Source organism: Oncorhynchus gorbuscha, linkage group LG03 (genome assembly GCF_021184085.1).
Source record: "Oncorhynchus gorbuscha isolate QuinsamMale2020 ecotype Even-year linkage group LG03, OgorEven_v1.0, whole genome shotgun sequence".
Lineage (NCBI taxonomy): Eukaryota > Metazoa > Chordata > Actinopteri > Salmoniformes > Salmonidae > Oncorhynchus > Oncorhynchus gorbuscha.
Window position 1 is genome coordinate 1,452,942 of NC_060175.1, and position 114,382 is coordinate 1,567,323.

At 45.0% G+C, this 114,382-nt stretch overlaps 1 pseudogene; it reads left to right on the forward strand.

Annotated features, from left to right (window-relative positions):
* Positions 1 to 5,231: 5,231 nt before the first annotated feature.
* Positions 5,232 to 64,885, forward strand: LOC124018278 (annotated as a pseudogene).
* Positions 64,886 to 114,382: the final 49,497 nt, after the last annotated feature.

Consider the following 114,382-nt stretch of genomic DNA (forward strand, 5'->3'; position numbering starts at 1 on the left):
TGTTGGTCATGTAGTGTAGATAGCAGACTGTCTACATACTGTTGGTCATGTAGTGTAGATAGCAGACTGTCTACATACTGTTGGTCATGTAGTGTAGATAGCAGACTGTCTACATACTGTTGGTCATGTAGTGTAGATAGCAGACTGTCTACTTACTGTTGGTCATGTAGTGTAGATAGCAGACTGTCTACATACTGTTGGTCATGTAGTGTAGATAGCAGACTGTCTACATACTGTTGGTCATGTAGTGTAGATAGCAGACTGTCTACATACCTTAGATAGCAGACTGTCTACATACCTTAGATAGCAGACTGTCTACATACCTTAGATAGCAGACTGTCTACATACCGTTGGTCATGTAGTGTAGATAGCAGACTGTCTACTTACTGTTGGTCATGTAGTGTAGATAGCAGACTGTCTACATACCTTAGATAGCAGACTGTCTACATACTGTTGGTCATGTAGTGTAGATAGCAGACTGTCTACATACATTAGATAGCAGACTGTCTACATACCTTAGATAGCAGACTGTCTACATACTGTTGGTCATGTAGTGTAGATAGCAGACTGTCTACATACTGTTGGTCATGTAGTGTAGATAGCAGACTGTCTACATACTGTTGGTCATGTAGTGTAGATATAGCAGACTGTCTGCATACTGTTGGTCATGTAGTGTAGATAGCAGACTGTCTACATACTGTTGGTCATGTAGTGTAGTTAGCAGACTGTCTGCATACTGTTGGTCATGTAGTGTAGATAGCAGACTGTCTACATACTGTTGGTCATGTAGTGTAGATAGCAGACTGTCTACATACTGTTGGTCATGTAGTGTAGATAGCAGACTGTGTACATACTGTTGGTCATGTAGTGTAGATAGCAGACTGTCTACTTACTGTTGGTCATGTAGTGTAGATAGCAGACTGTCTACATACTGTTGGTCATGTAGTGTAGATAGCAGACTGTCTACATACTGTTGGTCATGTAGTGTAGATAGCAGACTGTCTACATACCTTAGATAGCAGACTGTCTACATACTGTTGGTCATGTAGTGTAGATAGCAGACTGTCTACATACCGTTGGTCATGTAGTGTAGATAGCAGACTGTCTACATACTGTTGGTCATGTAGTGTAGATAGCAGACTGTCTACATACCGTTGGTCATGTAGTGTAGATAGCAGACTGTCTACATACCTTTAGATAGCAGACTGTCTACATACCTTAGATAGCAGACTGTCTACATACCGTTGGTCATGTAGTGTAGATAGCAGACTGTCTACATACCTTTAAATAGCAGACTGTCTACATACCTTTAGATAGCAGACTGTCTACATACCTTAGATAGCAGATTGTCTATATACTGTTGGTCATGTAGTGTAGATAGCAGACTGTCTACATACCTTTGGATAGCAGACTGTCTACATACCTTTAGATAGCAGACTGTCTACATACCTTAGATAGCAGACTGTCTACATACCTTTAGATAGCAGACTGTCTACATACCTTAGATAGCAGACTGTCTACATACTGTTGGTCATGTAGTGTAGATAGCAGACTGTCTACATACCTTTAGATAGCAGACTGTCTACATACCTTAGATAGCAGACTGTCTACATTCCGTTGGTCATTTAGTGTAGATAGCAGACTGTCTACATACCTTTGGTCATGTAGTGTAGATAGCAGACTGTCTACATACCTTTAGATAGCAGACTGTCTACATACCGTTGGTCATATAGTGTAGATAGCAGACTGTCTACATACCTTTAGATAGCAGACTGTCTACATACCGTTGGTCATATAGTATAGATAGCAAACTGTCTACATACCTTTAGATAGCAGACTGTCTACATACCTTAGATAGCAGACTGTCTACATACCGTTGGTCATATAGTATAGATAGCAGACTGTCTACATACCTTTAGATAGCAGACTGTCTACATACTGTTGGTCATGTAGTGTAGATAGCAGAATGTCTACATACCTTTAGATAGCAGACTGTCTACATACCTTTAGATAGCAGACTGTCTACATACTGTTGGTCATGTAGTGTAGATAGCAGACTGTCTACATACTGTTGGTCATGTAGTGTAGATAGCAGACTGTCTACATACCTTAGATAGCAGACTGTCTACATACTGTTGGTCATGTAGTGTAGATAGCAGACTGTCTACATACCTTTAGATAGCAGACTGTCTACATACTGTTGGTCATATAGTACAGATAGCAGACTGTCTACATACATTAGATAGCAGACTGTCTACATACCTTAGATAGCAGACTGTCTACATACCTTAGATAGCAGACTGTCTACATACCTTAGATAGCAGACTGTCTACATACCGTTGGTCATGTAGTGTAGATAGCAGACTGTCTACTTACTGTTGGTCATGTAGTGTAGATAGCAGACTGTCTACATACCTTAGATAGCAGACTGTCTACATACTGTTGGTCATGTAGTGTAGATAGCAGACTGTCTACATACATTAGATAGCAGACTGTCTACATACCTTAGATAGCAGACTGTCTACATACTGTTGGTCATGTAGTGTAGATAGCAGACTGTCTACATACTGTTGGTCATGTAGTGTAGATAGCAGACTGTCTACATACTGTTGGTCATGTAGTGTAGATATAGCAGACTGTCTGCATACTGTTGGTCATGTAGTGTAGATAGCAGACTGTCTACATACTGTTGGTCATGTAGTGTAGTTAGCAGACTGTCTGCATACTGTTGGTCATGTAGTGTAGATAGCAGACTGTCTACATACTGTTGGTCATGTAGTGTAGATAGCAGACTGTCTACATACTGTTGGTCATGTAGTGTAGATAGCAGACTGTCTACATACTGTTGGTCATGTAGTGTAGATAGCAGACTGTCTACTTACTGTTGGTCATGTAGTGTAGATAGCAGACTGTCTACATACCTTTAGATAGCAGACTGTCTACATACCTTAGATAGCAGACTGTCTACATACTGTTGGTCATGTAGTGTAGATAGCAGACTGTCTACATACCTTTAGATAGCAGACTGTCTACATACTGTTGGTCATATAGTATAGATAGCAGACTGTCTACATACATTAGATAGCAGACTGTCTACATACCTTAGATAGCAGACTGTCTACATACCGTTGGTCATGTAGTGTAGATAACAGACTGTCTACATACCTTAGATAGTAGACTGTCTACATACTGTTGGTCATGTAGTATAGATAGCAGACTGTCTACATACCTTTAGATAGCAGACTGTCTACATACCTTAGATAGCAGACTGTCTACATACTGTTGGTCATGTAGTGTAGATAGCAGACTGTCTACATACTGTTGGTCATGTAGTGTAGATAGCAGACTGTCTACATACTGTTGGTCATGTAGTGTAGATAGCAGACTGTCTACATACTGTTGGTCATGTAGTGTAGATAGCAGACTGTCTACATACCTTAGATAGCAGACTGTCTACATACTGTTGGTCATGTAGTGTAGATAGCAGACTGTCTACATACTGTTGGTCATGTAGTGTAGATAGCAGACTGTCTACATACTGTTGGTCATGTAGTGTAGATATAGCAGACTGTCTGCATACTGTTGGTCATGTAGTGTAGATAGCAGACTGTCTACATACTGTTGGTCATGTAGTGTAGTTAGCAGACTGTCTGCATACTGTTGGTCATGTAGTGTAGATAGCAGACTGTCTACATACTGTTGGTCATGTAGTGTAGATAGCAGACTGTCTACATACTGTTGGTCATGTAGTGTAGATAGCAGACTGTCTACATACTGTTGGTCATGTAGTGTAGATAGCAGACTGTCTACATACTGTTGGTCATGTAGTGTAGTTAGCAGACTGTCTACATACTGTTGGTCATGTAGTGTAGATAGCAGACTGTCTACATACTGTTGGTCATGTAGTGTAGTTAGCAGACTGTCTACATACTGTTGGTCATGTAGTGTAGATAGCAGACTGTCTACATACTGTTGGTCATGTAGTGTAGATAGCAGACTGTCTACATACTGTTGGTCATGTAGTGTAGATAGCAGACTGTCTACATACTGTTGGTCATGTAGTGTAGATAGCAGACTGTCTACATACTGTTGGTCATGTAGTGTAGATAGCAGACTGTCTACATACCGTTGGTCATGTAGTGTAGATAGCAGACTGTCTACATACTGTTGGTCATGTAGTGTAGATAGCAGACTGTCTACATACTGTTGGTCATGTAGTGTAGATAGCAGACTGTCTACATACTGTTGGTCATGTAGTGTAGATAGCAGACTGTCTACATACTGTTGGTCATGTAGTGTAGATAGAAGACTGTCTACATACTGTTAGTCATGTAATGTAGATAGCAGACTGTCTACATACCTTAGATAGCAGACTGTCTACATACCTTAGATAGCAGACTGTCTACATACTGTTGGTCATGTAGTGTAGATAGCAGACTGTCTACATACTTGGTCATGTAGTGTAGATAGCAGACTGTCTACATACTGTTGGTCATGTAGTGTAGATAGCAGACTGTCTACATACATTAGATAGCAGACTGTCTACATACCTTAGATAGCAGACTGTCTACATACTGTTGGTCATGTAGTGTAGATAGCAGACTGTCTACATACTGTTGGTCATGTAGTGTAGATAGCAGACTGTCTACATACTGTTGGTCATGTAGTGTAGATAGCAGACTGTCTACATACTGTTGGTCATGTAGTGTAGATAGCAGACTGTCTACATACTGTTGGTCATGTAGTGTAGATAGCATACTGTCTACATACTGTTGGTCATGTAGTGTAGATAGCAGACTGTCTACATACTGTTGGTCATGTAGTGTAGATAGCAGACTGTCTACATACTGTTGGTCATGTAGTGTAGATAGCAGACTGTCTACATACCGTTGGTCATGTAGTGTAGATAGCAGACTGTCTACATACTGTTGGTCATGTAGTGTAGATAGCAGACTGTCTACATGGCTTTAAAGTAATACATGCTACATTCATTCACTTTGTCATGCAAACTCTGCAACAGGAACATGATCATTATAAACTTTGAATGCAGTTTATTATATGAATTCTTCAAATCGAAATGTTGTATCCAAAATGTAATAATTTGGAAGCACGTGTCAATCTTCTTTTATACAAATGCGGTCAGTCACGGCTCCAGAGGATCCTAGCGAGTATCGGTGACTTTGTTTCGGAGGCAGCAGCAGTGTGTCTCAGTGCTGGAGTCAGCGAGCTGCTGCTGGTGCGTGTGTTAGCAGCACGCCCTGATAGATATCAGACATAGATACCATCGGCCCTGCAGGCGAGGACTAGGATCTGTTAGATATCTCTTTCTCTTAAGGTACCGGAGACAGGCTGACCAATGCGACCGAAACAACTCCACATATACCCCAGGATATTTCCGACTCGTTTGCAGAGGAACTTTCATTTGTCCCCCGGAGTGTTTTCTTTCTGTCGCCAATAAGTTTACCTGGAATTCCCGCCTGTCTGCCTGCCTGCCTGCCGGTCCGGGCTGGGTGCAGACAGAAGAGAACACGGTCTGATTGTAGCGGTCATATCAAACCAACTGGCTGGTGATCATGAGCATGAAAACGCGCGGCTGGATTTTCCACATGTTTCTCTGCTTGGGAATAGTGTATTTGAAAATAGGGTGAGTAGCACATTGTGCATGTTGAGACCTGATAGCGTGGAATTAGGGATGAGAGTTGGGGAATGTTGTCAGTGGATAGCTATGAACACAGATCATATGAGACATGTGGGTAGGGAATAATACCTTCATAATGTATTGTTAACGAAATAATATTAGGTAGACTAGTTTGTTTAATTCATTGTTCCATTAATTGTGATACCTGCGTAAATGAGCTATTAGCCCTAATAGACATGTATTAGCCTACTGTCCTGCACAGTGGGATTTATATGATAGTTTAAATCGAGTTTTAACATCAAACAGAGAATTAAACATGACCAAGAATATCTCGGATTGAAAATATTGTGCGGGTCGCTACAGTATGTTGAATGGTTTTGTATTGTAATGTATTTATGATTTATAGTCCCTGTAAAATGTGAATATACTTTGCATGATTATCACTCAACACTATGTCCAAATATTTTGAAACCATGTTGATGACAAGTATCCAACGCATTTTTCATTTTTTGCCATAATTTAATGTAACTAATACAATTCACAGGTTTTTTCGTCCGTGGTGGCATTAGGCGCGGGTATCATCTGTAACAAGATCCCGGGTTTAGCTCCACGACAGCGGACGATCTGTCAGAGCCGACCCGATGCCATCATAGTGATCGGAGAAGGAGCTCAGATGGGCATCAATGAGTGCCAGTTTCAGTTTAAAAACGGACGGTGGAACTGTTCTGCCCTGGGAGAGAGGACCGTATTTGGAAAAGAGCTGAACGTGGGTATGTAACGATCATTTCAGTTTCACCTCTTACAGTGATTACATCGATATTAGTAGGATACACCTGCCAAATTGACAGCACTCCGTTCCCAATGTATTTGCCAAGTGCTCAGAAATGTTCTTCCTTTTTGGAATGTTATAACACGTGTATCACCCCTCTCACTTTAGTTCAGTTTGTCCATGACCATCATATGGCATCAGTCCAATGAATAAGTTGTTTACACTCATCATGTCTGGTGTCCTATATTATGGACATCAGATAGCTGAGCAGTGACAGACTTTAATCATGTCTGGTGTCCTATATTTGTGGTCATCATACTTGAATTAATTCAAACATTTCTAGAACACAGAGGTATGAGATGCTTCAAAAACTCAGGCAGCTTAAAGAGGCGATTAGTTTCACTTCAAAGCTGAGGGGTGGGCTAGGCGAGGTGCGTGGCATGGTTTCCGGGTGGGTAGAAGGATGCTGGGGGGTGGATGGGGAATAAGGGGAAATGGGTGGATGGGTGGATGGGGAATAAGGGGAAATGGGTGGATGGGGAATAAGGGGAAATGGGTGGATGGGGAATAAGGGGAAATGGGTGGATGGGGAATAAGGGGAAATGGTTATCGTTGTATGCATTTCTTTGATTGATTGATTTTTTTTGTACCTGTAGTCCCCCACAAAACAAAATAATAACTTAATCACAATAACAAGCTAATGGATGATGGGGCTGGAGATACTGTATGTGACCACTTCTCAGATTCATAGACTGTATGTAACCACTCTCTGATTCATAGACTGTATGTAACCACTCTCAGATTCATAGACTGGTAGACTGTATGTAACCACTCTCAGATTCATAGACTGTATGTAACCACTCTCAGATTCATAGACTGGTAGACTGTATGTAACCACTCTCAGATTCATAGACTGTATGTAACCACTCTGATTCATAGACTGTATGTAACCACTCTCAGATTCATAGACTGGTAGACTGTATGTAACCACTCTCAGATTCATAGACTGAATGTAACCACTCTGATTCATAGACTGTATGTAACCACTCTCAGATTCATAGACTGGTAGACTGTATGTAACCACTCTCAGATTCATAGACTGTATGTAACCACTCTGATTCATAGACTGTATGTAATCACTCTCAGATTCATAGACTGGTAGACTGAATGTAACCACTCTCAGATTCATAGACTGGTAGACTGTATGTAACCACTCTGATTCATATACTGTATGTAACCACTCTCAGATTCATAGACTGGTAGACTGTATGTAACCACTCTCAGATTCATAGACTGGTAGACTGTATGTAACCACTCTCAGATTCATAGACTGGTAGACTGTATGTAACCACTCTGATTCATAGACTGTATGTAACCACTCTGATTCATAGACTGAATGTAACCACTCTCAGATTCATAGACTGGTAGACTGAATGTAACCACTCTCAGATTCATAGACTGGTAGACTGTATGTAACCACTCTGATTCATAGACTGTATTTAACCACTCTGATTCATAATATATAATAATAATATATGCCATTTAGCAGACGCTTTTATCCAAAGCGACTTACAGTCATGTGTGCATACATTCTACGTATGGGTGGTCCCGGGAATCGAACCCACTACCCTGGCGTTACAAGCGCCATGCTCTACCAACTGAGCTACAGAAGGACCACAGTCATAGACTGTATGTAACCACTCTCAGATTCATAGACTGGTAGACTGAATGTAACCACTCTCAGATTCATAGACTGAATGTGACCACTCTCAGATTCATAGACTGTATGTAACCACTCTCAGATTCATAGACTGGTAGACTGTATGTAACCACTCTCAGATTCATAGACTGGTAGACTGAATGTAACCACTCTCAGATTCATAGACTGGTAGACTGAATGTAACCACTCTCAGATTCATAGACTGGTAGACTGAATGTAACCACTCTCTGATTCATAGACTGGTGACCACTCTCAGATTCATAGACTGGTAGACTGTATGTAACCACTCTCAGATTCATAGACTGGTAGGTAGAACCACTCTCTGATTCATAGACTGTATGTGACCACTCTCTGATTCATAGACTGGTAGACTGTATGTAACCACTCTCTGATTCATAGACTGTATGTGACCACTCTCAGATTCATAGACTGGTAGACTGTATGTAACCACTCTCAGATTCATAGACTGTATGTAACCACTCTGATTCATAGACTGTATGTAACCACTCTCAGATTCATAGACTGGTAGACTGTATGTAACCACTCTCAGATTCATAGACTGGTAGACTGAATGTAACCACTCTGATTCATAGACTGTATGTGACCACTCTGATTCATAGACTGTATGTGACCACTCTGATTCATAGACTGAATGTAACCACTCTGATTCATAGACTGTATGTGACCACTCTGATTCATAGACTGAATGTAACCACTCTGATTCATAGACTGTATGTGACCACTCTGATTCATAGACTGAATGTAACCACTCTGATTCATAGACTGTATGTAACCACTCTCTGATTCATAGACTGAATGTGACCACTCTGATTCGTAGACAGACTCACCATCAATGATACACAATCATAGTTTGAACCATGCTTTGAAGCTCTACTGTGTGTGTTTATATTTACTTTGTTTACAAACGTTATAAGTCCACAAATGGATGTTGTAACTGCAGATTTCCCCTTTGATTGGGCTGTTTATGGATTTTTACACAAATAGCCATAAATATACTATAATTTAAAATCAAATGTAGGCTATTCCTTCTATAGTATGATCTTGTTATATGGACTAATGGTTGGATTAATATATAAGTAATGTGTTCAAGTTAAATCGTTTTCAGACTAATGTTTTAAAATGGTGCAAGTCTGTGGTAAATGTGCATAAGTCTTAGTTACAAAACTCAAAACAGATCACGGACAATACAGCTACAAATCTCTAAGCACATTTTGGTTTTACTACAACACACAACATCATACAGTCACTTTTTCACTCAACTTAAACAGTGTTTTTGTAATACACATTGCAATGCATATTCATATAGAGCATTTGCTTTTCACAATACAATGTCCAAATGACTGACTGTCTTCTCATTTGTTAAAATACATCTTGAACTGGTTTGTCTAAAGCAGATTTTAAAGCCCGGATCCGCTGTTGTTTTTCCCAACAGATGGAGCCCCACTGCTTGTGTTGTGAGAGAGAAAAAATATAGAGTTTGAAGGAAAACATGGGGGCTTTTGCCTAGCCATATCTGCTGGGCTGGCCTAGCCATATCTGCTGGGTTGGCCTAGCCATATCTAATGGGCTTGTCTGGCCATATCTGCTGGGCTGGCCTGGCCATATCTAATGGGCTTGTCTGGTCATATCTGCTGGGTTGGTCTAGCCATATCTGCTGGCCTAGCCATATCTGCTGGGCTGGCCTGGCCATATCTGCTGGGTTGGCCTAGCCATATCTGCTGGGCTGGCCTGGCCATATCTGCTGGGCTGGCCTAGCCATATCTAATGGGCTTGTCTGGCCATATCTGCTGGGCTGGCCTGGCCATATCTGCTGGGTTGGCCTAGCCATATCTAATGGGCTTGTCTGGCCATATCTGCTGGGCTGGCCTGGCCATATCTGCTGGGCTGGCCTAGCCATATCTAATGGGCTTGTCTGGCCATATCTGCTGGGCTGGCCTGGCCATATCTGCTGGGTTGGCCTAGCCATATCTGCTGGGCTGGCCTAGCTATATCTGCTGGGCTGGCCTGGCCATATCTGCTGGGTTGGCCTAGCCATATCTGCTGGGTTGGCCTAGTTATATCTGCTGGGCTGGCCTAGCCATATCTGCTGGGTTGGCCTAGCCATATCTGCTGGGCTGGCCTAGCCATATCTGCTGGGCTGGCCTAGCCATATCTGCTGGGCTGGCCTAGCCATATCTGCTGGGCTGGCCTGGCCATATCTGCTGGGCTGGCCTAGCCATATCTGCTGGGCTGGCCTGGCCATATCTGCTGGGCTGGCTTGGCCATATCTGCTGGGCTGGCCTGGCCATATCTGCTGGGTTGGCCTAGCCATATCTGCTGGGCTGGCCTGGCCATATCTGCTGGGTTGGCCTGGCCATATCTGCTGGGCTGGCCTGGCCATATCTGCTGGGCTGGCCTGGCCATATCTGCTGGGCTGGCCTAGCTATATGTGCTGAGCTGGCCTTGGGGAAAGGTGTGTCTTTGCGTAAATGCAATCCACTTAAAGGACCTTCATTGTGCCTCGCTCTGGGAGCCAGTGGAGTGAGAGGAAGCCTCTCTAGCTTGTTACTGCTGCCGCCAGACTGAAACACAGCGTACACATACTGACAAGTGACAAAGTCACAAATAAATGGCCAACGTTCTCCTGTTCAAGTCAGTGTTGATATTGTTGCCTTTATAATCAAATTAATCAGCTAGCTAGGTAGCCTAGTGGTTAGAGCGTTGGGCCAGTAACCCAAAAGGTTGCTGGATTGATTTCCCGAGCTGACTAGGTAAAAATCTGTTGTTCTGCCCCTAACCCACTGTTCCCCCGGGCACCGAAGACGTGCATGTCGCTTAAGGCAGCCCCCTGCACCACTCAGAGGTGTTGAGTTAAATGTGGAAGACACATTTCAGTTGAATACATTCAGTTGGACAACTGACTAGTTATCCCCCTTAGCTACTTGCTAGATAGCAAGCATGTTTGATGAGTATGCAGGCCATGGAAGAACTGGGATTTTTTTTTACTAACAGCAATTGTGTACAGATCCTTGCGACATTATCGTGCTGAAACATGAGGTGATGGCGGCGGATGAATGGCACGACTCGTGGCCTGGAAACACCACCCCATACACGTGGCCTGGAAACACGATGTCATACACGTGGCCTGGAAACACGATGTCATACACGTGGTCTGGAAACACAACCCCATACACGTGGTCTGGAAACACGACCCCATACACGTGGTCTGGAAACACGACCCCATACACGTGATCTGGAAACACGACCCCATACACGTGGTGTGGAAACACGACCCCATACACGTGGTCTGGAAACACGACGCCATACACGTGGTCTGGAAACACGACCCCATACACGTGGTCTGGAAACACGACCCCATACACGTGGTCTGGAAACACGACCCCATACACGTGATCTGGAAACACGACCCCATACACGTGGAAACACGACCCCATACACGTGGTCTGGAAACACGACCCCATACACGTGGTCTGGAAACACGACCCCATACACGTGGTCTGGAAACACGACCCCATACACGTGGTCTGGAAACACCACCCCATACACGTGGTCTGGAAACACGACCCCATACACGTGGTCTGGAAACACGACCCCATACACGTGGTCTGGAAACACGACCCCATACACGTGGTCTGGAAACACGACCCCATACACGTGGAAACACGACCCCATACACATGGTCTGGAAACACGACCCCATACACGTGGTCTGGAAACCCCACGTGGTCTGGAAACACCCCCATACACGTGGTCTGGAAACACGACCCCATACACGTGGAAACACGACCCCATACACATGGTCTGGAAACACGACCCCATACACGTGGAAACACGACCCCATACACGTGGTCTGGAAACACGACTCCATACACGTGGTCTGGAAACACGACCCCATACACGTGGTCTGGAAACACGACCCCATACACGTGGTCTGGAAACACGACCCCATACACATGGAAACACGACCCCATACACGTGGTCTGGAAACACGACCCCATACACGTGGTCTGGAAACACGACCCCATACACGTGGAAACACGACCCCATACACGTGGTCTGGAAACACGTCCCCATACACGTGGTGAAACACGACCCCATACACGTGGTCTGGAAACACGATGTCATACACGTGGTCTGGAAACACGACCCCATACACGTGGTCTGGAAACACGACCCCATACACGTGGTGTGGAAACACGACCCCATACACGTGGTCTGGAAACACGACCCCATACACGTGGTCTGGAAACACGACCCCATACACGGGGTCTGGAAACACGACCCCATACACGTGGAAACACGACCCCATACACGTGGTCTGGAAACACGACCCCATACACGTGGTCTGGAAACACGACCCCATACACGTGGTCTGGAAACACGACCCCATACACGTGGTCTGGAAACACGACCCCATACACGTGGTCTGGAAACACGACCCCATACACGTGGTCTGGAAACACGAAACACGTGGTCTGGACCCCCCATACACGTGGTCTGGAAACACGACCCCATACACGTGGTCTGGAAACACGACCCCATACACGTGGTCTGGAAACACGACCCCATACACGTGGTCTGGAAACACGACCCCATACACATGGAAACACGACCCCATACACGTGGTCTGGAAACACGACCCCATACACGTGGTCTGGAAACACGACCCCATACACGTGGAAACACGACCCCATACACGTGGTCTGGAAACACGACCCCATACACGTGGTCTGGAAACACGACCCCATACACGTGGTCTGGAAACACGACCCCATACACGTGGTCTGGAAACACGACCCCATACACGTGGTCTGGAAACGTGGTCTGGAAACACACGACCCCATACACGTGGTCTGGAAACACGACCCCATACACGTGGTCTGGAAACACGACCCCATACACGTGGTCTGGAAACACGACCCCATACACGTGGTCTGGAAACACGACCCCATACACGTGGTCTGGAAACACGACCCCATACACGTGGAAACACGACCCCATACACGTGGTCTGGAAACACGACCCCATACACGTGGTCTGGAAACTGGAAACACGACCCCATACACGTGGTCTGGAAACACGACCCCATACACGTGGTCTGGAAACACGACCCCATACACGTGGTCTGGAAACACGACCCCATCTGGACACGTGGTCTGGAAACACGACCCCATACACGTGGTCTGGAAACACGACCCCATACACGTGGTCTGGAAACACGACCCCATACACGTGGTCTGGAAACACGACCCCATACACGTGGTCTGGAAACACGACCCCATACACGTGGCCTGGAAACACGACCCCATACACGTGGTCTGGAAACACGACCCCATACACGTGGCCTGGAAACACGACCCCATACACGTGGTCTGGAAACACGACCCCATACACGTGGTCTGGAAACACGACCCCATACACGTGGTCTGGAAACACGACCCCATACACGTGGTCTGGAAACACGACCCCATACACGTGGTCTGGAAACACGACCCCATACACGTGGTCTGGAAACACGACCCCATACACGTGGTCTGGAAACACGACCCCATACACGTGGTCTGGAAACACGACCCCATACACGTGGTCTGGAAACACGACCCCATACACGTGGTCTGGAAACACGACCCCATACACGTGGTCTGGAAACACGACCCCATCTGGTCTGGAAACACGACCCCATACACGTGGTCTGGAAACACGACCCCATACACGTGGCCTGGAAACACGACCCCATACACGTGGTCTGGAAACACGACCCCATACACGTGGTCTGGAAACACGACCCCATACACGTGGTCCCACGACCCCATACACGTGGTCTGGAAACACGACCCCATACACGTGGTCTGGAAACACGACCCCATACACGTGGCCTGGAAACACGACCCCATACACGTGGCCTGGAAACACGACCCCATACACGTGGCCTGGAAACACGACCCCATACACGTGGTCTGGAAACACGACCCCATACACGTGGTCTGGAAACACGACCCCATACACGTGGCCTGGAAACACGATCCCATACACGTGGTCTGGAAACACGACCCCATACACGTGGTCTGGAAACACGACCCCATACACGTGGTCTGGAAACACGACCCCATACACGTGGTCTGGAAACACGACCCCATACACGTGGTCTAGAAACACGACCCCATACACGTGGTGTGGAAACACGACCCCATACACGTGGTCTGGAAACACGACCCCATACACGTGGTCTGGAAACACGACCCCATACACGTGGTCTGGAAACACGACCCCATACATGTGGTCTGCCGTTGCTCTCTAAATCGCCAATGGAGGTGGTTTATGGTAGTTTAAGATCTAAAGTGAACTTGATACACTGAGTGTACAAAACATTAGGAACAGATTCCTAATATTGAGTTGCACCCCCTTTTGCCCTCAGAACAGCATCAATTTGCCGATGTCATGGACTCTACAACGTGTCAAAGCGTTCCACAGGGAGGCTGGCCCATGTTGACACCAACCCTACCTATTGGCTCGTAGTGGAGCTCTACCTCAAATAGCTAATTTCATCTCAACCCACAGATGCTTTGTTGGATTGAGGTCTGGTGGGCAGGCCACTGCTGTAAGCAGATTCCACAACAACAACATTATCCTGCTGAAAAAAATCTATTTGCAGATGTATACACTGTTGCCATGAAGGCATCTGATTGGAAATAATGTTCAGATATCCAATCAAACGTTGTTTCACTTTTATCAAGGGGCCCAATGTGTGCCCTGAAAACACAACACCAGCACCAGCCTGAAATGTTGACACGATGAATAGTGATGCATGTACTCATGGTTTTCTCCCTCGTCCTCCCATCAGCGTGAAACTACAGGAACCGGGATTCATCAAACCAGGCAGTGTTTTTCCAATTCTCCTGTGTCCAGTGTTTTTGTTCAATAGCCCACTGCAATAGCAGTTTCTTGTTTGGTTGTCAGCTGCCATATCCCATTCGTGTCAAGGTACGACGAGTTGTGTATTATGGTATGGGTCTTTGGGAACCAATGTTGTACTGGACTGTCAGTTGACTTACTGAGCCTGATGGTCTGCCTCCTTTGTCCTCTTTAATCAATGACCCATTTTCCACCACTGGCCTGCTGTTGGCTGGATGTCCTTTGGGTGGTGGACCATTCTTGATACACACTGGAAACTGTTAACTAAAAGTTAACTAGATCTATCTAGCTGTTTAGGATCTAAAGTTAACTAGATCTATCTAGCTGTTTAGGATCTAAAGTTAACTCGATCTATCTAGCTGTTTAGGATGTAAAGTTAACTAGATCTATCTAGCTGTTTAGGATCTAAAGTTAACTAGATCTATCTATCTGTTTAGGATCTAAAGTTAACTAGATCTATCTATCTGTTAATATGAAGTGTTCCTGAGGAGAGACAGGCCTCACTTCACTCCACATGATATGTAAAACATTTCAATTGATTGCCCTGTCAGTTATTCAGTGTGCAATGTGCTGCATACCTGCAGCTATCGGTCCAGAACTGTGAAACGCTGGCAGATAGAACATACATAATCCACAGATGTAGACACAGGAACATGGTGTTCATTTCCTACAATTACATTTTCGGACAAAGAGTACTTCCTCTGACCTGGAGGTGCTAAGACATGATTGGTCCAGATTAACCAGAGTAAACTCGTGAACCATTTTCACTGACTCTGCTCTGGGTAACAAATGTTAGGATGTTATACACACTAAAACACATAACATAAAACGATATAGTTTCAAATATGATTTATTTGGCTTGTAAGCAAAGGGGAACCATTTTTAGTGCTGCTGTATATAGAAACTTGTTTTGATGGTTCTATAAAGACTGTTCTATATCGCACCAAAGAAGGGTTCTGCTGTGATTGAAACACTTTTTTTGGGGCTATATAAAATCAAATTTTATTTGTCACATACACATGGTTCGCAGATGTTAATGTGAGTGTAGCGAAATGCTTGTGCTTCTAGTTCCGACTGTGCAGTAACATAAGTAATCTAACAATTTCACAACAACTACCTTATACACACAAGTGTAAAGGAATGAATAAAAATATCCAAATGAAAAATATATGGATGAGCGATGGCCGAACGGCATAGGCAAGAGGCAGTAGATGGTATAGAGTACAGTATATACATATGAGATGAGTAATGTAGGGTATGTAAACATTATATAAAAGTTGCATTGTTTAAAGTGACTAGTGATACATTTATTACATCCAATTTTTAATTATTAAAGTGGCTAGAGATTTGAGTCAGTATGTTGGCAGCAGCCACTCGATGTTAGTGATGGCTGTTTAACGGTCTGATGGCCTTGAGATAGAAGCTATTTTAGGCAGGGTAGCCTAGTGGTTAGAGCGTTGGACTAGTAACTGAAAGGTTGCAAGTTCAAATCCCCGAGCTGACAAGATACAAATCTGTCATTCTGCCCCTGAAAAAGTATCTCGGTCCCAGGTTTGATGCACACTGACCTCGCCTTCTGGATGATAGCAGGGTGAACAGGCAGTGGCTCGGGTGGTTGTTGTCCGTGATGATCTTTTTGGCCTTCCTGTGACATCGGGTGGTGTAGGTGTCCTGGAGGGCAGGTAGTTTGCCCCCGGTGATGCGTTGTGCAGACCTCACTACCCTCTGGAGAGCCTTACGGTTGTGGGCGGAGCAGTTGCCGTACCAGGCGGTAATACAGCCCGACAGGATACTCTCGATCGTGCATCTGTAAAAGTTTGAGCTTTTTTGGTGACAAGCCAAATTTCTTCAGCCTCCTGAGGTTGTGATGTGTACGCCGAGGAACTTAAAACTTACTACCCTCTCCACTACTGTCCCATCAATGTGGATAGGGGGGTGTTCCCTCTGCTGTTTCCTGAAGTCCACAATCATCTCCTTAGTTTTGTTGACGTTGAGTGTGAGGTTATTTTCCTGACACCACACTCCGAGGGCCCTCACCTCCTCGCTGTAGGCCGTCTCGTCATTGTTGGTAATCAATCCTACCACTGTTGTGTCGTCCGCAAACTTGATGATTGAGTTGGAGGCTTGCATGGCCATGCAGTCATGGGTGAACAGGGAGTACAGGAGAGGGCTGAGAACGCACCCTTGTGGGGCCCCAGTGTTGAGGATCAGCGGGGTGGAGATATTGTTTCCTACCCTCACCACCTGGGGGCGGCCCGTCAGGAAGTCCAGGACACAGTTTCACAGGGCGGGATCGAGACCTAGGGTCTTGAGCTTGGAGGGTACTATGTTGTTAAATGCTGAGCTGTAGTCGATGAACAGCATTCTCACATAGGTATTCCTCTTGTCCAGATGGGTTAGGGCAGTGTGCAGTGTGATTGCAATTGCGTCGTCTGTGGACCTATTGGGTCGGAAAGCAAATTGGAGTGGGTCTAGGGTGTCAGGTAGTGTTATATGGTCCTTGACTAGAGGTTAATCTTGGAACCACCCATCCCGGATCCGGGATAATTGTCATCAACTACGCTAAATAGCATAGCGCAACGGTCAAATAATCTTACTAGAAAATATTCATATTCATGAAATCACAAGTAAAATATAGTTAAACACAGCTTAGCCTTTTGTTAATCACCCTCAGATCTCAGATTTTGAAATTATGCTTTACAGCGAAAACAATACAAGTGTTTTGTGTAAGTTTATCGATATACTAACAAAACATTATGTACACCTAGCGGCAGTTTACTTGGTCACGAAAATCAGAAAAGCAATCAAATTAATTGTTTACTTTTGATGATCTTCTGATGTTTTCACTCACGAGACTCCCAATTAGACAGCAAATGTTCCTTTTGTTCCATAAAGATATTTTTTTAGATCCAAATACCTCCGTTAGTTTGGTGCGTTATGCCCAGGAATCCACCAGAAATAGCGGTCATGACAACGCAGACAAAAATTCCAAATTATATCCATAATATCGACAGAAACATGGCAAACGTTTTTTATAATCAATCCTCAAGGTGTTTTTCAAATATCTTTTCGACAATATATCAACCGGGACAGTTGGCTTTTCACTAGGACCGGGAGGAAAAATGGCTACCTCTCTGTTTTGCGCAAAAATCACACTGAGAGCCAACAACCGACCACTTACGCAATGTGGACGTTTACGCTCATTCTTCAAAATAAAGGCCTGAAACTACGTCTAAAGGCTGTAGACACCTTAGGGAAGCCACAGAAAAAATAAATATGGTTGATATCCCTTTCAATGGTCAATAGGGATGCATATGAACACAGAGCTTTCAAAATAAGTCACTTCCTGATTGGATTTTTCTCAGGCTTTCGCCTGCAATATCAGTTCTGTTATACTCATAGACAATATTTTTACAGTTTTGGAAACTTTAGAGTGTTTTCTATCCTACGCTGTCAATTATATGCATATTCTAGCATCTGGTCCTGAGAAATAGGCCGTTTACTTTGGGAACGTTATTTTTCCAAAAATAAAAATAGTGCCCCCTAGTACTTCATGGTGATGGAAGTGAGTGCTACGGGGCGATAGTCATTTAGCTCAGTTACCTTAGTTACCTTAGCTTTCTTGTGGCCCTCACAATAGTGGCCCTCTTGAAGCATGTGGGAACAGCAGACTGGGATAAGGATTGATTGAATATGTCCGTAAACACACCAGTCAGCTGGTCTGCGCATGTTTTGAGGTCGCAGCTAGGGTTGTCGTCTGGGCCGGCAGCCTTGCGAAGGTTAACAAGTTTAAATGTTTTACACACATTGGCTGCAGTGAAGGAGATCCCGCAGGGTTTGGTAGCGGGCCATGTCGGTGGCACTGTATTGTCCTCGAGCAAAGAAGTTGTTTAGTTTGTCTGGGAGCAAGACATCGTGGTTCGCGACGGGGCTAGTTTTCTTTTTGTAATTCGGGATTGACGGTAGGCCCTGCCACATACCTCTCGTGTCTGAGCCGTTGAATTGAGACTCTACTTTGTCTCTTTACTGATGCTTTGCTTGTTTGATCGCCTTGCGGAGGGAATAGCTACACTGTTTGTATTCGGTCATGTTTCCAGTCGCCTTGCCCCGATTAAAAGCAGTTGTTTGCGCTTTCAGTTTTGCTCGAATGCTGCCAACAATCCACGGTTTCTGGTTGGGGAAGGTTTTAATAGTCGCTGTGGGTACTTTCTAATGAACTCGCTCACCGAATCAGTGTATTCATCAATGTTATTGTCCGACGCTATGCGAACATATCCCAGTCCATGTGATCGAAGCAAACTTGAAGCGTGGAATACGATTGGTCGTACCAACGTTGAACAGACCTGAGCACAGGCGTTTCCTGTTTTAGTTTCTGTCTATAGGCTGGGAGCATCAAAATGGAGTCGTGGTCGAAGGAGGGCGAGGGAGGGCTTTTAGGGCTTTTAGAATAGCAGTTAGAATAACAATGATCTAAGGTTTTACCAGCCCGGGTCGCACATTCGATATGCTGATAACATTTAGATTAGCTTTGTTAAAATCCCCATCAACAATAAATGCAGCCTCAGGATATGTGGTTTCCAGTTTACATAGAGTCCAATGAAGTTCTTTCAGGGCCGTCGAGGTGTCTGCTTGGGGGGGAATATATGCGGCTGTGATTATAATCAAAGAGAATTCTCTTGGTATATAATGCGGTCTGCATTTGAATTCTTGATCAGGTGAACAAAAGGACTTAGAACTAGAACCCTTTTTAATTGTTCTTTATAGAGAATGATTCTATAAAGAAACTTTCTCAATCTTAAGGTTCTAGAAATAACCTTTTGAAGAACCAAACAGGGTTATTTTTTCTGGTTAGCCATTTTATATTGTTAAATTGAGTTGGTTTTATTATTGTGTTAACTAAGTTGAATCAGGTGTTCTAGGTCTGCAATGGCTGGGGAGAACCACTGGTTTAGACATCAGTTAACTCAAGGCCATACGTGAGTCTTTCACTAGACACCATCACGGGCCGTAGTCACATAATTAATTAGCACTAAACGAGCAAAGAACCCTTTTGTGAACTGCAAAGAACCATTGAAGGGCTCTAATGGTTCTTTGAGTCATTATGGCTCCACATAGAACCCTCAACCTTCCCAAATAACCCTTGAGGAACCCTCTTTTCTTAGTGTTTAGGGGGGGGCTGATTTGGAATACAGGGTCTGTTTCCTTGGTTGTAGGGTCAGAGTGTTGTCGGGTTAACGTGTAAATGATTGATTGGGGGGAGAGTTGACCAGGCAAGTCAGTAACACTGCTTATCAATGCTGTAATGATGATGATGATGATAGGACTCTGAAACTGCTGAGGCATTCAATCAATATATATTTTTTAAAGCCCTTCTTACATCAGCTGATGTCACAAAGTGTTGTACAGAAACCCAGCCTAAACCGCTAAACAGCAAGCAATGCAGGTGTAGAAGCACTGTGGCTAGGAAAAACTCCCTAGATAAGCAGGAACCTAGGAAAAAACCTAGAGAGGAACCAGGCTAAGTGGGGTGGCCAGTCCTCTTCTGGCTGTGCCGGCTGGAGATTATAACAGAACATGGCCAAGATGTTCAAATGTTCATAAATGACCAGCAGGGTCAGATAATAATAATCACAGTAGTTGTCGAGGGTGCAACAGGTCAGCACCTCAGGAGTAAATGTCAGTTGGCTTTTCATAGCCGATCATTCAGAGTAGCTCTACTGCTCCTGCTGTCTCTAGAGAGTTGAAAACAGCAGGTCTGGGACAGGTAGCATGTCCGGTGAACAGGTCAGGGTTCCATAGACACATGCAGAACAGGTGAAACTGGAGTAGCAGCACGACCAGGTGGACTGGGGACAGCAAGGAGTCATCAGGCCAGGTAGTCCTGAGGCATGGTCCTATGGCTCAGGTCCTCTGAGAGAAGAGAGAGAAAGAAAGAAAGAGAGAGAGAGAGAGAGAGAGAATTAGAGAGAGCATACTTAAATTCACACAGGACATCGGGTTAAGACAGGAGAAATACTCCAGATATAACAGACTGACCCTAGCCCCCCGACACGTAAACTATTGCAGCAGAAATACTGACTTCAAATCTACTGAGATTTGTCCTGATAGGATGTGATTAGATGACAGTATGGTACTATCACTGACCAGCTCATGGGTGTTTTCATTTCCTGTGTATTTAATTTTCAATAGTATATAGACCTGTAAGTTGTTATCTGCATTTGAATTAAGAATGAGGCTAACCCGGTAGTGGTGTATGGGGTGGAACCCTGTGGTATCACAACCCTGTGGTATCACAACCCTGTGGTATCACAACCCTGTTTTATTAGAACCCTGTGGTATCACAACCCTATGGTATCACAACCCTGTGGTATCACAACCCTGTGGTATCACAACCCTGTGGTATCCCAACCCTGTTTTATTAGAACCCTGTGGTATCACAACCATGTGGTATCACAACCCTGTGGTATCACAACCCTGTTTTATTAGAACCCTGTGGTATCACAACCCTATGGTATCACAACCCTGTGGTATCACAACCCTATGGTATCACAACCCTGTGGTATCACAACCCTGTGGTATCACAACCCTGTTTTATTAGAACCCTATGGTATCACAACCCTATGGTATCACAACCCTGTGGTATCACAACCCTGTTTTATTAGAACCCTGTGGTATCACAACCCTATGGTATCACAACCCTGTGGTATCACAACCCTATGGTATCACAACCCTGTGGTATCACAACCCTGTGGTATCACAACCCTGTTTTATTAGAACCCTATGGTATCACAAGCCTATGGTATCACAACCCTGTTTTATTAGAACCCTGTGGTATCACAACCCTATGGTATCAGAACCCTGTGGTATCACAACCCTGTGGTATCACAACCCTGAGTTATCACAACCCTGTTTTATTGTGTAGCCCTGTTTTATTATCCCGAACCCTGTGAATGTATCACAACTGTAAGTCCCGTGTTTTATTAGAACCCTGTGATATCACAACCCTGTTTTATTAGAACCCTGTGGTATCACAACCCTGTGGTATCACAACCCTGTTTTATTAGAACCCTGTGGTATCAGAACCCTGTGGTATCACAACCCTATGGTATCACAACCCTGTTTTATTAGAACCCTGTGGTATCACAACCCTGTGGTATCAGAACCCTGTTTTATTAGGACCCTGTGGTATCACAACCCTGTGGTATCACAACCCTATGGTATCACAACCCTGTGGTATCACAACCCTATGGTATCACAACCCTGTTTTATTAGAACCCTGTGGTATCACAACCCTGTTTTATCACAACCCTGTGGTATCACAACCCTGTGGTATCACAACCCTGTGGTATCAGAACCCTGTTTTATTAGAACCCTGTGGTATCACAACCCTGTGGCATCAGAACCCTGTTTTATTAGAACCCTGTGGTATCACAACCCTGTGGTATCAGAACATAACCTTGTGGTATCAGAACCCTGTGGTAACTGAACAGAACCATGTGGTATCAGAACCCTGTGGTATCAGAACCCTGTGGTATCACAACCCTGTGGTATCAGAACATAACCTTGTGGTATCAGAACCCTGTGGTAACTGAACAGAACCCTGTGGTATCAGAACCCTGTGGTAACTGAACAGAACCCTGTGGTATCAGAACCCTGTGGTAACTGAACAGAACCCTGTGGTATCGGAACCCTGTAATATCAATACGCTGTGGTATCGGAACATAGCCCTGTGGTATCAGAACATAGCCCTGTGGTATCAGAACATAGCCCTGTGGTATCAGAACATAGCCCTGTGGTACCAGAACCCCGTGGTATCAGAACAGAGCCCTGTGGTATCAGAACCTTGTGGTATCAGAACAGAACCCTGCGGTATCAGAACTGAACCCTGTGGTATCAGAACATAACTCTGTGGTACCAGAACCCCGTGGTATCAGAACAGAGCCCTGTGGTATCAGAACCTTGTGGTATCAGAACAGAACCCTGCGGTATCAGAACTGAACCCTGTGGTATCAGAACATAACTCTGTGGTACCAGAACCCCGTGGTATCAGAACAGAGCCCTGTGGTATCAGAACCCTGTGGTGTCAGAACAGAACCCTGTGGTATCAGAACCCTGTGGTATCAGAACAGAACCTTGTCGTATCAGAACATAACCCTGTTGTATCAGAACCCTGTGGTATTAGAACAGAACCTTGTGGTATCAGAACAGAACTCTATGATATTCAAACAGAACCCTGTGGTATCAGAACCCTGTTGCATCAGAACAGAACCCTGTGGTGTCAGAACAGAACCTTGTGGTATCAGAACAGAACCCTGTGGAACAATCTTGTATCAGAACCCTGTGGTATCAGGTAAGATGGCTGCAGAGACAGAATGTTGCTCTTTTGAAGTTTGTTTCATGCAATTCTACACATTTTGTCATGGGGCGGAATTTTTTTGTTGAGTTTAAAGCTAGTTTCCTAGAATTATACACGTTTGGCGTGGTTTATCCTGTGTTGTGGTATCAGAACCTTGTGGTATCAGAACAGAACTCTGTGATATCAGAACAGAGCCCAGTGGTATCAGAACAGAACTCTGTGATATCAGAACAGAGCCCAGTGGTATCAGAACTCTCTGCTATCAGAACCCCGTGGTGTCAGAACAGAACTCTGTGGTATCAGAACCCTGTGGTGTCAGAACAGAACCATGTGGTATCAGAACTCTGTGGTGTCAGAACCCCATGGTGTCAGAACAGAACTCCGTGGAATCAAAACCTGTGGTATCAGAACTCTGTGGTATCAGAACAGAACTCTGTGTTATCAGAACTCTATGGTATCAGAACCCCATGGTGTCAGAACAGAACCCTGTTGTATCAAAACCTGTGGTATCAGAACCCTGTGGTGTCAGAACAGAACCCTGTGGTATCAGAACCCTGTGGTGTCAGAACAGAACCCTGTGGTATCAGAACTCTGTGGTGTCAGAACCCTGTGGTGTCAGAACAGAACCCCGTTGTATCAAAACCTGTGGTATCAGAAATCTGTGGTGTCAGAACAGAACTCTATGGTATCAGAACCTGTGGTATCAGAACTCTGTGGTATCAGAACAGAACTCTGTGGTATCAGAACAGAACCCCGGTCTGATCAGAACCTTGTGGTACTGTATTAGTGTGGGGTGTAATGGTATGGTATCAGGCGGTCCATCTAGGGAGGGTCTGCATGCCTCTCAGCCCTCAGGCTCACCTCAAGGAGCTGCCAGCTGTCTGACAGGAGCTGGGCTGCTGGCCAGATTCTAAACATCACAACACTATCTCTCCCTCTGGGTGCACTGTTAAATACATCTCTGACCATTGTATTGCTGCAATACATGGACTATACTTTCCTGGTTGATCTGCTGAGACAGTGTTGACCTGGAGGGTTGACCTGCTGAGAGACAGCGTTGACCTGGAGGGTTGACTTGCTGAGAGACAGTGTTGACCTGCTGAGAGACAGTGTTGTCCTGTTGAGAGACAGTGTTGTCCTGTTGAGAGACTGTGTTGACCTGCTGAGAGACAGTGTTGACCTGCTGAGAGACAGTGTTGTCTGGAGGGTTGACCTGCTGAGAGACAGTGTTGTCTGGAGGGTTGACCTGCTGAGAGACAGTGTTGTCTGGAGGGTTGATCTGCTGAGACAGTGTTGACCTGTTGAGAGACAGCGTTGACCTGGAGGGTTGACCTGCTGAGAGACAGTGTTGACCTGCTGAGAGACCGTGTTGTCCTGTTGAGAGACAGTGTTGTCCTGTTGAGAGACAGTGTTGACCTGTTGAGAGACAGTGTTGACCTGCTGAGAGACAGTGTTGACCTGCTGAGAGACAGTGTTGACCTGCTGAGAGAGTGTGTTGACCTGCTGAGAGACAGTGTTGACCTGCTGAGAGACAGTGTTGACCTGCTGAGAGACAGTGTTGACCTGCTGACAGACAGTGTTGACCTGCTGAGAGACGGTGTTGACCTGAGGTTGATCTGCTGAGAGACAGTGTTGATCTCAGCGGTGTTGACCTGCTGAGAGACAGTGTTGACCTGCTGAGAGACAGTGTTGACCTGCTGAGAGACCGTGTTGACCTGCTGAGAGACATTTACATTTACATTTAAGTCATTTAGCAGACGCTCTTATCCAGAGCGACCTGCTGAGAGACAGTGTTAACCTGTTGAGAGATAGTGTTGACCTGGCTCTCAGCAGGGCAACACTGTTTCTCAGCAGGTCAACACTGTCCCTCAGCAGGTCAACCTCCAGGTCAACACTGTCTCTCAGCAGGTCAACCTCCAGGTCAACACTGTCTCTCAGCAGGTCAACCCGCCAGGTCAACACTGTCTCAGCAGATCAACACTGCCTCTCAGCAGGTCAACCTCCAGGTCAACACTGTCTCTCAGCAGGTCAACACTGTCCCTCAGCAGGTCAACCTCCAGGTCAACACTGTCTCTCAGCAGGTCAACCTCCAGGTCAACATGGTCTCTCTGCAGGTCAACCAACCTCCAGGTCAACACTGTCTCTCTGCTGGTCAACATTGTCTCTCAGCAGGTCAACATTGTCTCTCAGCAGGTCAACACTGTCTCTCAGCAGGTCAACACTGCTGTCTCTCAGCAGGTCAACCTCCAGGTCAACACTTTCTCTCTGCAGGTCAACATTGTCTCTCAGCAGGTCAACATTATCTCTCAGTAGGTCAACACTGTCTCTCAGCAGGTAAACCTCCAGGTCAACACTGTCTCTCAGCAGGTCAACACTGTCTCTCAGCAGGTAAACCTCCAGGTCAACACTGTCTCTCAGCAGGTCAACACTGTCTCTCAGCAGGTCAACCTCCAGGTCAACACTGCCTCTCAGCAGGTCAACACTGCTTCTCTGCAGGTCAACACGGTCTCTCAGCAGGTCAACACTGTCTCTCAGCAGGTCAACCTCCAGGTCAACACTGCCTCTCAGCAGGTCAACACTGCTTCTCTGCAGGTCAACACGGTCTCTCAGCAGGTCAGCATTGTCTCTCAGTAGGTCAACCTCCGGTCTACGGTGTCTCTCAGCAGGTCAACACTGCCTCTCAGCAGGTCAACCTCCAGGTCAACACTGTCTCTCAGCAGGTCAACTTCCAGGTCAAAACTATCTCTCAACAGTTCAACACACTCTCTCAGCAGGTCAACACTGTCTCTCAGCAGGTCAACACTGTCTCTCAGCAGGTCAACCTGCAGGTCAACATTGTCTCTCAACTGGTCAACACTGTTTCTCAGCAGGTCAACACTGTCTCTCAGCAGGTCAACATTGTCTCTCAGCAGGTCAACCTGCAGGTCAACACTGTCTCTCAGCAGTTCAACACTGTCTCTTAGCAGGTCAACACTGCCTATCAGCAGGTCAACCTCCAGGTCAACATTGTCTCTCAGCAGGTCAACACTGCCTATCAGCAGGTCAACCTCCAGGGCAATACTGTCTCTCAGCAGGTCAACACTGTCTCTCAGCAGGTCAACCTCCAGGGCAACACTGTCTCTCAGCAGGTCAACACTGCCTATCAGCAGGTCAACCTCCAGGGCAACACTGTCTCTCAGCAGGTCAACACTGTCTCTCAGCAGGTCAACACTGTCTCTCAGCAGGTCAACATTGTATCTCAGCAGGTCAACCTGCAGGTCAACACTGTCTCTCAGCAGGTCAACACTGCCTCTCAGCAGGTCAACACTGTCTCTCAGCAGGTCAACACTGTCTCTCAGTAGGTCAACCTCCAGACAACACTGTCTCTCAGTAGGTCAACCTCCAGACAACACTGTCTCTCAGCAGGTCAACACCGCTGAGATCAACACTGTCTCCAAGCAGGTCAACACTGTCTTTCAGCAGGTCAACACTGTCTCTCTGTTATGCAGGTGAATGAGGACCCAATAGCGACTTGGCGAAAACAGAGTCTTTAATCCAGTAAAGTAAATATTCAATACTCCTAGACAAATCGGAGCGGTAAATAAAGCATAAAGAACAATTCCACTCGTAATGACGAGAACAGACTGGAGACTCGATCATAAACTGCTGGTTGCCTCGGGAAGGCACTTGACCGTAGCAGACTCAGACACCTGCTCACCACGCAGCATCTGAGGGAAACACGACACGACAGGGCGATACAAAGACACAGCACGGTGAACAATATACAAGGATCCGACAGGACAGAAACGGAAAACAAGGGGAGAAATAGGGACTCTAATCAGGGGAAAAGATAGGGAACAGGTGTGGGAAGACTAAATGATTGATTAGGGGAATAGGAACAGCTGGGAGCAGGAACGGAACGATAGAGAGAAGAGAGAGAGAGAGGGAGAGAGAAAAAGGGGAACGAACCTAAAAAGACCAGCAGGGGGAAAACGAACAGAAGGAAAAGCAAAATGACAAGACAATATAAGACAAAACATGACACTCTCAGCAGGTCAACACTGTCTCTCAGCAGGTCAACATTGTCTCTCAGTAGGTCAACCTCCAGACAACACTGTCTCTCAGCAGGTCAACATTGTCTCTCAGCAGGTCAACACTGTCTCTTAGCAGGTCAACACTGTCTCTCAGCAGGTCAACACTGTCTCTCAGCAGGTCAACATTGTCTCTCAGTAGGTCAACCTCCAGGTCAACACTGTCTCTCAGCAAGTCAACACTGTTTCTCAGTAGGTCAACACTGCCTCTCAGCAGGTCAACACTGTCTCTCAGTAGGTCAACACTGTCTCTCAGTAGGTCAACACTGTCTCTCAGCAGGTCAACTCTATCTCTCAGCATGTCAACACTGTCTCTCAGCATGTCAACACTGTCTCTCAGTAGGTCAACACTGTCTCTCAGCAGGTCAACACTGTCTCTCAGTAGGTCAATACTGTCTCTCAGCAGGTCAACCCCCAAGTCAACACGGTCTCTCTGCAGGTCAACACTGTCTCTCAGTAGGTCAACACTGTCTCTCAGCAGGTCAACACTGTCTCTCAGCAGGTCAACACTGTCTCTCAGCAGGTCAACCTCCAGACAACACTGTCTCTCAGCAGGTCAACACTGTCTATCAGCAGGTCAACACTGTCTCTCAGCAGGTCAACACTGTCTCTCAGTAGGTCAACCTCCAGACAACACTGTCTCTCAGCAGGTCAACACCGCTGAGATCAACACTGTCTCCAAGCAGGTCAACACTGTCTTTCAGCAGGTCAACACTGTCTCTCAGCAGGTCAACACTGTCTCTCAGCAGGTCAACATTGTCTCTCAGTAGGTCAACCTCCAGACAACACTGTCTCTCAGCAGGTCAACATTGTCTCTCAGCAGTTCAACACTGTCTCTCAACAGGTCAACACTGTCTCTCAGCAGGTCAACACTGTCTATCAGCAGGTCAACACTGTCTCTCAGCAGGTCAACACTGTCTCTCAGTAGGTCAACCTCCAGACAACACTGTCTCTCAGCAAGTTAACACCGCTGAGATCAACACTGTCTCCAAGCAGGTCAACACTGTCTTTCAGCAGGTCAACCTACAGGTCAACTCTATCTCTCAGCAGGTCAACTCTATCTCTCAGCAGGTCAACACTGTCTCTCAGTAGGTCAACCTCCAGACAACACTGTCTCTCAGCAGGTCAACACCGCTGAGATCAACACTGTCTCCAAGCAGGTCAACACTGTCTTTCAGCAGGTCAACACTGTCTCTCAGCAGGTCAACACTGTCTCTCAGCAGGTCAACATTGTCTCTCAGTAGGTCAACCTCCAGACAACACTGTCTCTCAGCAGGTCAACATTGTCTCTCAGCAGTTCAACACTGTCTCTCAACAGGTCAACACTGTCTCTCAGCAGGTCAACACTGTCTCTCAGCAGGTCAACACTGTCTCTCAGCAGGTCAACATTGTCTCTCAGTAGGTCAACCTCCAGACAACACTGTCTCTCAGCAGGTCAACATTGTCTCTCAGCAGTTCAACACTGTCTCTCAACAGGTCAACACTGTCTCTCAGCAGGTCAACCTCCAGACAACACTGTCTCTCAGCAGGTCAACATTGTCTCTCAGCAGTTCAACACTGTCTCTCAACAGGTCAACACTGTCTCTCAGCAGGTCAACACTGTCTCTCAGCAGTTCAACACTGTCTCTCAACAGGTCAACACTGTCTCACAGCATGTCAACACTGTCTCTCAGCATGTCAACACTGTCTCTCAGTAGGTCAACACTGTCTCTCAGCAGGTCAACACTGTCTCTCAGTAGGTCAATACTGTCTCTCAGCAGGTCAACCCCCAAGTCAACACGGTCTCTCTGCAGGTCAACACTGTCTCTCAGTAGGTCAACACTGTCTCTCAGTAGGTCAACACTGTCTCTCAGTAGGTCAACACTGTCTCTCAGTAGGACAACACTGTCTCTCAGCAGGTCAACCCCCAAGTCAACACGGTCTCTCTGCAGGTCAACACTGTCTCTCAGCAGGTCAACATTGTCTCTCGGTAGGTCAACCTCCAGACAACACTGTCTCTCAGCAGGTCAACACTGTCTCTCAGCAGGTCAACATTGTCTCTCAGCAGGTCAACACTGTCTCTCAGCAGGTCAACCTCTAGGTCAACACTGTCTCTCAGGAGGTCAACATTGTCTCTCAGCAGGTCAACACTGCCTCTCAGCAGGTCAACCTCTAGGTCAACACTGTCTCTCAGCAGGTCAACACCTAGGTCAACACTGTCTCTCAGCAGGTTAACACCTAGGTCAACACTGTCTCTCAGCAGGTCAACACTTTCTCTCAGCAGGTCAACCTCTAGGTCAACACTGTCTCTCAGCAGGTCTCTCAGCAGGTCAACACTTTCTCTCAGCAGGTCAACCTCTAGGTCAACACTGTCTCTCAGCAGGTCAACACTGTCTCTCAGCAGGTCAACACTGTCTCTCAGTAGGTCAACCTCCAGACAACACTGCCTATCAGCAGGTCAACACTGCTTCTCAGCAGGTCAACACTGTCTCTCAGCAGGTCAACACTGTCTCTCAGCATGTCAACACTGTCTCTCAGCAGGTCAACACTGTCTCTCAGCAGGTCAACACTGTCTCTCAGCATGTCAACACTGTCTCTCAGCAGGTCAACCTACAGGTCAACTCTATCTCTCAGCAGGTCAACTCTATCTCTCAGCATGTCAACACTGTCTCTCAGCATGTCAACACTGTCTCTCAGCAGGTCAACCTCCAGGTTAACTCTATCTCTCAGCAGGTCAACTCTATCTCTCAGCATGTCAACACTGTCTCTCAGCATGTCAACACTGTCTCTCAGCAGGTCAACCTCCAGGTCAACTCTATCTCTCAGCAGGTCAACTCTATCTCTCAACAGGTCAACACGGTCTCTCAGCAGGTCAACACTGTCTCTCAGCAGGTCAACACTGTCTCTCAGCAGGTCAACAATGTTTCTCAGTAGGTCAACACTGTCTCTCAGCAGGTCAACACTGTTTCTCAGTAGGTCAACACTGTCTCTCAGCAGGTCAACACTGTCTCTCAGCAGGTCAACACTGTCTCTCAGCAGGTCAACCTCCAGGTCAACTCTATCTCTCAGCAGGTCAACACTGTCTCTCAGCAGGTCAACATTATCTGTCAGCATGTCAACACTATCTCTCAGCAGGTCAACACTGTCTCTCAGCAGGTCAACACTGCCTCTCAGCAGGTCAACACTGTCTCTCAGCAGGTCAACACTGTCTCTCAGCAGGTCAACACTGTCTCTCAGCAGGTCAACACTATCTCTCAGCAGGTCAACCTGCAGGTCAACACTGTCTCTCAGCAGGTCAACCTCCAGGTCAACACTGTCTCTCAGCAGGTCAACCTCCAGGTCAACTCTATCTCTCAGCAGGTCAACACTGTCTCTCAGCAGGTCAACACTGTCTCTCAGCAGGTCAACACTGTCTCTCAGCAGGTCAACACTGTATCTCAGCAGGTCAACCTGCAGCAGCCTGCCTGGCAGGACTAATGATTCCTCTGGATGACAGGCAGAATAAAGGACAGTGTTTATAGTATATCTAGTGTGCCCTCTGAGATTGACACTTTCTCTTCGGCATAGTAAACTAAGTTTGGATTCTATCTCCTACAGATATCTGTGAGCGCACACTCAGAGCCCTTCAGGTGCATTTGTCTCCCCCATTCCCTCCTCTACCCCTTTCCCTGCCCTCCTCCTCCTCTTCTCCTCTCCCCCTTTCCCTGCCCTCCTCCTCCTCTATTCCTCTCCCCCTTTCCCTGCCCTCCCCCTCCTCTGCTCCTCTCCCCCTTTCTCTGCTCTCCTCTCCCCCTTTCCCTATCCTCCTCCTCCTCTTCTCCTCTCCCCCTTTCTCTGCTCTCCTCCCCCTTTCCCTGCCCTCCTCCTCCTCTGCTCCTCTCCCCCTTTCTCTGCTCTCCTCCCCCTTTCCCTGCCCTCCTCCTCCTCTGCTCCTCTCCCTCTTTCCCTGCCCGCCTCCTCCTCTGCTCCTCTCCCCTTTCTCTGCTCTCCTTCCCCCTTTCCCTGCCCTCCTCTCCTCCTTCCCCCTGCAGCCCTCCCCCTGCCCCTCACCCCCCTACCGTCATTAATCTGTTTAAAGCAGCCGTGATAAATGAACTAAACTTGGCTTGCCTCGCACATTTTATGATTTGGTTTGAACAAGCTATGTCAGGTATGTGAGGAGGCTTGATACCGCCCTAACAGAGGGTCATGTTGTCAGCGATTCTGATTCAAAAATGTTCTTTCTTTCTGTATTTCATTTCCTTTGGGGAAATTGTTTCAATCAATCAATCAACCTATCAACCAATCAAATCCTCTCTCCTCTCTCCCAGGTAGTAAGGAGGCAGCGTTTACCTACGCCATCATCGCCGCAGGTGTGGCCCATGCCATCACAGAAGCGTGTACCCAGGGGAACCTGTCTGACTGCGGCTGTGATAAGGACAAGCAGGGGACCTACAGCCAGGACGAGGGCTGGAAGTGGGGAGGCTGCTCGGCTGACGTGAGCTATGGCCTGGGGTTCTCTAAGGTCTTCGTAGACGCGAGAGAGATCAAACAGAACGCCAGGACCTTAATGAACCTTCACAACAACGAGGCGGGACGCAAGGTAGATACGAAAGTGGACATTCCACCTCAATGACATCCTGTAGGAAGTCATGTCAATGTTTCCCCTCACTAACAATGTCTAATAGGACGCAAGGTATGTAGATACGAAAGTGGACATTCCACCTCAATGACATCCTGTAGGAAATCATGTCAATGTTTCCCCTCACTAACAATGTCTAATAGGAAGATCATTTTATCATATTGAGACATGGTATAAAACACCTTTACTGTAGTCTGATAGACCACGGTGAGGTAGAGCAACAAACAGACCCCCTCCACCCTCCTCTATGTGGGGTGGCCAGAGATTATAACAGAACATGGCCAAGATGTTCAAATGTTCATAAATGACCAGCATGGTCGAATAATAATAAGGCAGAACAGTTGAAACTGGAGCAGCAGCACGGTCAGGTGGACTGGGGACAGCAAGGAGTCATCATGTCAGGTAGTCCTGGGGCATGGTCCTAGGGCTCAGGTCCTCCGAGAGAGAGAAGGAGAGAATTAGAGAACACACACTTAGATTCACACAGGACACCGAATAGGACTCCAGATAAACAAACTGACCCTATTCCCCGACACATAAACTACTGCAGCATAAATACTGGAGGCTGAGACAGGAGGGGTCAGGAGACATATGATATGACCCTACAGTACTGGTTGGGGATATGATATGATATGACCCTACAGTACTAGTTGATGATATGATATGACCCTACAGAGCTGATTGGGGATATGATATGATATGACCCTACAGAGCTGATTGGGGATATGATATGATATGACCCTACAGAGCTGGTTGGGGATATGATATGATATGACCCTACAGAGCTGATTGGGGATATGATATGATATGACCCTACAGAGCTGGTTGGGGATATGATATGATATGACCCTACAGAGCTGATTGGGGATATGATATGATATGACCCTACAGAGCTGGTTGGGGATATGATATGATATGACCCTACAGTACTGGTTGGGGATATGATATGATATGACCCTACAGAGCTGATTGGGGATATGATATGATATGACCCTACAGAGCTGGTTGGGGATATGATATGATATGACCCTACAGAGCTGATTGGGGATATGATATGATATGACCCTACAGAGCTGGTTGGGGATATGATATGATATGACCCTACAGAGCTGATTGGGGATATGATATGATATGACCCTACAGAGCTGGTTGGGGATATGATATGATATGACCCTACAGAGCTGATTGGGGATATGATATGACCCTACAGAGCTGATTGGGGATATGATATGATATGACCCTACAGAGCTGGTTGGGGATATGATATGATATGACCCTACAGAGCTGATTGGGGATATGATATGATATGACCCTACAGAGCTGGTTGGGGATATGATATGATATGACCCTACAGAGCTGATTGGGGATATGATATGATATGACCCTACAGAGCTGATTGGGGATATGATATGATATGACCCTACAGAGCTGGTTGGGGATATGATATGACCCTACAGGGCTGGTTGGGGATATGATATGATATGACCCTACAGAGCTGATTGGGGATATGATATGATATGACCCTACAGAGCTGATTGGGGATATGATATGATATGACCCTACAGGGCTGGTTGGGGATATGATATGATATGACCCTACAGTACTAGTTGATGATATGATATGACCCTACAGTACTGGTTGGGGATATGATATGACCCTACAGTACTGGTTGGGGATATGATATGACCCTACAGTACTGGTTGGGGATATGATATGATATGACCCTACAGTACTGGTTGGGGATATGATATGATATGACCCTACAGTACTGGGTGGGGATATGATATGATATGACCCTACAGTACTAGTTGATGATATGATATGACCCTACAGTACTGGTTGGGAATATGATATGACCCTACAGAGCTGATTGGGGATATGATATGATATGACCCTACAGAGCTGGTTGGGGATATGATATGATATGACCCTACAGTACTAGTTGATGATATGATATGACCCTACAGTACTGGTTGGGAATATGATATGACCCTACAGAGCTGGTTGGGGATATGATATGATATGACCCTACAGAGCTGATTGGGGATATGATATGATATGACCCTACAGAGCTGGTTGGGGATATGATATGATATGACCCTACAGAGCTGGTTGGGGATATGATATGATATGACCCTACAGAGCTGGTTGGGGATATGATATGATATGACCCTACAGAGCTGATTGGGGATATGATATGATATGACCCTACAGAGCTGATTGGGGATATGATATGACCCTACAGTACTGGTTGGGGATATGATATGATATGACCCTACAGAGCTGGTTGGGGATATGATATGATATGACCCTACAGAGCTGATTGGGGATATGATATGACCCTACAGTACTGGTTGGGGTTATGATATGATATGACCCTACAGAGCTGATTGGGGATATGATATGACCCTACACTACTGTTTGGGGATATGATATGATATGACCCTACAGTACTGGTTGGGGATATGATATGATATGACCCTACAGAGCTGATTGGGGATATGATATGACCCTACAGTACTGGTTGGGGATATGATATGATATGACCCTACAGAGCTGGTTGGGGATATGATATGATATGACCCTACAGTACTGGTTGGGGATATGATATGATATGACCCTACAGAGCTGATTGGGGATATGATATGATATGACCCTACAGAGCTGATTGGGGATATGATATGATATGACCCTACAGAGCTGATTGGGGATATGATATGATATGACCCTACAGAGCTGATTGGGGATATGATATGATATGACCCTACAGAGCTGATTGGGGATATGATATGATATGACCCTACAGAGCTGATTGGGGATATGATATGATATGACCCTACAGAGCTGGTTGGGGATATGATATGATATGACCCTACAGTACTGGTTGGGGATATGATATGATATGACCCTACAGTACTGGTTGGGGATATGATATGACCCTACAGTACTGGTTGGGGATATGATATGATATGACCCTACAGAGCTGATTGGGGATATGATATGATATGACCCTACAGAGCTGGTTGGGGATATGATATGATATGACCCTACAGAGCTGATTGGGGATATGATATGATATGACCCTACAGAGCTGGTTGGGGATATGATATGATATGACCCTACAGAGCTGATTGGGGATATGATATGACCCTACAGTACTGGTTGGGGATATGATATGATATGACCCTACAGAGCTGATTGGGGATATGATATGACCCTACAGTACTGGTTGGGGATATGATATGATATGACCCTACAGTACTGGTTGGGGATATGATATGATATGACCCTACAGAGCTGATTGGGGATATGATATGATATGACCCTACAGAGCTGATTGGGGATATGATATGATATGACCCTACAGAGCTGGTTGGGGATATGATATGATATGACCCTACAGAGCTGATTGGGGATATGATATGACCCTACAGTACTGGTTGGGGATATGATATGATATGACCCTGCAGAGCTGGTTGGGGATATGATATGATATGACCCTACAGTTCTGGTTGGGGATATGATATGATATGACCCTATAGTACTGGTTGGGGATATGATATGATATGACCCTACAGAGCTGGTTGGGGATATGATATGACCCTACAGTACTGGTTGGGGATATGATATGATATGACCCTACAGAGCTGATTGGGGATATGATATGACCCTACAGTACTGGTTGGGGATATGATATGATATGACCCTACAGAGCTGATTGGGAATATGATATGATATGACCCTACACTACTGATTGGGGATATGATATGACCCTACAGTACTGGTTGGGGATATGATATGATATGACCCTACAGTACTGGTTGGGGATATGATATGATATGACCCTACAGTACTGGTTGGGGATATGATATGATATGACCCTACAGTACTGGTTGGGGATATGATATGATATGACCCTACAGAGCTGATTGGGGATATGATATGACCCTACAGTACTGGTTGGGGATATGATATGATATGACCCTACAGAGCTGGTTGGGGATATGATATGATATGACCCTACAGTACTGGTTGGGGATATGATATGATATGACCCTACAGAGCTGATTGGGGATATGATATGATATGACCCTACAGAGCTGATTGGGGATATGATATGATATGACCCTACAGAGCTGATTGGGGATATGATATGATATGACCCTACAGAGCTGGTTGGGGATATGATATGATATGACCCTACAGTACTGGTTGGGGATATGATATGATATGACCCTACAGAGCTGGTTGGGGATATGATATGACCCTACAGTACTGGTTGGGGATATGATATGATATGACCCTACAGTACTGGTTGGGGTTATGATATGATATGACCCTACAGTACTGGTTGGGGATATGATATGATATGACCCTACAGTACTGGTTGGGGATATGATATGATATGACCCTACAGAGCTGATTGGGGATATGATATGATATGACCCTACAGAGCTGGTTGGGGATATGATATGATATGACCCTACAGTACTGGTTGGGGATATGATATGACCCTATATGATATCGCCATACTCGGCATACACATCACAGACAAACTGAATTGGTCCACTCACACTGACAGCGTCGTGAAGAAGGCGCAGCAGCGCCTATTCAACCTCAGGAGGCTGAAGAAATTCGGCTTGTCACCAAAAGCACTCACAAACTTCTACAGATGCACAATCGAGAGCATCCTGGCGGGCTGTATCACCGCCTGGTACGGCAACTGCTCCGCCCTCAACCGTAAGGCTCTCCAGAGGGTAGTGAGGACTGCACAACGCATCACCGGGGGCAAACTACCTGCCCTCCAGGACACCTACACCACCCGTTGTTACAGGAAGGCCATAAAGATCATCAAGGACATCAACCACCCGAACCACTGCCTGTTCACCCCGCTATCATCCAGAAGGCGAGGTCAGTACAGGTGCATCAAAGCTGGGACCGAGAGACTGAAAAACAGCTTCTATCTCAAGGCCATCAGACTGTTAAACAGCCACCACTAACACTGAGTGGCTGCTGCCAACACACTGTCATTGACACTGACCCAACTCCAGCCATTTTAATAATGGGAATTGATGGGAAATCATGTAAATATATCACTAGCCACTTTAAACAATGCTACCTTATATAATGTTACTTACCCTACATTATTCATCTCATATGCATATGTATATACTGTACTCTACATCATCGACTGCATCCTTATGTAACACATGTATCACTAGCCACTTTAACTATGCCACTTTGTTTACTTTGTCTACATACTCATCTCATATGTATATACTGTACTCGATACCATCTACTGTATGCTGCTCTGTACCATCACTCATTCATATATCCTTATGTACATGTTCCTTATCCCCTTACACTGTGTATAAGACAGTAGTTTTGGAATTGTTAGTTAGATTACTTGTTGGTTATCACTGCAGTGTCGGAACTAGAAGCACAAGCATTTCGCTACACTCGCATTAACATCTGCTAACCATGTGTATGTGACAAATAAAATTTGATTTGATTTGATTTGATTTACAGAGCTGGTTGGGGATATGATATGATATGACCCTACAGTACTGGTTGGGGATATGATATGATATGACCCTACAGAGCTGATTGGGGATATGATATGATATGACCCTACAGAGCTGATTGGGGATATGATATGATATGACCCTACAGTACTGGTTGGGGATATGATATGATATGACCCTACAGAGCTGATTGGGGATATGATATGACCCTACAGAGCTGGTTGGGGATATGATATGATATGACCCTACAGTACTGGTTGGGGATATGATATGATATGACCCTACAGTACTGGTTGGGGATATGATATGATATGACCCTACAGTACTGGTTGGGGATATGATATGATATGACCCTACAGAGCTGATTGGGGATATGATATGATATGACCCTACAGTACTGGGTGGGGATATGATATGATATGACCCTACAGAGCTGATTGGGGATATGATATGACCCTACAGAGCTGATTGGGGATATGATATGACCCTACAGTACTGGTTGGGGATATGATATGATATGACCCTACAGTACTGGTTGGGGATATGATATGATATGACCCTACAGAGCTGGTTAGGGATATGATATGATATGACCCTACAGAGCTGGTTGGGGATATGATATGATATGACCCTACAGAGCTGATTGGGGATATGATATGACCCTACAGTACTGGTTGGGGATATGATATGATATGACCCTACAGAGCTGGTTGGGGATATGATATGATATGACCCTACAGAGCTGATTGGGGATATGATATGACCCTACAGTACTGGTTGGGGATATGATATGATATGACCCTACAGAGCTGGTTGGGGATATGATATGATATGACCCTACAGTACTGGTTGGGGATATGATATGATATGACCCTACAGAGCTGGTTGGGGATATGATATGATATGACCCTACAGAGCTGGTTGGGGATATGATATGATATGACCCTACAGTACTGGTTGGGGATATGATATGATATGACCCTACAGTACTGGTTGGGGATATGATATGATATGACCCTACAGTACTGGTTGGGGATATGATATGATATGACCCTACAGAGCTGGTTGGGGATATGATATGATATGACCCTACAGAGCTGGTTGGAGATATGATATGATATGACCCTACAGTACTGGTTAGGGATATGATATGATATGACCCTACAGAGCTGGTTGGGGATATGATATGATATGACCCTACAGTACTGGTTGGGGATATGATATGATATGACCCTACAGAGCTGATTGGGGATATGATATGATATGACCCTACAGTACTGGTTGGGGATATGATATGATATGACCCTACAGAGCTGGTTGGAGATATGATATGATATGACCCTACAGTACTGGTTGGGGATATGATATGATATGACCCTACAGAGCTGGTTGGGGATATGATATGATATGACCCTACAGTACTGGTTGGGGATATGATATGATATGACCCTACAGAGCTGATTGGGGATATGATATGATATGACCCTACAGTACTGGGTGGGGATATGATATGATATGACCCTACAGAGCTGATTGGGGATATGATATGATATGACCCTACAGTACTGGTTGGGGATATGATATGATATGACCCTACAGAGCTGGTTGGGGATATGATATCATATTACCTACAGAGCTGGTTGGGGATATGATATGATATGACCCTACAGTACTGGTTGGGGATATGATATGATATGACCCTACAGAGCTGGTTGGGGATATGATATGACCCTACAGTACTGGTTGGGGATATGATATGACCCTACAGAGCTGGTTGGGGATATGATATGACCCTACAGTACTGGTTGGGGATATGATATCATATTACCTACAGAGCTGGTTGGGGATATGATATGATATGACCCTACAGTACTGGTTGGGGATATGATATGACCCTACAGAGCTGATTGGGGATATGATATCATATTACCTACAGAGCTGGTTGGGGATATGATATGATATGACCCTACAGTACTGGTTGGGGATATGATATGATATGACCCTACAGGGCTGGTTGGGGATATGATATGATATGACCCTACAGTACTGGTTGGGGATATGATATGATATGACCCTACAGAGCTGATTGGGGATATGATATCATATTACCTACAGAGCTGGTTGGGGATATGATATGATATGTTATGATATTTGATTTGACCATACAGGGGATCAATACTTTAAACTGCCCAAACAGCACCAGAACATCAAGATGAAATGTATTTAGAATTTTGTTCCACAATATGGTTCATTAAAACTCAAAGCTGATTTACGTAGCTCGGTGGAGACCCTAGGATTCTCAAGACACATCCTGTGAAAGGGTTCGGTAACTCCGGTGTCTTCCCAAAGTACTTAGACCCCTTGACTTTTTCCTCGTTTTGTTACGTTAATCTTATTCTACAATTGATTCAATAATTGTTTTTCATCAATCTACACACCAATACTCCATAATGACAAAGCAAAAAACAGGTTTTTAGAAATGTTTGCTAATTTATAAATATAAAAAAGAGAAATATCACATTTACATAAGTAATTCAGACCCTTTACTCAGTACTTTGTTGAAGCACCTTTGGCAGCGATTACAGCATCGAGTCTTCTTGGGTATGACGCTACAAGCTTGGCACACCTGTATTTGGGGAGTTTCTCTCATTCTTCTCTGCAGATCAAGCTCTGTCGGGTTGGATGGGGAGCGTTGCCACAGAGCTATTTTGAGGTCTCTCCAAGTCCGGGCTCTGGCTGGCCCACTAATGGACATTCAGAGACTTGTCCCGAAGCCACTCCTGCATTGTCTTGTCCCGAAGCCACTCCTGCATTGTCTTGTCCCGAAGCCACTCCTGCATTGTCTTGTCCCGAAGCCACTCCTGCATTGTCTTGTCCCGAAGCCACTCCTGCATTGTCTTGTCCCGAAGCCACTCCTGCATTGTCTTGACTGTGTGCTTAGGGTCGTTGTCCTGTTTGAAGTTGAACCTTCACCCAAGTCTGAGGTCCTGGGTACTCTGGAGCAGGTTTTCATCAAGGATCGCTCTATACTTTGCTCCATTCATCTTTCCCTCGATCATATCGAGTCTCCCCATACCTGCCCTCCAGAATGGCACTATGCTGGGTCCAGGTATCCTCCAGAATGGCACTATGCTGGGTCCAGGTATCCTCCAGAATGGCACTATGCTGGGTCCAGGTATCCTCTAGAATGGCACTATGCTGGGTCCAGGTATCCTCCAGAATGGCACTATGCTGGGTCCAGGTATCCTCCAGAATGGCACTATGCTGGGTCCTGGCCCCAGGTACCCTCCAGACTGGCACTATGCTGGGTCCTGGCACCAGGTATCCTCCAGACTGGCACTATGCTGGGTCCTGGCACCAGGTATCCTCCAGACTGGCACTATGCTGGGTCCTGGCCCCAGGTATCCTCCAGACTGGCACTATGCTGGGTCCTGGCACCAGGTACCCTCCAGACTGGCACTATGCTGGGTCCTGGCCCCAGGTATCCTCCAGACTGGCACTATGCTGGCACCAGGTACCCTCCAGACTGGCACTATGCTGGGTCCTGGCACCAGGTACCCTCCAGACTGGCACTATGCTGGGTCCTGACACCAGGTATCCTCCAGACTGGCACTATGCTGGGTCCTGGCCCCAGGTATCCTCCAGACTGACACTATGCTGGGTCCTGACACCAGGTACCCTCCAGACTGGCACTATGCTGGCCCCAGGTATCCTCCAGACTGGCACTATGCTGGCACCAGGTATCCTCCAGACTGGCACTATGCTGGCACCAGGTATCCTCCAGACTGGCACTATGCTGGGTCCTGGCACCAGGTACCCTCCAGACTGGCACTATGCTGGCACCAGGTATCCTCCAGACTGGCACTAAGCTGGGTCCTGGCACCAGGTATCCTCCAGACTGGCACTATGCTGGCACCAGGTATCCTCCAGACTGGCACTATGCTGGGTCCTGACACCAGGTATCCTCCAGACTGGCACTATGCTGGGTCCTGACCCCAGGTATCCTCCAGAATGGCACTATGCTGGCACCAGGTACCCTCCAGACTGGCACTATGCTGGGACCAGGTATCCTCCAGACTGGCACTATGCTGGCACCAGGTACCCTCCAGACTGGCACTATACTGGGTCCTGACACCAGGTATCCTCTAGACTGGCACTATGCTGGCACCAGGTACCCTCCAGACTGGCACTATGCTGGCACCAGGTACCCTCCAGACTGGCACTATGCTGGCACCAGGTATCCTCCAGACTGGCACTAGGTACCCTCCAGACTGACACCAGGTACCCTCCAGACTGGCACTATGCTGGGTCCTGGCACCAGGTACCCTCCAGACTGACACCAGGTACCCTCCAGACTGGCACTATGCTGGGTCCTGGGACTAGGTACCCTCCAGACCGGCACTATGCTGGGTCCTGGCACCAGGTACCCTCCAGACCGGCACTATGCTGGCCCCAGGTATCCTCCAGACTGGCACTATGCTGGGTCCTGGCACCAGGTACCCTCCAGACTGGCACTATGCTGGTCCCAGGTACCCTCCAGACTGGCACTATGCTGGCTGCTGGCACCAGGTACCCTCCAGACTGGCACTATGCTGGCCCCAGGTACCCTCCAGACTGGCACTATGCTGGCTGCTGGCACCAGGTACCCTCCAGACTGGCACTATGCTGGCTGCTGGCACCAGGTACCCTCCAGACTGGCATTATGCTGGGTCCTGGCACCAGGTATCCTCCAGACTGGCACTATGCTGGGTCCTGGCACCAGGTACCCTCCAGACTGGCACTATGCTGGGTCCTGGCACCAGGTACCCTCCAGACTGGCACTATGCTGGCCCCAGGTATCCTCCAGACTGGCACTATGCTGGCACCAGGTACCCTCCAGACTGGCACTATGCTGGCCCCAGGTACCCTCCAGACTGGCACTATGCTGGCTGCTGGCACCAGGTACCCTCCAGACTGGCACTATGCTGGCTGCTGGCACCAGGTACCCTCCAGACTGGCACTATGCTGGCTGCTGGCACCAGGTACCCTCCAGACTGGCACTATGCTGGCCCCAGGTACCCTCCAGACTGGCACTATGTTGGCTGCTGGCACCAGGTACCCTCCAGACTGGCACTATGCTGGGTCCTGGCACCAGGTATCCTCCAGAATGGCACTATGCTGGGTCCTGGCACCAGGTACCCTCCAGACTGGCACTATGCTGGCTGCTGGCACCAGGTACCCTCCAGACTGGCACTATGCTGGCCCCAGGTATCCTCCAGACTGGCACTATGCTGGCACCAGGTACCCTCCAGACTGGCACTATGCTGGGTCCTGACACCAGGTACCCTCCAGACTGGCACTATGCTGGGTACTGGCACCAGGTACCAGGGCTTTTGTGACACATCAAGACTGGTACTAAGCTAGGTTAATGATCTGAGAATCCCTGTCCTGTAGTTTGTCATCTTTAGAAACATCATGCATACCCAGTATTTCTCCGCTTTGCTCTGGGACATTGCTCTGGGACATTGCTCTGGGGCAGAGCATAGCTTTGTTGACATCAAAGGGCTTTGAGCTTGTGTCTGCAACTGTCTTCCTACTTGAGCTTCCAGGGGGTCTGAATGTTAAACTGACAACAATATCTTCATGGGCATGTAGCTTCAATGTAGCTTCAATCAGCTCCATGAATGTAGTGTTTCTCAGGAGTCTGAGGCATTACCATACTAAGCTGCTGTGCTCCCAGGGCTTCTGATGATTACCCACCTGACTCCAGCCTGTCTGAGGGGAGGAGGGTGGGGGGAGTGAGGGAGGAGAGAGAAGGGGGAATTTAATCATTAAAAATAGGGTGAGGGTAGAAGAGTGAGAGATAGACAGGGAGGGGGATATGAGAGGAGGGGGAATGGAATCATTAAGAACAGAGAGAGAGAGAGGTGAGTGAGCAAGAGAAGGGGATGTTTTTATTTTATCTTTATTTAACGAGGCAAGTCAGTTAAGAACAAATTCTTATTTTCAATGAAGGCCTAGGAACAGTGGGTCAACTGTCTTGTTCAGGGGCAGAACGACAGATTTTTACCTTGTCAGCTCTGGGTTTTGATTTTGCGATTTTTCAATTGCTGGCCCAACGCTCGAACCACTAGGCTACCTGCCGCCCCAAAATGGGTGGAGAGAGGGAGATGGTGGTGGAGAGAGAGAGAGATGGGGGGGAGGAGGGGGAATGCAATAATTAAGGACAGTGTGAGGGTAGAGAGAGACAGGGGGAGGAGGGGGGATATGAGAAATGTGAGAATGGAATCGTTAATGAGAGAGAGAGAAATAGTGTAATGAATAAAAAGGGTGCGGCTTCTGTCTGGGAACGAGAGAGATGATGTCATTCAGTGGATGGGGGTAGACTGAACGAGAGAGATGATGTCATTCAGTGGATGGGGGTAGACTGAACGAGAGAGATGATGTCATTCAGTGGATGGGGGTAGACTGAACGAGAGAGATGATGTCATTCAGTGGATGGGGGTAGACTGAACGAGAGAGATGATGTCATTCAGTGGATGGGGGTAGACTGAACGAGAGAGATGATGTCATTCAGTGGATGGGGGTAGACTGAACGAGAGAGATGATGTCATTCAGTGGATGGGGGTAGACTGAATGAGAGAGATGATGTCATTCAGTGGATGGGGGTAGACTGAACGAGAGAGATGATGTCATTCAGTGGATGGGAGGTAGACTGAACGAGAGAGATGATGTCATTCAGTGGATGGGGGTAGACTGAACGAGAGAGATGATGTCATTCAGTGGATGGGGGTAGACTGAATGAGAGAGATGATGTCATTCAGTGGATGGGGGTAGACTGAACGAGAGAGATGATGTCATTCAGTGGATGGGGGGGTAGACTGAATGAGAGAGATGATGTCATTCAGTGGATGGGGGGTAGACTGAACGAGAGAGATGATGTCATTCAGTGGATGGGGGTAGACTGAACGAGAGAGATGATGTCATTCAGTGGATGGGGGGTAGACTGAACGAGAGAGATGATGTCATTCAGTGGATGGGGGTAGACTGAACGAGAGAGATGATGTCATTCAGTGGATGGGAGGTAGACTGAACGAGAGAGATGATGTCATTCAGTGGATGGGGGTAGACTGAACGAGAGAGATGATGTCATTCAGTGGATGGGGGTAGACTGAACGAGAGAGATGATGTCATTCAGTGGATGGGGGTAGACTGAACGAGAGAGATGATGTCATTCAGTGGATGGGGGTAGACTGAACGAGAGAGATGATGTCATTCAGTGGATGGGAGGTAGACTGAACGAGAGAGATGATGTCATTCAGTGGATGGGGGTAGACTGAACGAGAGAGATGATGTCATTCAGTGGATGGGGGTAGACTGAACGAGAGAGATGATGTCATTCAGTGGATGGGGGTAGACTGAACGAGAGAGATGATGTCATTCAGTGGATGGGGGTAGACTGAATGAGAGAGATGATGTCATTCAGTGGATGGGGGTAGACTGAACGAGAGAGATGATGTCATTCAGTGGATGGGGGTAGACTGAATGAGAGAGATGATGTCATTCAGTGGATGGGGGTAGACTGAACGAGAGAGATGATGTCATTCAGTGGATGGGGGGTAGACTGAACGAGAGAGATGATGTCATTCAGTGGATGGGGGTAGACTGAACGAGAGAGATGATGTCATTCAGTGGATGGGAGGTAGACTGAACGAGAGAGATGATGTCATTCAGTGGATGGGGGTAGACTGAACGAGAGAGATGATGTCATTCAGTGGATGGGGGTAGACTGAACGAGAGAGATGATGTCATTCAGTGGATGGGGGTAGACTGAACGAGAGAGATGATGTCATTCAGTGGATGGGGGTAGACTGAATGAGAGAGATGATGTCATTCAGTGGATGGGGGTAGACTGAACGAGAGAGATGATGTCATTCAGTGGATGGGGGGGTAGACTGAATGAGAGAGATGATGTCATTCAGTGGATGGGAGGTAGACTGAACGAGAGAGATGATGTCATTCAGTGGATGGGGGTAGACTGAATGAGAGAGATGATGTCATTCAGTGGATGGGGGTAGACTGAACGAGAGAGATGATGTCATTCAGTGGATGGGGGTAGACTGAACGAGAGAGATGATGTCATTCAGTGGATGGGGGGTAGACTGAACGAGAGAGATGATGTCATTCAGTGGATGGGGGTAGACTGAACGAGAGAGATGATGTCATTCAGTGGATGGGGGGTAGACTGAACGAGAGAGATGATGTCATTCAGTGGATGGGGGTAGACTGAACGAGAGAGATGATGTCATTCAGTGGATGGGGGTAGACTGAACGAGAGAGATGATGTCATTCAGTGGATGGGGGTAGACTGAACGAGAGAGATGATGTCATTCAGTGGATGGGGGTAGACTGAACGAGAGAGATGATGTCATTCAGTGGATGGGGGTAGACTGAACGAGAGAGATGATGTCATTCAGTGGATGGGGGTAGACTGAACGAGAGAGATGATGTCATTCAGTGGATGGGGGTAGACTGAACGAGAGAGATGATGTCATTCAGTGGATGGGGGGTAGACTGAACGAGAGAGATGATGTCATTCAGTGGATGGGGGGTAGACTGAATGAGAGAGATGATGTCATTCAGTGGATGGGGGGTAGACTGAACGAGAGAGATGATGTCATTCTGTGGTCCTGTGTAGCTCAGTTGGTAGAGCATGGCGCTTGTAACGCCAGGGTAGTGGGTTCGATCCCCGGGACCACCCATACGTAGAATGTATGCACACATGACTGTAAGTCGCTTTGGATAAAAGCGTCTGCTAAATGGCATATATTATTATTATTATTATATTATTCAGTGGATGGGGGTAGACTGAATGAGAGAGATGATGTCATTCAGTGGATGGGGGTAGACTGAACGAGAGAGATGATGTCATTCAGTGGATGGGGGTAGACTGAACGAGAGAGATGATGTCATTCAGTGGATGGGGGTAGACTGAACGAGAGAGATGATGTCATTCAGTGGATGGGGGGTAGACTGAACGAGAGAGATGATGTCATTCAGTGGATGGGGGTAGACTGAACGAGAGAGATGATGTCATTCAGTGGATGGGGGTAGACTGAATGAGAGAGATGATGTCATTCAGTGGATGGGAGGTAGACTGAACGAGAGAGATGATGTCATTCAGTGGATGGGGGTAGACTGAATGAGAGAGATGATGTCATTCAGTGGATGGGGGTAGACTGAACGAGAGAGATGATGTCATTCAGTGGATGGGGGTAGACTGAACGAGAGAGATGATGTAATTCAGTGGATGGGGGTAGACTGAACGAGAGAGATGATGTCATTCAGTGGATGGGGGTAGACTGAACGAGAGAGATGATGTCATTCAGTGGATGGGGGTAGACTGAACGAGAGAGATGATGTCATTCAGTGGATGGGGGGTAGACTGAACGAGAGAGATGATGTCATTCAGTGGATGGGGGTAGACTGAACGAGAGAGATGATGTCATTCAGTGGATGGGGGTAGACTGAACGAGAGAGATGATGTCATTCAGTGGATGGGGGTAGACTGAACGAGAGAGATGATGTCATTCAGTGGATGGGGGTAGACTGAACGAGAGAGATGATGTCATTCAGTGGATGGGGGTAGACTGAACGAGAGAGATGATGTCATTCAGTGGATGGGGGTAGACTGAACGAGAGAGATGATGTCATTCAGTGGATGGGGGTAGACTGAACGAGAGAGATGATGTCATTCAGTGGATGGGAGGTAGACTGAACGAGAGAGATGTCATTCAGTGGATGGGGGGTAGACTGAACGAGAGAGATGATGTCATTCAGTGGATGGGAGGTAGACTGAACGAGAGAGATGATGTCATTCAGTGGATGGGGGGTAGACTGAATGAGAGAGATGATGTCATTCAGTGGATGGGAGGTAGACTGAACGAGAGAGATGATGTCATTCAGTGGATGGGGGGTAGACTGAACGAGAGAGATGATGTCATTCAGTGGATGGGAGGTAGACTGAACGAGAGAGATGATGTCATTCAGTGGATGGGGGGTAGACTGAACGAGAGAGATGATGTCATTCAGTGGATGGGGGTAGACTGAACGAGAGAGATGATGTCATTCAGTGGATGGGGGTAGACTGAATGAGAGAGATGATGTCATTCAGTGGATGGGGATGTAGACTGAACGAGAGAGATGATGTCATTCAGTGGATGGGAGGTAGACTGAACGAGAGAGATGATGTCATTCAGTGGATGGGGGTAGACTGAATGAGAGAGATGATGTCATTCAGTGGATGGGAGGTAGACTGAACGAGAGAGATGATGTCATTCAGTGGATGGGGGTAGACTGAACGAGAGAGATGATGTCATTCAGTGGATGGGAGGTAGACTGAACGAGAGAGATGATGTCATTCAGTGGATGGGGGGTAGACTGAACGAGAGAGATGATGTCATTCAGTGGATGGGGGTAGACTGAACGAGAGAGATGATGTCATTCAGGGGATGGGGGTAGACTGAACAAGAGAGATGATGTCATTCAGTGGATGGGGGTAGACTGAACGAGAGAGATGATGTCATTCAGTGGATGGGGGTAGACTGAACGAGAGAGATGATGTCATTCAGTGGATGGGGGTAGACTGAACGAGAGAGATGATGTCATTCAGTGGATGGGGGTAGACTGAACGAGAGAGATGATGTCATTCAGTGGATGGGGGTAGACTGAACGAGAGAGATGATGTCATTCAGTGGATGGGGGTAGACTGAACGAGAGAGATGATGTCATTCAGTGGATGGGGGTAGACTGAACGAGAGATGATGATGTCATTCAGTGGATGGGGGTAGACTGAATGAGAGAGATGATGTCATTCAGTGGATGGGGGAACGAGAGAGATAGACTGAATGAGAGAGATGATGTCATTCAGTGGATGGGGGTAGACTGAATGAGAGAGATGATGTCATTCAGTGGATGGGGGTAGACTGAATGAGAGAGATGATGTCATTCAGTGGATGGGGGTAGACTGAACGAGAGAGATGATGTCATTCAGGGGATGGGGGTAGACTGAACGAGAGAGATGATGTCATTCAGTGGATGGGGGTAGACTGAACGAGAGAGATGATGTCATTCAGTGGATGGGGGTAGACTGAACGAGAGAGATGATGTCATTCAGTGGATGGGGGTAGACTGAACGAGAGAGATGATGTCATTCAGTGGATGGGGGTAGACTGAACGAGAGAGATGATGTCATTCAGTGGATGGGGGTAGACTGAACGAGAGAGATGATGTCATTCAGTGGATGGGGGTAGACTGAACGAGATAGATGATGTCATTCAGTGGATGGGGGAACGAGACTGAAGACTGAACGAGAGAGATGATGTCATTCAGTGGATGGGGGTAGACTGAACGAGAGAGATGATGTCATTCAGTGGATGGGGGGTAGACTGAACGAGAGAGATGATGTCATTCAGTGGATGGGGGTAGACTGAACGAGAGAGATGATGTCATTCAGTGGATGGGGGGTAGACTGAACTGAGAGAGATGATGTCATTCAGTGGATGGGGGGATGGAGGTAGGAACGAGAGAGATGATGTCATTCAGTGGATGGGGGGTAGTAGACTGGATGGGGGGTAGACGAGAGAGATGATGTCATTCAGTGGATGGGGGTAGACTGAACGAGAGAGATGATGTCATTCAGTGGATGGGGGTAGACTGAACAAGAGAGATGATGTCATTCAGTGGATGGGGGGTAGACTGAACGAGAGAGATGATGTCATTCAGTGGATGGGGGTAGACTGAACGAGAGAGATGATGTCATTCAGTGGATGGGGGTAGACTGAACGAGAGAGATGATGTCATTCAGTGGATGGGGGTAGACTGAACGAGAGAGATGATGTCATTCAGTGGATGGGGGTAGACTGAATGAGAGAGATGATGTCATTCAGTGGATGGGGGTAGACTGAACGAGAGAGATGATGTCATTCAGGGGATGGGGGTAGACTGAACGAGAGAGATGATGTCATTCAGTGGATGGGAGGTAGACTGAACGAGAGAGATGATGTCATTCAGTGGATGGGGGGTAGACTGAACGAGAGAGATGATGTCATTCAGTGGATGGGGGTAGACTGAACGAGAGAGATGATGTCATTCAGTGGATGGGGGTAGACTGAACGAGAGAGATGATGTCATTCAGTGGATGGGGGTAGACTGAACGAGAGAGATGATGTCATTCAGTGGATGGGGGGTAGACTGAACGAGAGAGATGATGTCATTCAGTGGATGGGGGTAGACTGAACGAGAGAGATGATGTCATTCAGTGGATGGGGGTAGACTGAATGAGAGAGATGATGTCATTCAGTGGATGGGGGTAGACTGAACGAGAGAGATGATGTCATTCAGTGGATGGGGGTAGACTGAATGAGAGAGATGATGTCATTCAGTGGATGGGGGTAGACTGAATGAGAGAGATGATGTCATTCAGTGGATGGGGGTAGACTGAATGAGAGAGATGATGTCATTCAGTGGATGGGGGTAGACTGAATGAGAGAGATGATGTCATTCAGTGGATGGGGGTAGACTGAACGAGAGAGATGATGTCATTCAGTGGATGGGGGTAGACTGAACGAGAGAGATGATGTCATTCAGTGGATGGGGGTAGACTGAACGAGAGAGATGATGTCATTCAGTGGATGGGGGTAGACTGAACGAGAGAGATGATGTCATTCAGTGGATGGGGGTAGACTGAACGAGAGAGATGATGTCATTCAGTGGATGGGGGTAGACTGAACGAGAGAGATGATGTCATTCAGTGGATGGGGGTAGACTGAACGAGAGAGATGATGTCATTCAGTGGATGGGGGTAGACTGAACGAGAGAGATGATGTCATTCAGTGGATGGGGGGTAGACTGAACGAGAGAGATGATGTCATTCAGTGGATGGGGGTAGACTGAACGAGAGAGATGATGTCATTCAGTGGATGGGGGGTAGACTGAACGAGAGAGATGATGTCATTCAGTGGATGGGGGTAGACTGAACGAGAGAGATGATGTCATTCAGTGGATGGGGGTAGACTGAACGAGAGAGATGATGTCATTCAGTGGATGGGGGTAGACTGAACGAGAGATGATGATGTCATTCAGTGGATGGGGGGGGTAGACTGAACGAGAGAGATGATGTCATTCAGTGGATGGGGGTAGACTGAACGAGAGAGATGATGTCATTCAGTGGATGGGGGTAGACTGAACGAGAGAGATGATGTCATTCAGTGGATGGGGGTAGACTGAACGAGAGAGATGATGTCATTCAGTGGATGGGGGTAGACTGAACGAGAGAGATGATGTCATTCAGTGGATGGGGGTAGACTGAACGAGAGAGATGATGTCATTCAGTGGATGGGGGTAGACTGAACGAGAGAGATGATGTCATTCAGTGGATGGGGGGTAGACTGAACGAGAGAGATGATGTCATTCAGTGGATGGGGGTAGACTGAACGAGAGAGATGATGTCATTCAGTGGATGGGGGTAGACTGAACGAGAGAGATGATGTCATTCAGTGGATGGGGGTAGACTGAACGAGAGAGATGATGTCATTCAGTGGATGGGGGTAGACTGAACGAGAGAGATGATGTCATTCAGTGGATGGGGGTAGACTGAACGAGAGAGATGATGTCATTCAGTGGATGGGGGGTAGACTGAACGAGAGAGATGATGTCATTCAGTGGATGGGGGTAGACTGAACGAGAGAGATGATGTCATTCAGTGGATGGGGGGGGTAGACTGAACGAGAGAGATGATGTCATTCAGTGGATGGGGGTAGACTGAACGAGAGAGATGATGTCATTCAGTGGATGGGGGTAGACTGAACGAGAGAGATGATGTCATTCAGTGGATGGGGGTAGACTGAACGAGAGAGATGATGTCATTCAGTGGATGGGGGTAGACTGAACGAGAGAGATGATGTCATTCAGTGGATGGGGGTAGACTGAACGAGAGAGATGATGTCATTCAGTGGATGGGGGTAGACTGAACGAGAGAGATGATGTCATTCAGTGGATGGGGGTAGACTGAACGAGAGAGATGATGTCATTCAGTGGATGGGGGTAGACTGAACGAGAGAGATGATGTCATTCAGTGGATGGGGGGTAGACTGAGTGGATGGGGGGTAGACTGAACGAGAGAGATGATGTCATTCAGTGGATGGGGGTAGACTGAACGAGAGAGATGATGTCATTCAGTGGATGGGGGTAGACTGAACGAGAGAGATGATGTCATTCAGTGGATGGGGGTTAGACTGAACGAGAGAGATGATGTCATTCAGTGGATGGGGGTAGACTGAACGAGAGAGATGATGTCATTCAGTGGATGGGGGGTAGACTGAACGAGAGAGATGATGTCATTCAGTGGATGGGGGTAGACTGAACGAGAGAGATGATGTCATTCAGTGGATGGGGGTAGACTGAACGAGAGAGATGATGTCATTCAGTGGATGGGGGGTAGACTGAACGAGAGAGATGATGTCATTCAGTGGATGGGGGTAGACTGAACGAGAGAGATGATGTCATTCAGTGGATGGGGGTAGACTGAACGAGAGAGATGATGTCATTCAGTGGATGGGGGTAGACTGAACGAGAGAGATGATGTCATTCAGTGGATGGGGGTAGACTGAACGAGAGAGATGATGTCATTCAGTGGATGGGGGGGGTAGACTAGACTGAACGAACGAGAGAGATGATGTCATTCAGTGGATGGGGGTAGACTGAACGAGAGAGATGATGTCATTCAGTGGATGGGAGGTAGACTGAACGAGAGAGATGATGTCATTCAGTGGATGGGGGAGAGATAGACTGAACGAGAGAGATGATGTCATTCAGTGTATGGGGGTAGACTGAACGAGAGAGATGATGTCATTCAGTGGATGGGGGTAGACTGAACGAGAGAGATGATGTCATTCAGTGGATGGGGGTAGACTGAACGAGAGAGATGATGTCATTCAGTGGATGGGGGTAGACTGAACGAGAGAGATGATGTCATTCAGTGGATGGGGGTAGACTGAACGAGAGAGATGATGTCATTCAGTGGATGGGGGTAGACTGAACGAGAGAGATGATGTCATTCAGTGGATGGGGGTAGACTGAACGAGAGAGATGATGTCATTCAGTGGATGGATGGGGTAGACTGGGGTAGACTGAACGAGAGAGATGATGTCATTCAGTGGATGGGGGGTAGACTGAACGAGAGAGATGATGTCATTCAGTGGATGGGGGTAGACTGAACGAGAGAGATGATGTCATTCAGTGGATGGGGGGTAGACTGAACGAGAGAGATGATGTCATTCAGTGGATGGGGGTAGACTGAATGAGAGAGATGATGTCATTCAGTGGATGGGGGTAGACTGAACGAGAGAGATGATGTCATTCAGTGGATGGGAGGTAGACTGAACGAGAGAGATGATGTCATTCAGTGGATGGGGGTAGACTGAACGAGAGAGATGATGTCATTCAGTGGATGGGGGTAGACTGAATGAGAGAGATGATGTCATTCAGTGGATGGGGGGGGGTAGACTAAACGAGAGAGATGATGTCATTCAGTGGATGGGAGGTAGACTGAACGAGAGAGATGATGCCATTCAGTGGATGGGGGGTAGACTGAACGAGAGAGATGATGTCATTCAGTGGATGGGGGTAGACTGAACGAGAGAGATGATGTCATTCAGTGGATGGGGGTAGACTGAACGAGAGAGATGATGTCATTCAGTGGATGGGGGGTAGACTGAACGAGAGAGATGATGTCATTCAGTGGATGGGGGGTAGACTGAACGAGAGAGATGATGTCATTCAGTGGATGGGGGGTAGACTGAACGAGAGAGATGATGTCATTCAGTGGATGGGGGTAGACTGAACGAGAGAGATGATGTCATTCAGTGGATGGGGGGTAGACTGAATGAGAGATGATGTCATTCAGTGGATGGGGGTAGACTGAACGAGAGAGATGATGTCATTCAGTGGATGGGGGGGTAGACTGAACGAGAGAGATGATGTCATTCAGTGGATGGGGGGTAGACTGAACGAGAGAGATGATGTCATTCAGTGGATGGGGGGTAGACTGAACGAGAGAGATGATGTCATTCAGTGGATGGGGGGTAGACTGAACGAGAGAGATGATGTCATTCAGTGGATGGGGGGTAGACTGAACGAGAGAGATGATGTCATTCAGTGGATGGGAGGTAGACTGAACCGAGAGAGATGGAGACAGACTGAACGAGAGAGATGAGACAGACTGAAGAGAGAGATGGAGACAGACTGAAAGAGAGAGATGGAGACAGACTGAAAGAGAGAGATGGAGACAGACTGAAAGAGAGATGTGGAGACAGACTGAAAGAGAGAGATGGAGACAGACTGAAAGAGAGAGATGGAGACAGACTGAAAGAGAGAGATGGAGACAGACTGAAAGAGAGAGATGGAGACAGACTGAAAGAGAGAGATGGAGACAGACTGAAAGAGAGAGATGATGTCATTCAGTGGATGGGAGGTAGACTGAACCGAGAGAGATGGAGACAGACTGAACGAGAAAGATGGAGACAGACTGAAAGAGACAGATGGAGACAGACTGAAAGAGAGAGATGGAGACAGACTGAAAGAGAGAGATGGAGACAGACTGAAAGAGAGAGAGATGGAGACAGACTGAAAGAGAGAGATGGAGACAGACTGAAAGAGAGAGATGAGACAGACTGAAAGAGAGAGATGGAGACAGACTGAAAGAGAGAGATGGAGACAGACTGAAAGAGAGAGATGGAGACAGACTGAACGAGAGAGATGAGACAGACTGAAAGAGAGATGGAGACAGACTGAAAGAGAGAGATGGAGACAGACTGAAAGAGAGAGATGGAGACAGACTGAAAGAGACAGATGGAGACAGACTGAAAGAGAGAGATGGAGACAGACTGAAAGAGACAGATGGAGACAGACTGAAAGAGAGAGATGGAAACAGACTGAAGAGAGATGGAGACATACTGAAAGAGAGGGATGGAGACAGACTGAAAGAGAGATGTGGAGACAGACTGAAAGAGAGAGATGGAGACAGACTGAAAGAGACAGATGGAGACAGACTGAAAGAGAGAGATGGAGACAGACTGAAAGAGAGAGATGGAGACAGACTGAAAGAGACAGATGGAGACAGACTGAAAGAGAGAGATGGAGACAGACTGAAAGAGACAGATGGAGACAGACTGAACGAGAGAGATGAGACAGACTGAAAGAGAGATGGAGACAGACTGAAAGAGAGATGGAGACAGACTGAAAGAGAGAGATGGAGACAGACTGAAAGAGAGAGATGGAGACAGACTGAAAGAGACAGATGGAGACAGACTGAAAGAGAGAGATAGAGACAGACTGAAAGAGACAGATGGAGATAGACTGAAAGAGAGAGATGGAAACAGACTGAAGAGAGATGGAGACAGACTGAAAGAGAGATGTGGAGACAGACTGAAAGAGAGAGATGGAGACAGACTGAAAGAGACAGATGGAGACAGACTGAAAGAGAGAGATGGAGACAGACTGAAAGAGAGAGATGGAGACAGACTGAAAGAGAGAGATGGAGACAGACTGAAAGAGAGAGATGATGTCATTCAGTGGATGGGAGGTAGACTGAACCGAGAGAGATGGAGACAGACTGAACGAGAGAGATGAGACAGACTGAAGAGAGAGATGGAGACAGACTGAAAGAGAGAGATGGAGACAGACTGAAAGAGAGATGTGGAGACAGACTGAAAGAGAGAGATGGAGACAGACTGAAAGAGACAGATGGAGACAGACTGAAAGAGAGAGATGGAGACAGACTGAAAGAGAGAGATGGAGACAGACTGAAAGAGAGAGATGGAGACAGACTGAAAGAGAGAGAGATGGAGACAGACTGAAAGAGAGAGATGGAGACAGACTGAAAGAGAGAGATGGAGACAGACTGAACGAGAGAGATGAGACAGACTGAAAGAGAGATGGAGACAGACTGAAAGAGAGAGATGGAGACAGACTGAAAGAGACAGATGGAGACAGACTGAAAGAGAGAGATGGAGACAGACTGAAAGAGACAGATGGAGACAGACTGAAAGAGAGAGATGGAAACAGACTGAAGAGAGATGGAGACAGACTGAAAGAGAGAGATGGAGACAGACTGAAAGAGAGGGATGGAGACAGACTGAAAGAGAGAGATGGAGACAGACTGAATGAGATAGATGGAAACAGACTGAAGAGAGATGGAGTCAGACTGAAAGAGAGAGATGATGTCATTCAGTGGATGGGAGGTAGACTGAACCGAGAGAGATGGAGACAGACTGAAAGAGAGAGATGAGACAGACTGAAGAGAGAGATGGAGACAGACTGAAAGAGAGAGATGGAGACAGACTGAAAGAGAGATGTGGAGACAGACTGAAAGAGAGAGATGGAGACAGACTGAAAGAGACAGATGGAGACAGACTGAAAGAGAGAGATGGAGACAGACTGAAAGAGAGAGAGATGGAGACAGACTGAAAGAGAGAGATGGAGACAGACTGAAAGAGAGAGATGAGACAGACTGAAAGAGAGATGGAGACAGACTGAAAGAGAGATGGAGACAGACTGAAAGAGAGAGATGGAGACAGACTGAAAGAGAGAGATGGAGACAGACTGAAAGAGACAGATGGAGACAGACTGAAAGAGAGAGATGGAGACAGACTGAAAGAGACAGATGGAGATAGACTGAAAGAGAGAGATGGAAACAGACTGAAGAGAGATGGAGACAGACTGAAAGAGAGAGATGGAGACAGACTGAAAGAGAGAGATGGAGACAGACTGAAAGAGAGAGATGGAGACAGACTGAACGAGAGAGATGAGACAGACTGAAAGAGAGATGGAGACAGACTGAAAGAGAGAGATGGAGACAGACTGAAAGAGAGAGATGGAGACAGACTGAAAGAGACAGATGGAGACAGACTGAAAGAGAGAGATGGAGACAGACTGAAAGAGACAGATGGAGACAGACTGAAAGAGAGAGATGGAAACAGACTGAAGAGAGATGGAGACATACTGAAAGAGAGGGATGGAGACAGACTGAAAGAGAGAGATGGAGACAGACTGAAAGAGAGAGATGGAGACAGACTGAAGAGAGAGATGGAGACAGACTGAAAGAGAGAGATGGAGACAGACTGAAAGAGAGATGTGGAGACAGACTGAAAGAGAGAGATGGAGACAGACTGAAAGAGACAGATGGAGACAGACTGAAAGAGAGAGATGGAGACAGACTGAAAGAGAGAGATGGAGACAGACTGAAAGAGAGAGATGGAGGTAGACTGAACCGAGAGAGATGGAGACAGACTGAACGAGAGAGATGAGACAGACTGAAGAGAGAGATGGAGACAGACTGAAAGAGAGAGATGGAGACAGACTGAAAGAGAGATGTGGAGACAGACTGAAAGAGAGAGATGGAGACAGACTGAAAGAGACAGATGGAGACAGACTGAAAGAGAGAGATGGAGACAGACTGAAAGAGAGAGATGGAGACAGACTGAAAGAGAGAGATGGAGACAGACTGAAAGAGAGAGAGATGGAGACAGACTGAAAGAGAGAGATGGAGACAGACTGAAAGAGAGAGATGGAGACAGACTGAACGAGAGAGATGAGACAGACTGAAAGAGAGATGGAGACAGACTGAAAGAGAGAGATGGAGACAGACTGAAAGAGAGAGATGGAGACAGACTGAAAGAGACAGATGGAGACAGACTGAAAGAGAGAGATGGAGACAGACTGAAAGAGACAGATGGAGACAGACTGAAAGAGAGAGATGGAAACAGACTGAAGAGAGATGGAGACAGACTGAAAGAGAGAGATGGAGACAGACTGAAAGAGAGGGATGGAGACAGACTGAAAGAGAGAGATGGAGACAGACTGAATGAGATAGATGGAAACAGACTGAAGAGAGATGGAGTCAGACTGAAAGAGAGAGATGATGTCATTCAGTGGATGGGAGGTAGACTGAACCGAGAGAGATGGAGACAGACTGAAAGAGAGAGATGAGACAGACTGAAGAGAGAGATGGAGACAGACTGAAAGAGAGAGATGGAGACAGACTGAAAGAGACAGATGGAGACAGACTGAAAGAGAGAGATGGAGACAGACTGAAAGAGAGAGAGATGGAGACAGACTGAAAGAGAGAGATGGAGACAGACTGAAAGAGAGAGATGAGACAGACTGAAAGAGAGATGGAGACAGACTGAAAGAGAGATGGAGACAGACTGAAAGAGAGAGATGGAGACAGACTGAAAGAGACAGATGGAGACAGACTGAAAGAGAGAGATGGAGACAGACTGAAAGAGACAGATGGAGATAGACTGAAAGAGAGAGATGGAAACAGACTGAAGAGAGATGGAGACAGACTGAAAGAGAGGGATGGAGACAGACTGAAAGAGAGATGTGGAGACAGACTGAAAGAGAGAGATGGAGACAGACTGAAAGAGAGAGATGGAGACAGACTGAAAGAGAGAGATGGAGACAGACTGAAAGAGAGAGATGGAGACAGACTGAAAGAGAGAGATGATGTCATTCAGTGGATGGGAGGTAGACTGAACCGAGAGAGATGGAGACAGACTGAACGAGAGAGATGAGACAGACTGAAGAGAGAGATGGAGACAGACTGAAAGAGAGAGATGGAGACAGACTGAAAGAGAGATGTGGAGACAGACTGAAATAGAGAGATGGAGACAGACTGAAAGAGACAGATGGAGACAGACTGAAAGAGAGAGATGGAGACAGACTGAAAGAGAGAGATGGAGACAGACTGAAAGAGAGAGATGGAGACAGACTGAAAGAGAGAGAGATGGAGACAGACTGAAAGAGAGAGATGGAGACAGACTGAAAGAGAGAGATGAGACAGACTGAAAGAGAGATGGAGACAGACTGAAAGAGAGATGGAGACAGACTGAAAGAGAGAGATGGAGACAGACTGAAAGAGAGAGATGGAGACAGACTGAAAGAGACAGATGGAGACAGACTGAAAGAGAGAGATGGAGACAGACTGAAAGAGACAGATGGAGATAGACTGAAAGAGAGAGATGGAAACAGACTGAAGAGAGATGGAGACAGACTGAAAGAGAGGGATGGAGACAGACTGAAAGAGAGATGTGGAGACAGACTGAAAGAGAGAGATGGAGACAGACTGAAAGAGAGAGATGGAGACAGACTGAAAGAGAGAGATGGAGACAGACTGAAAGAGAGAGATGGAGACAGACTGAAAGAGAGAGATTATGTCATTCAGTGGATGGGAGGTAGACTGAACCGAGAGAGATGGAGACAGACTGAACGAGAGAGATGAGACAGACTGAAGAGAGAGATGGAGACAGACTGAAAGAGAGAGATGGAGACAGACTGAAAGAGAGATGTGGAGACAGACTGAAATAGAGAGATGGAGACAGACTGAAAGAGACAGATGGAGACAGACTGAAAGAGAGAGATGGAGACAGACTGAAAGAGAGAGATGGAGACAGACTGAAAGAGAGAGATGGAGACAGACTGAAAGAGAGAGAGATGGAGACAGACTGAAAGAGAGAGATGGAGACAGACTGAAAGAGAGAGATGAGACAGACTGAAAGAGAGAGATGGAGACAGACTGAAAGAGAGAGATGGAGACAGACTGAAAGAGAGAGATGGAGACAGACTGAAAGAGAGAGAGATGGAGACAGACTGAAAGAGAGAGATGGAGACAGACTGAAAGAGACAGATGGAGACAGACTGAAAGAGAGATGGAGACAGAGTCAGAAAGAGAGAGAATGCAGAGAGACTAGACTACTAACCTCTAAAAGGGATTGCCCAGTTATATTTTCAATCCCTGGTCCAATCACACTAAGAGTACTGTCCCTGGTCCTACCACACTTATAGTACTGTCCAGTTATATGGTCAATCCCTGGTCCTATCACACTTAGAGTACTGTCTGGTTATATGGTCAATCCCTGGTCCTATCACAGTTAGAGTACTGTCCCTGGTCCTACCACACTTAGAGTACTGTCTGGTTATATGGTCAATCCCTGGTCCTATCACACTTAGAGAACTGTCCAGTTATATAGTCAATCCCTGGTCCTATCACACTTAGAGTACTGTCCCTGGTCCTACCACACTTAGAGTACTGTCCCTGGTCCTATCACACTTAGAGAACTGTCTGGTTATATGGTCAATCCCTGGTCCTATCACACTTAGAGTACTGTCCCTGGTCCTATCACACTTAAGAGTATTGTCCAGTTACATGGTCAATCCCTGGTCCAATCACACTTCGAGTACTGTCCAGTTACATGGTCAATCCCTGGTCCAATCACACTTCGAGTACTGTCCAGTTACATGGTCAATCCCTGGTCCTATCACACTTAGAGGACTGTCCAGTTATATGGTCAATCCCTGGTCCTATCACACTTAGAGCACTGTCCCTGCTCCTATCACACTTAGAGTACTGTCCCTGTTCCTATCACACTTAGAGTACTGTCCCTGGTCCTATCACACTTAGAGTACTGTCCCTGGTCCTATCACACTTAGAGTACTGTCCAGTTATATGGTCAATCCCTGGTCCTATCACATTTAGAGTACTGTCCCTGGTCCTATCACACTTATAGTACTGTCCCTGGTCCTATCACACTTATAGTACTGTCCCTGGTCCTATCACACTTAGAGTACTGTCCAGTTATATATAATAATATAATAATATATGCCATTTAGCAGACGCTTTTATCCAAAGCGACTTACAGTCATGTGTGCGTACATTCTACGTATGGGTGGTCCCGGGGATCGAACCCACTACCCTGGCGTAACAAGCGCCATGCTCTACCAACTGAGCTACAGAAGGACCATATGATCTGCAGCAAAGATATAAAAAAGCTCCAAATGCCTCAAAACAGGGCTGCCAGATTATCTCGAGCCATAGTTGAATAGAACTCTTTACCATCCATATTTCACAGGCAAATGTAAATCTACCTTCAAGAAAAAAATGTAAGAACATCTAATGTGACAGATCATATGACTGGACAGGAAATAGACAGAACATCTAATGTGATAGACCATATGACTGGACAGGAAATAAACAGAACATCTAATGTGATAGACCATATGACTGGACAGGAAATAGACAGCACATCTAATGTGATAGACCATATGACTGGACAGGAAATAGACAGCACATCTAATGTGATAGACCATATGACTGGACAGGAAATAGACAGCACATCTAATGTGATAGACCATATGACTGGACAGGAAATAGACATAACATCTAATGTGATAGACCATATGACTGGACAGGAAATAGACAGCACATCTAATGTGATAGACCATATGACTGGACAGGAAATAGACATAACATCTAATGTGATAGACCATATGACTGGACAGGAAATAGACAGAACATCTAATGTGATAGACCATATGACTGGACAGGAAATAGAAAGCATGAACTGAATGCTAGATGTGTTAAATTCAGCTGACTCAGGAGTACAGTGTGCAGTGATGTGTCCTATAAGGAGCATGGCCAAATGGTAAATTACATCTATACACCCGAGAGCACCATTACCTGCTGAAAAGATATGAATGAATGTATTTTAATTTATTATGGATCACCATTAGTTCCTGTCAAGGCAGCAGCTACTCTTCCTGGGGTTTATTATGGACCCCCATTAGTTCCTGCCAAGGCATCAGCTACTCTTCCTGGGGTTTATTATGGTTCCCCATTTGTTCCTGCCGAGGCAGCAGCTACTCTTCCTGGGGTTTATTTTGGATCCCCATTAGTTCCTGCCAAGGCAGCAGCTACTCTTCCTGGGGTTTATTATGGATCCCCATTAGTTCCTGCCAAGGCAGCAGCTACTCTTCCTGGGGTTTATTTTGGATCCCCATTAGTTCCTGCCAAGGCAGCAGCTACTCTTCCTGGGGTCCAGCTACACTAATGTATTTATATACAATTTAAAATATTACATGACATTACATTTCATAACACTTTTCACAACACATTAATTGTTCCCTCAGACCACTACTCTGCCATTACATATCTACAATACAAAATTAATGTGTACGTGTGTGTAGAGTGCGTGTCTGTGCCTGTGTGTGTGTCTCTTCACAGTCCCCGCTGTTCCATAGGGTGCATTTGTATCTGTTTTTTAACTCTAATTCTACTGCTGCATCAGTTACTTGAAGTGGAATAGAGTTTCCATGTCGTCATGGCTCTATGCAGTACTGTGTGCCTCCCATAGTCTGTTCTGGACTTGGGGACTGTGAAGAGAGCTCTTGTGGCATGTCTTGTGGGGCATGCATGGATGCCCGAGCTGTGTGCCAGTAGTGTAAAGAGACAGCTCAGTGCATTCAGCATGTCAACACTTCTTAAAAAACAATTAGTGAGGAAGTCAATCTCTCCTCTATTTTGAGCCATGAGAGATTGGCATGCACATCTCCGTGTACATTAAGGGCAAGCCGTGTTTCCCTGTCTAAGCTCATTTAAATGTTCCTAAATTCCTCTTTGCGGCACCTGACCACAAGATTGAACAGTAGTCCAGGTGTGACTAAACTAGAGCCTGTAGGACCTTCCTTGTTCGTGCTGTTAAGAAGGCAGAGCAGCGCTTTATTATGGACAGACTTCTCCCCATCTTAGCTACTGTAGTATCAATATGTTTTGACCATGACAGTTTACAATCCAGGGTTACTCCAAGCAGTTTAGTCACCTCCACTTGCTCAATTTCCACATGATTCATTATTGATTAGTTGAGGTTTAGCATTTAGTGAATGATTTGTCCCAAATACAGTGCTTTTAGTTTTAGAAATATTTAGTCCTTCCATTCTGAAACTAACTTCATCTCTGTGTTAAGTGTTGCTATAGGCCCAATAGATGATCACCTCATACTGGCTTTGCTTTTAATTTAATTTTTTAATTTTACCTTTATTTAACCAGGCAAGTCAGTTAAGAACAGATTCTTATTTTCAATGACGGCCTGGGAACAGTGGGTTAACTGCCTGTTCAGGGGCAGAACGACAGATGTCAGCTCGGGGGTTTGAACTCGCAACCTTCCGGTTACTAGTCCAACGCTCTAACCACTAGGCTACCCTGCCGCCTCTATGCTCTAACCACTAGGCTAGAGCGTAGAGCGTGCTTGAATTTATAGATGTATAGAATCAATCTTTAGGATGTTTTTAACATAAATCTTCAATAATGTTTCAACCGGAGAATTCCTTTGTCTGTAGAATTGCAATGGAACGCAAGCTACCTCTCACAGGCGCGCGTGATCAGGCCATGCACTCTGCCAGACATTTAAGTCATTTAGCAGACGCTCTTATCCAGAGCGACTTACAAATTGGTGCATTCACCTTATGACATCCAGTGGAACAGCCACTTTACAATAGTGCATCTAAATATTTTAAGGGGGGGGGGGGTAGAAGGATTACTTTATCCTATCCTAGGTATTCCTTAAAGAGGTGGGGTTTCAGGTGTCTCCGGAAGGTGGTGATTGACTCCGCTGTCCAGACCTCTGACTCATTCAGCTCTCATTTTCCCCTCCTTCACAGTAGAAGCATCAAACAAGGTTCTAAAGACTGTTGACATCTAGTGGAAGCCTTTGGAAGTGCAATATGACCCCATGGACACTGTATCTTGGATAGGCAATGACCTGAAAAACTACAAACCTCAGATTTCCCACTTCCTGTTTGGATTTTTTCATCCAAGCTACTCAATACTGCTAATACTAATAATGTATACTAATACTTAACTATTTACAATATTCTGCTAGAATACTTTCTCAGGAACATGCACCCTGCTATTTAGTAAACTGGTTATTTAATGTTTCCAAACCTCGGGTTATTATTAGAGTTACAACTAATACTGTATCCTATATTTCAATATTACAGTAATAATGCAATACCCTACTGTATATCTCAATTTGATCCTCCTAACCTGACAAGTCGACCCACTCGATCAGGATGTCCTAACACACCCGTCTTGTTTAGTAGTTTCTCTCTCTCTCTCTCTCTCTCTCTCTCTCTCTCTCTCTCTCTCTCTCTCTCTCTCTCTCTCTCTCTCTCTCTCTCTCTCTCTCTCTCTCTCTCTCTCTCTCTCTCTCTCTCACTCTCTCTGTCTCTCTCTCACTCTCTCTCTCACTCTCTCTCTCTCTCTCTCTCTCTTGCTCTCTCTCTCTCTCTCTCTCACTCTCTCTCTCTCTCTCTCTCTCTCTCTTGCTCTCTCACTCTCTCTCTCTCTCTCTCTCTCTCTCTCTCTCTCTCTCTCTCTCTCTCTGTCTCTCTCTCTCTCACTCTCTCTCTCTCTCTCTCTCTCTCTTGCTCTCTCACTCTCTCTCTCTCGCTCTCTCTCTCTTGCTCTCTCTCTCTCTCACTCTCTCTCTCTCTCTCTCTCTCTCTCTCTCTCTCTCTCTCTCTCTCTCTCTCTCTCTCTCTCTCTCTCTCTCTCTCTCTCTCTCTCTCTCTCTCTCTCACTCTCTCTCGCTCTCTCTCTCTCTCTCTCTTGCTCTCTCTCTCTCTCTCTCTCTCTCTATCCCTCTTACTAAAGCATAGTCTAAATTGAAATCAAATCAAAACGTATTATTGGTCTCTCACACAGATTTGCATATGTCATCGCAGGTGCAGCGAAATGCTTGTGTTTGTATCAGTAACAGTGAAGTGAATGTATATGACCCTGTGTTCCTGTCTCTGTGTGTCCCAGATCCTGGAGAAGAGTATGCGTGTGGAGTGTAACTGTCACGGAGTGTCAGGATCCTGCACCACTAGAACGTGTTGGACCACGTTGCCTATGCTCCGCCAGCTGGGCTACATGCTGAGGGACAAGTACAACCAGGCCGTGCACGTAGAACCGGTACGCGCCACGCGACACAAACGACCCACCTTCCTGAAGGTCAAGAAGGCCCACTCCTACAGGAAGCCCATGGACACAGACTTGGTGTACGTAGAGAGGAGCCCTAACTACTGCGAGGCTGACCTGGTCACGGGCAGCATGGGTACCCACGGGAGGTCATGTAACAAGACAGCCCAACAGACTAATGGCTGTGACCTGATGTGTTGTGGACGAGGTTACGACACTCACCAGTACTCTAGAGTCTGGCAGTGCAACTGCAACTTTCTCTGGTGCTGCTATGTGAAATGTAATACCTGCAGAGAGAGGACAGAGGTATACACCTGTAAATAAGAGTTATATGTGGGTTACAGTGTCTTATCATTTAGGGGGGTGGAGACTTCACTAGTCTCTTTAGTGACTTATCATTTAGGGGGGTGGAGACTTCACTAGTCTCCTTAGTATCTTATCATTTAGGGGGTGGAGACTTCACTAGTCTCCTTAGTATCTTATCATTTAGGGGGTGGAGACTTCACTAGTCTTTTTAGTATCTTATCATTTAGGGGGGTGGAGACTTCACTAGTCTTTTTAGTATCTTATCATTTAGGGGGGTGGAGACTTCACTAGTCTCTTTAGTATCTTATCATTTAGGGGGGTGGAGACTTCACTAGTCTTTTTAGTATCTTATCATTTAGGGGGATGGAGACTTCACTAGTCTTTTTAGTATCTTATCATTTAGGGGGGTGGAGACTTCACTATTCTCCTTAGTATCTTATAATTTAGGGGGGTGGAGACTTCACTAGTCTCCTTAGTATCTTATCTCATACATCTCTCCCCAGAACCTAATCCAGGTCTGAGAGAGAGAGGCATATTTCAGTGATAGGGATGTCTGTGGCTGACATGCATGTTACAATGACAGGAGTGGAGAGTAAGAGATGTATGGTATCTTCTGGTCTGTTCATGGACATACTGCTTACTCTGTTGACCCAGAGCAGGACAGTACTACATGTGCTACTGGACTACTACAACACTGGACTACTATTGTACAAACGCCCTGCTCCTTCAGTCACAAGCTGCTCCTTCGAGCCGGATGATAGACTGCCCTTATCACTGCTTTAATGGCCCAGAACTGGACAATAGAACAAAATGATACACGCTGTGATTTACTGGAGCTAGCTATGTGAACTCAAGTTTATACACTGGACCTGTACTTACTGTAAGAGTGGAAGATGATTTGTGACGTTTATGCAACTAGCTACATCACATTCAAACTTGAAAAATCTAACGTTCTTAAAACTAATTTAACAGAATACACCACGGCCAATCAGATGCAGCTTCTTCTCGATGAAGGAGTTAGTTCTGTGAATCTGATCGATTCACATAAAATAAGTAGTTTTGGGACAAAAAAAGCTACAAGATTGTTAACTGCTGAACTGGAGGGTCAGGGTGTATTTCTATTTATTATGGATCCCCATTAGTTCCTGCCAAGGCAGCAGCTACTCTTCCTGGGGTTTATTATGGATCCCCATTAGTTCCTGCCAAGGCAGCAGCTACTCTTCCTGGGGTTTATTATGGATCCCCATTAGTTCCTGCCAAGGCAGCAGCTACTCTTCCTGGGGTTTATTATGGATCCCCATTAGTTCCTGCCAAGGCAGCAGCTACTCTTCCTGGGGTTTATTATGGATCCCCATTAGTTCCTGCCAAGGCAGCAGCTACTCTTCCTGGGGTTTATTACGGATCCCCATTAGTTCCTGCCAAGGCGGCAGCTACTCTTCCTGGGGTTTATTATGGATCCCCATTAGTTCTTGCCAAGGCAGCAGCTATTCTTCCTGTGGTTTATTATGGATCCCCATTTGTTCCTGCCAAGACAGCAGGTACTCTTCCTGGGGTTTATTATGGATCCCAATTAGTTCCTGCCAAGGCAGCAGCTACTCGTCATGGGGTTTATTATGGATCCCCATTAGTTCCTGCCAAGGCAGCAGCTACTCTTCCTGTGGTTTATTATGGATCCCCATTAGTTCCTGCCAAGGCAGCAGCTACTCTTCCTGGGGTTTATTATGGATCCCCATTAGTTCCTGCCAAGGCAGCAGCTACTCTTCCTGGGGTTTATTATGGATCCCCATTAGTTCCTGCCAAGGCAGCAGCTACTCTTCCTGGGGTTTATTATGGATCCCCATTAGTTCCTGCCAAGGCAGCAGCTACTCTTCCTGGGGTTTATTATGGATCCCCATTAGTTCCTGCCAAGGCAGCAGCTACTCTTCCTGGGGTTTATTATGGATCCCCATTAGTTCCTGCCAAGGCAGCAAGTACTCTTCCTGGGGTTTATTATGGATCCCCATTAGTTCCTGCCAAGGCAGCAGCTACTCTTCCTGGGGTTTATTATGGATCCCCATTAGTTCCTGCCAAGGCAGCAGCTACTCTTCCTGGGGTTTATTATGGATCCCCATTAGTTCCTGCCAAGGCAGCAGCTACTCTTCCTGGGGTTTATTATGGATCCCCATTAGTTCCTGCCAAGGCAGCAGCTAGTCTTCCTGGGGTTTAGATGACCAACCTTACTGTCTGTATCTCTGATCTTACTGACTGTTGCCTTACTGTTTGGTACCTGTCTGCCAAGACTAAACTATTCTTATTCCAAAATACATTTTTCCCGTTGTTGACATTGTTTAATAGAATATATTTTGCAAGAGACTATTTTTATATGAATATTTTATTTATTTCTTTGTGTAATATACCCTCCTCTCAGCCCCTGTTGTAACTGTTGGAGTTCAGTAAAGACAGGACAATAAGGTAGTTTGAGTTTGGTTAGGTAATGTTTTATCATGTCTGATGGTGACAAAGTTTGACCAAAAACCAACTGAACCACACAATGTCTGACTCTAAAGAACCTGACCAACTGAAACACAACATGTCTGACTCTAAAGAACCTGACCAACTGAAACACCAAATGTCTGACTCTAAAGAATCTGACCAACTGAAACACCAAATGTCTGACTCTAAAGAACCTGACCACCTGAAACACAAAATGTCTGACTCTAAAGAACCTGACCAACTGAAACACCAAATGTCTGACTCTAAAGAACCTGACCAACTGAAACACCAAATGTCTGACTCTAAAGAACCTGACCAACTGAAACACCAAATGTCTGACTCTAAAGAACCTGACCAACTGAAACACCAAATGTCTGACTCTAAAGAACCTGACCAACTGAAACACCAAATGTCTGACTCTAAAGAACCTGACCAACTGAAACACCAAATGTCTGACTCTAAAGAACCTGACCAACTGAAACACCAAATGTCTGACTCTAAAGAACCTGACCAACTGAAACACCAAATGTCTGACTCTAAAGAATCTGACCAACTGAAACACAAAATGTCTGACTCTAAAGAACCTGACCAACTGAAACACCAAATGTCTGACTCTAAAGAACCTGACCAACTGAAACACACAATGTCTGACTCTAAAGAACCTGACCAACTGAAACACAAAATGTCTGACTCTAAAGAACCTGACCAACTGAAACACCAAATGTCTGACTCTAAAGAACCTGACCAACTGAAACACAAAATGTCTGACTCTAAAGAATCTGACCAACTGAAACACCAAATGTCTGACTCTAAAGAACCTGACCAACTGAAACACCAAATGTCTGACTCTAAAGAACCTGACCAACTGAAACACCAAATGTCTGACTCTAAAGAACCTGACCAACTGAAACACACAATGTCTGACTCTAAAGAATCTGCAACCAGGACGTCATCCTGATTACAGGGAGCTTCATACTGAACTGATATTTTACCAAACTGATAATAGTTGATGTCTGTATTGTCATGTCTGATCTAACAGAAATATGATGTTCTGTTTAAGTATTAATAAACCAACAGATAAATGTTATTTCCTGTGTTTGTCATTCTCACAGCCAGGTTGTTCAATTGTTAGAGATGACCTAGCGCTTGTCTAATCTGTATTGCTGAAGACCTGCATTATAGGACAAGTTCAATTTAAAGGTAGTTTCCGATTGAGCCGACAAATGAAGTGTTTACTTCAATGAAGTCTCCGCGAACGCAGGAACATTGCCTTCGCCTTTCAATCATGCTACTGTGTGGATCTTCAGCACTACGGATTGAATCTAGACTGTAGACAGACTGCAACAGAAATCTAGGAAATCATCAGTCTCAATGTACTATTCAATTAGAAGGCTGATATTATATATATATATACAAGAAGGCAATGTGTCATTTGTAACAAAACAGTTGTAAATACTTTGTTATTGTTGTCTGTTTGTTCGACAGGTTTAAATGGCAATGTGAATAATCTCAGAACAAGAGTTTACTAGCTACAGTATGTGTATAATCTCAGAACAAGAGTTTAGTAGCTACAGTATGTGAATAATCTCAGAACAAGAGTTTAGTAGCTATGTGAATAATCTCAGAACAAGAGTTTAGTAGCTATGTGAATAATCTCAGAACAAGAGTTTACTAGCTCAGAACAAGAGTTTAGTAGTATGTGAATAATCTCAGAACAAGAGTTTAGTAGCTACAGTATGTGTATAATCTCAGAACAAGAGTTTAGTAGCTATGTGTATAATATCAGAACAAGAGTTTAGTAGCTACAGAACAAGAGTTTATAGCTACAGTATAATAATCTCAGAACAAGAGTTTAGTAGCTACAGTATGTGTATAATCTCAGAACAAGAGTTTAGTAGCTATGTGTATAATCTCAGAACAAGAGTTTAGTAGCTATGTGAATAATCTCAGAACAAGAGTTTAGTAGCTACAGTATGTGAATAATCTCAGAACAAGAGTTTAGTAGCTACAGTATGTGAATAATCTCAGAACAAGAGTTTAGTAGCTATGTGTATAATCTCAGAACAAGAGTTTAGTAGCTATGTGAATAATCTCAGAACAAGAGTTTAGTAGCTATGTGAATAATCTCAGAACAAGAGTTTAGTAGCTATGTGAATAATCTCAGAACAAGAGTTTAGTAGCTATGTGAATAATCTCAGAACAAGAGTTTAGTAGCTATGTGAATAATCTCAGAACAAGAGTTTAGTAGCTATGTGAATAATCTCAGAACAAGAGTTTAGTAGCTATGTGAATAATCTCAGAACAAGAGTTTAGTAGCTATGTGTATAATCTCAGAACAAGAGTTTACTAGCTACAGTATGTGTATAATCTCAGAACAAGAGTTTAGTAGCTACAGTATGTGTATAATCTCAGAACAAGAGTTTAGTAGCTATGTGTATAATATCAGAACAAGAGTTTAGTAGCTACAGTATGTGTATAATCTCCGAACAAGAGTTTAGTAGCTACAGTATGTGTATAATCTCAGAACAAGAGTTTAGTAGCTATGTGTATAATCTCAGAACAAGAGTTTAGTAGCTATGTGAATAATGTCAGAACAAGAGTTTAGTAGCTACAGTATGTGAATAATCTCAGAACAAGAGTTTAGTAGCTACAGTATGTGAATAATCTCAGAACAAGAGTTTAGTAGCTATGTGAATAATCTCAGAACAAGAGTTTAGTAGCTATGTGAATAATCTCAGAACAAGAGTTTAGTAGCTATGTGAATAATCTCAGAACAAGAGTTTAGTAGCTATGTGAATAATCTCAGAACAAGAGTTTAGTAGCTATGTGAATAATCTCAGAACAAGAGTTTAGTAGCTATGTGAATAATCTCAGAACAAGAGTTTAGTAGCTATGTGAATAATCTCAGAACAAGAGTTTAGTAGCTATGTGAATAATCTCAGAACAAGAGTTTAGTAGCTATGTGAATAATCTCAGAACAAGAGTTTAATCTCAGAACAAGAGTTTAGTAGCTATGTGAATAATCTCAGAACAAGAGTTTAGTAGCTATGTGAATAATCTCAGAACAAGAGTTTAGTAGAAATAATCAGAACAAGAGTTTAGTAGCTATGTGAATAATCTCAGAACAAGAGTTTAGTAGCTATGTGAATAATCTCAGAACAAGAGTTTAGTAGCTATGTGAATAATCTCAGAACAAGAGTTTAGTAGCTATGTGAATAATCTCAGAACAAGAGTTTAGTAGCTATGTGAATAATCTCAGAACAAGAGTTTAGTAGCTACTCAGAACAAGAGTTTAGTATATGTGAATAATCTCAGAACAAGAGTTTAGTAGCTATGTGAATAATCTCAGAACAAGAGTTTAGTAGCTACAGTATGTGAATAATCTCAGAACAAGAGTTTAGTAGCTATATGTGAATAATCTCAGAACAAGAGTTTAGTAGCTATGTGAATAATCTCAGAACAAGAGTTTAGTAGCTATGTGAATAATCTCAGAACAAGAGTTTAGTAGCTATGTGAATAATCTCAGAACAAGAGTTTAGTAGCTATGTGAATAATCTCAGAACAAGAGTTTAGTAGCTATGTGAATAATCTCAGAACAAGAGTTTAGTAGCTACAGTATGTGAATAATCTCAGAACAAGAGTTTAGTAGCTACAGTATGTGAATAATCTCAGAACAAGAGTTTAGTAGCTATGTGAATAATCTCAGAACAAGAGTTTAGTAGCTATGTGAATAATCTCAGAACAAGAGTTTAGTAGCTATGTGGATAATCTCAGAACAAGAGTTTAGTAGCTATGTGAATAATCTCAGAACAAGAGTTTAGTAGCTACAGTATGTGTATAATCTCCGAACAAGAGTTTAGTAGCTATGTGAATAATCTCAGAACAAGAGTTAAATAGCTATGTGAATAATCTCAGAACAAGAGTTTAGTAGCTATGTGAATAATCTCAGAACAAGAGTTTAGTAGCTATGTGAATAATCTCAGAACAAGAGTTTAGTAGCTATGTGAATAATCTCAGAACAAGAGTTTAGTAGCTATGTGTATAATCTCAGAACAAGAGTTTAGTAGCTATGTGAATAATCTCAGAACAAGAGTTTAGTAGCTATGTGAATAATCTCAGAACAAGAGTTTACTAGCTACAGTATGTGAATAATCTCACAGAACAAGAGTTTAGTAGCTATGTGTATAATCTCAGAACAAGAGTTTAGTAGCTATGTGAATAATCTCAGAACAAGAGTTTAGTAGCTATGTGAATAATCTCAGAACAAGAGTTTAGTAGCTATGTGTATAATCTCAGAACAAGAGTTTAGTAGCTATGTGAATAATCTCAGAACAAGAGTTTAGTAGCTACAGTATGTGTATAATCTCCGAACAAGAGTTTAGTAGCTATGTGTATAATCTCAGAACAAGAGTTTAGTAGCTACAGTATGTGAATAATCTCAGAACAAGAGTTTAGTAGCTATGTGAATAATCTCAGAACAAGAGTTTAGTAGCTATGTGAATAATCTCAGAACAAGAGTTTAGTAGCTACAGTATGTGAATAATCTCAGAACAAGAGTTTAGTAGCTATGTGAATAATCTCAGAACAAGAGTTTAGTAGCTATGTGAATAATCTCAGAACAAGAGTTTAGTAGCTACAGTATGTGAATAATCTCAGAACAAGAGTTTAGTAGCTATGTGAATAATCTCAGAACAAGAGTTTAGTAGCTATGTGAATAATCTCAGAACAAGAGTTTAGTAGCTACAGTATGTGAATAATCTCAGAACAAGAGTTTAGTAGTTATGTGTATAATCTCAGAACAAGAGTTTAGTAGCTATGTGAATAATCTCAGAACAAGAGTTTAGTAGCTATGTGAATAATCTCAGAACAAGAGTTTAGTAGCTATGTGAATAATCTCAGAACAAGAGTTTAGTAGCTATGTGAATAATCTCAGAACAAGAGTTTAGTAGCTACAGTATGTGTATAATCTCAGAACAAGAGTTTAGTAGCTATGTGAATAATCTCAGAACAAGAGTTTAGTAGCTATGTGAATAATCTCAGAACAAGAGTTTAGTAGCTATGTGAATAATCTCAGAACAAGAGTTTAGTAGCTATGTGAATAATCTCAGAACAAGAGTTTAGTAGCTACAGTATGTGTATAATCTCAGAACAAGAGTTTAGTAGCTATGTGAATAATCTCAGAACAAGAGTTTAGTAGCTATGTGTATAATCTCAGAACAAGAGTTTAGTAGCTACAGTATGTGAATAATCTCAGAACAAGAGTTTAGTAGCTACAGTATGTGTATAATCTCAGAACAAGAGATTAGTAGCTATGTGTATAATCTCAGAACAAGAGTTTAGTAGCTACAGTATGTGAATAATCTCAGAACAAGAGTTTAGTAGCTACAGTATAATCTCAGAACAAGAGTTTAGTAGCTATGTGAATAATCTCAGAACAAGAGTTTAGTAGCTATGTGAATAATCTCAGAACAAGAGTTTAGTAGCTATGTGTATAATCTCAGAACAAGAGTTTAGTAGCTACAGTATGTGAATAATCTCAGAACAAGAGTTTAGTAGCTACAGTATGTGAATAATCTCAGAACAAGAGTTTAGTAGCTATGTGTATAATCTCAGAACAAGAGTTTAGTAGCTATGTGAATAATCTCAGAACAAGAGTTTAGTAGCTATGTAAATACTCTCAGAACAAGAGTTTACTGTATGTATGACTAGAGGGCCAGAAAGCAGATGAGGAAAGTGGTAGTGTTGACATGGCAGGCTGGAGTAGAGAGTTGACATGAAAGGCTGGAGGAGAGAGTTGACATGGCAGTCTGGAGGAGAGAGTTGACATGGCAGGCTGGAGGAGAGAGTCGTCATGGCAGGCTGGAGGAGAGAGTTGACATGGCAGGCTGGAGGAGAGAGTTGACATGGCAGGCTGGAGTAGAGAGTTGACATGAAAGGCTGGAGGAGAGCATTGTCATGGTAGGCTGAGGAGGGGTTGTCATGGCAGGCTGGAGGAGAGTGTTGACATGGCAGGCTGGAGGAGGGCGCTGTCGTGGTTGGGTGGAGGAGAGCGTTGTCATGGCAGGCTGGAGGAGAGAGTTGTCATGGCAGGCTGGAGGAGAGAGTTGTCATGGTTGGCTGGAGGAGAGAGTTGTCATGGCAGGCTTGAGGAGAGAGTTGACATGGCAGGCTGGAGGAGAGTGTTGACATGGCAGGCTGGAGGAGAGAGTCGTCATGGCAGGCTGGAGGAGAGAGCTGTCGTGGCAGGCTGGAGTAGAGAGCTGTCATGGTTTGCTGGAGGAGAGAGTTGTCATGGCAGGCTGGAGGAGAGAGTTGTCATGGTTGGCTGGGGGAGAGAGTTGTCATGGTAAACTGGAGGAGAGAGAAGGTGAGTTCTAAGTATCAGAGTAAAATGGGCTAATTCAGTTGTGGATCTGAATGAGTCACAGCAGGAGGAAGAGAAGAGCAGGAGAAAGTATGGATGCTGTGGGGTGATATTCCCACATTAGGAGAGGATGCTGTGTGGTGATATTCCCAAATTAGGAGATGATGCTGTGGGGTGATATTCCCTCATTAGGAGAGGATGCTGTGGGGTGATATTCCCTCATTAGGAGAGGATGCTGTGGGGTGATATTCCCACATTAGGAGATGATGCTGTGGGGTGATATTCCCTCATTAGGAGATGATGCTGTGGGGTGATATTCCCTCATTAGGAGATGATGCTGTGGGGTGATATTCCCTCATTAGGAGATGATGCTGTGGGGTGATATTCCCTCATTAGGAGAGGATGCTGTGGGGTGATATTCCCTCATTAGGAGAGGATGCTGTGGGGTGATATTCCCACATTAGGAGATGATGCTGTGGGGTGATATTCCCTCATTAGGAGATGATGCTGTGGGGTGATATTCCCTCATTAGGAGATGATACTGTGGGGTGATATTCCCTCATTAGGAGATGATTCCGTGGGGTGATATTCCCTCATTAGGAGAGGATGCTGTGGGGTGATATTCCCACATTAGGAGATGATGCTGTGGGGTGATATTCCCTCATTAGGAGATGATGCTGTGGGGTGATATTCCCTCATTAGGAGAGGATGTTGTGGGGTGATATTCCCTCATTAGGAGATGATGCTTTGGGGTGATATTCCCTCATTAGGAGATGATGCTGTGGGGTGATATTCCCTCATTAGGAGATGATGCTGTGGGGTGATATTCCCTCATTAGGAGATGATGCTGTGGGGTGATATTCCCTCATTAGGAGAGGATGTTGTGGGGTGATATTCCCTCATTAGGAGATGATGCTTTGGGGTGATATTCCCTCATTAGGAGATGATGCTTTGGGGTGATATTCCCTCATTAGGAGATGATGCTGTGGGGTGATATTCCCTCATTAGGAGAGGATGCTGTGGGGTGATATTCCCTCATTAGGAGATGATGCTTTGGGGTGATATTCCCTCATTAGGAGAGGATGCTGTGGGGTGATATTCCCTCATTAGGAGAGGATGCTGTGGGGTGATATTCCCTCATTAGGAGATGATGCTTTGGGGTGATATTCCCTCATTAGGAGAGGATGCTGTGGGGTGATATTCCCTCATTAGGAGAGGATGCTGTGGGGTGATATTCCCTCATTAGGAGACGATGTTGTGGGGTGATATTCCCTCATTAGGAGAGGATGCTGTGGGGTGATATTCCCTCATTAGGAGACGATGTTGTGGGGTGATATTCCCTCATTAGGAGACGATGTTGTGGGGTGATATTCCCTCATTAGGAGATGATGCTGTGGGGTGATATTCCCTCATTAGGAGATGATGCTGTGGGGTGATATTCCCTCATTAGGAGATGATGCTGTGGGGTGATATTCCCTCATTAGGAGAGGATGCTGTGGGGTGATATTCCCTCATTAGGAGAGGATGCTGTGGGGTGATATTCCCACATTAGGAGATGATGCTGTGGGGTGATATTCCCTCATTAGGAGATGATGCTGTGGGGTGATATTCCCTCATTAGGAGATGATACTGTGGGGTGATATTCCCTCATTAGGAGATGATTCCGTGGGGTGATATTCCCTCATTAGGAGAGGATGCTGTGGGGTGATATTCCCACATTAGGAGATGATGCTGTGGGGTGATATTCCCTCATTAGGAGATGATGCTGTGGGGTGATATTCCCTCATTAGGAGAGGATGTTGTGGGGTGATATTCCCTCATTAGGAGATGATGCTTTGGGGTGATATTCCCTCATTAGGAGATGATGCTGTGGGGTGATATTCCCTCATTAGGAGAGGATGTTGTGGGGTGATATTCCCTCATTAGGAGATGATGCTTTGGGGTGATATTCCCTCATTAGGAGATGATGCTGTGGGGTGATATTCCCTCATTAGGAGATGATGCTGTGGGGTGATATTCCCTCATTAGGAGATGATGCTGTGGGGTGATATTCCCTCATTAGGAGAGGATGTTGTGGGGTGATATTCCCTCATTAGGAGAGGATGCTGTGGGGTGATATTCCCTCATTAGGAGAGGATGCTGTGGGGTGATATTCCCTCATTAGGAGACGATGTTGTGGGGTGATATTCCCTCATTAGGAGAGGATGTTGTGGGGTGATATTCCCTCATTAGGAGAGGATGTTGTGGGGTGATATTCCCTCATTAGGAGATGATTCCGTGGGGTGATATTCCTCATTAGGAGACGATGTTGTGGGGTGATATTCCCTCATTAGGAGAGGATGCTGTGGGGTGATATTCCCTCATTAGGAGATGATGCTGTGGGGTGATATTCCCTCATTAGGAGATGATGCTGTGGGGTGATATTCCCTCATTAGGAGAGGATGTTGTGGGGTGATATTCCCTCATTAGGAGATGATGCTTTGGGGTGATATTCCCTCATTAGGAGATGATGCTGTGGGGTGATATTCCCTCATTAGGAGAGGATGTTGTGGGGTGATATTCCCTCATTAGGAGATGATGCTTTGGGGTGATATTCCCTCATTAGGAGATGATGCTGTGGGGTGATATTCCCTCATTAGGAGATGATGCTGTGGGGTGATATTCCCTCATTAGGAGATGATGCTGTGGGGTGATATTCCCTCATTAGGAGAGGATGCTGTGGGGTGATATTCCCTCATTAGGAGATGATGCTGTGGGGTGATATTCCCTCATTAGGAGAGGATGCTGTGGGGTGATATTCCCTCATTAGGAGATGATGCTTTGGGGGCTGTTACTATTTCAGGGTGTTGTGCGAGTCGTGGGGACCTGAGCTTTGGGTTAATGGAGCTGGGTGCTGTAACACTGGGAGGCAGAAGGACTGGAGAAGCAGTAGCTGATCAGTGGGGTTTCACTCCTGTAGTTGATTGAGGCGGGTGGGGCGCTGAGCTGCATTGTGTAGAGCTGAGAGGAGAAGAGCTTTGCTAAGCTGCGGTGTGAATTACTCTGACATCTGATTTCATCACTGCTCACCCTGGTTGCCACAACAACTGCTAATCACCCACAAAAATGCTAAATGTTAACTGTGTTAAACCATAGGGGGGAGAAAGAGCGAAGGAGGGGAGGGGGAGAGGAGGAGGGGGAGGGGAGGGGAGAGGAGGAGGGGGAGAAAGAGAGAAGAGGGGGAGAAAGAGAGGAGGAGAAGAGGAGAAGGAGGGGAGGGGGACAAAGAGAGAAGAGGAGAAGGAGGTGAGGGGAGGGGGACAAAGAGAGAAGAGGGGGAGAAAGAGAGGAGGAGAAGAGGAGGAGGGGAGGGGGACAGAGAGAGAAGAGGGGGGAAAGAGAGGAGGAGAAGAGGAGAAGGAGGTCAGGGGAGGGGGACAGAGAGAGAAGAGGAGAGAGAAAGAGAAGAGGAGAAAGAGGGGAGGGGGACAGAGAGAGGGGGAGATGGAATGAGGGGAAGAAAGAGAAAGAAGGATAGGAAGCGAGAATAAGGATAGGAAGCGAGAAAGGGGGAGAAATTTTAAAAAGAAAGCTTTACAATGGTGAAAGATAATGTGTAGAAGAAGAGAGGATCTTAACTTCCTGAATAATCCTCAGCTCTTCTTCATTAGGGTTAGGGTATGGGCGCTTGGAGAAAACAGCTGGCCAAACAGACTAACAGACACCATGACTGGTTAGAGTAGTAACACAGGAACACCCAGGCTCTGTCTCTGTTGGTCTCCCAGACAAATTACATTATATTTCCAAGAGGAGCTGTGAATGAGATGTCACCACTATACTACGTAATTTAACAGATCTGGGCCTGTACTCATAATGTGGCTCAGAGTAGGACTGCTACATAGGATCAGCCCCCCCCCGAAATCAGAAGAGATTTAGCACAAAATCCGGAAGCATTCAACCGGGAGTACCAGAATGTTGCATCACTCTTAGAAAAAAAGGAGGTAAGTAGAACTGTACAGGGTTCTTCGGTTTGTCTACATGGGGGAACCCTTCGTGGTGCTGGGTGGAACCCTTTGCAGAGGGATCTAGAACCCTCTACGCAGGGTTCTTCATAGAACCCCCTGTGTATGGTTCTACCTACTCTACTATGGTTCTATCTACTCTACTAAGAATCATTTTATAATCTAATGTTTCTTCCAAGTACCGCCTATGAAGGGCTCCAGTGCAAACCCTTTATCTTTGTAGGGTTATTCCTAGAACCCTCTAAGAACTGGTAGAACCCACGGGCCTTATTAGCCTTTACAATGTAATGATTGACATTACATGTATCATAAGGCCTTTCTTTGAGGGCTTAGTTATTCCCTAACACAGTGGTGTTAGGAATCTCCTGGTTTACAGGCCACATTTGGCCTGCAAGTCACATTATGCTGGCTTGAAAAGTGATGTCCTATTGGAATCTAGTCAGAGTTTGGATATCCAACAAGTGAAATTGTTCATCACCTGCAACCTGCATTCAGGATAACTGTCAGGGAAGGGAAAATTGAATACTGAGACGACCTCGATCATCTCAACTGAAACAACCATCTCAGTAACAGAGGTGCAATACATCCAACTATTAACATATTGGTTTATTTTCAAAAAACGTTGTTATTTATCTTTGTGTAGCATAAAACGCATCAACCAATGCAAAAACATAGATATTACAGTAAAACAAACAATTATGAAAATCTCCCTGCAATAGAGCATGCTGGGAAATATTATATATGGTCCTATGTAGAACCCTTCTTGTCTTCCAAAGAATCATCAAATAACCTTTCCTTTGGTTCTTAGAATGTCAAAACTTCTAGGTCGACCACTTTGCCTTATGAAAAACCCTTGACCTCTAAAGTTATTTTGATCAAAACAGTTGTTGGTAGAACCCTATCCCGCCACACTGAACCCTTTTGGAAGCCTTTTTCTAAGGGTGTAATCAGATGTTTTTCACTAGGCTACTCCTAACTAACAGCAGTCAGTCACAGGTCTCAGCCTACTTCATCCTCTCATGTCTTCACATTCTCAACGACCTCAGAAAAACACTAAAGTATTCCGTCCAGCTACCACACAAGACACACCATTCCATTCTGTTACTACACAAGACATACCATTCCATTCTGCTACCATACCATTCCATTCTGCTACCACACAAGACATACCATTCCATTCTGTTACCACACAAGACATACCATTCCATTCTACTACCACACAAGACATACCATTCCATTCTGCTACCACACAAGACATACCATTCCATTCTGCTACCACACAAGACATACCATTCCATTCTACTACCACACAAGACATACCATTCCATTCTACTACCACACAAGACATACCATTCCATTCTGCTACCACACAAGACATACCATTCCATTCTGCTACCACACAAGACATGCCATTCCATTCTGCTACCACACAAGACATACCATTCCATTCTGCTACCACACAAGACATACCATTCCATTCTGCTACCACACAAGACATACCATTCCATTCTGCTACCACACAAGACATGCCATTCCATTCTGCTACCACACAAGACATACCATTCCATTCTGCTACCACACAAGACATACCATTCCATTCTACTACCACACAAGACATACCATTCCATTCTGCTACCACACAAGACATACCATTCCATTCTGCTACCACACAAGACATACCATTCCATTCTGCTACCACACAAGACATACCATTCCATTCTGCTACCACACAAGACATACCATTCCATTCTGCTACCACACAAGACATACCATTCCATTCTACTACCACACAAGACATACCATTCCATTCTGCTACCACACAAGACATACCATTCCATTCTGCTACCACACAAGACATACCATTCCATTCTGCTACCACACAAGACATACCATTCCATTCTGCTACCACACAAGACATACCATTCCATTCTACTACCACACAAGACATACCAGTCCAATCTGCTAGCACACAAGACATACCATTCTAGGCTGTTATAATTATGACAAGTGTACCATTCCATTCTGCTACCATACCATTCTAGGGTGTTATAATTAGTGATCCATATTACGTATTGGATCATAAAATAAATAGTGTTTACACGACCTTGTAGTTTACCAATAAAATGTAGGGTTAGGGTTAGGGGTTAGGGGTTAGCTTTAGGGGTTAGGTTTAGGGGTTAGGGTTAGGGGTTAGGGGTTAGGGGTAAGGTTAGGAGTTAGGGGTTAAGGTTAGGGGTTAGGGGTTAGGGTTAGGGTTAGGGGTTAGGGGTTAGGGTTAGGGGTTAGGGGTTAGGGTTAGGGGTTGGGGGTTAGGGTTAGGGGTTAGGGTTAGGGGATAGGGTTAGGGGTTAGGGGTTAGGGTTAGGGTGGCGTAGCAGTCGGACATGTGGCGTAGCAGTCGGACGTGTGTTTTGTCTTGTCCCGTCCTGTCTGGTGTAAATATAGTTTTCCTCGTTTTTTTCTGTATATATTTCGTACATATTTTAATCTCACTTTCCAACTATAGGCTGAATATACTCTCCTGCAACCCGCATCACCCAATGTGGTACGGATCTGCTTTTTCTATACTTTAGAACCGGAACCCCCATCAGAAGCTAGCCAGCTAACTAGCTACTAGCTAGTACTCAGTTAGCCACTGCTAGCGGTCTTCAAAGCTAACTAGGACACCAGCGCGACATCAACCCAGAGCATATCAGACTGCTTTTTCTCTACCACATCTCCGGATTCCTACCGCAAGCTCTGAACCTTTACACCGGATCATCGCAACTAGCTAGCTGCAATCCGTGTGGCTACTCCTGGCTAACGTCTCTGCCCCAAAGCAAGCACTAGTTAGCCTTGAGCTAGCCTCGAGCTAAGCCCATCTCCGACTAGCCGAAGAGGTCCAACAATACCTCTTTTGCCAATTGGCCTGGACCCTTTACTGCCGACACGGAGCCCCGCCGATCCATCACGACTGGTCCGCCGACATAATCGTCCGAGGTGGTTTCAACAGGCTTTTCCGTTGCGACATCGCCAAAGATCCATCTGCCGGCCAAGGCCCGCGAGCTTTCTGAAACGCTGTGTCTCCAGCTCACCTAGCGTACTAGAGCACCTGTAGCATACTCCTGGGCTACAATTACCCGGGCCCACGACCGGTCTGTCGATGTCACCGCATGAAGAGGAATAAACAGACTCACCCCATCGCGACGTCCCCCAAAGGTTAACTCTCTAGCCCTCGCTATCTCCCTGCTTGCTAATTCAGCCTGCTAACGGCTAGCTTGTCTAGCCCGGGCCTACGAACTGTTAGCTTGATAGCACAGGCCTGCTAACCGTCTGAATCACCGCGTCCCAAACACTCTCTGAACCCATTTACTTTCTATCTCTTTTTGATTTTTATTTTGTTTATACCTTCCGGAAACCTGCCTCACCCACTGTGATACGGAATCGCTATTACTTTTAATTTTAATTTTATTTTTATGACTCACTCAAGAACCTCCAGACGCTAACCAGCTAACTAGCTACAAGCTATTTAGTCATTGTTAGTTTCTTTTTAAACCTGGATAACACTCGCCAGTCCAGCTTCCCTGCCCATCCACCGCTTCCACCTGGACACTGATCTCTTGGCTACATAGCTGACGCACACTGGACTGTCCATTAATCACGGTACTCCATTCTGCTTGTTTGTTTTATTTGTCGGCAAAGTTGCCTAGTCAACGCCATTTTACCTGCTGTTTGTTGTGCTAGCTGATTAGCCTCGCCTACTGTTTTTAGCTAGCTTTCCCAATTCAACACCTGTGATTACTGTATGCCTCGCTGTATGTCTCTCTCAAATGTCAATATGCCTTGTATACTGTTGTTCAGGTTAGTTATCATTGTTTTAGTTCACAATGGAGCCCCTAGATCCACTGTGCATACCCCTGTTACCTCCTTTGTCCCACCTCCCACACATGCGGTGACCTCACCCATTACAACCAGCATATCCAGAGATACAACCTCTCTCATCATCACCCAGTGCCTGGGCTTACCTCCGCTGTACCCGCACCCCACCATACCCCTGTCTGCGCATTATGCCCTGACTATATTCTACCATGCCCAGAAACCTGCTCCTCTTATCCTCTGCCCCCAACGCTCTAGGCGACCAGTTTTGATAGCCTTTAGCCGCACCCTCATACTACTCCTTCTCTGTTCCGCGGGTGATGTGGAGGTAAACCCAGGCCCTGCATGTCCCCAGGTACCCTCACTTGTTGACTTCTGTGATCGAAAAAGCCTTGGTTTTTTTTGCATGTCAACATCAGAAGCCTCCTCCCTAAGTTTGTATTACTCACTGCTTTAGCACACTCTGCTAACCCTGATGTCCTTGCCGTGTCTGAATCCTGGCTCAGGAAGGCCACCAAAAATTCAGAGATTTCCATACCCAACTATAACATCTTCCGTCAAGATAGAACTGCCAAAGGGGGCAGAGTCGCAGTCTACTGCAGAGATAGCCTGCAAAGTAATGTAATACTTTCCAGGTCCATACCCAAACAGTTTGAACTACTAATTTTGAAAATTACTCTCTCCAGAAATAAGTCTCTCACTGTTGCCGCCTGCTACCGACCACCCTCAGCTCCCAGCTGTGCCCTGGACACCATTTGTGAATTGATCGCCCCCCATCTAGCTTCAGAGTTTGTTCTGTTAGGTGACCTAAACTGGGATATGCTTAACACCCCGGCAGTCCTAAAATCTAAGCTAGATGCCCTCAATCTCACTCAAATCATCAAGAAACCCACCAGGTACAACCCTAACTCTGTAAACAAGGGCACCCTCATAGACGTCATCCTGACCAACTGGCCCTCCAAATACACCTCCGCTGTCTTCAACCAGGATCTCAGCGACCACTACCTCATTGCCTGTATCCGCCACGGAGCCACAGTCAAACGACCACCCCTCATCACTGTCAAACGCTCCCTAAAACACTTCTGTGAGCAGGCCTTTCTAATCGACCTGGCCCGGGTATCCTGAAAGGACATTGACCTCATCCCGTCAGTTGAGGATGCCTGGTCATTCTTTAAAAGTAACTTCCTCACCATTTTAGATAAGCATGCTCCGTTCAGAAAATGCAGAACCAAGAACAGATACAGCCTTTGGTTCACTCCAGACCTGACTGCCCTCGACTAGCACAAAAACATCCTGTGGTGGACTGCAATAGCATCGAATAGCCCCCGTGATATGCAACTGTTCAGGGAAGTCAGGAACCAATACACGCAGTCAGTCAGGAAAGCTAAGGCCAGCTTCTTCAGGCAGAAGTTTGCATCCTGTAGCTCCAACTCCAAAAAGTTCTGGGACACTGTGAAGTCCATGGAGAAGAAGAGCACCTCCTCCCAGCTGCCCACTGCACTGAGGCTAGGTAACACGGTCTCCACCGATAAATCCATGATTATCGAAAACTTCAATTAGCACTTCTCAACGTCTGGCCATGCCTTCCGCCTGGCTACTCCAACCTCGGCCAACAGCTCTGCCCCCCCCCGCAGCTCCTCGCCCAAGCCTCTCCAGGTTCTCCTTTACCCAAATCCAGATAGCAGATGTTCTGAAAGAGTTGCAAAACCTGGACCCGTACAAATCAGCTGGGCTTGACAATCTGGACCCTCTATTTCTGAAACTATCTGCCGCCATTGTCGCAACCCCTATTACCAGCCTGTTCAACCTCTCTTTCATATCGTCTGAGATCCCCAAGGATTGGAAAGCTGCCGCAGTCATCCCCCTCTTCAAAGGGGGAGACACCCTGGACCCAAACTGTTATAGACCTATATCCATCCTGCCCTGCCTATCTAAGGTCTTCGAAAGCCAAGTCAACAAACAGGTCACTGACCATCTCGAATCCCACCGTACCTTCTCCGCTGTGCAATCTGGTTTCCGAGCCGGACACGGGTGCACATCAGCTACACTCAAGGTACTAAACGATATCATAACCGCCATCGATAAAAGACAGTACTGTGCAGCCGTCTTCATCGACCTCGCCAAGGCTTTCGACTCTGTCAATCACCATATTCTTATCGGCAGACTCAATGGCCTCGGTTTTTCGGATGACTGCCTTGCCTGGTTCACCAATTACTTTGCAGACAGAGTTCAGTGTGTCAAATCGGAGGGCATGCTGTCCGGTCCTCTGGCAGTCTCTATGGGGGTGCCACAGGGTTCAATTCTCGGGCCGACTGTTTTCTCTGTATATATCAATGATGTTGCTCTTGCTGCGGGCGATTCCCTGATCCACCTCTACGCAGACGACACCATTCTATATACTTTTGGCCCGTCATTGGACACTGTGCTATCTAACCTCCATACGAGCTTCAATGCCATACAGCACTCCTTCCGTGGCCTCCAACTGCTCTTACGCGCGAGTAAAACCAAATTAATGCTTTTCAACCGATCGCTGCCTGCACCCGCATGCCCAACTAGCATCACCACCCTGGATGGTTCCGACCTTGAATATGTGGACATCTATAAGTACCTAGGTGTCTGGCTAGACTGCAAACTCTCCTTCCAGACTCACATCAAACATCTCCACATCTTCAAATCAAGAGTCTGCTTTCTATTCCGCAACAAAGCCTCCTTCACTCACGCCGCCAAGCTTACCCTAGTAAAACTGACTATCCTACTGATCCTCGACTTCGGCGATGTCATCTACAAAATAGCTTCCAACACTCTCCTCAGCAAACTGGATGCAGTCTATCACAGTGCCATCCGTTTTGTCACTAAAGCACCTTATACCACCCACCACTGCGACTTGTATGCTCTAGTCGGCTGGCCCTCACTACATATTCGTCGCCAGACCCACTGGCTCCAGGTCATCTACAAGTCCATGCTAGGTAAAGCTCCGCCTTATCTCAGTTCACTGGTCACGATGGCAACACCCATCCGTAGCACGCGCTCCAGCAGGTGTAAGTCGCTCTGGATAAGAGCGTCTGCTAAATGACTTAAATGTAATGTAATGTAATGTATCTCACTGATCATCCCTAAAGCCAACACCTCATTTGGCCGCCTTTCGTTCCAGTACTCTGCTGCCTGTGACTGGAACGAACTGCAAAAATCGCTGAAGTTGGAGACTTTTATCTCCCTCACCAACTTCAAACATCAGCTATCCGAGCAGCTAACCGATCGCTGCAGCTGTACATAGTCTATTGGTAAATAGCCCACCCATTTTCACCTACCTCATTCCCATACTGTTTTTATACTGTTTTTTATTTATTTACTTTTCTGCTCTTTTGCACACCAATATCTCTACCTGTACATGACCATCTGATCATTTATCACTCCAGTGTTAATCTGAAAAATTGTATTATTCGCCTACCTCCTCATGCCTTTTGCACACATTGTATATAGACTGCCCATTTTTTTCTACTGTGTTATTGACTTGTTAATTGTTTACTCCATGTGTAACTCTGTGTTGTCTGTTCACACTGCTATGCTTTATTTTGGCCAGGTCGCAGTTGCAAATGAGAACTTGTTCTCAACTAGCCTACCTGGTTAAATAAAGGTGAAAAATAAAAAAATAAAAAATAGGGGTTAGGGTTAGGGTTAGGGTTTAGGGTTAGGGTTAGGGTTAGGGTTAGGGGTTAGGGGTTGGGGTTAGGGGTTAGGGTTAGGGGTTAGGGTTAGGGTTTAGGGGTTAGGGTTAGTTAGCTGGTGAAGTAGACATACTTGGTATTCACATCTGAAACAATAGATACGATTCTGGAACTATGAAGAGGTAAATACTTGTCCATTTATGAAAAAATCACACGGATTAACTTTGGTCCTGTCACAGTTTACTGACTAAAGGTCTTATCACATTGATTAACTCTTTGGTCCTGTCTCAGTTTACTGACTAAAGGTCTTATCACATTGATTAACTCTTTGGTCCTGTCACAGTTTATTGACTAAAGGTCTTATCACATTGATTAACTCTTTGGTCCTGTCACAGTTTACTGACTAAAGGTCTTATCACATTGATTAACTCTTTGGTCCTGTCACAGTTTACTGACTAAAGGTCTTATCACATTGATTAACTCTTTGGTCCGATCCCAGTTTACTGACTAAAGGTCTTATCACATTGATTAACTCTTTGGTCCTGTCTCAGTTTACTGACTAAAGGTCTTATCACATTGATTAACTCTTTGGTCCGATCCCAGTTTACTGACTAAAGGTCTTATCACATTGATTAACTCTTTGGTCCTGTCCCAGTTTACTGACTAAAGGTCTTATCACATTGATTAACTCTTTGGTCCTGTCACAGTTTACTGACTAAAGGTCTTATCACATTGATTAACTCTTTGGTCCTGTCACAGTTTACTGACTAAAGGTCTTATCACATTGATTAACTCTTTGGTCCTGTCTCAGTTTACTGACTAAAGGTCTTATCACATTGATTAACTCTTTGGTCCTGTCCCAGTTTACTGACTAAAGGTCTTATCACATTGATTAACTCTTTGGTCCTGTCACAGTTTACTGACTAAAGGTCTTATCACATTGATTAACTCTTTGGTCCTGTCACAGTTTACTGACTAAAGGTCTTATCACATTGATTAACTCTTTGGTCCTGTCCCAGTTTACTGACTAAAGGTCTTATCACATTGATTAACTCTTTGGTCCTGTCACAGTTTACTGACTAAAGGTCTTATCACATTGATTAACTCTTTGGTCCTGTCTCAGTTTACTGACTAAAGGTCTTATCACATTGATTAACTCTTTGGTCCCGTCTCAGTTTACTGACTAAAGGTCTTATCACATTGATTAACTCTTTGGTCCTGTCACAGTTTACTGACTAAAGGTCTTATCACATTGATTAACTCTTTGGTCCTGTCACAGTTTATTGACTAAAGGTCTTATCACATTGATTAACTCTTTGGTCCTGTCACAGTTTACTGACTAAAGGTCTTATCACATTGATTAACTCTTTGGTCCTGTCACAGTTTACTGACTAAAGGTCTTATCGCATTGATTAACTCTTTGGTCCTGTCACAGTTTACTGACTAAAGGTCTTATCACATTGATTAACTCTTTGGTCCTGTCCCAGTTTACTGACTAAAGGTCTTATCACATTGATTAACTCTTTGGTCCTGTCCCAGTTTACTGACTAAAGGTCTTATCACATTGATTAACTCTTTGGTCCTGTCACAGTTTACTGACTAAAGGTCTTATCACATTGATTAACTCTTTGGTCCTGTCCCAGTTTACTGACTAAAGGTCTTATCACATTGATTAACTCTTTGGTCCTGTCTCAGTTTACTGACTAAAGGTCTTATCACATTGATTAACTCTTTGGTCCTGTCTCAGTTTACTGACTAAAGGCACTGCCTACTCTTTTTTTAAATGATATGAGCAAAACATCTTTCATTTTATTTGGAATGCTAAGCCAGACAAATATTAAACTTGTCTATTTATATGATGAATATTAGTTTGTCGGGCTAAAATGATGAATATTAAAGCTTTAAACCTCTCACTAAAAGCTTCACTCATACATAAATGAAACTTAAACCCAAAATGGTTCTCCAGTAGATTATTAAGAGACTCATCCTTTGTTCAAATAGCCTTTTTTGCCTTTATACAAATGACCGATTACACATTTCTAACTAATTGAAAATGACATTTTGTTTAAAGTTTCACCCTTTCTTAAACAAGCCATACAAAGTTTTATCCCCCAGAAAAGATTGAACAAACATTACAACAAATGGTTAAACTCAAATATAGTGATTAATAAAAAAAACATTCTTTATGGATTTAAAAAATATACACTGCTCAAAAGAATAAAGGGAACACTAAAATAACACATCCTAGATCTGAATGAATGAAATATTCTTATTAAATACTTTTTACTTTACATAGTTGAATGTGCTGACAACAAAATCACACAAAACGTATCAATGGAAATCAAATGTATCAACCCATGGAGGTCTGGATTTGGAGTCACACTCAAAATTAAAGTGGAACGCCACACTACAGGCTGATCCAACTCTGATGTAATGTCCTTAAAACAAGTCAAAATGAGGCTCAGTAGTGTGTGTGGCCTCCACGTGCCTGTATGACCTCCCTACAACGCCTGGGCATGTTCCTGATGAGGTGGTGGATGGTCTCCTGAGGGATCTCCTCCCAGACCTGGACTAAAGCATCCGCCAACTCCTGGACAGTCTGTGGTGCAATGTGGCATTGGTGGATGGAGCGAGACATGATGTCCCAGATGTGCTCAATTGGATTCAGGTCTGGGGAACGGACGGGCCAGTCCATAGCATCAATGCCTTCCTCTTGCAGGAACTGCTGACACACTCCAGCCACATGAGGTCTAGCATTGTCTTGCATTAGGAGGATCCCAGGGCCAACCGCACCAGCATATGGTCTCACAAGGGGTCTGAGGATCTCATCTCGGTACCTAATGGCAGTCAGGCTACCTCTGGCGAGCACATGGAGGGCTGTGTGGCCCCCCAAAGAAATGCCACCCCACACCATGACTGACCCACCGCCAAACCGGTCATGCTGGAGGATGTTGCAGGCAGCAGAACGTTCTCCACGGCTTCTCCAGACTCTGCCACGTCTGTCACGTGCTCAGTGTGAACCTGCTTTCATCTGTGAAGAGCACAGGGCGCCAGTGGCGAATTTGCCAATCTTGGTGTTCTCTGGCAAATGCCAAACGTCCTGCACGGTGTTGGGCTGTAAGCACAACCCCCATCTGTGGACGTCGGGCCCTCATACCACCCTCATGTTTCTGACCGTTTGAGCAGACACATGCACATTTGTGGCCAACTGGAGGTCATTTTGTAGGGCTCTGGCAGTGCTCCTCCTTGCACAAAGGCGGAGGTAGCGGTCCTGCTGCTGAGTTGTTGCCCTCCTACGGCCTCCTCCACATCTCCTGATGTACTGGCCTGTCTCCTGGTAGAGCCTCCATGCTCTGGACACTACGCTGACAGACACAGAAAACCTTCTTGCCACAGCTCGCATTGATGTGCCATCCTGGATGAGCTGCACTACCTGAGCCACTTGAGTGGGGTGTAGACTCTGTCTCATGCTACCACTAGAGTGAAAGCACCGCCAGCATTCAAACGTGACCAAAACATCAGCCAGGAAGCATAGGAACTGAGAAGTGGTCTGTGGTCCCCACCTGCAGAACCACTCTTTTATTGGGGGTGTCTTGCGAATTGCCTATAATTTCCACCTGTTGTCTATTCCATTTGCACAACGGCATGTGACATTTATTGTCATTCAGTGTTGCTTTCTAAGTGGACAGTTTGATTTCACAGAAGTGTGATTGACTTGGAGTTACAATGTGTTGTTTAAGTTTTCCCTGTATTTTTTTGAGCAATCACCACTTCCGGAGACACCTGAAACCCCACCTCTTTAAGGAATACCTAGAATAGGATAAGTAATCCTTCTCACCCCCCCTCCTTTAAGATTTAGATGCACTATTGTAAAGTGACTGTTCCACTGGATGTCATAAGGTGAATGCACCAATTTGTAAGTCGCTCTGGCCCACGCTTGGATTGCGTCCTACCTGACAGGTCGCTCCTACCAGGTGGCGTGGCGAGAATCTGTCTCCTCACCACGCGCTCTCACCACTGGTGTCCCCCAGGGCTCTGTTCTAGGCCCTCTCCTATTCTCGCTATACACCAAGTCACTTGGCTCTGTCATAACCTCACATGGTCTCTCCTATCATTGCTATGCAGACGACACACAATTAATCTTCTCCTTTCCCCCTTCTGATGACCAGGTGGCGAATCGCATCTCTGCATGTCTGGCAGACATATCAGTGTGGATGACGGATCACCACCTCAAGCTGAACCTCGACAAGACGGAGCTGCTCTTCCTCCCGGGGAAGGACTGCCCGTTCCATGATCTCGCCATCACGGTTGACAACTCCATTGTGTCCTCCTCCCAGAGCGCTAAGAACCTTGGCGTGATCCTGGACAACACCCTGTCGTTCTCAACTAACATCAAGGCGGTGGCCCGTTCCTGTAGGTTCATGCTCTACAACATCCGCAGAGTACGACCCTGCCTCACACAGGAAGCGGCGCAGGTCCTAATCCAGGCACTTGTCATCTCCCGTCTGGATTACTGCAACTCGCTGTTGACTGGGCTCCCTGCCTGTGCCATTAAACCCCTACAACTCATCCAGAACGCCGCAGCCCGTCTGGTGTTCAACCTTCCCAAGTTCTCTCACCTCACCCCGCTCCTCCGCTCTCTCCACTGGCTTCCAGTTGAAGCTCGCATCCGCTACAAGACCATGGTGCTTGCCTACGGAGCTGTGAGGGGAACGGCACCTCAGTACCTCCAGGCTCTGATCAGGCCCTACACCCAAACAAGGGCACTGCGTTCATCCACCTCTGGCCTGCTCGCCTCCCTACCACTGAGGAAGTACAGTTCCCGCTCAGCCCAATCAAAACTGTTTGCTGCTCTGGCCCCCCAATGGTGGAACAAACTCCCTCACGACGCCAGGACAGCGGAGTCAATCACCACCTTCCGGAGACACCTGAAACCCCACCTCTTTAAGGAATACCTAGGATAGGATAAGTAATCCCTCTCACCCCCCTTCCCCCCCCTTAAAATATGTAGATGCACTATTGTAAAGTGGCTGTTCCACTGGATGTCATAAGGTGAATGCACCAATTTGTAAGTCGCTCTGGATAAGAGCGTCTGCTAAATGACTTAAATGTAAATGTAAATGTAAGAGGGGGATCACTGCGGCAGCTTTCCAATCCTTGGGGATCTCAGACGATATGAAAGAGAGGTTGAACAGGCTGGTAATAGGGGTTGCGACAATGGCGGCAGATAGTTTCAGAAATAGCGGGTCCAGATTGTCAAGCCCAGCTGATTTGTACGGGTCCAGGTTTTGCAGCTCTTTCAGAACATCTGCTATCTGGATTTGGGTAAAGGAGAACCTGGAGAGGCTTGGGTGAGCAGCTACGGGGGGGGCGGAGCTGTTGGCCGAGGTTGGAGTAGCCAGGCGGAAGGCATGGCCAGCCGTTGAGAAGTGCTTATTGAAGTTTTCGATAATCATGGATTTATCGGTGGAGACCGTGTTTCCTAGCCTCAGTGCAGTGGGCAGCTGGGAGGAGGTGCTCTTCTTCTCCATGGACTTCACAGTGTCCCAGAACTTTTTGGAGTTGGAGCTACAGGATGCAAACTTCTGCCTGAAGAAGCTGGCCTTAGCTTTCCTGACTGACTGCGTGTATTGGTTCCTGACTTCCCTGAACAGTTGCATATCACGGGGGCTATCCGATGCTATTGCAGTCCGCCACAGGATGTTTTTGTGCTGGTCGAGGGCAGTCAGGTCTGGAGTGAACCAAGGGCTGTATCTGTTCTTGGTTCTGCATTTTTTGAACGGAGCATGCTTATCTAAAATGGTGAGGAAGTTACTTTTAAAGAATGACCATGCATCCTCAACTGACGGGATGAGGTCAATGTCCTTCCAGGATACCCGGGCCAGGTTGATTAGAAAGGCCTGCTCACAGAAGTGTTTTAGGGAGCGTTTGACAGTGATGAGGGGTGGTCGTTTGACTGCGGCTCCGTGGCGGATACAGGCGATGAGGCAGTGATCGCTGAGATCCTGGTTGAAGACAGCAGAGGTATATTTGGAGGGCCAGTTGGTCAGGATGACGTCTATGAGGGTGCCCTTGTTTACAGAGTTAGGGTTGTACCTGGTGGGTTCCTTGATGATTTGAGTGAGATTGAGGGCATCTAGCTTAGATTGTAGGACTGCCGGGGTGTTAAGCATATCCCAGTTTAGGTCACCTAACAGAACAAACTCTGAAGCTAGATGGGGGGCGATCAATTCACAAATGGTGTCCAGGGCACAGCTGGGAGCTGAGGGGGGTCGGTAGCAGGCGGCAACAGTGAGAGACTTGTTTCTGGAGAGAGTAATTTTCAAAATTAGTAGTTCAAACTGTTTGGGTATGGACCTGGAATGTATGACATTACTTTGCAGGCTATCTCTGCAGTAGACTGCGACTCCGCCCCCTTTGGCAGTTCTATCTTGACGGAAGATGTTATAGTTGGGTATGGAAATCTCTGAATTTTTGGTGGCCTTCCTGAGCCAGGATTCAGACACGGCAATGACATCAGGGTTAGGGTATAATTGATCCCCCTATGAATTTACACCCCTGTGCTCTCCTTCACCAGGTTCTCCTCTTCATCCTTCTCTGTTTCAGAAGTGTGTAAATGTACCTGACACCCCTGTGCTCTCCTTCACCAGGTACTCCTCTTCATCCTTCTCTGTTTCAGAAGTGTGTAAAGCCCTGAAAGAAATTTATTTTAAAAAATCCCCTGGCCCTGATGAACTAGACCCCCGCCTCCTACACCTACTGTAGCCACAGACATCATTTCTCCCCCTGAACATGTATTTTTAACCTTACGCTTGATGTTTAGGAAATCCCCAAGTTACGGAAATCTGCTATTGTACTGCCTCTCCTGAAAGGTGGAGATCCATCGCTACTTGACAACTATCAACCCATATCAAAATTGTCTGTACTGTCAAAGGTACTGGAGTCCGTAGTTAGTAGGCAGCTAAAGGCCTACTTCCAAGAAAACCACATCTTAAATAGAATGCAATCAGGTTTTAGGTCTGGCCACAGCACTGTTTCAGCAACATTCAAGGTTTTAAATGACATCCACTGGGCTCTGATATGAAGCTATATTGTGTGTCCGTCTTTATTGATTTGTTGAATGCTTTTGACATCATGGACCATGCTGTGTTAGTGCAAAGGCTAAAATGTTGTGGAATTACTGGTCATGCTCTAGATTGGTTAATAAATTACCTACAGAATGTGTACACAATGTGTAATGGCGGATGGTTGTAAATCTGAGTCCATAGAGGTGTGCTCAGGTGTTCCGCAAGGTTCCATTTTGGGCCCACTGTTGATTATTTTGTATATCAACAACATTGGGGATCTTATTGAAACAGCAGATGTTCATTTTTATGCAGATGATACTGTTCTTTATTCAAGTGGTAGTAGTTTATCTTTAGCTTTTGAAAATGCCCAAAGAGCATTTAACATCATTCAACAAGAGTCTGTATGATTTAAAGCTGGTTCTAAATTCAGGTAAAACAAAATGCATGGTATTTTCAAATGCCAGGCATGTTACTAATCATGTCATTGCTACATTGGCTGGACATACTATAGATCAACTTAATGTGTACAAATATTTGGGTGTGTGGATTGATGATAAACTGAGCTTCACTGTGCATGTAGAGAACTTGATAAGGAAGCTCAAGCTGAAAATACGATTTTAGTACCGGCATAAGGCTTGTTTTTCTCTGGGGGCCAGGAAGGAGCTGGTACGATGTACATTACTGTCGGTTTTAGATTGTAGTGATATTATATATATGCAGGTCTCAACCACTACCCTGAGAGCACTTGATTCAGTGTATCATGCAGCCCTCAGGTTCATTACACATCAGAAACGTCTAACACATCATTGTGATCTCTACAGCGCTGTTGGCTGGTCATTGACCTTGAGTAGGCTTAAACACTGGTATACACTGATTTATAAGGCCATACTGTAGGCTTAAACACTGGTATACACTGATTTATAAGGCCATATTGTAGGCTTAAACACTGGTATACACTATAAGGCACTGACTTTACTGATTTATAAGGACATATTGTAGGCTTAAACACTGGTATACACTGGTTTATACATATTGGCCAAACACTGGTATACACTGGTTTATAAGGACATACTAAAACACTGGTATACACTGGTTTATAAGGACATATTGTAGGCTTAAACACTGGTATACACTGATTTATAAGGACATATTGTAGGCTTAAACACTGGTATACACTGATTTATAAGGCCATACTGTAGGCTTAAACACTGGTATACACTGGTTTATAAGGTCATACTGTAGGCTTAAACACTGGTATACACTGATTTATAAGGTCATATTGTAGGCTTAAACACTGGTATACACTGATTTATAAGGACATACACTGGTATACACTGGTTTATAAGGTCATACTGTAGGCTTAAACACTGGTATACACTGATTTATAAGGACATACACTGGTATACACTGGTTTATAAGAGAAACAGTCACTCACTTAACCAACTGAGCCACGAATAGTCGGCAGAACCCAGAAGATGAGGCAGACACAGCAGTACTTGAGACGGTGTATTTAATGAAGTCAAAAGTGAAGTTCTTCAGGAAAACATGTAACTCCACAACCTCAAAAGGAATCCTACAAGAACAAAGGTAATCCTCCAAGACAAAAAAGGTAAATCCACAAGGTAAAGCACAAAAAGCCTCAAAAGATACTCAAAAAAACAAACAAACAAGAACAAAAAACAGAATTCCACAAGAGAGTCCACCGGGATTAACACGAGTTCTCAGAGTACTAGGGCTGGGTGCTAACATACAAACACAGAGCAAAGAACAGAGGAAAACAAAGGGTTTAAATACAATCAGGGGAAACGAGGCACAGGTGCAAATAATAATGGGGATCAAGGGAAAACAAAAGGTCAAAAGGCACAATGGGGGCATCTAGTGACCAAAAACCAGAACAACCCTGGCCAAATCCTGACAGCCATACTGTAAGCTTAAACACTGGTATACACTGATTTATAAGGCCATACTGGGTAAAATGCCATTTTATCTCTGTTCTCTTTTGTCAGGTTGGTAAATAAATATTAATTACAATTACAATTAGAACAATTACAGTCCCATTCTGATTTACTTCTAACAGAACCAAACATTAGAACAATTACAGTCCCATTTACTTCTAACAGAACCAAACATTAGAACAATTACGGTCCCATTTTGATTTACTTCTAACAGAACCAAACATTAGAACAATTTACGGTCCCGTTCTGATTTACTTCTAACAGAACCAAACATTAGAACAATTACGGTCCCGTTCTGATTTACTTCTAACAGAACCAAACATTAGAACAATTACAGTCCCGTTCTGATTTACTTCTAACAGAACCAAACATTAGAACAATTACAGTCCCGTTCTGATTTACTTCTAACAGAACCAAACATTAGAACAATTACGGTCCCGTTCTGATTTACTTCTAACAGAACCAAACATTAGAACAATTACGGTCCCGTTCTGATTTACTTCTAACAGAACCAAACATTAGAACAATTACAGTCCCGTTCTGATTTACTTCTAACAGTACCAAACATTAGAACAATTACGGTCCCATTCTGATTTGCTTCTAACAGAACCAAACATTAGAGCAGGTCATGGTAGAAACAGTTTTAGTTAATCACCACCGTGGTCCTGGAATTCTCTCCTGAACATATTAAAATGTGATGATCTAGTTTCATTGGTGGAGTTTAAACACTTGATCGATGTATATATCATAGAAGAGTGTAATTGTCTTTAGGACAGCTGTTTTTATTCAAGACTTTTGTGTTTTTATCGTAAAATGTTTCTGTTGTACTGTATGTGTGTCTATAGTTGTGTTTAATGTTGTGTTAGTGTATGTAAGTTGTTTTGTCTGAGACGTTGTTCCCCCTGCTGCTATTGGACCAGGTCTCTCTTGGAAAAGAGATGTTATCTCAGTGAGAAAAACCTGTATAAAAGGTTAAATATATATATTTTTTAAACGTTATTTCATCTAATAGATATGGGTTTAGCAAAATTTGATTTGTTTTCTAATTCTTTGTGGGTCTGTGAAATCTGAGGGGAACATGTGTCTCTAATATGGTCATACATTGGGCAGGAGGTTCGGAAGTGCAGCTCAGTTTCCACCTCATTTTGTAGGCAGTGTGCACATAGCCTGTCTTCTCTTAAGAGCCAGGTGTCCCTACGGCAGCCTTTCTCAATAGCAAGGCTATGCTCACTGAGTCTGTACATAGTAAAAAACAGTGGTCAGGTATTCTCTCTCTCTGCTGTGTTGCTTTAAAAACAACTATTTTTTCAGGTGAGGCCACATTCTGCAGGAGAAAGTCCTCAGATACTGTGGGCCAAATGTCACGTCTGGGGAAGCAAAGGCTGCAGGAGTAGTCAGGTACTGTGGGCCAGGGCTGGGGCTGGGGAAGCAAAGGATGTATGAGTAGTTAGATACTGTGGGCCAAATGTCAGGGCTGGGGAAGCAAAGGCTGCAGGAGTAGTTAGATACTGTGGGTCAGGGCTGGGGAAGCAAAGGATGTATGAGTAGTTAGATACTGTGGGCCAAATGTCAGGGCTGGGGAAGCAAAGGCTGCAGGAGTAGTTAGATACTGTGGGTCAGGGCTGGGGAAGCAAAGGATGTATGAGTAGTTAGATACTGTGGGCCAAATGTCACGTCTGGGGAAGGAAAGGCTGCAGGAGTAGTTAGATACTGTGGGCCAGGGCTGGGGAAGCAAAGGATGTATGAGTAGTTAGATACTGTGGGCCAGGGCTGGGGCTGGGGAAGCAAAGGATGTATGAGTAGTTAGATACTGTGGGCCAAATGTCAGGGCTGGGGAAGGAAAGGCTGCAGGAGTAGTTAGATACTGTGGGTCAGGGCTGGGGAAGCAAAGGATGTACGAGTAGTCAGGTACTGTGGGCCAGGGCTGGGGCTGGGGAAGCAAAGGCTGCAGGAGTAGTTAGATACTGTGGGTCAGGGCTGGGGAAGGAAAGGCTGCAGGAGTAGTTAGATGCTGTGGGTCAGGGCTGGGGAAGGAAAGGCTGCAGGAGTAGTTAGATGCTGTGGGTCAGGGCTGGGGAAGGAAAGGCTGCAGGAGTAGTTAGATACTGTGGGTCAGGGCTGGGGAAGGAAAGGCTGCAGGAGTAGTTAGATACTGTGGGTCAGGGCTGGGGAAGGAAAGGCTGCAGGAGTAGTTAGATGCTGTGGGTCAGGGCTGGGGAAGGAAAGGCTGCAGGAGTAGTTAGATACTGTGGGTCAGGGCTGGGGAAGGAAAGGCTGCAGGAGTAGTTAGATACTGTGGGTCAGGGCTGGGGAAGGAAAGGCTGCAGGAGTAGTTAGATACTGTGGGTCAGGGCTGGGGAAGGAAAGGCTGCAGGAGTAGTTAGATACTGTCTGTCAGGGCTGGGGAAGGAAAGGCTGCAGGAGTAGTTAGATACTGTCTGTCAGGGCTGGGGAAGCAAAGGCTGCAGGAGTAGGTAGATACTGTGGGCCAAATGTCAGGGCTGGGGAATAAAAGGTAGCCTAGTGGTTTGATCGTTGGGCCAGTAACTGAAAGGTTGCTAGATTGAATCACCGAGCTGACAAGGTAAAAATCTGTCGTTCTACCCCTGAACAGGCAGTTAATCCACTGTTCCAAGGCCGTCATTATAAATAAGAATTTGTTCTTAACTGACTTGCCTAGTTAAATAAAGGTTAAAAAAATATTTTTTTAAGTTGCAGGAGTAGATTTTTGCAGCACTTTGAGGTTTATTTACTGAGGCAAATTTACCATAAATGTCCCATAAAGGTATACATATTGTAGCTGATTCAGGGAGTAAAACCTCACATTGACTTGAACCAGGGTCTGTCAGGTCTGAGACATGATCGCTAACTGCATTTATTCATATGTCACACACTCTTCTATGGAAGCAGTCCTGGATATTTTACCAGCTCTTCCAAGAAAGTTCATTTTCCTGGGGAGGTCAAATACAAGTGTGTTTATTTTTTCATATACACATGATTAAAAGGAGAACACACAGTGCAACGAAATGATTACTTGCAGGTCTTAGCCTGGATCTTAGCCACAGGAGGATCTTAGCCTGGATCTTAGCCTCAGGGGGATCTTAGCCTGGATTTTAGCCTGGGTTCTTAGCCTCAGGAGGATCCTAGCCTGGATCTTAGCCACAGGAGGATCTTAGCCTCAGGGGGATCTTAGCCTCAGGGGGATCTTAGCCTGGATCTTAGCCACAGGAGGATCTTAGCCTGGATCTTAGCCTGGATCTTAGCCTGGATCTTATCCTGTATCTTAGCCTCAGGAGGATCTTAGCCTGGATCTTAGCGTCAGGGGGATCTTAGCCTGGATTTTAGCCTGGGTTCTTAGCCTCAGGAGGATCCTAGCCTGGATCTTAGCCACAGGAGGATCTTAGCCTCAGGGGGATCTTAGCCTCAGGGGGATCTTAGCCTGGATCTTAGCCACAGGAGGATCTTAGCCTGGATCTTAGCCTGGATCTTATCCTGTATCTTAGCCTCATGAGGATCTTAGCCTGGATCTTAGCCTCAGGGGGATCTTAGCCTCAGGGGGATCTTAGCCTGGATCTTAGCCTCAGGAGGATCTTAGCCTCAGGGGGATCTTAGCCTCAGGGGGATTTTAGCCTGGATCTTAGCCTCAGGGGGATCTTAGCCTGGATCTTAGCCTCAGGGGGATTTTAGCCTAGATCTTAGCCTCAGGGGGATTTTAGCCTGGATCTTAGCCTCAGGGGGATTTTAGCCTGGATCTTAGCCTGGATCTTAGCCTCAGGAGGATCTTAGCCTGGATCTTAGCCTCAGGAGGATCTTAGTCTGGATCTTAGCCTCAGGAGGATCTTAGCCTGGATCTTAGCCTCGGGATAATCTTAGCCTGGATCTTAGCCTGGATGGGATGTGAGTGTGCACGTGCGTGCGTGTTCTCATGTCCTAACAAAGCTGGCACAACCTCACAGAGACAGAGAGATCAAACCCTGTTTGAAGATCTGATCCATAGTACAATTTCACTGTTACCCTCTGACTGTGTGCCATTGTCAGGGATATAGAGACTCAGTGATATAGAGACTCAGAGATATAGAGACTCAGGGATATAGAGACTCAGGGATATAGAGACTCAGGGATATGGAGACACAATGATATGGAGACACACAGTGATATAGAGACACAGTGATATGGAGACACACAGTGATATGGAGACACAGTGATATGGAGACACACAGGGATATGGAGACACACAGTGATATGGAGACACAGTGATATAGAGACACAGTGATATGGAGACACAGTGATATGGAGACACAGTGATATGGAGACACAGTGATATGGAGACACAGTGATATGGAGACACACAGTGATATGGAGACACAGTGATATGGAGACACACAGTGATATAGAGACACAGTGATATGGAGACACACAGTGATATGGAGACACGGTGATATGGAGACACACAGGGATATGGAGACACACAGTGATATGGAGACACAGTGATATAGAGACACAGTGATATGGAGACACAGTGATATGGAGACACAGTGATATGGAGACACAGTGATATGGAGACACAGTGATATGGAGACACACAAGGATATGGAGACACAGTGATATGGAGACACGGGATATGGAGACACACAAGGATATGGAGACACAGTGATTATGGAGACACACAGTGATATGGAGACACAGTGATATGGAGACACACAGTGATATAGAGACACAGTGATATGGAGACACACAGTGATATGGAGACACACAGTGATATGGAGACACAGTGATATAGAGACACAGTGATATGGAGACACAGTGATATGGAGACACAGTGATATGGAGACACACAGTGATATGGAGACACACAGTGATATGGAGACACACAGTGATATGGGGACACACAGGGATATGGACACACAGTGATATGGACACAGTGATATGGAGACACACAGGGATATGGAGACACACAGTGATATGGAGACACACAGGGATATGGAGACACACAGTGATATGGAGACACAGTGATATGGAGACACAGTGATATGGAGACACACAGTGATATGGAGACACACAGTGATATGGAGACACACAGTGATATGGGGACACACAGGGATATGGACACACAGTGATATGGAGACACACAGGGATATGGACACAGTGATATGGAGACACACAGGGATATGGAGACACACAGTGATATGGAGACACACAGGGATATGGAGACACACAGTGATATGGAGACACAGTGATATGGAGACACAGTGATATGGAGACACAGTGATATGGAGACACAGTGATATGGAGACACAGTGATATGGAGACACACAGTGATATGGAGACACAGTGATATGGAGACACACAGTGATATAGAGACACAGTGATATGGAGACACAGTGATATAGAGACACAGTGATATGGAGACACAGTGATATGGAGACACACAGTGATATGGACACACAGTGTAATATCTAACTAAATGCTTGTGTTTCTAGCTCCAACAGTAATATCTAACTAAATGCTTGTGTTTCTAGCTCCAACAGTAGTATCTAACTAAATGCTTGTGTTCCTAGCTCCAACAGGGCAGTACTATCTAACTAAATGCTTGTGTTCCTAGCTCCAACAGGGCAGTACTATCTAACTAAATGCTTGTGTTCCCAGCTCCAACAGTAGTATCTAACTAAATGCTTGTGTTCCCAGCTCCAACAGGGCAGTAATATCTAACTAAATGCTTGTGTTCCTAGCTCCAACAGGGCAGTACTATCTAACTAAATGCTTGTGTTCCCAGCTCCAACAGTGCAGTAGTATCTAACTAAATGCTTGTGTTCCTAGCTCCATCAGTGCAGTAGTATCTAACTAAATGCTTGTGTTCCTAGCTCCAACAGTAATATCTAACTAAATGCTTGTGTTCCTAGCTCCAGCAGTGCAGTAGTATCTAACTAAATGCTTGTGTTTCTAGCTCCAGCAGTGCAGTAGTATCTAACTAAATGCTTGTGTTCCTAGCTCCAACAGTGCAGTAGTATCTAACTAAATGCTTGTGTTCCTAGCTCCAACAGTACCTTAGTATCTAACTAAATGCTTGTGTTCCTAGCTCCAACAGTGCAGTAGTATCTAACTAAATGCTTGTGTTCCTAGCTCCAACAGTGCAGTAGTATCTAACTAAATGCTTGTGTTCCTAGCTCCAACAGTGCAGTAGTATCTAACTAAATGCTTGTGTTCCTAGCTCCAACAGTGCAGTAATATCTAACTAAATGCTTGTGTTCATAGCTCCAACAGTGCAGTAGTATCTAACTAAATGCTTGTGTTCCTAGCTCCAACAGTGCAGTAGTATCTAACTAAATGCTTGTGTTCCTAGCTCCAACAGTACCTTAGTATCTAACTAAATGCTTGTGTTCCTAGCTCCAACAGTGCAGTAGTATCTAACTAAATGCTTGTGTTTCTAGCTCCAGCAGTGCAGTAGTATCTAACTAAATGCTTGTGTTCCTAGCTCCAACAGTGCAGTAGTATCTAACTAAATGCTTGTGTTCCTAGCTCCAACAGTACCTTAGTATCTAACTAAATGCTTGTGTTCCTAGCTCCAACAGTGCAGTAGTATCTAACTAAATGCTTGTGTTCCTAGCTCCAACAGTGCAGTAGTATCTAACTAAATGCTTGTGTTCCTAGCTCCAACAGTACCTTAGTATCTAACTAAATGCTTGTGTTCCTAGCTCCAACAGTACCTTAGTATCTAACTAAATGCTTGTGTTCCTAGCTCCAACAGTACAGTAGTATCTAACTAAATGCTTGTGTTCCTAGCTCCAACAGTGCAGTAGTATCTAACTAAATGCTTGTGTTCCTAGCTCCAACAGTGCAGTAATATCTAACTAAATGCTTGTGTTCATAGCTCCAACAGTGCAGTAGTATCTAACTAAATGCTTGTGTTCCTAGCTCCAACAGTAATATCTAACTAAATGCTTGTGTTCCTAGCTCCAGCAGTGCAGTAGTATCTAACTAAATGCTTGTGTTTCTAGCTCCAGCAGTGCAGTAGTATCTAACTAAATGCTTGTGTTCCTAGCTCCAACAGTGCAGTAGTATCTAACTAAATGCTTGTGTTCCTAGCTCCAACAGTACCTTAGTATCTAACTAAATGCTTGTGTTCCTAGCTCCAACAGTGCAGTAGTATCTAACTAAATGCTTGTGTTCCTAGCTCCAACAGTGCAGTAGTATCTAACTAAATGCTTGTGTTCCTAGCTCCAACAGTACCTTAGTATCTAACTAAATGCTTGTGTTCCTAGCTCCAACAGTACCTTAGTATCTAACTAAATGCTTGTGTTCCTAGCTCCAACAGTACAGTAGTATCTAACAATTCACAACAATACACAAAATCTCAAAATAAAAGAATGGAATTAAGAAATATATAAATATTAGGACGAGGAATGTCTGAGTCCAGTGATAGATGTGTGTGATGGGACAGAATAATGCCGTCTAAAGAGCCCATGCTCCGGGACCCTGAAATTCAACAGTCTGCTCAGTTTTGTAAATTCCCTCAAACCCACTTTATCACGCAGTCAGTATGGTTTAGCAAGGCACATGGGGGCTCCAAAAGTCAAGCTTGTGATCAAAGTTCATATTTATAATGTAAAGAAAAACAAGTCTGTTTCTGTCTCTCTCTTTCTCTCTGTTTCTCTCTTGCTATCCCACCTCTCTCTCTGTTTCTAAATCAACCATCCTTCTTTCAAATGACTGCCTTGTGTTCCTTGTTGCTGTTCTCCCCTCTCCTTGTTTAGACAGCTTGCAGCTCCTTACTGGAAGGATCGAGAGTTGATATTTATGTTTTCACCCTGACCATAAGAAGCTCCCCATGTCTTTGCGTAGGTAGACTGAACGTGGCCAATGTGTGTGCGTGTGTTCCCTATGTCTTTGCGTGGGTAGACTAGCAATAATACAAGTTGATACAAGTGGAAAGAAAATGAAAGAGAGGACACTGAGTGGAGATAAGAGACAAATAAGTTGAACATGACAGGTGAAGCCTCTGTAGAGCTAGTATGTTGAACATGGCAGGTGAAGTCTCCTCTGTAGAGCTAGTATGTTGAACATGACAGGTGAAGTCTCCTCTATAGAGCTAGTATGTTGAACATGGCAGGTGAAGTCTCCTCTGTAGAGCTAGTATGTTGAACATGACAGGTGAAGCCTCTGTAGAGCTAGTATGTTGAACATGACAGGTGAAGTCTCCTCTGTAGAGCTAGTATGTTGAACATGACAGGTGAAGTCTCCTCTGTAGAGCTAGTATGTTGAACATGACAGGTGAAGTCTCCTCTGTAGAGCTAGTATGTTGAACATGACAGGTGAAGTCTCCTCTGTAGAGCTAGTATGTTGAACATGACAGGTGAAGTCTCCTCTGTAGAGCTAGTATGTTGAACATGACAGGTGAAGTCTCCTCTGTAGAGCTAGTATGTTGAACATGACAGGTGAAGTCTCCTCTGTAGAGCTAGTATGTTGAATATGGCAGGTGAAGTCTCCTCTGTAGAGCTAGTATGTTGAACATGACAGGTGAAGTCTCCTCTGTAGAGCTAGTATGTTGAACATGACAGGTGAAGTCTCCTCTGTAGAGCTAGTATGTTGAACATGACAGGTGAAGTCTCCTCTGTAGAGCTAGTATGTTGAACATGATAGGTGAAGTCTCCTCTGTAGAGCTAGTATGTTGAACATGACAGGTGAAGTCTCCTCTATAGAGCTAGTATGCTGAACATGACAGGTGAAGTCTCCTCTGTAGAGCTAGTATGTTGAACATGACAGGTGAAGTCTCCTCTGTAGAGCTAGTATGTTGAACATGACAGGTGAAGCCTCCTCTGTAGAGGTATCACTTCTGTAGTGAATAAGAGTTCAAAGTTCATATCATTCGCAACCAAAGCTCACGCTGATGTTGGCTTCGTTCTGTAGTTATTATCTGAACCATTCTGACATCGGACCGTCGTCCTCACATCCTTGGAACAGGAGGTTATATTGTCATCAAGGCTTTACAGACAAGACATCCTCAACAGTTATCATACCTTGAGGTGATACAGACAAGACATCCTCAACAGTTATCATACCTTGAGGTGATACAGACAAGACATCCTCAACATCTTATCTTCCTCAAAATATGCCACATTTTCGTTACCTGAGAAGAAACTAGCAAACCCCTTCCATCACTCCTTAAGTACCTATGAAATAACAGAGTTCAGACCCCCCCACCCACCCCTGTCTTCCCTGTCTTCCCTGACTTCCCTGACTTCCCTGTCTTCCCTGACTTCACTGACTTCCCTCTCTTCCCTGACTTCACTGACTTCCCTGTCTTCCCTGACTTCCCTGTCTTCCCTGACTTCCCTGACTTCCCTGCCTTCCCTGTCTTCCCTGACTTCCCTGTCTTCCCTGTCTTCCCTGACTTCCCTGTCTTCCCTGACTTCCCTGACTTCCCTGCCTTCCCTGTCTTCCCTGACTTCCCTGTCTTCCCTGACTTCCATAGGAATTTTATTATGACTTTTGGTCATAACTTGGAGGATGTCTTGTCTGATGTGTAGACTTTCCACTGGGTGGGGGGGTCTGAACTCTGTTATTTCATAGGTACTTAAGGAGTGAGGGAAGGGGTTTGCTAGTTTCTTCTCAGGTACCGAAAATGTGGCATATTTTGAGGAAGACATGTTCCCTGAGAGCTACAACTGAATATACAACATTTACATTTACATTTACATTTAAGTCATTTAGCAGACGCTCTTATCCAGAGCGACTTACAAATTGGTGCATTCACCTTATGACATCCAGTGGAACAGTCACTTTACAATAGTGCATCTAAATCTTAAAAGGGGGGGGAATACTTATCCTATCCTAGGTATTCCTTAAAGAGGTAGGGTTTCAGGTGTCTCCGGAAGGTGGTGATTGACATACAATATTAGAACCTGTCACAATTATGAGTGAAGAGGTGTGGAGTCAGGCGCAGAGAGCAAAGATGTGGGAAAAACAACACGCTTTAATGTCCCGAAACACAACATGTACAAAGTGAAAACACAAATGAACAGAAATATAACCGGACAGCGTGTAACCCAAAATACAACAAAATACACTCAACCAACTTAACAGACGAACAAGCCCGCACGAAACAGAAGCGGGCTAAACAGACTATATATACCCTATCCTAACAACCAAACTAGAAACAGGTGCTACCAATTAGACAAAACTAAACGAACACAGAACAACGGATCGGCGATAGCTAGTAGACCGGCGATGACGACCGCCGAGCGCCCCCGAACAAGAAGGGGAGTCACCTTCGGTAATATTCGTGACAGAACCCTCTTATATACAAACCTTATCAATACCCATACAGTGGCTCGTGAAAGTATTCACCCTGTTTGCCATTTTTCCTATTTTGTTGCCTCACAACCTGGAATTAAAATATATATTTTTTTAGGGGTTTGTATCATTTGATTTACACAAACCACTTTGAAGATGCAACATATTTTATTATGAAACAAACAAGATATAAGACAAAACATCTGAAAACTTGAGCATGCATAACTATTCACCCCCCCAAAGTCAATAGAGACACCTTTTGCAGTAATTACACCTGCAAGTCTCTTGGGGTATGTCTCTATAAGCTTAGCACATCTAACCACTGGGATTTTTTTACCCGTTCTTCAAGGCAAAACTGCTCCGGATCCTTCAAGTTGGATGGATTCCGCTGGTGTACAGCAATCTTTAAGTCATACCACAGATTCTCAATTGGATTGAGGTCTGGGCTTTGACTAGGTCATTCCAAGACATGTAAATGTTTCCCCTTAAACCACTTGAGTATTGCTTTAGCAGTATGCTTAGGGCCATTGTTCTGGTGGAACCTCCGTCCCAGTCTCAAATCTCTGGAAGACTGAAACAGGTTTCCCTCAAGAATTTCCCTGTATTTAGCGACATCCATCATTCCTTCAATTCTGACCAGTTTCCCAGTCCCTGTCGATGAAAAACACACCCACAGCATGATGATGTGACCACCATGCTTCACTGTGGGGATGGTATTCTCGGGGTGATGAGAGGTGTTGGGTTTGCGCCAGACATAACGTTTTCCTTGATGTCCAAAAAGCAACATTTTTTTCTGACCAGAGTACCTTTTTCTGGCCACTCTTCTGCCCAGCTCTGTGGATCTTTGCAGCTCCTTCAGGTCATCTTTGGTCCCTGTGTTGCCTCTGTGATTAATGCCTGGTCCGTGAATTTTTGGTGGGCGGCCCTCTCTTGGCAGGTTTGTTGTGGTAATCCTTAAAAATTTTAATAACGGATTTGATGGTGCTCCAGAGGGTAGCTCCAGAGGGTAGTGAGGTCTGCACAACGCATCACCGGGGGCAAAACTACCTGCCCTCCAGGACACCTACACCACCCGATATCACAGGAAGGCCATAAAGATCATCAAGGACAACAACCACCCGAGCCACTGCCTGTTCACCCCATTATCATCCAGAAGGTGAGGTCAGTACAGGTGCATCAAAGCAGGGACCGAGAGACTGAAAAACAGCTTCTATCTCAAGGCCACCAGACTGTTAAACAGCCACCACTAACATTGAGTGGCTGCTGCCAACATACTGACTCAACTCCAGCCACTTTAATAATGGAAATTGATGTATAAAAAAATGTTTCACTAGCCACTTTAAACAATGCCACTTAATATAATGTTCACATACCCTACATTACTCATTTACATATGTATTTACTGAACTATATACCATTTACTGCATCTTGCATCTTGCCATCTTTATGTAATACATGTATCACTAATCACTTTAAACTATGCCACTTGTATGTTTACATACCCTACATTACTCATCTCATATGTATATACTGTACTCGATACCATCTACTGCATCTTGCCTATGCCCTTCTGTACCATCACTCATTCATATATCTTTATGTACATATTCTTTATCCCTTTACACTTGTGTGTGTATAAGGTAGCAGTTGTGGCATTTTTAGGTTAGATTACTCGTTGGTTACTACTTCATTGTGGCAGGGCTAGGTAGCCTAGTGGTTAGAGCGTTGGACTACTAACCGAAAGGTTGCAAAATTAATATCCCCGAGCTAACAACGTACAAATCTGTCGTTCTGCCCCTGAACAGGCAGTTAACCCACTGTTCCTAGGCCGTCATTGAAAATAAGAATTTGTTCTTAACTGACTTGCTTAGTTAAATAAAGGTCAAATTAAAAAAATAGAAGCACAAGCATTTTGCTACACTCGCATTAACATCTGCTAACCATGTGTATGTGACAAATTGATTTGATTTGATTTGATCTGTGGGATGTTCAAAGTTTTAGATATTCTTTTATAACCCAACCCTGATCAGTAATTCTCCACTCCCTGACCTGTTTGGAGGGCTCCTTGGTCTTCATGGTGCCCATTGCTTTGTGGTGTTGCAAACTCTGGGGCCTTTCAGAACAGTAAAAAAATATACTGAGATCATGTGACAGATCATGTGATGCTTAAAATGCACACAGGTGGACTTTATTTAACTAATTTTGTGACTTATGAAGGTAATTGGTTGCACCAGATCTTATTTTGGGGCACCACGCAGCACATTTCAGTTTTTTATTGTTTAGAATTTTTTGAAACAAGTTGTTTTATTTCACTTCACCAATTTTGTTTATGTCCATTACATGAAATCCAAATAAAAAACTATTTAAATTACAGGTTGTAATGCAACAGAAAAACGCCAAGGGGGATGAAAACGTTTGCAAGGCCTTCAATGGGGAATGTGCTCAAAAAGCTCTTGAAGATAATCAAGATGTCCAAGAGCTCTGAAAAGGAGAAACTCCTTTAACCTGACACCAACCCTCAAATGTGTGCCACTTGTGTATACATATACAACCCTCTGGTAAAGGATGCACGTGGAGACTGTATAGTCCTAATCACATTCCAGGCTAAGTTACACAAGTAAAATGGGAGCTGTCTGTGATTAACCCATAATTTAATGAGGACCTGTCTGTGGCAGAAGTTAAGAAGGTGATTGAAGCTGCAAAAAATGGGAAAGTGTTTGGCAACTTTCTAATGAGTTTTTAAAATCCCCTGCATTAATTGACGTCCTATATGATTTGCTCCAAATGTGTTTTGAGTACAGTATACTACCATCCACTTGGTATAGGTCTATAGTGAATTCACAAAACTTGCAAAAATTGCCCGAGAGTGCCACTGAACTATAGAGGCATAAGTTTATTAATTACGGTTTCTAAATTATATTCATCCATCCTCAACAAAAGGCTAATTACATTTTTGGAAACATTCAAAACCAAAACATTCAGGTGGAAGAACAACATGGTATAGATCATATTCTGTACAATTAGAAATAGATTACATGAAGAGAAGCCTAGTTTTGCATGTTGATTTCCAGAAAGCTTTTGATTTTGTAAATAGGGATATTTGAGCTTTTAGCTTATAGTTTGTTAAAGACAGGGAGGGGTTGATGGGAAATTCTATCAAGCAATCCAGTCTCTTTACAAAAGCACCAATTGCTTGTGTGCGTGTTAATTAATATCGTACAGATTGGTTTCCCACACCCTCGGATGTAAAACAAGGAAGTGCCTTTTCACCAACTTTGTTTGCTTTGTTTATAAATTATTTGGCAAAAGAAATTCACTTCTTATGGCTGCAGGGGGGGTATTGAGTAACTTGGATGAAGGTGCCCAGAGTAAACGGCCTACTCCTCAGTCGCAGTTGCTAATATATGCATATTATTATTAGTATTGGATAGAAAACACTCTGAAGTTTCTAAAACCGTTTGAATGAAGTCTGTGAGTATACAGTGAGGGAAAACATTATTTGATCCCCTGCTGATATTGTACGTTTGCCCACTGACAAAGAAATTACCAGTCTACACTTTTAATGGTGGGTTAATTTGAACAGTGAGAGACAGAATAACAACAACAAAAAATCCAGAAAAACGCATGTCAAAAATGTTATAAATTGATTTGCATTTTAATGAGGGAAATAAGTAGTTGACCCCCTCTCAATCAGAAAGATTTCTGGCTCCCAGGTGTCTTTTGTACAGGTTATGATCTGAGATTAGGAGCACACTCTTAAAGGGAGTGCTCCTAATCTCAGCTTGTTACCTGTATAAAAGACACCTGTCCACAGAAGCAATATGCAATCAATCAATCAGATTCCAAACTCTCCACCAAACTCTCCACCATGGCCAAGACCAAAGAGCTCTCCAAGGATGTCAGGGACAAGATTGTAGACCTTCACAAGGCTGGAATGGGCTTCAAGACTATCGCCAAGCATCTTGGTGAGAAGGTGACAACAGTTGGTGCGATTATTCACAAATGGAAGAAACACAAAATAACTGTCAATCTTCCTCGGCCTGGGGCTCCATGCAAGATCTCACCTCGTGGAGTTGCAATGATCATGAGAACGGTGAGGAATCAGCCCAGAAGTACACGGGAGGATCTTGTCAATGATCTCAAGACAGCTGGGACCAGAGTCACCAAGAAAACAATTGGTAACACACTACGCCGTGAAGGACTGAAATCCTGCAGCGCCCGCAAGGTCCCCCTGCTCAAGAAAGCACATATACATGCCCGTCTGAAGTTTGCCAATGAACATCTGAATGATTCAGAGGACAACTGGGTGACCTGCGTTCCATGGCTTCTCTACAGACAATGGAATTCTCCGGTTGGAAGATTTTATGATAACAACACCCTAGAGATTGATTCTATACTTAGTTTCTTCGACCTATAATATGATTTTTTGAAGTTGTCATCCGAAGTTCGGATGGACCTGCACGGGCGTTTGGGTTTGTATACCTAAGCCCTAACAAAAGTAGCTACTTGGACATAAATAATGGACATTATCAAAACAAATCAAGCATTTATTGTGGAACTAAGATTCCTGGGAGTGCATTCTGATGAAGATCATCAAAGGTAAGGGAATATTTATTATTCCGTCTCAGATTATTGCATGGTTTGCTTTTTTAAAATCTGACACAGCGGTTTTATTAAGGAGAGGTATATCTATAATTCCATGTGTATAACTTGTATTTTCATCTACATTTATGATGAGTATTTCTGTTGAATTGATGTGGCTATGCAAAATCACTGGATGTTTTTGGAACTAGTGAACATAAAGCGCTAATGTAAACTCAGATTTTTTTATATAAATATGAACTTTATCAAACAAAACATACATGTATTGTGTAACATGAAGTCCTATGAGTGTCACCTGATAAAGATCATCAAAGGTTAGTGATTAATTTTCTCTCTATTTGTGACTCCTCTCTTTGGCTGGAAAAATGGCTGTGTTTTGTCTGTGACTAGGTGCAGACCTAACATAATCGTTTGTGGTGCTTTCACTGTAAAGCCTTTTTGACAACGGATACTGTGGTGGGATTAACAACAAGATTACCTTTAAAACGGTATAAGATACATGTATGTTTGAGTAATTTTAATTATGAGATTTGTCGTTTTGAATTTGGCGCCCTGCACTTTCACTGGCTGTTTTCATATCGATCCCGTTGACGGGATTGCAGCCACAGTTAAATATTGGGGTAAGATATGATGATGAAATGCTAAGTATCCATTTATATGATGATGATATTATGTTGATGTCAGAAACTGAAGAAGACCTGTAGAACATGTTATTATGTGCAGTTAGTTGGTGTAAAACATGGAGACTCCTGTTCAACCAGACAAAACACAGATAATGACTTGGTGTAAAAGATGGAGACTCATGATCAACCAGACTAAAACACAGATAATGACTTGGTGTAAAAGATGGAGACTCATGATCAACCAGACTAAAACACAGATCAAATCAAATGTATTTTATAAAGCCCTTCTTACATCAGCTAATACAGGTATTTCAAAGTGCTGTACAGACACCCAGCCTAAAACCCCAAAAGGCAAGCAATGCAGGTGTAGAAGCATGATTCGTGATAAATGATTAATGACTAATGATTAACCAGACAAAAACACAGATAATGACTTGGTGTAAAAGATGGAGACTCATGACTAACTAGACAAACACAGACAATGCATTTTTAGAAAACCAGCTACTAGAAGTGTTTTTCAGTTTTGTTTTGGTGAAGACACTCATGAGTTTACTAGCATTTATAAATATGTGTGTATTTTTATGAACATATTACCTTTCTATATAGTAGAGCTCTTGGGGGAGTTATTGGAAAAATAAAACCACTGAAAGATATTGGTTGTGCTACGTATTCCAAACTGTATCAGACATGTGTGTGTCCTGCTCTGGACTATTCAGCAGAAGTGTGAGGTGATAAGAGGTACTGACATGTTCATAACAGAGCAGTACATGACTTTTTAGGTGTCCACACATTTGCATCTATACTTGCAATAACTGGGGACATGGTGGATACACTGTCTAGTTCCTTCCTACTGGATACACTGTCTAGTTCCTTCCTACTGGATACACTGTCTAGTTCCTTCCTATTGGATACACTGTCTCGTTAGCACCTTCCTTCCTATTGGATACACTATCTAGTCAGCACCTTCCTTCCTATTGGATACACTGTCTAGTTCCTTCCTACAGGATACACTGTCTAGTTCCTTCCTATTGGATACACTGTCTAGTTCCTTCCTACTGGATACACTGTCTAGTTAGCACCTTCCTTCCTACTGGATACACTGTCTAGTTAGCACCTTCCTTCCTATTGGATACACTGTCTAGTTCCTTCCTACTGGATACACTGTCTAGTTCCTTCCTACTGGATACACTGTCTAGTTAGCACCTTCCTTCCTACTGGATACACTGTCTAGTTCCTTCCTACTGGATACACTGTCTAGTTCCTTCCTACTGGATACACTGTCTAGTTCCTTCCTACTGGATACACTGTCTAGTTAGCACCTTCCTTCCTACTGGATACACTGTCTAGTTCCTTCCTACTGGATACACTGTCTAGTTCCTTCCTACTGGATACACTGTCTAGTTAGCACCTTCCTTCCTACTGGATACACTGTCTAGTTCCTTCCTACTGGATACACTGTCTAGTTCCTTCCTACTGGATACACTGTCTAGTTCCTTCCTACTGGATACACTGTCTCGTTAGCACCTTCCTTCCTATTGGATACACTGTCTAGTTAGCACCTTCCTTCCTATTGGATACACTGTCTAGTTCCTTCCTATTGGATACACTGTCTAGTTAGCACCTTCCTTCCTATTGGATACACTGTCTAGTTCCTTCCTATTGGATACACTGTCTAGTTAGCACCTTCCTTCCTATTGGATACACTGTCTAGTTCCTTCCTACTGGATACACTGTCTAGTTAGCACCTTCCTTCCTATTGGATACACTGTCTAGTTCCTTCCTATTGGATACACTGTCTAGTTAGCACCTTCCTTCCTATTGGATACACTGTCTAGTCAGCACCTTCCTATCCTACCTACTGGATACACTGTCTACTTCCTATTGTCTAGTTCCTTCCTACTGGATACACTGTCTAGTTCCTTCCTACTGGATACACTGTCTAGTTCCTTCCTACCTTCCTACTGGATACATACTGTCTAGTTCCTTCCTACTGGATACACTGTCTAGTTCCTTCCTACTGGATACACTGTCTAGTTCCTTCCTATTGGATACACTGTCTAGTTAGCACCTTCCTTCCTATTGGATACACTGTCTAGTTAGCACCTTCCTTCCTATTGGATACACTGTCTAGTTAGCACCTTCCTTCCTACTGGATACACTGTCTAGTTCCTTCCTACTGGATACACTGTCTAGTTCCTTCCTACTGGATACACTGTCTAGTTCCTTCCTATTGGATACACTGTCTAGTTAGCACCTTCCTTCCTATTGGATACACTGTCTAGTTCCTTCCTATTGGATACACTGTCTAGTTAGCACCTTCCTTCCTATTGGATACACTGTCTAGTTCCTTCCTATTGGATACACTGTCTAGTTCCTTCCTATTGGATACACTGTCTAGTTAGCACCTTCCTTCCTATTGGATACACTGTCTAGTTCCTTCCTATTGGATACACTGTCTAGTTAGCACCTTCCTTCCTATTGGATACACTGTCTAGTTCCTTCCTACTGGATACACTGTCTAGTTAGCACCTTCCTTCCTACTGGATACACTGTCTAGTTCCTTCCTACTGGATACACTGTCTAGTTCCTTCCTATTGGATACACTGTCTAGTTCCTTCCTACTGGATACACTGTCTAGTTCCTTCCTATTGGATACACTGTCTAGTTAGCACCTTCCTTCCTATTGGATACACTGTCTAGTTCCTTCCTATTGGATACACTGTCTAGTTCCTTCCTATTGGATACACTGTCTAGTTAGCACCTTCCTTCCTATTGTCTAGTTCCTTCCTATACACTGTCTAGTTCCTTCCTATTGGATACACTGTCTAGTTAGCACCTTCCTTCCTATTGGATACACTGTCTAGTTCCTTCCTACTGGATACACTGTCTAGTTAGCACCTTCCTTCCTACTGGATACACTGTCTAGTTCCTTCCTACTGGATACACTGTCTAGTTCCTTCCTACTGGATACACTGTCTAGTTCCTTCCTATTGGATACACTGTCTAGTATTGGATACACTGTCTAGTTCCTTCCTACTGGATACACTGTCTAGTTCCTTCCTATTGGATACACTGTCTAGTTAGCACCTTCCTTCCTATTGGATACACTGTCTAGTTCCTTCCTATTGGATACACTGTCTAGTTCCTTCCTACTGGATACACTGTCTAGTTCCTTCCTATTGGATACACTGTCTAGTTCCTTCCTATTGGATACACTGTCTAGTTAGCACCTTCCTTCCTATTGGATACACTGTCTAGTTAGCACCTTCCTTCCTATTGGATACACTGTCTAGTTAGCACCTTCCTTCCTATTGGATACACTGTCTAGTTCCTTCCTATTGGATACACTGTCTAGTTCCTTCCTATTGGATTCCTTCCTATTGGATACACTGTCTAGTTCCTTCCTTCCTATTGGATACACTGTCTAGTTCCTTCCTAGCACCTTCCTTCCTATTGGATACACTGTCTAGTTCCTTCCTATTGGATACACTGTCTAGTTCCTTCCTATTGGATACACTGTCTAGTTAGCACCTTCCTTCCTAGGATACACCTTCCTTCCTATTGGATACACTGTCTAGTTCCTTCCTATTGGATACACTGTCTAGTTCCTTCCTACTGGATACACTGTCTAGTTTCCTTCCTAGCACCTTCCTTCCTGTCTATTGGATACACTGTCTAGTTCCTAGGATACACCTTTCCTTCCTACTGGATTCCTTCCTACACTGTCTAGTCAGCACCTTCCTTCCTATTGGATACACTGTCTAGTTCCTTCCTATTGGATACACTGTCTAGTTCCTTCCTATTGGATACACTGTCTAGTTAGCACCTTCCTTCCTATTGGATACACTGTCTGTCTAGTTCCTTCCTATTGGATACACTGTCTAGTTCCTTCCTACTGGATACACTGTCTAGTTCCTTTCTATTGGATACACTGTCCAGTTTCTTCCTATTGGATACACTGTCTAGTTAGCACCTTCCTTCCTATTGGATACACTGTCTAGTTCCTTCCTATTGGATACACTGTCTAGTTAGCACCTTCCTTCCTATTGGATACACTGTCTAGTTAGCACCTTCCTTCCTACTGGATACACTGTCTAGTCAGCACCTTCCTTCCTATTGGATACACTGTCCAGTTTCTTCCTATTGGATACACTGTCTAGTTAGCACCTTCCTTCCTATTGGATACACTGTCTAGTTCCTTCCTATTGGATACACTGTCCAGTTTCTTCCTATTGGATACACTGTCTAGTTAGCACCTTCCTTCCTATTGGATACACTGTCTAGTTCCTTCCTGTTGGATACACTGTCTAGTCTAGTTCCTTCCTATTGGATACACTGTCTAGTTCCTTCCTACTGGATACACTGTCTAGTTTCTTCCTATTGGATACACTGTCTAGTTAGCACCTTCCTTCCTATTGGATACACTGTCTAGTTCCTTCCTATTGGATACACTGTCTAGTTCTTTCCTACTGGCTACACTGTCTAGTTCCTTCCTACTGGATACACTGTCTAGTTCCTTCCTATTGGATACACTGTCTAGTTCACTGTCTTCCTTCCTATTGGATACACTGTCTTCCTACTGGATACACTGTCTTAGCATCTTTCCTTCCTATTGGATACACTGTCTAGTTCCTTCCTATTGGATACACTGTCTAGTTCCTTCCTACTGGATACACTGTCTAGTTCCTTCCTACTGGATACACTGTCTAGTTCCTTCCTATTGGATACACTGTCTAGTT